General features: G+C 31.5%; 2 protein-coding genes and 1 long non-coding RNA gene across 4 annotated transcripts; all 3 read right to left on the bottom strand.

Moving 5' to 3' along the window:
• Positions 1-27,499: 27,499 nt before the first annotated feature.
• Positions 27,500-65,377, bottom strand: LOC139498840 (uncharacterized). The gene is made up of 7 exons (XM_071287413.1): positions 65,348-65,377; positions 59,743-59,810; positions 56,607-56,924; positions 47,171-47,274; positions 46,184-46,358; positions 41,846-41,965; positions 27,500-29,668 (listed from the first exon to the last, which is right to left on the bottom strand). The coding sequence occupies exons 3-7, from the start codon at positions 56,791-56,793 to the stop codon at positions 29,601-29,603; spliced, it is 654 nt and encodes a 217-aa protein (XP_071143514.1). The 5' UTR covers positions 56,794-56,924; positions 59,743-59,810; positions 65,348-65,377; the 3' UTR covers positions 27,500-29,600.
• A 1,485-nt stretch (positions 65,378-66,862) lies between these two features.
• On the bottom strand, positions 66,863-81,015 carry LOC139497713 (uncharacterized). Its single transcript, XM_071285949.1, has 9 exons — positions 80,975-81,015; positions 78,486-78,529; positions 76,638-76,686; positions 73,350-73,393; positions 71,958-72,006; positions 70,222-70,265; positions 68,830-68,878; positions 67,399-67,488; positions 66,863-66,906 (listed from the first exon to the last, which is right to left on the bottom strand). The coding sequence occupies exons 1-9, from the start codon at positions 80,985-80,987 to the stop codon at positions 66,863-66,865; spliced, it is 426 nt and encodes a 141-aa protein (XP_071142050.1). The 5' UTR covers positions 80,988-81,015.
• Positions 81,016-83,843: 2,828 nt separating this feature from the next.
• Positions 83,844-99,571, bottom strand: LOC139497285 (uncharacterized). 2 transcript variants are annotated; one of them, XR_011657740.1, is made up of 3 exons: positions 99,473-99,571; positions 88,280-88,372; positions 83,844-83,901 (listed from the first exon to the last, which is right to left on the bottom strand). It is a non-coding gene; the product is annotated as an uncharacterized lncRNA (long non-coding RNA). The 2 variants fall into 2 exon arrangements; XR_011657739.1 differs by having other exon boundaries at positions 99,400-99,556.
• Positions 99,572-124,583: the final 25,012 nt, after the last annotated feature.

Raw genomic sequence — 124,583 nt, 5'->3', positions numbered from 1 at the left:
AATCAGAATTAAAATGTTACTATTTGGAAATGGAATTTGAATTTATCCCTTGATAAATTGGGATTTTACTGAATTACAAGTTGTAAAGTACATGTTGTAATATGTACAGAAAACTTAAAATTATGATTATAAGTTATTGAAATGTGAAATTGTAAATTAAAGAAATTTGTTGTGCAAATTAAGGGACCAACTGCTGTTTGTTCACATTTAGCACTTTACAACATTTATGATAGAGAAAATCGGAGAGGGGTAAAAATGCCCAGAATGTAAATATTCAACTACTTCTTATCCATTTAAATTTACATGTATATTTTTGACTATTTTTTTCTAGCTTTATAAACTATAGTTTTTAGCTATTATCTAGAGAATACTATAATAAAACCAGAATATGTAGAAACTGTAAACAGCAAACATAAACATCAATACACTTGATTGAATAGACCTATTTGTATAGTTTAACATTGTTTGTAAATTTATATAGCAGGTACTTCTTGCATTGGTGTTTATACATAATTTTTTTTAAATGTTGCTATTTGAAGCATTATATGTTTTATGAAACTGCATATTTGTTTGAATATATGTAAAATGAAATGGAAATTGTAATAAATTGATGAAATCTAATTACTCTTTAATAGCTGATTACAACTTTCTCAAAGCAAATCAATGTAATTTAGAAAAAAAAAGGGATCAGACTGATAAAACTACCTTGAATCATACAGCTGTTTCTCCAACCATAATATTCAAAGATATCTTGAATTGTTTACGTTCTGGTTCCCAGTTATGAGCTTTATGTTTCGTTTCATAGAAACATAACTTGGGACTGTTTCCAGTATAAAAAGATATAGTGGTGAAAATTGAATTCTGAAGTAGGCAAAGTAGGCAGGAGGTAGGAGTAGTACAGAATTTTAGTATAAGTGTTATATAATTATATTAATTAATTTGGGTTTAAGTATTTTGAAGATTAAATTATTACTTTATTTCTGAAATTTTCTGCATTTATTTTTAAATATTTATTTTTCATAAAGAAGAAAGACATACAACTTTAATATTTAGATTATGTAACATGTGTTATTAAGCTAAAAAATAACAAAAAGACATGTTAGCGCTAAATTATTGAATTTGAATTATGTACCTTACATGTTAAATAAGGCTTTTGTAAATAATAAACAACCTTTTGTACTACTATTGTGTAAATTATTTATAAAACCTATCACCCATGACCTTAGTATTGACCAAACCAGTGTAAATAGGTTGTGGTCTAGGGAGTGATACAAGGTACCATTTGATTGGTGAAAACAGGAGAAAGTTAAGAAAAATATAACTGTCACTTTGATTACTGATTTCCAACAATAAACATCTTCATTTACTAGAACTTTCTATCTGTTTGACACCAGGTAAGTTGAATTATATTTTTGTATTTTGTTTGATTTGAATTAAAGAGTTTTAATTAATTAAATTTTTGGGTTAAACTGAATAAAGTTAAAAATTCATTTTATGAAACACACTAAAATTAAATGTATATATATTTTGTATGTTTTTTCTTTGGTTTTCATTGTAATTATTTTTTAGCTCACCTGGCCCGAAGGGCCAAGTGAGCTTTTCTCACCACTTGGCGTCCGTCGTCCGTCGTCGTCCGTCGTCGTCGTCGTTAACAATTTACATTTTGAACTTCTTCTAGAGAACCACTGAATGGAATGAAACCAAACATGGCATGAATGTTCCTTATGAGGTGCTAACCAAGTGTTGTTACTTTGTTGCCGATCCATCATCCAAGATTGCCGCCAGCCGGGGACTTAGTTTAACATAGGACCCTATGGGAAATGCATACAAATGACTTCTTTTAGAGAACCACTGAATGGAATAAAACCAAACATAGCATGAATGTTCCTTATGGGGTGCTGACCAAGTGTTGTTACTTTGTAGCCGATCCATCATCCAAGATGGCCGCCAGCGGGGGACTTAGTTTAACATAGGACCCTATGGGAAATGCATACAAATGACTTCTTCTAGAGAACCACTAAATGGAATGAAACCAAACATAGCTTGAATGTTCCTTACGGAGTGCTGACCAAGTGTTGTTACTTTGTAGCTGATCCATCATCCAAGATGGCCGCCAGCGGGGGACTTAGTTTAACATAGGACCCTATGGGAAATGCATACAAATGACTTCTTTTAGAGAACCACTGAATGGAATGAAATCAAACATGGCATGAATGTTCCTTATGAGGTGCTGACCAAGTGTTGTTACTTTGTTGCTGATCCATCATCCAAGATGGCTGCCAGCCGGGGACTTAGTTTAACATAGGACCCTATGGGAAATGCATACAAATGACTTCTTTTAGAGAACCACTGAATGGAATAAAACCAAACATAGCATGAATGTTCCTTATAGGGTGCTGACCAAGTGTTGTTACTTTGTAGCCGATCCATCATCCAAGATGGCCGCCAGCATGGGACTTAGTTTAACATAGGACCCTATGGGAAATGCATACAAATGACTTCTTTTAGAGAACCACTGAATGGAATGAAATCAAACATGGCATGAATGTTCCTAATGTGGTGCTGACCAAGTGTTGTTACTTTGTAGCCGATCCATTATCCAAGATGGCCGCCAGCGGGGGACTTAGTTTAACATAGGACCCTATGGGAAATGCATACAAATGACTTCTTCTAGAGAACCACTGAATGGAATAAAACCAAACATTGCATGAATGTTCCTTATGAGTGCTGACCAAGTGTTGTTACTTTGTAGCCGATTCATCATCCAAGATGGCCGCCAGCAGGGGACTTAGTTTAACATAGGACCCTATGGGAAATGCATACAAATGACTTCTTTTAGAGAACCACTGAATGGAATAAAACCAAACATGGCATGAATGTTCCTTATGAGGTGCTGACCAAGTGTTGTTACTTTGTAGCCTATCCGTCATCCAAGATGGCCGCCAGTGGGGGACTTTTGAATGAAATTAAAGATGTTCCTTTCCTTATAAATGAGGTTGTGATGTCACTTTTAGCCAAATTTTATATTTTTTTATATGATTTCAAAAACCCAAGTAGAATCAGGTGAGCGATACAGGCTCTTGAGAGCCTCTAGTTTTTGTGTTGGTTACTCTTAAGGTGGTACCTAACACTATAGGGAGATAACTCTGTAAAGTCAGCTAAACGTTTTAATTACGTTGTGTTGTAAAAGGAATATTAACCTTCTCAATGATCAAAATTGGTGTTTGTCAAATTGCTATATAACCAGTGTATTTTTTCTGACAAAACGGTTGGTTCAAAAAATTTAAAATTTTTATATTTTTATTAAAGTCTCAAAGTAAATACTTTGACAAAATTTTATGAAAATTAAACGAGCCAAATTAATTTTAGTGAAAGTGTTGGGTACCACCTTAAGATGAGACGTTTTTATATGACCGTTAAAACTAAATTTGCGTCATATATTGGTATAATGTCGTTGTCAGGGTTGTCCAAAGACACATTTAGTTTCCAAATAATAACTTTAGTTTAAGTCAGTGGATCTTTAATAAATTTTACCGAAAGGTTCAATACCACTAAATAGAGGTTGGGATTGATTTTGAGGGTTATTGTACCAACAGTTAAGGAAAAAGGGGCAAAAACAAGCATTTGTTTCTAGTTTCTGGACAATTATAAATATAAACAATTAATTGATAAACATTTAAGAATTTATTTTATATATAATCTGTTCTATGTTAGAAATATAGCGTTGTTTTTATAATAGGTATTTTCAAAAGTTTATTGAAAGTCCGGAAACATTTCATATTGTATCCATAGTAACTTATAAAGTATTATAATGTCCAAGATAGATAATTTATCTTCATACCGCCGCAAAAAATTTTGAGGTCATATATTGGTATCACGTCAATCAAAGACATTTGGTTTCCGCACAATAACTTTAGTATTAGTTAATAGAAATATATGAAATTTAAATCCAAGGTTTGAAACCACAAAAGGAAGGTTGGGAATGATTTTGGGGGTAATGGTCCCAACAGTTTAGGAAAAAGGGGAACCCAAAAAAGCATTTTTTGTTTCCAGACTATAACTTTTGAACATTGTAATGATCTCTTTGAAATTATATCACAAATGGATGGTTAGGATTGGCTTTTCTTTTGGGGGGAGGGTGGGGGTGGCTCCAAACTGTTTAGGAATAAGGAGTAAAAAAAGGGTTAAAACAACCGTTCCTGGTTAATGGACAATTACTTTTAAGTATTGGTATTTAGATCTCTATGAAATAGATATCGGACCATTAAGCATTATATAAAGGATATCATTTGATTGATTCATTATATTTTACAGTATATAGAACAGAACAATATTTATGGATTGTGATTTTGAGAAATATTGGTACAAATATAAAAAAAGACTATAAAATTGGTTTTGTTTGATTTAACAAACATTAAATAAAGTATATATAGATAATAATTATAATGTTATATTTGAATTACTTTCCTAACTATGTAAAGTCATGAAAGATTTTTAGCATTTAGAGTTACCTCCCTTACGATGTTTTTTTTATAAAAAAATGTTGTATTGTCTTGAGGTGATTAGCTGTAAATTTATTTTTATATGACTGCAAAAATTGAAAATTTTTTGGTCGTATATTGGTATGACCTTGGTGTCGTCTTTGTCCGAAGACATTTGGTTTTTGCACTATAACTTTCGTATAAGTAAATAGAAATCTATGAAATTTTAAAATTGTTTAAATTTTTGGATTATGGGCCCAGTTTTCAAGTTGGTCCAAATCGGGGTCCAAAATTATTATATTAAGTATTGTGCAATAGCAAGAAATTTTCAATTGCACAGTATGGCGCAATAGCAAGAAATCTTCAATTGCACAGTATTGCCCAATAGCAAGAAATCTTCAATTGCACAGTATTGTGCAATAGCAAGAAATCTTCAATTGCACAGTATTGTGCAATAGCAAAAAATATCTTATTGCACAATATTGCACAATAGCAAGAAATTGTCAATTGCACAGTTTTGCGCAATAGGAAGAAATATTCAATTGCACCGTATTGTCTTGTTTTCAAATTGGTCTACATTAAGGTCCAAAGAGTCAAAAATTAAACTTTGTTTGATTTCAACAAAAATTGAATATATGGGGTTCTTCAATATGCTGAATCTAACCATGTATTTAGATTTTTAAAATTTGGGCCCGGTTATCAAATTGGTCCACATTGAGGTCTAAAGGGTCTAAAATTGAACATTATTTGATTTCATCAAAAATTGAATTCTTGGGGTTCTATGATATGCTGAATCCAGCCATGTATTTATATTTTGGATATTGGACCATAATAGGTAAATGTCCGATTTAAAGTTTTTAAGTTTAAGTCCTAGACCACATTCATTCTGTGTCAGAAACCTATGTTGTGTCAACTGTTTAATCACAATCCAAATTCAGAGCTGTATCAAGCTTAAATGTTGTGTCCATACTTGCCCACAACTGTTCAGGGTTCGACCTCTGCGGCCGTATAAAGCTGCGCCCTGCGAAGCATCTGGTTAGAAGTTACTATTAAATGCTAATGAATGTATATTAATTTTAGCCAAGATAATGTATGTAAATTTCTTTTTTAATACTTTAATGATGTTTTTAAATGGGCTTTTATGTTTACAAACTCCATAGGAAATTTGAATTGAGATTATGACCATATCTTGAGGGATATTTTTTGGAAAAAAAGGGGGGGTAAATTTTTTTAAGGGGGATTGGGACAATTATTTATCCTCAGATTCTCAGATCCTAAGATTTCAGAAATAAAAAAAAAGATTTTCTCATTATTTTTGTATTGGCAAAAAAAAGGGGGGGTAAATATAATTTTTGGAGAAGGGGATACTATTTCTTCCAAGATTTAAGAATTTGTCGAAATTTTGTGTCACAATGCTTATTCTTTGTATATCCCCAACTGTTCAGTGGATCTGTGTGGTCATATCCAGCGGCGCTTGGACAAACAATTTATTTTTTTATTTGCCAGGAGAAGTGTCTTTTGTGGATAAAGCAATGGTTTTAGAGTTATATCAAAAGCTACATCACAAAGACAGGAAATCTTATATTTCTATGTTATTTTTCTGTGAGTTGTGTTTATATTTTGTATATAGATTTCATATTTAGTTCATATTAAACCTAGGTTTTGGAAAGGAACACTTCTGAAAGATTTCAGTTTGTTTAAGAAATTGTTTTAATATTTTGAATTGACTTCAGAATTTATATTTATATTGAATAGTCAATTTTTTTGTATAACACACATACACAGAAAAATTGTATTACACATATACACAGAACTTGTGACAGAAGAACATGTTTGTTGCTTAGCAACATGTGTATATTCTTTATTTTATATATTTCCAAAAGACTAAATACTGTTTTAATAAGGTATTTTTATACCAATTCATTCAGAAAACAATTGAATTTGGTATTACCTTTTATGTAATTCAATATTGAGCTAGTATGGCAAAGATTTATTAATTTTAAACGTTAATTGTTTCCATAGCAACAATTTGTTATATACAACTTTTGAAATTATGGTTCCTTTTTAGTTGAGAGGTTTGTTTAACATATTGTATTACGCATTAACCTGTATGTAAAGTTTTGTAAAGCTGTTACACTTGATGAATTGGAGTTTTAGCAAGTTTTATTTAATTAATTAAAATTTGCTAAAATTATGTCCCTTAGTTTAGTTCATTTTTGAAATTCAAAACTTAGTGTCAAGTGAGATTGCTATTTTATTGTGTAAAATTTGTATGTACTTTGATTACTGATTTCAACAAATAAACATCTTTATTTACTAGAACTTTCTCTCTGTTTCGCACCAGGCACTAAGAATGGTCAGACATAGCAGAAAAGTCAGTGAACGGCATATAAATGTTGAAAATATGATGCACTGCCCTGTTTTGACCTTTGAATAAAATAGTAGTGCATATCAGCTTTCCATTCTAGGATATAATTTTTGTCGAGTCTGCAACTTTTGTTGCAGAAAGCTTGAGATAGGGATAGTGGTCCGGCGGTAGCATCAGTGTTAGCTAACTTTTTAAAAGATTTATTTTTTAGAAGGTAGAAGACCTGTATGCTTCATACTTTATATATAGATGCTCCATGTTACGAAGTTTCCGTCTGTCACATGTCTATTGTCCTTGGCCTCATTTTTAATGGTTCGGGGACTATTTGAAAAAAAAGTTCCTCATGCCCGTCAGACAGTTTTCACTTGACCTCAACCTCATTTCATGGATCAGTGAACAAGGTTGGTGGTCAAGTTTATATATCAGATACTATAAGCAATAGGTCTAGTATTCCGGTGTATAGAAGGACAAAGGTGTACATGTTCAACTAGTAGGTGTCATCTGACCTTGACCTCATTTTCATGGTTCAGTGGTTATAGTTTAGTTTTTATACGACCGCAAAAACAAATTGCGTTCGTATAATGGTATGATGTCATTGTCTGCGTCGTCCGAAGACACATTTGGTGTCCGGACAATAACTCTAGTTAAATTGAATGGATCTCTATGAAATTTTACAAAAAGGTTCAAAACCTCAAAAGGAAGGTTGGGATTGATTTTGGGGATGATGGTCCCTACCGTTTTGGAATTAGGGGCCCAAAAGGGGCACCAAAACAAGACTTTTCTACTTTCAGGATATCAACTTGTGTATAAGCATTTCAATTGCTTGTACCACAATGTTTAATACCACAGGTAGACGGTTTGGATTGATTATGGGGGTTATGGTCCCAAGTGTGTAGGAATTTGGGGCCAAAAATGTAAAACTTGGTTTGTTGATAATATATTATAACTCCAGCTCCTGTGGAGAAAAGAGTAAACATTACATAATATACAGATATAACACATTCCCGCGTCTTTCTTTAAACTTAAAGTTAATTGTCTGTTGGCAAAACTTGAAATGTTAATGGTCTATTCCATGCGAGAATTTAAAAAAATTTAAGAAAACAAAACAATTTCATGGTCCTTTCCAAGTACTGAGAACTTTGATCAAGGGATGGAAATCAGCTCCTGGTTTTAATCCATGTGACTGTGATGTCACCAAGACTGACACTTTCTTTGATACTAGCTGAATCTAAACACAACCGTTTCTTAGAAATAAGTTTTGTTGAGTGAGTGTTTTGACATGAGGACCTTGCAAGCTACGCACATACCAAATATAATAATCTTATTACTTATAAACTTGTTGTCTGTGAAACATTTGATTGGAATAGATTCTCCTGCATTTAATTTGATCATTTCTTGAAGAATGCTCCTTACAAAATAGCAAGCATCTAGTCCTTCAACAAAATAAAGCTTCCGCAGCTAGAGTACTTTTAACAACTCGTCTGATTTTCTTTGAAGACCAAGAAATTGGGCATTTTTTTTTTCCATTTTGTCCGCGTAGAAATATCACATATCCACTGGCACTTGAAACAGGATCAGATAAATTGGCATATGAAGCATCGGTATAGAGTATTAGCTCAATGTTCTTTAGACTTTCTAAGTTTGGATATTTAATTCTGTATGAATTGTTTTTGTCGAGCCTGCGACTTTTGTCGCAGAAAGCTCGACAATAGGGAAAGTGTTCCGGCGGCGGCGGTGTTAGCTAGCTTCTTAAAAGCTTCATATTATAGAAGGTGGAAGACCTGGACCCTTCATACTTTCTATATGGATACATCATGTTACGAAGTTTCTGTCAGTCACATGTCCAATGTCCTTGGCCTCATTTTCATGGTTCAGTGACTACTTGTAAAAAAAGTTAAGATTTTTTGTAATGTTAATTTTTCTCTTATTATAAGTAATAAGATTATTATATTTGGTATGTGCGTAGCTTGCAAGGTCCTCATGCCCGTCAGACAGTTTACAGTTGACCTCGACCTCATTTCATGGATCAGTTAACCAGGTTAAGTTTTGGTGGTAAAGTCCATATCTCAGATACTATAATCGATAGGTCTAGTGTATTTGGTGTATGGAAAGACTGTTAGGTGTACATATCCAACTGGTACTTGTCATCTGACCTTGACCTCATTTTCATGGTTCAGTGGTAATAGTTAAGTATTTGTGTTTTGGTCTGTTTTTCTTTTACTGTATGCAATAGGTCTACTGTATTTGTTGTATAGAATGATTGTAAGGGGTACATGTGTAGCTTGTGTGTGTCATCTGACCTTGACCTCATTTTCATGGTTCAATGGTTATAGTTAAGTTTTTGAGTTTTGGTCTTTTTTTTTCTTATACTATATGCAATAGTCAACTATATTTGGTGTATGGAAATATTTTATGATCTATGTCAGTCGCGCAGGTTTAATTTGACCTTGACCTCATTTTCACTGTTCATTGCTCAGTGTTGAGTTTTTGTGTTTTGGTCTGTCTTTCTTGGACTTTAAGCAATAGGTGAACTATAGTTGTTGTATGGAAGAATTATTAGCTGTACTTGTCTGCCTGGCATGGTTCATCTGACCTTGACCTCATTTTCATGGTTCATTGGTCAATGTTTAGTTTTCTTGGTTAATGTTAAGTTTATGTGACAGTTGTAATAAAGCTTTATATTTAGGACTATCAACATAACATCAATAATAGATAAAGAAGGCGAGACATTTCAGCGTGTGCTCTCTTGTTGGGATACGATTGCTTTCAAGCAATCTATAGACTTATACCATTGGCTCAGGTCCATGCCTTCACGTCAATCGTTTTATTCTAAGCACTAAGGAACATCTCAGATTCTTATGATTGTCTTGCTTTAAAAGGTAGAAACAAACAAAGGGATTGAACTAAAACAACTTATTAAAATGTTCTTTTCATAATCTTCATGTTTGATATTTCCCTTGACTTATATGCCTGTTTTTAAGAACACGGGAAATCAGAATTAAGCAGTATTTATATTAAGTGTTTTTTATAAATTTAGAAACACGTCAGAGGGAATTCCCCAGTTTTGATAAAAATGCGAGAGTTCTCTGAATTCCGATAAATCTATTTCTGTCATATAAGAACTAAAGTGGAGTTTTTCTTATATGTCACTGTTATGAAACTGATATTTGATATTGTACTTCCATAAAGAAATAGAGAACCATCTAGGTCGTTTAAAGTCATAAGAAACCTCAAATCAAAAAAAAATCATGCATATGTTTTTTATAACTCAATGGATAGTTTTCATTATACATCTTATGTACATATACATTTTTCTGAGGAAAATTCTTTAATTTGTCCACATTTAGAAGAAGTTTATTTGTTTTTAATTGCTTGCTTCCAGGAAGCAATTCGCCGACATATTTTTCGTATACATAGTGACCTGAGCGTAACCCTTCTCGTAAAAATCCGGCGATCGCAATACGCATGGATCTGTCATTAAAATAAACAATTATCTGATTGTACATGTTAAACACGTGCTCAATACCCATGCTTTTTGTTATTTATTTACTTCTATAAGGTGACAATCGATAAACTTCGGCTTTAAAACACGGCATTTAATGAGCAGCCATATTTGTAAAATCATAACAAACAAAGAGAAAAAAAATTGACGATTATACGATATATTTGCGTAAAAAATGACAAAATCGTGCACAGAGTTCTAAGTTTATGATATATACATGCATTGGTTCAAGAATTGGATAAACATTATTTTTCACCACTCACTGGTTTCATATGACTTTAATTAACATTTAGTATACGTTCTTGCTCCAGGGTTTGTTTAGGTAATTATGCGCATGCGTATAGTTTTTTTGACTTCGAGGGGTATTAGATTGAATGTTTGCTCTGGATTCCCCACTCATTTGATTAATTTGTTTAACTCATGGGATCCTTTCTATGTATGTCTGCTATTGAGGGTTATTGTTGTTGCATAATTTTAAATCATGTGCATCATTTAAATTAAAATAAATGTATTCCACATCGTAGAGGTGTAACTACAACACCCCTTCAGGCGAAATGGAGTCTTCCATGTTATCGTTTCGAGTTGTCTCCCTTCCGGAAGTAAATTCCGTCGTCATGACTCCTTTCCGTACACATTCCTCGGTTTAAATTGCGATCGTTTTTAATATAATACGACGTTTATCGACAGAACGAGTTAATTTGTATCGTATACTTTGATGTCTCAGAATTGCAAGATGGTTAGAGGAATTGTCTCAATATGTCATGCTAATTCATCATACGACAGGGAAATTACACACCAGTGCATGGGCTATCAAGGAGACCAGATGATTTGGACTCTTGTAATTGTTATTTTGCTGGTGTAGATATAAAATTGCTACCTTGCGGTGGTTGCTCATATTGTACTCGAACACAGAAAGTCTGGAGTTCCTTTGAAGATGATGTTGATTATGTATTCCCATTGTCTGTAAGGAGTGTTTCAGAGGAAGTAGGAGATTTGGATGAAACCAAATTAGATAGTTTAGTGAATTGTAATTGGATATGTGAGTCTGAAATTACCAATAACGGAGCTGCACAAAGGGAAGACTAGGAACTTAACAGATTGATAATATGGTTAGAGGATAAAAAAGAACCAGAGGAGCATGAACTATATTTATGTAGCTCTTCTATTAAACATTTATGGAATTGTAAGCATCAATTAGTACTTAAGGATGGTATATTATGCTATAAATGGTTAGATCCAGTTCATTTAAGACTGTTACTAGTTGTTCCGAGATCTTTAAGTCACAAAATCTTAGAGAATTGTCATGACACTAAACTATCATGGCAATTTGGACAGGCAAAAACTATTCAAAAATTAAAATAGAGTTACATTTGGTATGGTTTAAGTGAAGATGCGAGAGATTATGTGAAGTCTTGTCATACTTGTAATGTCAACAAAAATCCAACGCCAAACCAAAGGGGCCTTTAGGTCAATTCTATGCAGGAATTCCTATGGGAAAATTGCACATGGACATTCTAGGACCACTACATGAAAGTTCCTCTGCTTACAAATGTGTATTAGTGTTAGTAGATCAATTTACAAAATGGATGGAAATGTTCCCGTTACCTAATCAAAACACTATAACTGTGGCTAAAACATTACTAGACGGCTTCATTTCAAGATTCGGATGTCCAATCCAAATTCACACTGATCAAGGGAAAAATTTTGATGGTCATTTGTTTCATGATATTTGCAGACTGTTACAAATGGACAAGACTAGGACCACTCCATATAGACCGTGTTCTAACGGACAAGTTGGACGATTTAAGGTTTATGTACCCTTCTGTAGCCATTTTTGTACGAATTTTTCAAACCTCAATTGTATCAAAACCAAAGATATAATAAATAATAGAGATAGGCCATTTAGTACATGTTTCAAGGGGAAACTTGATGCAAAGCATTATTGTTTACTGTTTCATTGCATTTGATAGAAAAAGAGGACTTTGTGGCAAATAAATCAAGAGTTTTATAGAAAATCCACAGCCTTTAATAGAGATTTTTGTTATAAAATTTGAAACATAAATTACTCACTTGATTTTCTATGATGTGCTAGTGTTTATTTTTTACACAAAGTTCTAAGTAACCTGTAAATTCCAAAACACCTCGTGCTGAGTCACTAAAGTCGAGCGCACCCTAAAAGGTGTACTTGACTTTGGCCATATTTATACTTGTCTTAACCAATAACTACATTTATAAACTTGTTTCAAGGGAATCAATGCTAGCACTGCATGCAATAATCCTATATCTATCAGTCATCAAATTGCCAAATATGAGAATACAAGGATAAAGGCTGTGGATTTTCTATAAAAATCTTGATTTATTTGCCACAAAGTCCTCTTTTCCTATTAAATGCAATGGAACAGTAAAAAATAATGCTTTGCATCAAGTTTTCCCTTGGAATATGTACAAAATGGCCTATCTCTATTATTCATTATATCTGTAGTTTTGATACAATTGAAGTTGAAGAAAAATGGCTACAGAAGGGTACATAAACCTTAATCGAAACATTTTACAAGCCATCAGATGTTACTTGAAGGGAAAACAGAAAGATCGGGATCTTCATTTGCAAACCATTGCTGGTGCTATACGATCAACTGTAAATAGACAGAGGGTTTACACCTTACATGATGATGCTAGGTCGGGAAGTACTACATCCAATCAATGTACTGACAGGAACTTGTTCTGTCAATTTTGAGTCCAAGGAAACCGTTCATCATGTGATTGACCTGAAAAACACTCTCCAGGAAGCTCATAAGTTAGCGAGCGAAACATTACAGGCAGCTCAGCTTCGTCAGAAAAGAACTTACGATATAAAATTATATCATAAAACTTACGAATTAGGAGATATTGTTTTCAAGTTGGATTCAACATCAAAAGTAGGTCAGAGCAAGATCGGGCACCATGGCAAGGACTCATGTAGTAATCAGAGTGTTGTCCCCTATGTTGTATGAAACACAGGTAGAAAGAAAGAGATGATAATTCATCATGATAGGATAAAACAATGTGACGACGAAATTGTTCCATTATGGATAAAGAGACTTCGTAACCGTCTGTTTGGTCAGTGTGTTCCAGGGGGAATATTGATTCAAGAAAACAAGAAAACGAATTATCTGATGGTCGGTCAGATGTTTTATTTTCACTTCCATATTCAACCTGTGACAACAGTGCTGTCCAATTGAATAGGAATGATGAAAGTAGTGGCAACAGTGACAGAAGTGCTGTTATCTTGTCCCCTGATAAGAATACTTTAAAAGTGCCTGGATTGGATTTAGACAGTGAGAATGATATCAATCATGGTAGTTGTGTTGATCAATTGGATTTGGCTAAAATGAGTAGTGGCAATAGTGACAGCAGTGCTGTTCTCTTGTCTCCTGATAAGAATACTTTAAAAGTGCCTGATAAAACTGAAACATCAGGCAGAGGAAAAAAAAAGAGGGTTCTGCCAAGCTATTTGTCAGATTATTTGGTGGATGTAGTTAGCGAAGAGATTTGGTTGATGATGTTAATCACAAATGCTTTTAAATATTTTTGTATATCATGTTAAATTATGTAATATTATTTCTATATATATTTACATAAAGGTTATAGTATTTGCTTATTTTCATAGCCTTATTTAAAAAAAAAAAAGAATAAATAATGAGTAGGCTCATTCAGTATTTTCCAGACTGGTAAAATGAGTGAGGAAGAATTGGATTATGAGGAGTACCAGGACCACTTAACTGAACCTAAAAGGCAGGTAGCTATCAGAGGTGAGACCAAGAATGTTCGCTTGAGGCACAGGGAGTGTGATATATGCTTTCACACATTTACCAACCCATTCAAACCCATTTGCCATGGTATGTGGCGCCAGAGACTGCCTGTTGGATTTGTGATACTCAAGAACAGACAGCCAATTTCCTGAGCAAGCACAAAACTCGCTGTCATCCCACAAATGCTATTGATGCTACCTTTAAGAACAGGGAAGTGATGTACGCTGGCTAATGAACGGACTTCTACGAGAGTTAGATCATGCACTAGGTACCTCCTTCCCTGTAGGCCTTGAAGAGAAACTGAATGCCATAATGAAAATAAGGACACAGTTGCCGCCTACAGAATTCCTTATTTCAGAAGTTAAACTCGTGGATGCTTTCTTGAAATTAAATTGTTTGGAACCTGCCACTGATTACAAAATTCTAGCAACCCCATTTTTGAAAATTCATCATATTTTACATTGAAAAATTCTTAAAAATCTCATTGGCTATTTAAATTCAGATGAATAACTCTGGCTGTTAAAATTCGAGGAAAGAAAAAAACAAAGAAAGACTTCAAATTGGACATCTGAGTAAAACGTTATCCGGACCACTACACGTTATAGACTCTCATTTTAATCTAGACCAACTATGCAGGCAGATGGGTAGTGGAGCTTTCCAGGATCTGGATGACCTTGGCTCCCAAAACACCTATAAAACAAAATTAAATTATGCCATTGCCAACTTTGTTTTTCCGTCAGCCTGGCCAAACTCAGTACAGCGCAGCGAATTTAGAAAAGATAACCGGTTAAGATTCACCTTTGGCATTCATCCTAAAATTATAAGCTCATCGTCAACTTCATCTCTTGAACAAAATTTACTAAATTAACAAAAATAGTGGCAGTTAGAGAGATTGGTTTAGATGACTCTACTAATCCTTCAAGAAGAGATTTCGAACGACAAATCAAATATTTCAGAAAACAAATTCATTTGGCCACAGAACTGAATTTAACTGTAGTTATTCACTCAAGAGGAAAACCATCACTGCATGAACATGTTTTGGTCACATTAATTGAAATATGTAAACCAGATGATCAACTAATTCATTGGCATTGTTTTATCTGTACCACTCAACTTTATTCAGCAGCCGTCAGCCAGTTTTCTAACATTGTTTTTGGCATTACTCCATTTATTTTGAAACACCGGTATTCAAATATTGTAGAAATTGTGAAAACCCTTGGCATTACACGTGAAGTTTTGAAATAAGATGCTCCATATATTCCTCTTCATTCTCACACTATTGGAAATCCCTACTCAGTACATGCAGTGGCACTAAAAATATCTGAGCTTTTACAGCAACCAATTGAAGATGTCTTCAGCATTACTACTGAAAATTCTAAAAGAATCTGCAAATTACAGTGAGATACAAATACTTGTGACTTTATATATGTACATATTTTTGATGTGGGTTAATAATAATATTACCTCTTTAAAAGGATTCAAACAGTGTGTGATTGGTGGACATTTATATCTATATATGTAAATAACTTTATTAGTGGAAGGAATGAGATAGGATGATAAAGAATCAGAGTAATTTATGTTATGCGGAATTCTATTGTGCGACAGCTGTGCTGTTCATTTAAAATTTTGTGTAAGGATAGGATGATGATCATTAAGAATCAGAGAATTCATGGTTCAATGTCATAGAAAGCTACATTACTATTTTTATGACTGTTTGTTGTGTTCATAGATGCATCTTGAATAACCAAGGGGTTGGTCCTGATAAAAATAAGGTAATCTTGACCAACATTTCACAAATGGGTGAACCCATATCTTTGAAACAACTCGTATAGAAATAAAATGTTTGTTACATTATTTTAGCAATTTTTCGACAATATTCTGGTCTCAAAGCAAAAACATTGTAATTTTAAGACTGTTATGTTTTAAAAGACCGATATGTAGGATAAAGCAAAAATCGACTTCGGTGATTTTTTATGACTAGATTTAAATATAGAGACCGTATTTACTTTAAGTACTAGTACTGCTTGAGTCGACAATAGGAACCATCTTGACCTTGTTTTACGGTTTTAATGATTCTTTTATTGTTGAAGACCCTCCAGCAACTATCAAGATGAAGAACAGAAAAGGAAATCACTCATGGAAAGATTAGAAGAGGAATCATTTCATATTATAGGATGGTGGGGGAAAATGAACATTAATAAAGCACTATTGCTGTAAATTGCATTAACAGCAGGTCTTTAGAAGGAAACGTGCTTTTTCAGTATGAGGATAAAATGAGCTCAAATTAAATAAAATCAGTCTCTTAATTTGCACAATTTTATTTAAACTGCGGCTAATATCTTATCCAAATAATGTTGCCTGTTCTGAACATGTTTAAAAAAAACACCATATAAAAAATTCTTCTAGTAAATGTTACCAACTATCCTTGTAAGACATAAAATCTAGACCAACAGCTAAGAACTTTAAAGTGTCAACAAAAATAATCAAAAAATGTTGTTTTGGGGCATTTTGTAAGTTGAAAAAAAAGGGTTATATGACATTGAAGATTAAAAAGTTGCAGAGTGCCTTTTGATTATTTTTTTCAACATAAACAAATAAAAAAACTTATTTTATTGAAATGTGGATTCTTTCTTGATTATATATTCACTTCTGATAAAAATTCAAATGACTAAAATAGACATACTGATTGATGGGGAATAAACTAATAAAAAAATGTTTGTTATAATTAAAAGTTTTAAAATTTTATAACTGATTCAAACCAATTCCTGAAAAAAAAAAAAGTGAACTAATCTAAATGGTTGATTAATTACAGATGGTTATTGGAAATTTATCAAGTAAATTATAGGCCTTACTTGAATACCTTTTATATATTCATATTTATATTCATATTTCATTTTTTTAAAGATCTTGTTAATCCATTAATCATTTATCTTTCAGATATAATTTACAGAATCACTTTATGTAATGTAGATCAAAAGTAATAAGCAATAAATAAATCTATCATCCTTATATATATCAAACATCTAATATATACATTTGTGTATTCAATTATGAGGTAAAATATGTGTATATCAAGATCTAGATGTATATTGCAGGGTCTGTATATTTATGTAAGACTAAGGTTGATAAGTAATGTGGTCAATTTGATTGACAGTTTAGGAGGTGGGACATTGTAATAAAAGGTCTACCTTATATCTGATTGTTTAGTGATAATGACGGTTGTCAATCATACTAGTATTGTATCAATACCTAATTACCTAATCAAAATGTTTTTTTAAAAAAAGCTTGCACATCAACACACAATTCAATTCTTTATTACTTTAAGCACATTATGCTTATCAGTGCAATAAAAACAAATACATTTTTATAACACAACATGACATAATACATCAGAGAAGCAAATACATATCAAGTATTGACAAATAACAGTTCGGTCCTATGATTAAGTGCATTAAACGAGAATTTACAAAAATTACGCAAATCTTTTACATTTTCAGTGCTGAGAAGTTGCACTAATTTGAACGGCGATAGACGTCTATAATAATAAGGTTTAATAAACTGTCTCCTTAAGTCTCTGTAGCATTCACATTTTGAAACAAAATGGAATTCATCGTCAGTGATATTCAAAGTACAAAGAGTACATTTTCTATCTAACCTATTTACTCCATGATAACGGCCTACTTCAGCTAACAAATTATGAGAAGACAATCTAAGGCGAGTTAAATACACTCTAAAATTCATATGTTTAGTTAGATAATTCTGTAAACATACATTATTGACAATATATTTATATAAATAATGACACATTAATGACATACATTCTTGAATGAACTGCTCCAATAATATACCCATTGTTTCAGTTTAGATGTGTATTATGTGCACATACATGAGAACAATAGGGAACTATATTTCAGTGTGAATACATTTACTAAAAGTAGCTAACCTGTCGTGTTGTTAGGGAGGCCAGTGCCTAAGTAAAGATTTAGAACAAGTTCTAATCTTTCCGAAAACCTTGACCATTGATCATTTGTATATTTCTATGAATTGACTTTGTAAGCGATAGGGTCCCGTGCACCTTACTGCATATTCCTTTATTTTATGTTAAAGAGTCTGAACACGACTTGATGCAAGTTTAACCCTTCAATTTAAAAGGTCATATGGCAACACATTGGTGTTTTTTTTTCTTCAAATTATTTGATACCGGAAAATTGGTGACCTTAGGGGACAAACATTTGATATTATGGGGAGGGGGGCAGGAGGATTTTGAAAATGAATAACTCAGCCTTAAGCTTGATAATCACAAAAATAAATGGCTCTGTGGTAGTTCGAAAATAGATAACCTGACTTACAATGTTTTGAAAACAAATAACTCAGCAGGTCTATTCGAAAGTATGAGATGGCACCAGATTCTTCATAAAATTCATCTTTTTAAAAAAAAAATCGGAAACACTTCCCTAATCTTTTAATAGTAAAAGTATAAATATTATTCAAATATACTTGAAATGTCTGAAAATGGGTTTTATTTAACTGGAGGTATATTATCTCAGGAACACTTTTCTTACAGTGCAGTAACTTCATTGAGGCAAAGAGGCTCATATAGGAAATTCCAAAACCAAAAGCTTGTCTTCATATCAAATTGGTTTCACTGAGAGCGTCTTGCAAGAAGCAAGTTTTGTTCTCCTCAAACATGGCACCTGTTTTTCGTGATCAATGTTTCTAATTTATTTGTGTTTTGATCATTCTGTATTCTGTGAGTTGCATTCCTTTTGTAATTTAGTAATTTTGTTATTAACTTGATCACAAGTTTTAAAAAAACCAGCAGCCACATACTTAACTATGATAATAACATTTTTGCTTTATCCTACATTTTGGTCTTTTGATGTTGTCCCTAAAATCTTCGATCTTACACTTAATCTACAGATTTTTCTTTGAAACCAAAATATTGTCAAACAAGAATGTGTCCAGAGTACACGGATGCCCAATGGCCAATCGCACTATCATTTTACATGTTCAGTGGACCGTGAAATTGGGGTCAATACTTTATATGGAACATGTGTACTAAGTTTCAAGTTGATTGGACTTCAACTTCATCAAAAACTACCTTGACCAAAAACTTTAACCTGAAGCGGGACGAACGGACGAACGAACGAACGAACAGACGCACAGACCAGAAAACATAATGCCCCACCTACGATAAAAATTATTAAAGCAGAACTTGCATTTTCAGGTTAAGAAATGGTTTGGCAAACACCCAGAAAGCACGATTTTAAATCAATTGTTCTATAGCTTCTAGGGGCCTTCAGCGGCCAAAACCCAAAATGGTACATAATGACTTGAATATACATAATAGTTACATGTATTATAAATTCATTATAAAAATTTATTTAAAAATTAGATGTTTTTAAATATTATAGATATAGTTATGAAAATGAAGAATCAGTTCCTTGTGTTAATGAAAATGGAAAAGCTTGCTTCGACAGTGCAGAAAATAAAACATCTGTTCTCTTAGTTTACAAAAGTAAATAACCGATCAAATAACCCCCACCCCCCTCGAATATCAAATGGTCGTCCCCCTACTTTAATTTAAACCATGTCAGCTGTCTTGTTTTATTTACAAAACAAGAGGCTCTTGAATCGCTCACCTTGATTTTTTGGCATTTATCTTTCGTTTAAGAGTCCAATTTCATCGTAGTTTGTTTTTTAAACAAATAGTGTAAAGTTGTCCTTAAGGGCATACGATATAGTTTTGATCCCGTAGTTACATTTTGATAACAATTTCCATTTTTTACCTGATTAAATCAAATATGTAATAAAAATATACCTTCATGTGCTACTTTTTGAGTAAAATGAGGTCGAAATTTTGTATTTTTGCTCAAAATTCGGATTTATGACTGAATTTTCCCTTTCGAAAAAAAGACATAACTTTTTCGTTTTAAAAGATAAACACAAATTGTTTTTTGTTAAATAATTTGTTATTTCTGTATTTTATAAGTATCCTAAAAATTTATTTATTCAGGAATAACTCATATTTATCAAATTTTTATGTTAATGAATGAAGAAAAAACATAATTTTTGCTGTATATTTATCAAATTAAAAAAAATTGCACTATTTACGTTTTCATGAAAATTGACACACATAATCTTCTCGCGTAATCAAACCAAATGGCATTTTAAACTAGGGCTCTAAAGAGCCTGTGTCGCTCACCTTGGTCTATGTGGATAGTAAACAAAGGACACAGATGGATTCACGACAAAATTGTGTTTTGGTGATGGTGATGTGTTTGTAGATCTTACTTAACTAAACATTCTTGCTGCTTACAATTATCTCTATCTATAATGAACTTGGCCCAGTAGTTTCAGTGGAAAATGTTAGTGAAAATTTACAAATTTTATGAAAATTGTTAAAAATTGACTATAAAGGGCATTAACTCCTTAGGGGGTCAATGGACCATTTTGGTCATGTTGACTTATTGTTAGGTCTGATTTTGCTGTACATTATTGCTGTTTACAGTTTATCTCCATCTAAAATAATATTCAAGATAATAACAAACCAGATGCTCCGCAGGGCGCAGCTTTATACGACCGCTGCGGTTGAACCCTGAACGGTTGGGGCAAATATGGACACAACATTCAAGCTTGATTCAGCTCTGAATTTGGATTGTGATTAAAAAGTTGACACAACACAGGTTTCTGACACATAATGAATGTGGTCTAAGAACTTAAACTTAAAAAACTTTAAATTTTAAAATGGACATTACCTATAAAGGTCCAATATCCAAAATCTAAATACATGGTTAGATTCAGCATAGCAAAGAACCACAAGAATTCAATTTTTTATGAAATCAATTTAAATTAAATTTTTGACCCTTTAGACCTCAATGTGGAGCAATCTGATAACCGGGCCCAAACTTTATGAAATCAATTTAAATTAAATTTTTGACCCTTTAGACTTCAATGTGGAGCAATCTGATAACCGGGCCCAAACATCAAAAATCTAAATACATGGTTAGAATAAGCATATATCAAAGAACCCAATATATACATTTTTTGTTGAAATCAAACAAACTTTAATTTTGGACCGTATTTTGGACCAACTTGAAAACTGGGCCTATAGTCAAAAATATAAATACAGGTTTAGATTCAGCATATCAAAGAACCCCAAGGATTCAATTTTTGTTGATATCAAACAAAGTTTAATTTTGGACCACGATTTGGACCAACTTGAAAACTGGGCCCATAATAAAAACCAGGTGCTCCGCAGGGCGAAGCTTTATACGACCGCAGAGGTCGAACCCTGAACAGTTGGGGCAAGTATGGACAAAACATTCAAGTGTGATACAGCTCTGAATTTGGATTGTGATCAAATTTTTGACATTACATGCGTTATTTTTACACAAAACAAATGTCAAGATTTTACAAATCAATTAAAGATTTCTTCTTCAAACTTTTTAAATCTAAAATTAAATAGTTGACACAGCATAGGTTTCTGACACAGAATGAATGTGGTCTAATGAACTTAAAAGTTTTTTTTTGCCTTTGAGCAATTCACTATGCTGTTGAATATTAATCCTCTCAAAAAAATGTTTGAAGAAATTTTCTTTTTATTTATGAAATCTGAAATGAGAAAAATTTAAACCCCCCCCCCTTTTTTTCACATCCCCGTTTCCCTTTCTCCAAAACTGATATCAATTCAAATTTCTAATGGAGTTTGCAACAATAACTACTCTTTTAAATACATCATAAAATATTAAAATGTAAAATAAAGTGCTTGTTATCACTGAATGGTAAAGATTGGTTGGTAGTAAAAGTGAATATACATTGTTTATTGTATAAAACAATAAAAAAAACTTCATCAGCAACATTTTATATTGGCAAATTTCCAATGAAGTTATTTACATAAAGTTATTGGCAAATAAAAATAGAAAATGACATCATAGTCATGTCTGGCAAATGTCCAACATACATTATCTAAAAACATTTTAGATAAGATAAGGAAAAAAAGCTTCATCAGCAACATTTTATATTGGCAAATTTCCAATGAAGTTATTTACATAAAGTTATTGGCAAATAAAAATAGAAAATGACATCATAGTCATGTCTGGCAAATTTCAAACATATATTATCAACTACTATTCTATACAAAGAAAGATAACTCCAATTGAAAATTAATTGCTATTGCACAATATTGTGCAATTAGATATTTCTTGCTATTGTGCAATACTGTGCAATTGAAAATTTCTTGCTATTGCACAATACTTGATATGGAATCCTGATTTGGATCAACTTGAAAACTGGGCCCATAATCAAAAATCAAAGTACATATTTAGATAAAGCATATCAAATAAGCCCAAGAATTTAATTTTTGTTAAAATCAAACTTAGTTTAATTTTGGACCCTTTGGACCTTAATGTAGACCAATTTGAAAACTGGACCAAAAATTAAGAATCTACATACACAGTTAGATTTGGCATATCAAAGAACCCATTTATTCAATTTTTGATGAAATCAAACAAAGTTTAATTTTGGACCCCCATTTGGACCAACTTGAAAACTAGGCCAATAATTAAAAATCTAAGTACATTTTTAAATTCAGCATATCAAAGAACCCCAAGGATTCAATTTTTGTTAAAATCAAACTAAGTTTAATTTTGGACCCTTTGGACCTTAATGTAGACCAATTTGAAAACGGGACCAAAAATTAACAATCTACATACATAGTTAGATTCGGCATATCAAAGAACCCCAATTATTCAATTTTTGATGAAATCACACAAAGTTCAATTTTGGACCCTTTGGGCCCCTTATTCCTAAACTGTTAGGACCAAAACTCCCAAAATCAAACCCAACCTTCCTTTTATGGTCATAAACCTTGTATTTAAATTTCATAGATTTCTATTTACTTATACTAAAGTTATGGTGCAAAAACCAAAAATAATGCTTATTTGGGCCCCTTTTTGGCCCCTAATTCATAAACTGTTGTGACCTCAACTCCAAAAATCAATCCCAACCTTCCTTTTGTGGTCATAAACCTTGTGTTAAAATTTCATTGATTTCTATTTACTTATACTAAAGTTATTGTGCGAAAACCAAGAATAATGCTTATTTGGGCCCTTTTTTGGCCCTTAATTCCTAAACTGTTGGAACCAAAACTCCCAAAATCAATCCCAACCTTCCTTTTGTGGTCATAAACCTTGTGTCAAAATTTCATAGATTTCTATTCACTTCAACTAAAGTTATAGTGCGAAAACCAAGAAAATGCATATTTGGGCCCTTTTTGGCCCCTAATTCCTAAAATGTTGGGACCAAAACTCCCAAAATCAATCCCAACCTTCCTTTTGTGGTCATAAACCTTGTGTTAAAATTTCATTGATTTCTATTCACTTTTACTAAAGTTAGAGTGCGAAAACTAAAAGTATTCGGACGACGACGACGACGACGACGACGACGACGACGACGACGACGCCGACGCCAACGTGATAGCAATATACGACGAAAAATTTTTCAAATTTTGCGGTCGTATAATTATAAGTACATGTTTAAATTCAGCATATCAAAGAACCCCAAGGATTCAATTTTTGTTGAAATCAAACAAAGTTTAATTTTGGACCACGATTTGGACCAACTTGAAAACTGGGTCCATAATAAAAAAATCTAAGTACATGTTTAGATTCAGCATATCAAAAAACCCCAAGAATTCAATTTTAGTTAAAATCAAACTAAGTTTAATTTTGGACCCTTTGGACCTTAATGTAGACCAATTTGAAAATGGGACCAAAAATTAAGAATATACATACACAGTTAGATTCGGCATATCAAAGAACCCAATTTAAGCTTGATACAGCTCTGAATTTGGATTGTGATTTAATAATTGACACAACATAGGTTTCTGACACAGAAATAATGTGGTCTAAGGACTTAAAACTTAAAATCTTCAAAATTTTAAATTGGACATTTACCTATTATGGTCCAATATTCAAAATCTAAATACATGGTTAGATTCAGCATATCATAGAACCCAAAGAATTCAATTTTTGATGAAATCAAATAATGTTCAATTTTAGACCCTTTAGACCTCAATGTGGACCAATTTGATAACCGGGCCCAAATATTAAAAATCCAAATACATGGTTAAATTCAACATATTGAAGAACCCCATATATTCAATTTTTGTTGAAATCAAACAAAGTTTGATTTTGGACCCAGATTTGGACCAACTTGAAAACTGGGCCCATAATCAAAAATCTAAGTACATGTTTAGATTCAGCATATGAAAGAACCCCAAGAATTCAATTTTTGTTAAAATCAAACTAAGTTTAATTTTGGACCCTTTGGACCTTAATGGTCATGTTGACTTATTTGTAAATCTTACTTTGCTGAACATTATTGCTGTTAACAGTTTATCTCTATCTATAATACTATTGAAGATAATAACCAAAAACAGCAAAATTTCCTTAAAATAACAAATTCATGGGCAGCAACCTAACAACAGATTGTCCGATTCATCTGAATATTTCAGGGCAGATCGATCTTGACCTGATAAACAATTTTACCCATTGTCAGATTTGCTCCAAATGCTTTGGTTTTCGAGTTTTGAGCCCAAAACTGCATTTTACCACTATGTTCTATTTTTAGCCATGGCGGCCATCTTGGTTGACCGGGTCACCGGACACACTTTTTAAACTAGATAGCCCAATGATGATTGTGGCCAAGTTTGGTTAAATTTGGCCCAGTAGTTTCAGAGGAGAAGATTTTTGTAAAAGTTAACGACGACGGACGCCAAGTGATGAGAAAAGGTCACTTGGCCCTTTGGGCCAGGTGAGCTAAAAAGCCAGTTTTGTATCCTTTGATATATCAAGTTCAATTCTGCATGCAGAAACGACCATTCTTTTCTGTGTCCAGCCTCAACGTACATTCTTTAAATATTTTCTCGCACAATGTCTGGACATCGGTGGAGATGCAACATTGCAAAACCAACGTTCACAAATGAAAGTCAACATTCAGACTATAGTCATAAAGTAGGACAATTAATGAACAAAAGACAAATCCGGGACACAGAAGTACACACAATAGACTATCATCTCTGAAAACTAAAAGTAAAATAGAAACATGGAACACGAAAATTATGAAGGGGTGACACCAGAGTGAAGAGAACTTGCTTCTTGCAAGACACCTTCCGTGAAAACAATTTGAGATTAAAATAATCTTTTGTTTCAGTTTTTTGGGTTTCTTTTAAATTTCTTACGCATTTGCCTCATTGTAGTAACAACCCTGACCTGTAATAGTCAGAATCGAGGGTCCTAAAAATATATCATTATGACATAAAATTCATTTATAAGTAAATGGGATGAAAGGCTGCGTTGATGTTCATATCTTAGATGAGGAATACAAATATTTTGTCAGTAGATGCAACTTTGATAATCGTTAATTTCAAAAGCAGGTTTTGAAAATGAATTCGATGATATATTCCATTTCATCACCTGTACTTACTGATATTCGATTTCATCAACTGAACAATATTAAGTTACATTAAATAGCATTATCATAACTAATTGGATTTGACCAGTTCTGACAATTGAGGATTAATTTCATCTCAATATACAGATTGTTTATGCAATACTTTGCACCTTTTTTACACCAAAAACCTTCATATTTCCGGCCCAAAAATTTGGTGCGTGCACCAATTAACTCTTTTGTCATTAAATATGTGGGGGTGAAGAAATTAAACATTTCAGGAAGAATGGGATATCGAGGTCCATGTTTAATTGCTACAATATTATCCAATTAACACCTTCAACTTTGTCAACGCGTCACGCACCAGAATATACAATCATACTTGTATATAGTAAATAGTAAACACCTGTTTAAAACTCAAGATTTTCATTAATTCTCTTTAATTTTCAATAAAGACAACATTAAACTAGACATAAACATAATAAATATCGTTAAATGAGGCAATACACAAAATAAAATTATAAAAACTATTTACATTTTTATTATGTTTTCCTCTTGTTTGATTTCAGTTCTTGTTATTTCACAATTAGTGTCTATATTTTCAGGACAATGATGCACAAATAATGCATTTTGCAAGTTGGTTATATATTGTACAAACAGAGTTTTAAAAACCAATAACAAGATAAATATATTATTTTTTTAAAACATAAGTAAAAATAATATCATAATACAACAGGGTAAATGTAACACTTGCTTTATACATAATAAATAATAAAATATCACAAATAAATGTAGCAAGTAGATCTATGTTTCAAATTTTTTTCTATCTATTTATTGATATAATATTAACTTTCTTGTCATTAAATTTTTTTTCTTTTGCATATTCTTATAATATTTATTTTAATTAAAAAAAAAAATTTTCTTGTCGCTAAATTATTCTTCTTGTCGCTTCTTGTTGCTAATATTCTTCTAGACGCTAATTAGTGAGACCTCCTGTACATACTAAAATAAATACCAAATGAAATAGGGCGGTTTTCCTGTTTCCCTATCAATATGCATCTGATGACATAAATGTTTTTTTCTAGTTGTGGACGGATGGAATCGCTTATTACTGGTAATGTTTTGCAATCAAAGGATTCACTAAAAGACTAGTATGTTTTTGCAATGTTATTCAGAATTATATAATATCATTTGTTCTTATTTTTTTAACGGGGATTTGCTTGTTTTTTTTTCTGTATTTGAATTTGATTTTGAATGGTTAAATGTTTTTTTATCTAATTGCTCACCAAAAAATTCACAGGGCGGATGGGGAGGGGGTTTCTTTCTATATGAAAGTAACAAACTAAATGACTTTATTCAGCATAGAATCCAGGACAAAAGGGTTATTGCTAAAATACGTGAAATCATAACTAAAACCAGATGATCCGCAGGGCGCAGCTTTATACGACCGCAGAGGTCGAACCCTGAACAGTTGGGGCAAGAATGGACACAACATTTAAGGTTGATACAGCTCTGAATTCGGATTGTGATTAAATAGTTGACACAACATAGGTTTCTGACACAGAAATAATGTGGTCTAAAAACTTAAAAACTTAAAAATTTTAAATTGGACATTTACCTATTATGGTCCAATATCCAACATCTAAATACATGGTAAGATTCATCATATCATAGAACCCAAAGAATTCAGTTTTTGATGAAATCAAATAATGTTCAATTTTAGACCCTTTAGACCTCAATGTGGACCAATTTGATAACCGGGCCCAAATATTAAAAATCTAAATACATGGTTAAATTCAACATATTGAAGAACCCCATATATTCAATTTTTGTTGAAATCAAACAAAGTTTGATTTTGGACCCCGATTTGGACCAACTTGAAAACTGGGCCCATATTAAGAACTAAGGTCTTAAAACTTAAAAACTTAAAAATTTTAAATTGGACATTTACCTATTATGGTCCAATATCCAAAATCTAAATACATTGTTAGATTCAGCATATCAAAGAACCCCAAGAATTCAATTTTTGTTAAAATCAAACTAAGTTTAATTTTGAACCCTTTAGGCCTTAATGTAAACCAATTTGAAAACATGACCAAAAATTAAGAATCTAAATACATGGTTAAATTTGGCATATCAAAGGACCCCAATAATTCATTTTTTGATGAAATCAAACAGAGCCTAATATTGTCCATGGAAATGAGATGTGCCAATGCTTATACAACTGAATACCAATTAACATTGGCCTACCACTAATGATTCCCTTTGAATTGACTTAATCACAAACTTATACATGATAATTCAGAAAAAAATTCAGTCAATAGACCATGACTGAGCGGGCAGGGCCATATAATCTCCATGGAAAAGAGATGCGCCAATGCTTATGCAACAGCATACCAAATATTATTGACCTACCACTTGTGGTTCACCATAAACTAGACCTAATCACAAACTAATACATTGTTGACGCTGCCGGCCGACGCCGGAAACAGCATACCTATGTCTCGCTTTTTGACTCCATCAAGGCGAGACAAAAATGAACAGCATTTTTGTGATGAAAAACAAACAATAGACAACAAAACACATCATCAGTTATGTAATTAATCCTGCTGATGAATTTCTCATTATAATACATTTGTCTATATCTATACTATTAAACGAGAAGACCTCATTTTGGGTGTCGCTTCTCTTCTTTCCACAATTAATTGATCAACACGCCTCTGTGTCCTATAGGTACAGTGCATAGTGCCATTTGTCATCCATTCATATGATTATTCAGATTGACTTATTTTTGGAGAAAAACGAGAAAAAAGGCATCCGGATATTGTCCCGTCATTGGACGAAATTTTAAGTAAGATTAGACTTCCGGTTTGCGTTTTTCTGTATACTTTGAACGTACATATACAAAGAATAAAGTGTATTTTCAGAATTCTATCTGCTATCATTTTCAAGTTTACTATCCACGGCAGTCACAGAGTTTATTAAATAGAGAGGGTCTGTATACTATATCAATGACCACTATGGATCGATAAGTAAAGTAAATACATGTAGGCCTACACTATATTTATATAGTAATGAATGTTCATAATATACAGATAAGCGCTAAAAATATTCATGTGAACTTTTGATACCTTTTCTGAAATTCTCCAGTCATTAAATCTTTTACAAAAATCATTGATTACAAAAAAAGAAGATGTGGTATGATTGCCATGCTGAGACAACTCTCCACAAGAGACCAATATGACACAGATATTAACAATTATAGGTTACCGTACGACCTTCAACAACGAGCAAAGCCCATACTCAGCTTTAAAAGGCCCCGAACTGACAATGTAAAACAATTCAAACCAGAAAACTAGCGGCCTTATTTATGTACAAAAAATGAACGAAAAACAAATATGTAACACATAAACAAACAACAACCACTGAATTACAGGCTCCTTACTTGAATGTTCATAACATACTAAATGTATGTTCATATTGAAATTGATAGAAAACCAAAAAATGGGAATATTGGAAATAAAGGAGGAGGGATTAAAAAAAAAGCATTTTCCTGTCCCCAATAACCTATGACTTATGATACTTTTGCTGAAATTCTCCAGTCATTAAATATTTTACAAAATTCTTCCAACAACACTTTACATACTTTAAACTACGCTTTGAATGCCCGCGATTTCGCGGGTGTGTTCTAGTATAATTTATATAACAACATTGTAAGGAACATCAGTCTCTGCATAGTTCATTAAATAATGATATGCTTCCAACATTTTATATAAATACAAATACATGTATCTTTTTATCAAATATATAATTTCTTAATACATCAATAAAAGCAAAAATACAACAAATAACAGCAATATAGTTAAGATGTAGTAAATGTATTGACAACTCATTGGCTTCGTACAAGTTATAGTTAAGATGTAGTAAATGTATGACAATTCATTGGCTTTGTACAAATTATATTTATATTTGTTAAACAAATTTGGAAATTGATTTTCCCCCTATTTGTTTCAATCGTTTCTTCGAACAGACAAGTATCCTCCACATCCTAGGCATTCAATTTTCTTACTTCTGTTACCTTAAACGAAAGAAAATCGAAAATGAAAAAAAAAGTATAATCAATCACGCTTTATTTGACACCTTCTCAGGAAGTAAAGCTGCATTTCTCTTCTTTGTTGAGAATTTTTTATCTAAATATGCAGCTTCTACCTTTATAAATGAATTGATGAATAAACAGGTTATTGCGTACATTTATTATTGCGATTTATTAAGATTACCCATATGAGAATATTAGGAGGATTCCGCTTAAAAGTAGCATGATTCCAGGCGGAATCCACCTAAAAATTAAGACTTATGGACGGAATTAAGGCGGACATGGAATATTGAAAAAAGTCAGCCTTAACTATCAAAGACCTTTATTAGGCGAAATGTAAACAACTTTCCTGTTGAGTTAACAGGATTTCTATAGTAAAAGAAATATCATAGACGGAATGCTGGACTTAGTATATTTGTTCAAGTTTCTTAGGAGGAAATTGGACTTAAAAAGATTTTGTTCAAATTTATCAGGCAGGAATTCTACATAGAATATTTGTTCTTTTAAGTTTTTTTTCAAATGTGAAATATATCATTACTGATGAGAGAGTGCATGATGCTTATTTGGGCCATAAAGGCAGTTTGTGTACCACCATGAAATCCAACATTAATTATTTAAAGACAGATGGCATATTAAATTCAAATAAATTTAAATAGTGTCTATAAATTGATAGCATTGTTAGGTTATTTATAACTTTATGTTATGTGTTGCTATTTATATACATTTAAACAAATATAAAGTGACTTAGTGATAATATATATATACTTATTTCACTAACAGTATTAAAGACAATGATTTATTTTTGAATTTCCCATCATAGGAATTGCAGGTTAAAATTAATTTATTTTCAAGTACAATTAAGTGTATCTCTATTTAATCAAGTTATAATCATTATAATACACAAATAGTATTTCCATGCAGTCTCTTTCTTATCAATTAGTGATAGAAATGTTATTTGCCATCTGCTTTCCATTTGTCTCTGTAAAATGGACAGGAAATGATATGTACACACTCAAGAGTTGGGATCCAATGAAGGAGGACACATGGCTTTGTACATTTCTCTTAAATTTCTACAGTTCAAAATATAAAAAACAATAGATAAAAATATGTGAATATTATTTATTAATTATTATATATATCAAATATTTAAGATTTACGTAATTAAAAGTATGATTAGGGAAACATTTCAAGGAATCAAACAACTCCCTAGACAACCCCAATACTAGTCAGATTCAAAATTTATACTTGCAGACATTACAAGAAGAAATGTCTTATTTATCTTGACCAAAATATGAATTTTACCATGGATGTAGAGTTGTAGACTTAAAAGATTCAAATTGTTCTATTGACATTAAAAAGTGCAGATGTATTCTTCTGATGACATGACTTTTGGATTTGTGAAGATTGATGTTTTCATATATTTTGGATTAAATCTTCTGGTAAGTACAAATAGTATTATGTATTTCATCCATCTTGGATATTATGAAACTGCTATATCCTTCAAATAAATTGTGACATATATAAGTACCATGTAGGATCAAGAAAATAACTATAAGACCATGCATTTTTTGCATATACATAGTTACTATGGTATTGTGTATGACATATCTTTAAGACAATCTCTTTAATAAAATATTATTTAATAGTAGTTTTGGCAAAATTGGAGATCTGTGGTATAACTGCAATAATTAAATATATAGACATCTGTTCCGAAAAAGCAAAAAAGTATTATCTTTTAAAACTAGTACATATGTACTCAATTATCATGGATCAAATTTAAGATTTTAAAAATGGCAAGACCTGCATGTAAATATGGGCATATGATGTTAAAGTAAAATAAAAGACCAACACTAATCAAAGTAAAGAATAACCTATACACTTCATGAACAGAATATGTAATAATATTTAGTTTAATTGTAATTGAGACATTTTTTTTATATTTCAGAACTGGTGAAACAAAAGAAAATTGTTTTCTGATAGGACTGAAGAAGGGACACACAATCAGATTTTGAGTAAGTAGTTTTATATGAAAGAAATCCTTATTAATGTTTTTTTTTTAAATAATCTTTGCACATATTGGACTTTAAAAACATTTTGAAAAAAAAATCAGAAGTTGTAAAACCATCTGTAATTTTTTTTTTAGATATAAACATGATATATATCTTTGAAATTAGCAAATTGAAAACGGGGGTCACAGCCCACAGGTCTTATTTTATTCAGAAAATCTCCAAAACAGGCCATAGTAAATTCATTATAATTATCTGACTTTGATTTTACAAGGATTTTTTTCTAAAAATATAAATGCTTACATCTTATTTTTCATAGTTTAATCTTAGAGTTTCAAGTTTTAGATGTTTCTGTTGTATATTGAATGATATATGGTAAAAATAGTAAACGCAAGTCCACGGCCGACACTCGGCTAACCGAGATCGAGATTGGTCGGTTAATCTATATTGAGTATGCGGCTATATCGGCGGTTGGTCTGTTAATCGGGTTGGCTACAGTCTGTTAATCAGGTGTTATCGAGAAAATCATTGAAAGTTCGGCATGTTTCATTGTATAAATTTTTAAATATATTTTTATCATTAATATTATTCATGTCTAAAAAACAATTTAATGTACTGATTTTTCTAGCTTCGATGTACGATCTATAAAATGAAAAGGCGGGTTACTCATCAATAAATTTATACACATTTTACACACACAAAATGTACACAAAATGACACGCGGGTTGAATTTACTTGTGCATGCAATATTTTGAACATCGAAAAAAGACAGGCATTATGTTTGTTAACCATATTGATATCATTGTGTGAAAAATCTACACGGAAATATGTATTTTGGTGACATTAATCAATCTTTATTTAAAACCTGGTCTGTTAATGGGTCGGATGTATAAAACCCGGTCTGTTAATTGGTCTGTTAAGAGTTATGAAAGGCAATACAAGGATTATTTCATCGGGGTGTTATCGGATCAATTGGGTAGGCTCAAGACGAGCGGCTAAAATATACGGAAAAACACATGAATAATGAAACATGAAATATACGGAAACAACACATGAACAATGAACAATTTAGACAATGGAAATTGAAAATTGATGAAAATGTTTTCAAAAAGTGTAATATTAAAGTAATATTAATTTCATCCAAGAATGGTCGCATATATCATGTGGATTCTGTTTAGTTGTCATGAATGACACCAATTTGTCATCTACATTGGTAACCACTATATAAATCAGAGATAAACGTCGTAATGTAACTAAACATCAGTAAGTTAAATATATTGGGAGGCTAAAATTTAAAGAATAGAGAAAGAATAATGAATAAGATAAATAAAATGTAGAGAAAAGTGACATAAAAATTTAAAGAATACAGAAATAAACAACACTCCCAATCCGGACCCTCATGGTATACACGATAATCTGGATGGAGAGGCAGAATATAGAATAATAGATAAGGACAGTAGAGAGTGATGCATTGCTAAAAAAAAGAGAAAAAATAATTGCTTAATAATACAGACATGAAACACCCCTGGCTGTTGAAACAGTAACGGATTGCGATGTGCTCATATTGGTAACACATGCTTGAAGTTTACATGAGGACAACTGCAGTTCTCCTCTGCACTTCCGACGTAACTAGAGCCTCTGAAGAGCCTGTATCGCTCACCTGACTCTACTTGGGTTTTTGAAATCATATAAAAAAGATAAAATTTGGCTACAAAGTAACCTCATAAGGAAAGGAACATTCATGCTATGTTTGATTTCATTCAATTCAGTGGTTCTCTAGAAGACGACTTTTGTATGCATTTCCCCTAGGGTCCTATGTTAAACGAAGTCCCCCGCTGGCGGCCATCTTGGATGATGGATCGACTACAAAGTAACAACACTTGGTCAGCGCCTCATAAGGAACATTCATGCTATGTTTGGTTTCATTCCATGAAGTGGTTCTTTAAAAGGAGTCATTTGTATGCATTTCCGCTAGGGTCCTATGTTAAACTAAGTCCCCCGCTGGCGGCCATCTTGGATGATGGATCGGCTACAAAGTAACAACACTTGGTCAGCACCTCATAAGGAACATTCATGCTATCTTTGGTTTCATTCCATTCAGTGGTTCTCTAGAAGAGTTTCAAAATGAAATAAGTTAATGACGACGACGACGACGGACGACGGACGCCAAGTGATGAGAAAACGGAACTTAACGGAATGAAATGAATTAAAACTTAAGATAACCAAATGTAGCTGCATTCGCTCCTTTACATTTACTTCTTTGGAATGTTTTGTAAACAACATATGATTAAGTAATAGAAGAAAAGAAGCAATTGGATGATGCTGCCGAAATAGGGTTTAACGTCAAGTGACAATATCATGTGCATATTAGAACAACAACACAGTATATGTACCCTGTGTTGTATTTGAAAGACACTTTCAGTCGGATTTGAGAACGTGCTACTTTGAACAGACGCAAAAATTAAGGTTGATTGAAAACGTTAATAATAGATTCGTGCATATTCCAGCGTCCAATCCATATCACGCTATATTGAAGTGACACACCCTTCAATAAAATGCAAAGAAAGTCAAAATAAAACTGCTTTACTAGAAGGATACTGTTGCACCGTATTGTCATTATTTTTACTTAAGAACATCTCATTCTTAACTTTTTGAATGGGAAAATATAAAGGTAGAAAAAACTAATGTCGTGGCTAAATAACTCTTAACTGACACAATTTCAATTGTCCAACCCAGACTTTATTCCCATAATTTTTACTAACACGGGATATAATTCACGTTACATTACAATTATGAAATATTTACTAATGTTAATTTATTTTTTTAGAACCAAAGAACTTTTTTTTTGTTCTTTAAATGATATCTTAAAGTGTTTGTTTCACCTTTTTTTTTTAAAAGATGCTATGCATATAAGCATAAATACTACATACTCGTGCGACGCCTTTTAGTTTTACTGAGAACTGCGCAGACTAAGAAATGTTTTTACAGGTGGAAAATGTTCTATGATAGATATCATTTTGTCAGACACTTTTCTTTTTTTGATTTGGTTCTTATAATATGCCAAAAATCTGTTTAACATTAAATTATGCGTTTTACTCTTAACAGACGTATAACCAACCCGATTAACAGACAAATCTCTCATATAGCCGCATACTCAATATAGATTAACAGACCAATCTCTCGGTTAGCCGAGTGTCGGCCGTGAAGTCAATACGTTAAAATGATGGAAAAATACAATATATATTGGAATACACATGGCCAAATTAAATAAACCAATGAAGGGATGCTAAAATAAGTCACCCAACCTACTTAGGCAGCTCACAATTTATTTGTATACCATAGACGAATTTGGCCAATTCATTTTAGTTTAATTAATAATGCATGGTAATTTTAATCTATGTCCTTATTTGTGATAATACTTTATATTCAAAGAACACTGAAAAGACCTTAAAATATGACTAATAACTGAAAATGAAGAAATTGTGAAGAACTCAAAATGTCAAAATTATACATGTAGTAATTTGTAGTTGCTTAAATACATTCGATTAAGTTTGATAACAATTTTAGCATTTTATTGTATGAAGGCCTAGTAACTGTGGAATGAAAAATTTCTTTCATTGAAGGCAGAATTTTTTCATATTCTTAAGGTGGGTTTTTTTCCGAAATCTTTAGGTGTATTTTGTTTTCACTTCTTAAGGTGGATATATTTTCCGTTTCTTTAGGGGGATATAATTTCCATCTCTATAGGCAGATATATTTTCCGTCTACGGCGGATATTTTTTTGAGAAAAACATTGTTCCTTTTAATTAGACGGAATTTTTTTCCTCCCAAGACAGGTGGATAAATTTGCATATATTTCAGCCCTATTTCGCCCTGAAACCGCCTGGAATCCATTTAAGAAAGATTCTTCGTGTAAAAGTGGACTTTAAACGAATCCCCTTTTAAAATTCCGTCTGGAATTCATGTAATATACGCCTGGATTTTTATGTACAGGAATTTAAGGACAAAAGTGCAGGTTTTAATTGCGATTTCGAAAAAAGTACATACAGGTTATATAAAAGTTAACAGAATGCGAGCTCTTATGATTGTGATACTCACCGAGATGCTTTATTCCCAAAAATAAAAACCTTGCAATGATTTTGGAATTTGCAGTATAATGCAACTCAAATGTATGCAACATAATGAACATCATGTAGTAACTAGCATAATAAACTGTCGCTCAACTGATATTTTTGTTTACAATCGATGCACGAAATAATGCAACCAATATACTTTTGCTTTAGTTTCAAAGATATTAGCCAAAAACTGCATTTCACCCCTATGTTTTATTTCTAGCCACGTTGGCCATGTTGGTTGGGAGGCACGGTCATCCGACACATTTTTAAAAACTAAATTCTCTGGATACCCCAACCAATAAAAACTGGTTGCCACAAAATAGCCTAAATGCAGTGCTTAAAAGTGGTGTTAAAACACCAATAATCAAACGAAATCTCTGTAGTTTCAGAGTAGAATATTTTTGTAAAAGATTATTTACAAAAGTTTACGAAAAATTGTAAAAAAATTGACTTTAAAAGGCATTAACTCCTTAATGGGTCAATTTTCAATTTTAGTCATATTGACTATTTGTAGATTTTACTTTGCTGAACATTATTGCTGTTTATCTCTATCTATAGTAATATTCAAGATAATAACCAACCAGTTGCTACGAAGGGCGCAGCTTTATGCTACCGCAGAGGTCGAACCCTGAACAGTTGAGGCAAGTATGGACACAACATTCAAGCATGATACAGCTTTGGATTGTGATTAAATAGTTGACACAGCAAAGGTTTCTGATGCAGAATGAATGTGGTATAATTATGAACTTAGAAAATTAAAATTTACTTATTATGGTCCAATATCCAAAATCTAGATACATGGCCATGGATTGATTCAGCATATCAAAGAATTCCAAGAATTAATTTTTTGATGAAATCAAACGAAGTTTAATTTTGGACCCTTTTGATCTCAATGTGGACCAATTTGATAACAGGGCCCAAAAATCTAAATACATGGTTAGATTTAGCATACCAAAGAACCCCATACATTCAAATTTTTATGAAATCAAACAAAGTTAAATTTTTGACACTTTGGACCAATCTAAAAACGGGGACCAAATTCCAAAAACTAAAAACACGGTTAGATTCAGCAATATTTAAGACCCGAATTTGGACCAACTTGAAAACTGGGTCCATAATCAAAAATATAAATACATGTTTAGATTCAGCATATCAATGAACTCCAAGAATTCAATTTTTGTTCAAAACAAAGTAAGTTTTATTTTGGAACCTTTGGACCATAATGTAGACCAATTTGAAAACGGGACCCAAAATTAAAAATCTTAATACATGGTTAGATTCGGCATGTCAAACCTCAATAATTCATTTTTTTATGAAATAAAACAAAGTTTAATTTTGGAACATTTGGACCAATCTAAAAACAGGGATCAAATTCCAAAAACTTAATACACGGTTAGATTCAGCATATTTAAGAATCCCAACAATTCAAGAAAATAAGACCCCATTGAAATTGGTCAAGAAATAAGCAATTTATACAAAGTATTAGAAAAGTATTGTTTTTGGCCCCTTTTTGGCCACTAATTCCTAAACAGTTGGGACCAAAACCCCCAAAATTAATCACAACCTTCCTTTAGTGGTTATAAACCTTATATTACACTTTTATTGATTTCTATATACTTATACTAAAGTTATCATCCGGAAACCATCCGTCCTCGGACGACGCTGACGATGACCAGGAAGTGATACCAATATATGACCAAATTATTATTTTTAATTACTAATTCTAGGGCAGCAACCCAACAACATGTTGTCTGATTCGTCTGAAAAGTTCTGGTCAAATGAATCTCAACCTGATAAACATGTTTACTCCCATGTCAGATTTACTCTAAATGCTTAAGCCTCAGAGATATAAGCCAAAAACTCCATGTTTCCCCTATTTTCTATTTTAAGACATGGCGGCCATATTGATTGGCAAGCGGTGTCATTGGACACATTTTTAAAACTAGTTACCCCAATACTGATTTTGGCCAAGTTTGGTTAAATTTAGCCCCTTAGTTTCAGAGAAGATTTTAGTAAAAGTATATGACAACTATGGACGATGACGATGACGGATGTAGCGTCTCTACTTTGAAGTTAACAATAAACAGTGCAGAAAGTTATAATAAGTCCCTTCTTGCATTTGAGCAAAAAATAAAGTTCAATATGAGTTTGTTATTACCATTATCGATTACTGTAATAGCTTTGTTTGGAAAGAACTCCTCAATATTTACTTGTCGCATTCTTTGAGTTTACAAAATTGTTATTTTTGCGAGGTCAAACTATGGCTTATCAGGAAAATATTCAGTTTTCGACTGATTTTATCATTCAAACTTATCTAACTTGAAAACGAATTCATGGACTTAAAACGCCATTTGGTCTGATTACAGTAACTTTTAAAAGAATATTATGTGTGCCAATTTTCAGGAAAATGTAAATAGTGCAATTTTTTAAAAATTTAACCAGGTGCTCCGCAGGGCACAGCTTTATACGACCGCAGAGGTCGAACCCTGAACAGTTGGGGACAAGTATGGACAAAACATTCAAGCGTGATACAGCTCTGAATTTGGATTGTGATCAAATTTTTGACATTACATGGGTTTTTTTTTACACAAAACAAATGTCAAGATTTTACAAATCAATTAAAGATTTCTTCTTCAAACTTTTTAAATCTAAAATTAAATAGTTGACACAGCATAGGTTTCTGACACAGAATGAATGTGGTCTAATGAACTTAAAAGTTTTTTTTTGGCCTTTGAGCAATTCACTATGCTGTTGAATATTAATCCTCTCAATAAAATGTTTGAAGAAATTTTCTTTTTATTTATGAAATCTGAAATGAGAAAAATTTAAACCCCCCCCCCCTTTTTTTTTCACATCCCCGTTTCCCTTTTTCCAAAACTGATATCAATTCAAATTTCTAATGGAGTTTGCAACAATAACTACTCTTTTAAATACATCATAAAATATTAAAATGTAAAATAAAGTGCTTGTTATCACTGAATGGTAAAGATTGGTTGGTAGTAAAAGTGAATATACATTGTTTATTGTATAAAACAATAAAAAAAACTTCATCAGCAACATTTTATATTAGTTTAATTTTGGACCCTTTGGACCTTAATGTAGACCAATTTGAAAACTGGACCAAAAATTAAGAATCTACATACACAGTTAGATTTGGCATATCAAAGAACCCATTTATTCAATTTTTGATGAAATCAAACAAAGTTTAATTTTGGACCCCTATTTGGACCAACTTGAAAACTAGGCCAATAATTAAAAATCTAAGTACATTTTTAAATTCAGCATATCAAAGAACCCCAAGGATTCAATTTTTGTTAAAATCAAACTAAGTTTAATTTTGGACCCTTTGGACCTTAATGTAGACCAATTTGAAAACGGGACCAAAAATTAAGAATCTACATACATAGTTAGATTCGGCATATCAAAGAACCCCAATTATTCAATTTTTGATGAAATCACACAAAGTTCAATTTTGGGACCCTTCGGGCCCCTTATTCCTAAACTGTTGGGACCAAAACTCCCAAAATCAATCCCAACCTTCCTTTTGTGGTCATAAACCTTGTGTCAAAATTTCATAGATTTCTATTCACTTAAACTAAAGTTATAGTGAGAAAACCAAGAAAATGCTTATTTGGGCCCTTTTTGGCCCCTAATTCCTAAAATGTTGGGACCAAAACTCCCAAAATCAATCCCAACCTTCCTTTTGTGGTCATAAACCTTGTGTTAAAATTTCATTGATTTCTATTCACTTTTACTAAAGTTAAAGTGTGAAAACTAAAAGTATTCGGACGACGACGATGATGACGACGACGACGCCAACGTGACAGCAATATACGACCAAAAAATTAAAATTTTTGCGGTCGTATAAAAATGATGTTTTTTTATTACAGTTATAAACATTTGATAAATATGAGTTATTTGAAAAACAAATTGAACAAATTTAAAGGACATTTATATAAAACAGAATTTACAAATAATTTAACAAAAAAACAGCTTTTGTTTATCTTTTAAAACGAAAAAGTTATGTATTTCTGTTGAAAGGAAAAATACGTCCCAAAATCCGAATTTTTAGCAAATATAAAAAAATTAGAACTCATTTTACTCAAAAAGTAGCACATGAAGGTATATATTTTTTTTTTACATATTTAATTACTCAGGCCATAAATAGCTTATATGCAAAATTTCAATATGGGATCAAAACTGTATTGAGCGCCCTTAAGGTGGTATGGGAGTTTAAAATAAAAATGATAGAATTTGTTCATACTTTGCCAAAACGTAGTATCTATTTGTATATGTTCAAAAATATAATAAAAAAATATAGGTCAACGCGCATTTTCTGAAGCTAAAGGTTGTGACAAAATGACACATTTTGTATGGATTATACAGGGAAAAACACCACTTTGTGATTAGAAATTAAACAAAATGATAGAATTGTAAAATAAATTAGGAAAAGATAGCTTTCAGACAATGCTTTGAGAATATCAAAAGAAAAGATACCTGATGTTTAAAATACGGCTAAAATACAAAATAGAAAAATTCCATGTCGATTCCTTTAGAAAATGCACTAAAAACAACCAAAAATAATCTACACTTGTAATAATATTAATATTTATAAGTTATACTTATATTCTTATAAATTAGTTCTTTTAGATAAAAATTCACATTAAATATCTGCATTCCTGCAATACATTTTGCTAACTTTATTGAAACTCTTGACCTTAGGTTCTCTGTTTTTTACATTCCAAGATGGCAAAAGACACCCATACCACCTTAAATGTCATTTGCTTTTCAAAGTATTACCTTCGACGAGTAATCTTTTTGTCAATCTATCAGTCAGCAATTATTTATTTGAAAATATTCAAAACTCCATTACTAACTCATTACCAAAACTTGTGTCATACGTTCTATTATGCTAATTAAGATGGAAGAGACGGAATAAACAAACGACTGAAGAACTGAACCGCGGATGACTGCAAGTTCTAGTGGATGGTCTCAGAAAAAATCATATCTCTATACCTGAAAGCTAGGTTAAGGTACATTAAAAAAAAAATTCTGGGACAAGTTCATGTGTGAATGATGAATAAAAGACATGGAATTTAACTTCACCATAATATATTATAGTGATATAATCATTTGTTTTAATATGTTTCAGTATAATCTGGTATGTTGTTATATATCATATTAATATTTGTACAACATTTACATATATATATAGCAGATCATCTCTTATTACGAAATACATTCGGTTATCAGTCAAAAGCGCAAGGAAACTTCTTCTGCAACATTTATACCCATGGAAATATCATCTCCTGACAAATTGGTTGAACAATTGGTATACTAGTATATCAAAACAATATATATATATATATATAATAAAACAAGAATGTGTCCAAAGTACACAGATGCCCCACTCCCACTATCATTTTCCATGTTCAATGGACCGTGAAATTGGATAAAAAATATAATTAGGCATTAAAATTAGAAAGATAATATCATAGGGAACATGTGTACTAAGTTTCAAGTTGATTGGACTTCAAATTCATCAAAAACTACCTTGACCAAAAACTTTAACCTGAAACATGCACTTTCATTTTCTATGTTCAGTGGACCGTGAAATTGGGGTCAAAAGTTTAATTTGGCTTTAAAATTAGAAAGATCATATCATAAGAAACATGTGTACTAAGTTTCAAGTTGATTGGACTTCAACTTCATCAAAAACTACCTTGACCAAAAACTTTAACCTGAAGCGGGACAGACGGACGGACGAACGAACGAAGGGACAGACAGACGGACGCACGAACGGACGCACAGACCAGAAAACATAATGCCCCTCTACTATCGTAGGTGGGGCATAAAAAGAAACTTTATATAATAAACTGTTTTTTTAGAAATAGAAATAATTTTAATAACACTTTCATTTAATTTCCAAATGTATTTTCGTGCAATGTTCCTATCTTTTCCGACCATTATCAAAACTGACAAATATTACACTGCCAGTCTTTTATCATGCTTATGTGAAAGTTTGACATATATAAACTTACACAAACAGACAATAATTACTGTAACAATTATGACTGCTACAATCATTGATATTATCATGATTGCAATGATAACAGTCTTCATACCAGTAGGTTCCTGTTTGGGTGCGGATGATTCCATTCCTGAAATGACAACTGGAATAAATTTCACAACATATATTTAACTTGAAAAGTAAAGGCGAGCGATTATAATTTTTTTTTGTAAACATAAAATAGTAGGTTATAAGTTATAATATATTTTTTGGTAAAAAACACTTTTTAGTACAAAAGGGCTCATATTTTCCCAAAATATATCTATCAGGTATTAATTGGTCAAAACATGTTAAAGAATTTTGTAATAATCCTGGTCTTTAACCATGTTAACACATTTACTTTTATATTATTCAAAATAAGTGGACCCCTCTTTTAGAAAAGTTGTTTAAAATATGATGTATTTCTCCTCTTTTTAAGTAAAAAATTCTAAGTTTTTCAAAGGATTTGTATACTGTAAATTCAGAAATTATTGCGAGTTTTTTATTAATGCGACAATTGCGACAGAGTTGTAAACGCAATAATTTAAACTCACATTTTAAATTAAAGAACCTTAGTGAGCACCCTCACATACCCCACGTCCCCACATTGTCATTGGAGAAATTAAATAAGTGTAAGAAACAAAATTGTATAAGAAAAAATATTGAATAATAATTTCCTGTCAATATGCACATCTACTTAGTATGTCCTTATTATCTACAAAGTTTAATGAAATTCTGTTGTGTGGTTTCAGAGGAGTTGAGATGACAAACTGTTGCAGTAGTATTGAATCGTAATTTCCTGTCGATATGCACAACTACATAGTATGTCCTTTTTATCTAAAATATCTGAAATTCTGTTGGACGGACGGACAGACGGACAGACAGCATACCTGACAACTTTTTCAAATGCCTATGGGGGTTTTGCGTGCAAGATGGCTCTTACAGTCATAAAAAACCTTCAAGAGGGCCTTCAAATGCATGTCTATGTTGTTTTTTGGCTTCTTCATACTGCTTAATGCCTTTAGCCATTGTAAGATTAACTGTTTTGTTTAAAATTGGGACAAAATTCCTCTTTAAAAATTTCCATTTGGGAGCCTTTCATGGGGGAAAACCCCCGCAAAATGGTGAAAGTTGGCAGGTATGGGACAGACAGACGGACGGGTCAAAAACATTGTACCTTCCGCAACGAAGTTGCTTGGGGTATAAAAATATTTTATATGAATTAAGCAGGATTTTTCACAAAATAGTTAAAGTTAAAATAGCATTTAACAAGTCTAAAATGACAAAATCGCAATAACAAATGCACGCAATAATTTCTGAATTTACAGTAGTAGCACTATACAAATCCTTGGAAATTCTATTTTTGTTTTCTACAACAGTAAAGTGACCCCTTGTCTGAGGGAGGGTTGTTCCCAACCTGATAATAACAAATACCGGTCATAGTACGGCCTTTTACACAGGGCTTTGACCCAGACTAAACAACAAGCTATAAGGAACCCCAAAATTATTAGTGTACACAATTCAAACCAGAAAACCAACGATCTAATTTATATATATATAAACGGAAAAATACCAATGAACCATATCAACAAACGATAACTACTGACCAACAGGCCCCTGAATCAATCAGAACAGGTGCATAAACATGCAGCGGCTATGGATAGTTTTGTTTCGCCGGCATACAATATAATTGCAGTTAAATGCAACTCCTCTCCTTCAGAAGTTCTTTGTACTTTTCTAACCAGGTGCTCCGCAGGGCGCAGCTTTATACGACCGCAGAGGTAGAACCCTGAATAGTTGGGGCAAGTATGGACAAAACATTCAAGCGTGATACAGCTCTGAATTTGGATTGTTATCAAATTTTTGACATTACATGGTTTTTTTTTACACAAAACAAATGTCAAGATTTTACAAATCAATTAAAGATTTCTTCTTCAAACTTATTTAAATTTAAAATTAAATAGTTGACACAGCATAGGTTTCTGACACAGAATGAATGTGGTCTAATGAACTTAAAATTTTTTTTTTGCCTTTGAGCAATTCACTATGCTGTTGAATATTAATCCTCTCAAAAAAATGCTTGAAGAAATTTTCTTTTTATTTATGAAATCTGAAATGAGAAAAATTTACCCCCCCCCCCCCATTTTTTTTTTCACATCCCTGTTTCCCTTTTTTCAAAACTGATATCAATTCAAATTATTAATGGAGTTTGCAACAATAACTACTCTTTTAAATACATCATAAAATATTAAAATGTAAAATAAAGTGCTTGTTATCACTGAATGGTAAAGATTGGTTGGTAGTAAAAGTGAATATACATTGTTTATTGTATGAAACAATAAAAAAAAACTTCATCAGCAACATTTTATATTGGCAAATTTCCAATGAAGTTATTTACATAAAGTTATTGGCAAATAAAAATAGAAAATGACATCATAGTCATGTCTGGCAAATGTCCAACATACATTATCTAAAAACATTTTAGATAAGATAAGGAAAAAAAGCTTCATCAGCAACATTTTATATTGGCAAATTTCCAATGAAGTTATTTACATCAAGTTATTGGCAAATAAAAATAGAAAATGACATCATAGTCATGTCTGGCAAATTTCCAACATATATTATCAACTACTATTCTATACAAAGAAAGATAACTCCAATTGAAAATTAATTGCTATTGCACAATATTGTGCAATTAGATATTTCTTGCTATTGTGCAATACTGTGCAATTGAAAATTTCTTGCTATTGCATATAATACTTGATATGGAATCCTGATTTGGACCAACTTGAAAACTGGGCCCATAATCAAAAATCAAAGTACATGTTTAGATAAAGCATATCAAATAAGCACAAGAATTTAATTTTTGTTAAAATCAAACTTAGTTTAATTTTGGACCCTTCGGACCTAAATGTAGACCAATTTGAAAACTGGACCAAAAATTAAGAATCTACATACACAGTTAGATTTGGCATATCAAAGAACCCATTTATTCAATTTTTGATGAAATCAAACAAAGTTTGATTTTGGACCCTTTGGGCCCCTTATTCCTAAACTGTTGTGACCAAAACTCCCAAAATCAAACCCAACCTTCCTTTTATGGTCATAAACCTTGTGTTTAAATTTCATAGATTTTTATTTACTTATACTAAAGTTATGGTGCAAAAACCAAAAATAATGCTTATTTGGGCCCTTTTTGGCCCCTAATTCATAAACTGTTGTGACCTCAACTCCAAAAATCAATCCCAACCTTCCTTTCGTGGTCATAAACCTTGTGTTTAAATTTTATTGACTTCTATTTACTTATACTAAAGTTATTGTGCGAAAACCAAGAATAATGCTCATTTGGGCCCTTTTTTTGGCCCTTAATTCCTAAACTGTTGGAACCAAAACTCCCAAAATCAATCCCAACCGTCCTTTTGTGGTCATAAACCTTGTGTCAAAATTTCATAGATTTCTATTCACTTAAACTAAAGTTATAGTGAGAAAACCAAGAAAATGCTTATTTGGGCCCTTTTTGGCCCCTAATTCCTAAAATGTTGGGACCAAAACTCCCAAAATCAATCCCAACCTTCCTTTTGTGGTCATAAACCTTGTGTTAAAATTTCATTGATTTCTATTCACTTTTACTAAAGTTAGAGTGCGAAAACTAAAAGTATTCGGACGACGACGACGACGACGCAGGACGACGACGCCAACGTGATAGCAATATACGACCAAAAAATTAAAATTTTTGCGGCCGTATAAAAACGAACATTTTCTGTTTTAAAAAAAATAGGTGTGGGCGGGTCTGTCGAACAAGGAATTAAATTGGTGTGGCCTAAGGCAAAAATATGTCCTTTTTGTGTCAAATATACCCCCCTGTGACCCTGTTTCATACTAATAATGTTTTTTTTCATATAACAATAGCTTTCATCACCATTTACAAGAATTCATATGTTTATTTATTGGAATTGTTTTATTTGAATAATATTTATGTCTAGTTTTATTCATTGAAGGATAAAAGATTTAATATATCATCTTAGATTACCGAGTGATTGATTATTCCATTAACATGATTAATATCGTTTATCTTTTTCCCACATGTTTCTGTAATTTTCTATCAAGGTCTGCGTTTTAGTGTTTTTGTGGTCCTTTGGAAAAGCTCTGATATTTTCAAATAAAGACGCACAATAACGAACAACACATATAGCTTGACTCAGTACATGACAACCCATTTTGTGAGGGGAAACCAGATTTACTTGGTGCACAAAATATGTGCTCTTGTTGTTTTTTTCTTTATCTGTTTTTAATTGTGTATTTGTAATCTACAATGTTTCTATGAACATACCATCGGTGCATTGTTGAATTTGTTTGGTCAAATTGAAACTCATTAAACCAAGAATGCATGATTTATATAAGTTGCCATTACACTCCCTCAAATCCATTTGCAGTTGGGTTGAGTTATATAATGTTGTTGCTTCAGGATTATCCACCTTTATCATCGATTTTGTTATGTCTTCATCCTGAGTAGAACAGATATAATATATTTCAGAAAGGTGTCAAGCTGATAAACTTTTGATTTCAAGTAACAACGTAAATTTTTTTATAACTATATTAAGATTTAAAAAAACTTTTGCATACCATCTTTTCTCATTTTGAATATTAAATCTACGGTTTTCTGTTAAACTCATTAATTCACTATCCAATTCCTAACTTTAGGTAATTGGATAAAAGAAAAAAAAAATATAAGGCGTTCATGATAATTTTGATCGTAAATAAGTTACTTCTCACATTATACTCAGACGACTAAACCAATGAGTAATAGCCTTTTTCACCAAATATATAAAACAACATATATGTAGACCTTTATCCATTGCAGATATGAGTATTAGACAGTGCATTATGTTGATAAAACAATTTGTCTAATTCTTCGTCAATTTATCCTTTTCTGCACTCATTGTATAAAAAAAATTTAATCAACGTGTAGTTCGTTTGATCTCGGTACTTCATTGGTTAAAATTCGATTATGACGTCGAATTTTCTCGTGTAATACGATATTTATCCACTCTCGACAGTTAAATTTTAAATATTTTAAATGCTCGGGCAAGCCTCGCGTTTTAAATTTGAAAATTTAACTGTCTGGAGTGGATAAATATCGTATTACACTCAATGCAGTGGTAGAATCTATATGTATAAATAATTTTCTATAGTCTTACTTAAAAAAAAGTTTTGAGTAAAAAGCATAGTTGTTAAACAATTTGGAAATGAGTCATTTACCACAGTTGCCTTTAATTTACTTTAAGATACTTGAAATCATTCATTTTTAGAAACTTACATTATATAATGCTATGCAGTAAGTCCACGGGCATTTTCTCTCAATCAAAACATTCATCTCTGTCTCAGAAATGTTGTATACTGTATCATTGTTGCCTGGAAAATCTTTAAAGAATATTCATAAAATAGTGCATTCAAATAATTATAACACTTCATTTATCACATAAAGAGCATAACGTTGGTTGTGTCTTTTCGTTCAAATTGGTACTCATTTTGTCATTTGGTGGTCTTTAAAGCTTGATATTCGCTATGGATTGTTATCATAGTTACATTTTTTCACGTTTGTTTGAAGTGTTTGTAAAGTTGTATGACTTTAAATTAATTTAAAACAAGAATGTGTCCAAAGCTTGATTAAATATGGCCACTGAGCTGGTCACACCATAAAAATCAGCTCCTCAGTTTTTGCAGAATTTAGTTATTTTTTCAAAGTGCCAGTAATTAAAACCAATACCAAAGGATGGAGAAGTGAATTTGGATTCTTAATATATATGTTTTGAAGAAATTTGATGTGGAATTACTTACCTATGAGCTTCTAAAGAATTTCCATTTGGATTTTTAGAATTGAATTATTGATTTTCTGTTGTGAGTAGTTATATTGACTAACAACAATATGCCTGGAGGCAATTCTTTACCAAGTAATAAAACTGGACAAAATCCTAAGGAAAAGAAATCTACTAACAGTAATACTGTTCAAACACTATTGTCAGCTAGAAAGGATTTAGATAAAACAAAAGCCAGAACACAACCTAATTTACCTAAAATAACTCATTCAGAGTTGTCTAGTGAGTCAGACAATAGCATGGACACTAGTGGATTATATAGTCTACAAAATTACATCCCAGCTCCTTTGTTCTAACAGGGGTGATCTGAGCCGGATCACTCCTACAAGATCACCCCAGTTTAAGTTTCTTTGTTATGCATGCTTTCCTTTGTTCTGTAACATTTTGGCAGGAATGTCAAATCCAGTATAAAACTTATAATTAATTATACATAGAAGACTATCTATCAAAATTCATGTAGAAAAAATTCAGTGTACATGCTGGGATTCGAACTCAAGACCTTTAGCATATCAAGCCACGACACATACCACTTAACTAGGACTACTCGATACGAACTGTAAGAAAATTAATATACTTAAAGGAAGCAAGATATTTTTATAACTGGGGCGAGTTGGCAGACCTTTATTCAGTGGGGTTTAAACCCTTTTCGTTAAATAAATGAGTTGTCAGACTGATTGTTCAATTTGATTTTACACTTTTTTAAAGTTGGGGGAGTCGGTCACAAGAGTGGGGTGATTTTTTTTTTAGTGGCGATATAGTGTGGGCCGATTGGCCAGTGGGGCGAGTTGACATTGTTTGATATCTACTCATCGTGTTAGGGGGTCATAAAGGGTATACATCATATAGTAATATATAAAGTATATAATAATGGTTGTGTGGCGTTCTAAACTAGATTTTATGAATTGTACATTGTTGTAAATGGTTTTTCGTCTAATCTAAAACAGCTGGGATGTAAAATAGTTATCCCATTCGGACTTGGTGTGTCAGTGTAAGATCATCCTCTGGCCTCCGGCCATCGGGATGATCTTACACTGACACACCGCGTCCTTATGGGATAACTATTAAAGACCTTGATGTAATCAAAACAAACCTTCAGAGGATAACTAAAAAAGATGATCTTGACATAATAACAAAGATCTCGTAAGAACCCATGATTTAGAAATAATTGTTACCTCTATTGTGACCAAACTATTTCAAAGATTTGAATAAACTATGGATAAGAAACTTAACACTAAATTATCAATAGTACAGAAAGAAATGCAAGAGATGCAAAACAAGTTTGAAGCCCTATCAATAGAGAATGAAGAACTCAGAAAACAAATTGACCAAACCAGAGATGTAGTTATAAAAAACAAAAAAGGCTTAGATAATTCAACCAGAATGAACCAAGAGGCAATAACTAGTGCCAACTATAATGAGCAATACTCGAGGAAAAACAACATCAAAGTCATGAACTTTCCCAGACATGAGGATCAGAATTTCCCATCAGACTTTATAGAAACTGTGAGAAGGGATCTAAATGTTCACCTAGAAGAGCGTGATGTTGTTGCAATTCACCACTTGCCATCAGACAAACCTGGACCAAAACCAATGATTGTAAGACTATTCAATAGTGATGTTAAAAGAAAAGTGATGGTAGATAGAAAAAGCTTGAATAACAAGGTACGCATTAGTGACGACGTTACCTGGAGAAACATGCAGTTTATCAGTAAAATGAGAGACATGAACTGTTTTGAATCTGTATGGTTTTACAACTCTGGAGTATATGGTAGATTGGAAGATGGTTTACGACTGAAGATTTACTTATTTGATTATATAAGGACAAGGTTACAAAACAGAAAATAGACTGAAATTCTTGGTTTTAACTGAAATTAATAGAAAATGCTTTTACAAGTACTCATTTTGACATCTTAACTAGTAACTATAAAATTATACAAATTTATATCCAGAAATAATAAATAATTTAACTACTTATATTGAAAGTGACTCAATGTTGTTTGTTTTTTTTTGTGAATTATCTCCCTTGAATCAATATCAGGGTTCTCACTAAGGCGAGTCCATGAGTCCTGGACTCATCAAAATCTGTCTGGACTCACTATTTTCAAAACTGGTGAGTCCACAGATGCATCAAGATTGAAATATTTCATATAAACTGAACACAGTTAAAACACAAAGATCATCATGTTATAGCAAAAGTTTAAAAGTGATATGAATTTAATGTCATTGCATTGCTCTGTTAGGAAATGGAGACTTAAATATACAATTATATACAATAAAATATTTTCTTCTTGCTGTTGGACTCATCATGGCCAAAAATGATGAGTCCCTGGACTCGCCTTCAAAAGTCTTTAGCGAGAACCCTGAATATGTCAAATTTGTGCCATGGAATATGTTTATACATTACTATTTTATAATAATAAGAAATATTGATGATAATTTATATTACATAGAAACTTTATGGTAAAATTAGTATACTTAGAACTAGCGTATACAATCATAACATTTATACTGTTTAAGGTGACTTAATTTTTTTTTATATCTCCCTTGAGTCACTAATTTCTATCATTTTTATAACTGAACATGTAAATATATATTACTCACATTTATGGCAAATGTAAAGGTAAAGATATTATTCTGTATAAACTAAAAAATTGTGAAACATTGAATAATTTTTTTCAACTTTTTCTAATTTATTGCTCTATTTTTTTTTCATTTATTTTTAAACACTACTTTGAAAATTATCCTGTTTGACATCCCCATTCTTATTACTTTTCTGTGTTTACATCAATATTGGAAAATTCTTTTTATTTCTTTTATTCAACTACTTGATGTAATTCTGATACAAACATTTTACTATCAATGAGTTCATTAAGATTTTGTCTGTTAATTGTCAAGGCCTTCGTAACACATCAAAAAGAAAAGACGTATTTGATATGCTGAAGTCAAAGAACTGTAATATATATTGTATTCAGGATACTCATTTTACAAATGATATAGAAAACATAGTGAGATCTATGTGGGGTTATAAGTGTTACTTTTCATCTGTAAGCTGAAACTCTTAGAGGTGTAGCTATTTGGTCAATAATAATTTTGAATGCAAAGTGTTGAAAGAAAAAAAAAAGATATAAATGGAAACTACTTTATTAAACAATTTTAGATATTCTTGTAGAAAATAGAAAGATAACTCTTGTATGTCTTATACGAACCAAATACAGATAATCCAGATTTTTTTCTCCAATATTATGTCTGTTATTGATGATTTTGAAAATGAATACTTTGTTATTTGTGGTGATTTTAATCTTGTCCAAAACCCATGTATAGATTATTGCAACTATGTGAATATTAACAATCCAAAAGCTAGAGAAAAAGTACTTGAATTTTTTGAAGAAAGAAATTTGATTTTTCCAGATGTACAGCGATACACTTGGAGGAAGAGTATCCTTTTAAACAGGCTAGATAAGACTTTTTTATTCTCACTGAACACTTTTTAAACAGTCTAAAAAATTGTAATGTACTTCCAAGCTATCCGTCAGATCACTCTATAATTTTGCTAGATTTAGAATTTAATCCTTTCATTAGGGGAAAAGGTTTGTGGAAGTTTAACAACTCTTTATTATATGATATACTGTATAAATACTATCAAGCAAAAAATTGAGGAAGTGAAAAGACAATATTGTGCTTTAGTTTATAATATGGAAAATATTGACAAAATAGATAATGCAGACATTCATTTTAGAATTAACTGTCAGCTTTAGCTTGAGACTCTTCTTATGGAAATTAGGGGGAAGACAATTTCATATTCAAGCTTTAAAAAAAAGCAAGACGAAAAAAGGGAAATAATTCTTCGAAATGACGTAACTCAATTAGAGGAAAGAGTTGATGAACATTCCATTAACCAATTAGAAGCCCAAAAAATTGAGATTGAAAGTTTACGAACACAAAAATTAAAAGGGAAATTAGTAAGATCCTGTGTCCAATGGATACAGGAAGGGGAAAAACCTACTATTTATTTCTGTGGCTTAGAATCACAAAATTTTATGAGCAAAATTATTCCTAAAGTGGAGAAAGAAAATGGGGAAATTATAACAAAACAAAAAGATACTTTGAATGAAGTTAAATATTTTTATGACAATCTTTATAAAAAAAGGGATACTAAAAGTACTTTAATTAGTGATCTGAAAAAAGACTTGAAAAATTTAAGTGTTCCTATACTTTCATCTCGGGAAAAAGAAAGCTTGGAAGGTACAATTACTGTTAAAGAAGCTGGAGAAGCATTGAAAAAAATGAAAAACAACAAAACTCCTGGAACGGATGGTTTTTCAGCAGAGTTCTATAAAAAAAATTGGAAGGATCTTCAAATTTTTATTGTAATTTTTTAAATTATGGTGCAAAAACAGGGGAACAATCTGTTACACAAAAACAAAGGATTTATCCTTGTTTACCGAAAGGTAATATTTAACCCCGCCACTTTGTAAAAATACTGTGTATAAAATTGGATCCAAAGCTTTTGCAAACAGATTTAAGAGTGTCCTTGATAAATTGATGAATTTTGATCAAACTGGTTTTATTAGTGGTAGGTATATTGGGGAAAATATAAGACTCATTTATGATATATTACAGTACACAGAGGAACATGAAATACCAGGGTTATTACTTTTGATTGATTTTGAAAAAAGCTTTTGATTCCAAATCATAGGACTTTTTGATACATGTTTTGAAATTTTTCAATTTTGGCGAATCTATCATTAATTTGGTTAAAGTTTTTTACAATAATATCAACTCTGTTGTCATCCAGGGGGGGAACCTTTCAGATTTTTTTACTATTGGAAGAGGTTGTAGACAAGGGGACCCCTGTCTTCATATCTTTTTATTTTATCTGTTGAGATTCTGGCACTGAAAATAAGGGGAAATAGTGACATTAGTGGTATAAATGGCACACGGGTTGAGCATAAATTGTCACAATTTGCTGATGACACCTCTTTGATTTTGGATGGGAGTGAAAAATCTTTACAAGAATCATTATCAGAATTAGACTGGTTTGCAAAAATATCTGGACTGAATATTAATTTCTCAAAAACTCAAGTTATTTGGTTTGGGAGCAAAAAAATATAGTATAGATACTTTATGCCCTAACAGAAATCTGTCTTGGGGTGAAACTTCTTTTAAATTACTAGGAATCAATTGATGTAGATCTTGAAAAAATTGTTAAGATAAATTATTCTGAAAGAATTGTACAGATTAAAAATACTTTAAATCAATGGTCTAAAAGGAATCTAACTGTAATAGGTAGAATAACTGTGATTAAAACTCTAGTCTTGTCTATTGTAAACCATCTCATTATATCTCTGCCAAATCCTTCAGATGATATTGTTAAGAGAATAAATGAACTTATTTATACATACATATGGAACTCACCTATACATAGAGTTTAGAAGGATATCCTTATCAAGGATTATTTGGAGGGAGGTTTGAAAGTGCTTGATTTGAATATGTTCATTACAGCACTTAAATCAACATGGATTAGGAGGATTTTGCAGAGAGATAGTAAATGGCAAAATATTTTCATGTCAAATATACATAAAAGAAAGTTGTTTAGTTGTGGTGTTCAGGGGCTGCTCTGGCTCCCAAAAAGTTGGAGCCAGAAAAATCGCCAGCTCCTATATTTTGTCGCCAGTTTTGAAAACTCGGAGAAAACTTTAGAACCAGCTAGAATCTTTATTTCTTCTACCAAAATTTAAACAATGTTCAATTTAAATTTTTTATGCACTCAGCCTGCACTTTACATCATTTAACATGTAACAAAGTAAGTTATTGCATCTAGGGTTTATATACATAAAACAAAACAACATGTGCATTTTATGTAGAAGAATATAAATTAGCTTATGGTATGTTATTATATTCTACAGAATACAGAAAATGTCTTTAAATTTAAATATAAAGTATAGAAAAAAATGGGTAATTGAATGAAAAAAATAAAATAAGATGTGTTAAAATTTGTATGAAAGAAAAAGATGACACAAGACATCCTACCCATACTGCTACTAAGACCCTCTTTAACTCTTCCCATAACTCAAAAGACCTAATTATATAAATTATAAAGCCAGAATTATGTAGAAATATCTTAGACATGTCTAAAGTAGGTATCTCAATGATTAGAAAAAGTAAAATTGAGTTATCTTTCTTTATTTGGGTGTGCTCCTCCTTTGGAGGAGGATAAACAGTACTAAGAACAAGTACTAAGGTGAACAATGGCGTGCGGTTTTGTATTTTCGTATCATAACTGAGGGCAGTCAAAGACAAATTTCGTCTGAATTTGCTATTTTTTAACGGGAAACAAGTAAAACGATGTTTTTTAACAAGTTGATTATGGTTTTCGACTTCCTGTCAGTTACGCTTGTCATATGACCATTTCTTCAAAGACAAAATACAGACGGACCAATTTTATTTGAATTAATTAATGTTGCTGATCATTAATGACCCATCCGATAAATGGATTACCTGTAACAACAGATTATGACACCTGTTGTAACCGTTAATTAGCTTAGGGTAGTAAACAAAGTCATAAACTTGTCGCCAGGTATTTTTTTAAACTTTTACAAATAAAAATGAAGATCGATATTGTGAAGAAATGAAATTTTTTACATAGGAAAATGTTGGCGCCAGAAATATCGCCAGCAGCCGTATTTTGTCGCCAGATGAAATACAAAAATCGCAAATTGCGACATTGGCGATGCACAGAGCGGTCCCTGGTGTTGATTATATTAGACAACTTTACATGACAGTTAGCAACCATTTTTGGAAAGATGTACCAAGATCCTGGGAAATGATTATTCAAAAAGAAAGAAATTTTACTTATGATTCATTTTTATCAAATCCACTATGGCTAAATAATAATATTAAGATTGGTCAAAAATCAGTTATTTATCAAGAATGGTTCAAAAGTGGTATTAGATTTGTAAATTAAATGATATAGTTGACCAAAATGGATCGTATATTTCATTTGACCAATTTAAGCAAAATTATAACATTAACACAGATTTCCTTAAATTTAACAGTGTTATTTCAGCAGTGAAAGAGGCATCAAAATCTTTCCCTAAAGGATCTTACAAATTAGTTTGTCCTTTTATACCATCATGTCTGCAAATATTTTTAAAACATTGTAAAGGATCAAAAGATATGTATTCTGTCCTGACAAGAAATAATGTTATTCCTACTACTGGACAGCTTAAGTGGGTTAAAATTTTTAGTGAACAGAATCTGAACTGGAAAAAGATTTTCAGACTGCCTTTTGCTGTTACTAAAAATAGTAAATTACAGTGGTTGCAATGCGTTATTGCAACAAACCAGTATTTAGTTAAAATAAAATTGAGCGAAAATCCTTTATGTACATTTGGTAAATCTATAGAGCACCTATTTTGGAATTGCAATACTGTACAAAATTTTCTACAGGATATTGATAACTGGTTCCTTTCCAGTGGAATAAGTCTCCCAATGAATAAATTAAACTTTCTTTTTGGAGACTTATCCAAGATATTCCCCAATAACCCATACAACATGATTTTGTTTTACTTTAAAAAGAATCTCTCATTGCAAGCAATGATAATAAAGCTGAAAGATATGTTTAAATTAGAGAGTATGATAGCTGTAAAAAATAAAAAGATAGCTAAATTTGACAATGTATGGAATGTTTTTGAAAAAGTTTTATTGAATACCAGCTAATGTCTTCTTTTATTTGTTTTGTTACGATTACTTGTGACTATTTAATTATCATCTATTTTAAAGAAAATATTATTGTCATGATTATGTACTTAATCTGTGTTGATGGCTGTTACTAAAGAAATATCTCATTAATTTTGAAAATATTTTTTTTTCAACATGAATATGTAATGTTTAAAAAATAGATAGGGATGTAACTCACAGGATAATCCTTTTGTGTTTTGTTTTTTGTTTTCCTTCTTTATTTATTTTTTTATTTTTTTTTATCTTTTCACTAGAAAATGTAAAATATTTCCAATTAAGATGTATTTATAATAATGACATTGTATTTATCTTATATGTATTACATTGTATGTATATCATGTATATGTTGTATTTGTTGGAAAGACAAAAAAAAAGTAAAAAAAAAAAGAATGTGTCCTAAGTACAGGGATGCCCCACTCGCACCATCATTTTCCATGTTCAATGGACAGTGAAATTGGGTAAAAAAGTATAATTTGACATTTAAATTAGAAAGATCACACCATAGGGAACATGTATACTAAGTTTCAAGTGAATTGGACTTCAGCTTCATCAAAAACTACCTTGACCAAAACTTTAACCTGAAACTCCCATTGTCATTTTCTATGTTCAGTGGACCATGAAATTGGGATCAAAAGTCTAATTTGGCATTGATCATAAGAAACATGTATACTCAGTTACAAGTTGATTGGACTTCAGCTTCATCAAAAACTACCTTGACCAAAAACTTTAACCTGAAGCGGGACGAAGTGACGGACAAACAGACAGATGGATGGACGGAAGAACAAATGGAAGTACAGACCAGAAAACATAATGCCCCTCTACTATTGTAGATGGGGCATAAAAAAACGATATAATAACAACTTACATTGCCCCAAAACAAAAGAAATTGGATAACGGTGTTTGTTTTACAGGAAATTGACAATTGAAAATCTGACGTATAAATAAAGGCAACAGTAGTATACCGCTGTTCAAAACTCATAAATCCATGGACAAAATACAAAATATGCATGATTACCATGTGATTTTTGGTAAGCTTCAAATATCTATCAATATTGTTATACATCACAGGCATTTGAATATGTAAGGGGATACACATGAACTGAAAGTCATTTGAAAGCCATATATATAGATACTCACATATAAATGGAAAATATTCTTCCATTTTGAATGATAGGGTAGTTTGGTCAAAGTCAAACTCACAGATGTATGTATCTAAATCCGATAAGCTCACATTATGTATTATCATAATATAAATATATCTGTCCGCCTCACTGTAAATTTTTGGTGTATATTTTCCCCCTTTTGTCCAGGTGTTACTGTCCATGATAATTTCCTTTGAGTCTCCCTTTAGCCATTTTGGTGAGGTCAATAACTTTGTAAAGTAATTTCTTTCAATAGAGCATTTGAACTTTGCATCTTTTCCAAAAATTATTGGACTTGTCTCAATGCTTGCTCCTGTTTTAACAAATCAATAAATATAATTTTAAGATATAAAATTGTAATAAACTACAAAAATTATTACAGAAACCATTAAACAAAGCTAACGTATTCTTCATCCACATTATACATCTTATATGTACAAAATACAATGTGCTCGATGTGGTCATACTGATCTTCAATTAGTTTGTTCTGTTTAATTATATGACTGCTTAAATACTGTACATGTATGTCATGATTTATTAACATTTTCATTTATGAAAAGTCTTTATTGTCCAATTCATTATTGATGCACAAGATATATGTGTAAGTGTAATACCACCATTGATTTTCCCCTATTTGTTTTTGTTAAATTGGCACTTTTAAAATAAATGGAGAATGTGTCCCCATGGATACAGATGATGCCTCCACTTGCATACAACATTATAAAGGGACATAATTCTAGAACAATAAAAGTGAAGCTACCCAAATTTGTCCTTGATCTGAGTTTTGTGGTAATACGTATTGAGTATAGGTTTCATCATGTGTGGTTTGGGCAAACTTAAGTAACAGAATGGAAACTGAAAACTTTGCATTTTTTGCGATCTATAAAGGGGCATAACTCAATTATGGTTAAAGTGAAGCCACCAAAACTCAATTTGATCTATGTTCTATAGTAATAAGCATTGTGTATACGTTTAATAACACTTGTTTGAGGCAACTTATGTTAGAGAACAGATACTAAAAAATTTTTTTTTTTTCATTTATAAAAGGAAATTACTTGAGAATGGTTAAGGTCACCCCACCAAAATCAAACTTGATCTGTATATTGTGGTAATAAGTATTGTGTATACGTTTCATAACATTTAGTTGAGGCAAACTTAAGTTAGAGAAGGGAAACTAAAGATTTTGCATTTTTTTTTATCTATAAAGGGACATAACTCTAGAATGGCTAAAGAGAAGCCACCAAACTTCAAACTTGATCTGAGTTTTGTGGTAATAAGCCTTGTGAATAAGTTTCATAACATTTGGTTGAGGCAAACTTAAGTGAGAGAATGGAAACTAAAATTTTGCAATTTTTCTATTTAAAAAGGGACATAACTCTAGAACCAGGGTTTCCGCTGGCAGTGGCCATTTTCGCATTTTGAGAAAAAATAATAATTGTGTAATTGTGGCGATTCAAATTCATCATTTGTGAAGAATCTGGCCAAAGAAATCTATACATTGTATACAGATTTTATTTCGTGCATCTTGTTTATTTATTTTTATCCTGTTTCTCGGACTTTGCCTGATCAGACAATACTAGGAAGTCACCTTGAACTTGTAAAGATTTTGACAGAAAATCAATATGATCATCTGATTGCATTTTATAGCTGTAGACATCAAAGGACTAATTAATAAAGATGTTGATTGTATTGTTTTTAATTTTTTTTTAATGATATGGTTAAATGGCGACTATCACATGTCACATAAAGGATAAATTTATAAACAACTTGACACACTTGTTTGATTCAAACTTTTGACATCTGGTTTTTTTTTAACAATGGACTGGACAAGAAAACTCACTAAAAATGTTCAAAAGCAAGAAAAACTTTATTCTTTAACTTTGAAATAAATGATTGACTTGAGAGTCGTTTTAACAATGCACATGTTTCAAGCATGCTATTTTTTATTGGCAATGGTCCAGAAAAGAAAACTGTCGTTTAGTCCGAGACTATTTTGATGTCCAATGGCCTCAGCTTGTCTTGCAAAACAGCCGTTTGACGTCAGAGTAATCTCAGACTAACTGTCGTTATGAAGAAATATATTCAACAGGTTGGGAATAAACCCTAAATACTTAAAACAGCAGAATGAGAATGATCCCTTTTCTGAGGTGCAGTCCCCCATTTAAGGTTATCCCGCATTTTATTTATTTATTTTTGTGTGTGTGTGTGTGTGTGGGGGGGGGGGGGGGGGGGTACCAAACTTTTCCAAAAGTAAGAAAAATCTCCCCCTTTAGTCTTTATCTGTCAACGGGAAGGGATTTTAGTCTTTATCTGTCAACGGAAGGGATATATATATATCAGATCAACTTAAACTTAAGTTAGAGAATGGAATCTAAATTTTCCATGCATAGAGGGGCATAACTCTAGAACGGTTAGAGTGGTGATACTAAAATTCAAACTTGATCTATATTTTGTGGTAATAAGCAAGGTGCATAAGTTTCATAAAATTTGGTTAAGACAAACCCAAGTTAGAGAATGGAAACCAATTTCAGGACGTACGTACAGACAGACAAGGGTAAAACTTAATGCCCCCTTCCCTACGGAGTGCTTTAAAACACACAAAACATCTGTTTATGAGTCAGACATTGTCAAAGTTTTACCGCAATGAAATGTAGGATTAATTCTTACAACTGTCAAATTCAATAGAAATTTTGTTTGACCCTTTTTCGTATGTAACTGGGTGTGACGTACTATGATTTGGTGGTCTATCACAAATAAAGAAAAAACATTCAATTAAGAAAAATGTGGTTAGGTCTTCAATTTTTCTCTGAAGAATTGGTTTCAAATGAATTTAAATCTTTTTTTTTTCTTCTGCAAAATGTTTGTTCTTGCGATAAATTTTAGTTTTCAATATGTAGCTTAGATATTTTTTATAATGTACTTTACAGCGTATGCACTTTTAAATTTCACACTGCTAAAATGTCTGTACCATGTCAGGAATATGAGAGCTGTTATCCATTTGTTCAATATGTTTGAGCTTTTGATATTGATATTTGCTTCAAAATTTTCTGTTCAGAATTTTCCTCTGAGTTCGGTATTTAAGTAACTTGTATTTCAATTTTTAGCAGATTTTGATATTTGATAAAACTTACGGAGATCTTGCCCATTTGTTGTATTGAATTCGGAAAAGGTCAGTAAAATCAACAGCAATATCTTAAACCTGTAAATATAATTAACAAAATTTTCTTTTCTGTAAACAATATTAATAAATTGCTGCGCCTTGTGCAGTTGGATATAACCCCAGAGGGTCAACCCTGAACGGGTTGGGGCAAAAATGGACGCCATATTTATGCTTGATACAGGTCTGAATTTGGATTGTTACTAAATATTTGACACATAATAGGTATCTGACACAGAATAATTGTAGTCAAAGAACTTAGAATTGATTATATGATTTGAATTTGTATTACTTCTTTTTTGGTTTTGTGCAAATGCTCCACCCACAAAAAAAAAACAAATACTTTTGTGCAATACACTAAGCTCCCACCCCCCTCCTCTTTTAACATAAACAATTTTTTTCCCCTGAAGACAGGGTATATTTGGCCCCTAATTCCTAAATTTTTGGGACCATAACCTCCAAAATCAATCCCAACCTACCTTTTGTGGTAAGGGACGACATCAAAAGTTCAATGTAGGATAAAAAACTTAATTCACATAGTTTTTTCACTGACACCCCCCCCCCCCCCCCCCTCCCCAATTTAATTTTGCAAAAATTGATTGACCAATAGGGATATATGTAAAATCGATTTTGGATATACAAAACTATTTGATTTCAGTTTTTTATCCTACATTGATCTTTTGATGTCGTTGTGTTACCTTGTGTTTAGATTTCCTAGATTTCTATTTACAGATACTAAAGTAAATATCCGAAAACCAAATGTCTTTGGACAACGTAGACGCTGATTTTTTTTCAGTGGAATAGATAAAAGCTCAACATTAAATTAATAGATCTATAATCTACTGTGCAATTTGCCGAGTACATATTGATTATGAACAAATCTATATTAACCTTTATACAGTAAAACCACTTTGTGTATCGCCAAAAAAGAATAAATAAACATTGAAATATAAGTTTTATCTACTGTTCTATTTCTGTTTTGTTTTGTTTTTCTGCCATTATTTACAGTATTTACTTTCGCATGTTTAGTAATAGTACACATGTTTTTTGAAAATACAGGATATCAAACTAATGAAAATAATGTGGAATTACCAATGAAAAAACACCAAAAAAACAAGTACATTTTGTTTCCCAATTTTATTAAACAATGTTTTTACCTTCTTTCGCTCAATGTTTACTAGTACTACTAGTAATAGTAAAATAGGTTTAAATTGGATAATGATGTCGTTGGAACGTAAAACAAATAAATTGCTTTGCTGAGTGCAGCCTGATACGACTACAGAGTTCAAACCCTGAACAGTTGGGGCAAATTTGGACACAAAATTCAAGCTTGATACTGTCTGAATTTTGATTGTGATCAAATTTTTTGACATAATATAGGATTCTGACACAAAATAAATTCGGTCAAAGATCTTACAAATCTATTGCGGAATACTATGCAATTGAAGGTTTACTCTTTCTTCTTGAAACTTTTCAAAAATTTGAAATTTGAAAAATTTGGAAAAAAAAATATCAACGCCTTAAAAAATTTGGAAAAAAAATCCCACCCCTCAACTTTTTGAATCCCTCCTTGGAGCAATTACCTCCAAACTCAATTCAAGCCTTTGAAGTATGGAACCTTGTAGTACAATTTCAAAGAGATCCATTCACTTAAACACAAGTTATTGTCTGGAAACTAGAAAAGCACTTGTTTTTGGCCTTTTTTTGGACCCTCATTCCTGCATGTTGGGGCAATTACCCCTAATCTCAATCCCAGATTATCCTTTGTGATATGGAACCTTGTGGTACAATGTCAGAGAGATCCATACATTCACACACTAGTAATTGTCCAGAAACTACAAAAATGCTTGTTTTTTTACCTGTTTTGGCCCTTAATTCTTAAACTGTTGGCACCATAACCCCCAAAATGAATCCCAACCTTCTACCTTTGGTATATATATATTCAACATTGTGGTATGATTTCAGAGCAATCAAAATACTTATACACAAGTTATTATCCAGAAAATAGAAAAATGTTTGTTTTGGGCCCCTAAAAAATGGGTCCTTAATTCCTAAATGGTTAGGACCATCATCCCCAAAATCAATCCCAACCTTCCTTTTGAGGTATTGAACCTTCTTAAATTTTTTATAGAGAACCATTCACTTAAACTATAGTTATTGTCCGGAAACCAAATGCTTCTTCCGGACAACAACACAGACAACAACGGTCATATAAAAATACTTTATATTATGGGTTCATTAGTTTTATAATAATTTAATTTTTTTGAAATGAAGGAAGTTGTACTTTGATGAAATATTAACAATGATTAAGTTCGAAAAGTCTTTTAATGAATTGCATTTTGTTGAGCATTAATTTTGTATTTAGTTTGCAAAAACACAATGACTGAAGAAGCTTTTAATATTAGTTCTATCAAGGGCACTAAATGAGAGTGCAAGATATATATATAATTACACATATTATGTTATCAGCTTATTGATAAGTGGTTGTCAATTGTACGGATTGGTTAGATTGGGCTGGGTCCTAATTATATACACGAGTCAGACTGAAAAAAAACGGAAGTGGTTTATCTAAACCGACCTATATCTAAAAAATATAACACTGCTCGGCCTGGTTAGAATTCCAGATTTTTAACAACCAATTTTTCTGTATTGTTCATTGTCTCATCATTCATCGTTACCAATGGTCTATTTATTATCGATATTAAAGCATTGGAAATTAGGAAAAACAATTTGATTTACAGTAGTAGCATTCTGCATCTTCAAGACCAATGACTTGACTGCTTGCTGCATAATTGATGACTATAAACTGGAATTTACCACATACATTTATTGTAAAAATGTGCCATAAAACTGTTCATGAATAAGACCTGGGCACGCTTTTCCTGTCATGGTATCTTTTTTTTAACAGATTGATGTCTTTTACATTTTAAATAAATATTCAAAAACGCGGCCTGAAAATTTTGTTGATTAATAAGATGTCTGGTTAATGAAAACAAAAGATGGATCTGTACATGCCTCATTTACTAGGGATTTCGATAAAAAAAAATTAGTAATACTGAAACACGAATCTAGATGCATACTTTTCTTGTATGATACATTTACATGTACAAAATTTGTACATTTTGGGACATTTAGCAGCAACATAGTTGAGCCAATAACGAACTGGCTTTTAACAAAATCTATATTTAAGTCTGACTTTATAGATGTATCTATTTAGCTTGGCACCCATTGGAACTTAATAAAATAGAATTATTGCTTTTCTCAATCTAATGTTAGTTTTGTTTTATATTCCTTAGCCTCTGTGACATTATTAAAATATTTCCAGTTTGCATGTGTTGACATGAGTGACATACCTGCCAACCTCTGAAACCTTCAAAGAGGGAGATCTCCCTCTCAGCTATGACAGCTGAGGGGGAGATTTTGCGCAAACTACATTTTTAAGTGAAATATATGACCTGTTAATTTAATATTTATTCTTCTACATTTCACATAAAAGAGATAATAAATATACTTTATTTCTATTAAATTAATATGGTTATTTCCTATACAAGGTGTGTTGTTTGTTCTAGGACAACTCTACAATCAAAACACCTCTAGATCTGTTTCCAGATTTTAGCACATAAAGGTGTGTAACTTGTGTTCACATTCACATTTCTGAACATTTGGTTCAATACATACCTTATAAAATTCAATTCAAACATTAAATAGAAGTATAGATCTTTTAAGTGATTTTTTTTTGTCTTTAAGCATACAAAATCATTTAATTCTATCTTCAATTTATATTTAGTTTATATTGTTTTATCAATTCACATTATTTTAAGAAGGATAACTTAAAACAGGATTAATCAGGGGAAGTAACCTGAAAATTTAATAACACAAAGCTTAAAGCAAAATTCCTTAATGATCGTTAATTAGTACTATGTTTCACACTCAAGCTGTCAAGTGAAGCCATTTAATTTCACATTGTCTGTGATTAACAGGTAACAACAACCCTCATCAGTGACACAACAAGAATGTGTCCAAAGTACATGGATGCCCCACTCACACTATCCTTTTCTATGTTCCATGGACCGTGAAATTGGGTAATAATTTAATTTGGCATTAAAATTAGAAAGATTATACTATAGAGAACATATGTACTAAGTTTCAAGTTGATTGGACTTCAGCTTCATCAAAAACTACCTTGACCAAAAACTTTAACCTGAAAAGACGCACAGACGAACGGACGGACGAATGAATGAGTGGAGCCACAGACCAGAAAACATAATGCCCCTCTACTATCCTAGGTGGGGCATAAAAACCTTATTAATGTTGACTTGTCATTCAAGGTTAAAATATTCAAGAGCGGGAGGTTACTGGCAAGCAGGAGATTTCCCGAATTTCACCATTTAAGAGGGAGTCTCCATCTCAAAATGGGAGGTTTGGCAGGTATGGAGTGAGGGCATGCAATTTGAAGGGAACTAATATTTGAAATATTGAAAAATTTTAATTTAATGAAACAATAAAGAAATACTGTAAATTTGCTCAGAAACGATATTATTAATTTGCACCTATGTCATTACACGTTTAGGTTGTTCTCAGACAAATTCCTATTTGTTTCAATAAAACAAACAAAAATGCACACGTTTTACTTATCATTGAAGTTTTATGTAAAGTCTGTAATATGGAGAATTATCTACGAGTTAAATCAAAAACCTAAAATCACCAATGTTCTGTAAAAAAGAGTTCACACACAGAAAAATAGAACCTAAGATACAAAGTCTTGACCAAAGTCTTGACCAATGACAATGACATCAAGGTCATATGAGCCCTGTCAGACATATATGAACACCTTGCAGTTGTTCCATTCAGTAAATGCACAATTAACAATTGCTTATAACATTTGAGAAACAAACCATACTTAAAACAAGAATGTGTCCACAGTACACAGCTGCCCCATGCGCACTATCATTTTCAATGTTCAGTGGACCGTAAAAATGGGGGAAAATCTCTAATTTGGTATTGAAATTAGAAAGATCACATCACAGGAAACATGTATATTAAGTTTTAAGTTGATTTGACTTCAACTTCATCAAAAACAACCCTGACCAAAATCTTTTACCTGAAGCAGGACAAAACAGACGCACAGACCAGAAAACATAATGCCCATAAATGGGGCATATAAAAACCTAAACATTATCCTATGACCTATGAAAATGAGGTTGATGTCAGATAATACCTGCTTGTTGGGCATGTACACTTGAAAATAGTTCTATACACCAAAAATAGTTGCCCTAATGTTTGTAGTATCTGATGATACAGACTTGACCATGTAAACTTTCTCCTTGATCACTGATCTATGAAATTAGGTTGGGTACATGTAAACTCTAATAGACAGACATACAAATATTGCAAGGAGTCCATATACTAAATATAAGTACCTTATTACTCATAATAAATTAGTATGTCACTGGACATATGATAGAGAGATACTTCGTAAGATAAGGTTTAATTTTAAATCAAATAAAAAATATATTTGAGGTTACTTGGACACATTTTTCTAGTCTTTGAAAAAACAAATTATTTTATTTGTAACTTACTTTTGATTTGCTGCCAAGCCTAAAACAGTAAAAAAGAGAATACTGTACAAGCAATTAAAACACAGAGTTGATTTATTGTTATACAGGGATGATTCCAGATGTTTACAAATGGGTCCTTTGAATATCAAATTGGGAATTTTTATCCCAATTGGGAATTTTTTATGCATACAATATAAGACGAAATAATATATCATTTTCCTGTAAAAAGGGAAAATGAGTATTAAGTTAATTTCTTCTGTACACTGATTGAAGAAATTATTGGATTCAGACCAGGGAAGTTGTAATACATGAATATCATTGCATATGATGCACTATCATCTTAACTTTGGTAAACGAGGCCTATTACAAAAAACATATATACCACAAGTACCAGCTAACATAAACCTATGGCAGGCCCTTTAGCTATTTATTCGAATTTCAAATTATCTCATAATATATATGATATCTCATATAATATATAAGATTTATTTAAGATATCTTAAAGTATATGAAATATCTTATAAATATGTTTTGTATATTAAGATATCTTATATAGTTCATTGGATATCATATTAAGAAAATTATATGAGATATCTTATAAACTACATGTATAAGACATCTCATAAATTATTTCAGATATCTCGTGAACTATATAAGATATCTTATAAACTTTATAAGATATCTTTCAAACTATTTCAAATATCTAATGAACTATTATATAAGATATCTTATAAAGTTTATGAGATATCTTGAAGTTAGATTAAATAGCAAAACAGCTTGCCATATTAACCAGTGAAAAAAATTTAAATATATTTCAAATAGAACTGGCCAATTGTTGAATTAAGAAAAGCAATTACAAAAGTATATATATATATATATGCTTAATTGATAAGTTATTTAAAGCAATTGAACCAGTGAACTTTAAAATTATTTGGATCATTTTCATATCTTTTGAAACAGTTCCATAATGATGACATCGTATTTCAAGGGGGGAGTCTCATTTCATGAATGGTCTATCATCAACATTATTTTCAAAAACGCTCAAACTTTTGTCTTTTGCGGAAAAAAGAGCAAAATATAAAATAATTTCTTTTACAAAACAAGTTTTAATCAACATAACCGGCTCTGCTGGGCGATCTGCTTTTACCATTCAAATTCATTCATCAATGTTATATAAAATTTGCTCTTTGCCGAGGTCTGTTTTGACACCCATTTTGACAAAAAGCATATTTTTTTTATCAACCTGCTGAGCAATCGACTTTTACGAGACCACATACTCTCATAACATTTTAACTTCAATTGAATCCGGTTGCTAAAATTGTTTACCTCATGTTGACATAATTAAATCGTTGTTAATAAAATGCGATCATATTCAGCATTTTTATCCGGATTTTACTATGTTTTGACGACAAACTATGAAAAATTATAGTTGCCGTAATCGGTGACGGAAACTTTTCCGGAAATACCGATTTTTGTTTTATTTTCCTGAATTGAGAATTTATATTGACAAACATTTTTTTGGGGCCGCTGGTCGATTTAAGGGCCGTTAAGCGGCCCTAAACTATATAGTGGAATCATCCCTGTTATAAGAACCATAGATCAATAAATATAGAGGTATTACGCGAGGGGTTGTGCTTGCTTTTATATGAAGAAGACATAATCTTAGCCAGACATGTAAGTAACTGTTAGTAGTACTTTGTTAATTTATTTATCTTTGTCATTTTGCTCAATTTCTTTTGATACCTCTTCTGTTATTTGACTCGGACTTCTTTTAAAATTAATTTAACTGTGCGTATTGCTGCATGTATTTTTTACATCGGCTAGATGTATAGGGGGAAGGTGGAGAACTCACCAAACCAGCTGAATTTTTGCGCCTGTCACAAGTTAGGAGCCTCTTGCTTTTGAATAATTTTTAATGTTAGTTCAATTTCGCTGTGTTGAATACCCATAGATGGCTTTCCGCTATTTTCTGCCCTTTGAGTAAGGAAATTTGATCAAAACAAACAATGTTATAAAAGAGTTATTTATACTATTGGTTGTATGGCAACTGTATATTAGTTTTATCAGTTTACCTTTTAGAAATATACGGAATATCCGTTTCCTTTGTTTAATTCCTGTACCAGACTGGTTCCCAGCTGTCCTTTTCTTTTTCCACGTCTTTCCTGAAATACAATTGTAGAAATAACATGTCATCAATTAACTATTTTGGACTATATGAACATAACTTACAAATATATCATAAGGAACTGTAAATGAATGAAAATAAAGGTTTTTTGACTAGTGCATCACTGAAAAAGTCGAAATGCGTATCGGACTCAGTAACATTGTACTGTTAATGTTAATATAGATTTTTTTTTTTAAAGCAATTAATCAGTCTCCATTAATTAAGAATACTAACAACGTTGTATTTTGAAAAAGTTCACACGAGATAGTTTCCAGCTACAATTTATTATTCCTGATGGGTGGGTATTTTCTATAACTCTTTATACACACATTATGATTATGTATTATTTATCCATGGCTATTGTTTTTGTTTAAAACACAAAACACTTTTAAAAGAGTCATTATACAACTTCATGTTTTACAATGTAATTATATATATATGCTTTAGTCTTGTATAACTTGCGAATCTTAAAAGCGCCAACCCTACTATTTCCAACACTGTTTGAGTTCTCATTCATTCATAATACTTGTGTTGCATACCATTGCATTTGCATAATTTTATGGGGACTACAAACTATCGCTTAGAAAGCAAAATACATTTGGAGTTGGTAGTCCAACTGAATAGAGAATTTCTCCATGATTTTACTGTTTACTGAAATAGGTTTCCTAAGTACATGTAGCAATTGCATGTAGAACAGTCCTTGCCAATCAGAGTTATTTATTTAAGAATATGAAAAATATGTTCGATTCATTATACATGTTTACACATGTACATGATATAAGCTACTAATAACACTTGCGTCATATATATGAAGTTCACGTCACAAGAAGGTTTCATATTAAATAAAATTTAAAAAATAAAATCCTCCCACCCGCCCCATTTTTTTCAAAACTTTGGATGAAAATCTACTAATTAATTTTAGTTGGCCTTAATTAAGAATACGAACAACGTTGTATTTTGAAAAAGTTCACATCCAGAAATCAACTTCAAATGTTCACACAAGATAGTTTCCAGCTACAATTTATTATTCCTGATGGGTGGGTGGCCCACTTGTTAGTATTTTCTATAGCTCTTTATACACACATTATGATTATGTATGTAGCTTCGTCTCGTTGGAGTGTTTGTTTCGCTTATATATATATATATATATATCTACACACAATAGCTTATAGATAATCCAATTAGAAAAATATCTTATAATACATCTAATGTATATATAAATTGAAATTTTCAAAAACACAACAAACTTTAGGACCACCATTTGTCGGTATAACAGATTAAATAAGAGGCAAACACGTTAAAAGCTAAGAAAATTTTTTTGTCGATGTCTTACACTTACTTTCGATATGTCTTAAAGGTTCAGGTTTATTAACCTTTGTTGACTCAACCTGTAAAAGAATTAGCTTTACATTGACTTAAAATTTAATGTATCCTAATTACAACTATGGTCTACAGTTATAAACGTATAATTTATTTTAGTGATGCATCTCCTAAAACATCAAAAGATTGATAGGAGTTGATCTCTAATGACTTTCTAATTTATATGTACATGAAATTAAGACTTTATAAATTTCATTCGTCTGAAGATGTGCTCCAAATTTATTTTCAGCAGGAACGTCGAAATCCAAATATTTCAAAGCAAGAAAATCATTAAATATGTTGTAGGATTAAAAGGGATAAGTGGAACATAATAGAAATGAAGAGCCGCATCAGGAAAGGATTTTCAAGTGTGCTAATTTACGGAAAAATGAATCTCACTTCCTAACCTGAAAATTTAACACATATGTGAAAATGTCTGAGCTATGAAACAGCCATCATACATATCCAACTATATGAACTGAGCTACAGACAAAAAATTTAACATTACCGCCTGTGGAGAAACAATTGCACATATTGCACCACTTGTACAATATAATTGTTACTGTTACAAGTAAGAAGTAAAAAAAAATAATTTGATAATTTCAACCATTCTTTTTTTAAATTTGCTTTGAACATCCATCTTAAATCTGTCAATATTAACCTAAAATATTAAAGTATACACAAATTGAACGCCTACATTTTGGACTAGAAAAAGTACATTGCATTCACATATATACCTGAAACATTTGAAAATTTCTGTGAACGCAATTCAGGTAAGAATGTTTTACAAATAGGATTGGTGTCTAAAATTTCGTTTTGATAAATATTCAATTGGCTTTCATATATGAATGTTTTTACCCTTCCAAAGAGCATGGTTAAACCATGGTTTATTTGGTTGGTTCAGGTTACTCGATATCATGTTTTTTTTCTATATTTGTTCTGTGTTTCCTTATCATGTCTTTTTTTAAATGGTCATTATTGTCTTGTCTGTCTTTGTAAGCCTTAAATTTTGTTTGTGTCCTTAATATTTTCTCCCATTCAATTTTGTTAGGGTTAGCGTTGAAGCTTCAAAGGTCGAAAATGATTAGTTATCTCCAATACATTTCAAAAGAATCTATGTGGTATTGTTGTCAATTTTGTCAACCCAATCACATTAGATAGGATTTAGGCAGTGTAATTATACATTAATGAACATATGATTTGTTTAAGGTTTTAAAAATATTGTCTTTTATCAAAACCTTTTGGGTGTTACAAATTTCATTTGACCACTGTATGCATCATTTGTTCTCCAACATTGTCCAAATATCATTACACTGCATCATTAGTACAGATGAATCTAAATACTCTTAAACTTAAGGAAGTAAAATATAACCTTTTTTTGTTCAACTGTACTATCTGTAGGCGTTTCTGTCAAATCTAAGAAAAAAAATAACAGTTTTAATTTGCAAATAATATACATTTTTGTTTTCATAGAATATTGTTTTTCACAAGTACACAAAACAAAACCCAACCTGATATGATGCACACACATGCAGGATTTTGTAATATGCTGTGAAAATAATTTTATAATGTATGTGATAATCTATAATAACACTTTAAAACATTAAACTTAAGTATTTGAAGTGTAAATTGCGTGATTTTGTATTAAAATGTATCAAGGACGGATGCACATCATAATTTTCCTAATATGAGCCTCTGACACTCTTTGGTACTCTATATAGCTTGTCACATATTTTTAACTATTAAATGTTGCAATTTTACGTGATAAGTTTTGATTTGTTGTGTACAAGTTATCATTTTGTACAAATTATAATTTATTATAAATTATAATACTTGTGTTGCATACCATTGCATTTGCATAATTTTATGGGGACTACAAACCATCGCTTAGAAAGCAAAATAAATTTGGAGTTGGTAGTCCAACTGAATAGAGAATTTCTCCATGATTTTACTGTTTACTGAAATAGGTTTCTTAAGTACATGTAGCAATTGCATGTAGAACAGTCCTTGCCAATCAGAGTTATTTATTTAAGAATATGAAAAACATGTTCGATTCACTATACATGTTTACACATGTACATGATATAAGCTAATAATAACACTTGCGTCATATATATGAAATTCACGTCACAAGAAGGTTTCAAATTAAATAAAATTTAAAAAATAAAATCCTCCCACCCGCCCCATTTTTTTCAAAACTTTGGATGAAAATCTACTGATTAATTTTAGTTGGCCTTAATTAAGAATACGAACAACGTTGTATTTTGAAAAAGTTCACATCCAGAAATCAACTTCAAATGTTCACACAAGACAGTTTCCAGCTACAATTTATTATTCCTGATGGGTGGGTGGCCCACTTGTTAGTATTTTCTATAACTCTTTATACACACATTATGATTATGTATGTAGCTTCCATAAGTTGGAGTGTTTGTTTCGCTTATATATATATATATCGTCGCTGGGCTTCTAAAATGTTGTATATGACTTTTTTGGCTAAAAATACGTTTTGACACCAATGGTCTGAGCGGGAGGAAATCTTTGGTATTACAAAATAGCATACAGTTTACAGGTAGACCAATCAAAATGTGTGAAATGAGACATATTACAAAATTGTCAATGTCAATTATTTGTAAAGTTTGCTTCCAAAATGTTGTAGGAAAACTTGAAAAAACGTTGTAGAATGGCTTTGGGAAAACAATAATTGTACATTTCTTTATTTCTGGGAAATAATTTAAGTTCTTGGATAATCCAGAAATGTCACAGTTTTCATTTCACTGCTATTTACAAAAATGTTCAAGTTCACATACAACATATTGGAAGCATGCATTTTGTCAAAATTTTCAAAGCCTGTTTGTGAGATATTTTTTTCTTGAAAAATTTGTAATTTACAACATTTTAGAAGCCCAGCGACGATATATATCTCTACACACAATAGCTTATAGATTATCCAATTAGAAAAATATCTTATAATACATCTAATGTATATAAATTGAAATTTTCAAAAACACAACAAACTTTAGGACCACCAATTGTCGGTATAACAGATTAAATAAGAGGCAAACACGTTAAAAGCTAAGAAAAAAAATGTTGTTGATGTCTTACACTTACTTTCGATATGTCTTAAAGGTTCAGGTTTATTAACCTTTGTTGACTCAACCTGTAAAAGAATTAGCTTTACATTGACTTAAAATTTAATGTATCCTAATTACAACTATGGTCTACAGTTATAAACGTATAATTTATTCTAGTGATGCATCTCCTAAAACGTCAAAAGATTGATAGGAGTTGATCTCTAATGACTTTCTAATTTATATGTACTTGAAATTAAGACTTTATAAATTTCATTCGTCTGAAGATGTGCTCCAAATTTATTTTCAGCAAGAACGTTGAAATCCAAATATTTCAAAGCAAGAAAATCATTAAATATGTTGTAGGATTAAAAAGGATAAGTGGAACATAATAGAAATGAAGAGCCACATCACAAAGGATTTTTGAAGTGTGCTAATTTACGGAAAAATGAATCTCACTTCCTAACCTGAAAATTTAACACATATGTGAAAATGTCTGAGCTATGAAACAGCCATCATACATATCCAACTATATGAACTGAGCTACAGACAAAAAATTTAACATTACCGCCTGTGGAGAAACAATTGCACATATTGCACCACTTGTACAATATAATTGTTACTGTTACAAGTAAGAAGTAAAAAAAAATAATTTGATAATTTCAACAGTTCTTTTTTTAAATTTGCTTTGAACATCCATCTTAAATCTGTCAATATTAACCTAAAATATAAAAGTATACACAAATTGAACGCCTACATTTTGGACTAGAAAAAGTACATTGCATTCACATATATACCTGAAACATTTGAAAATTTCTGTGAACGCAATTCAGGTAAGAAACGTTTTACAAATAGGATTGGTGTCTAAAATTTCGTTTTGATAAATATTCAATTGGCTTTCATATATGAATGTTTTTACCCTTCCATGAGCATGGTTAAACCATGGTCTATTTGGTTGGTTCAGGTTACTCGATATCATGTTTTTTTTCTATATTTGTTCTGTGTTTCCTTATCATGTCTTTTTTTAAATGGTCATTATTGTCTTGTCTGTCTTTGTAAGCCTTAAATTTTGTTTGTGTCCTTAATATTTTCTCCCATTCAATTTTGTTAGGGTTAGCGTTGAAGCTTCAAAGGTCGAAAATGATTAGTTATCTCCAATACATTTCAAAAGAATCTATGTGGTATTGTTGTCAATTTTGTCAACCCAATCACATTAGATAGGATTTAGGCAGTGTAATTATACATTAATGAACATATGATTTGTTTAAGGTTTTAAAAATATTGTCTTTTATTAAAACCTTTTGGGTGTTACAAATTTCATTTGACCACTGTATGCATCATTTGTTCTCCAACATTGTCCAAATATCATTACACTGCATCATTAGTACAGATGAATCTAAATACTCTTAAACTTAAGGAAGTAAAATATAACCTTTTTTTGTTCAACTGTACTATCTGTAGGCGTTTCTGTCAAATCTAAGAAAAAAAATAACAGTTTTAATTTGCAAATAATATACATTTTTGTTTTCATAGAATATTGTTTTTCACAAGTACACAAAACAAAACCCAACCTGATATGATGCACACACATGCAGGATTTTGTAATATGCTGTGAAAATAATTTTATAATGTATGTGATAATCTATAATAACACTTTATCATATGTTTAGTAGTAAATACAGTAGTTTTGAATATTTGATAAATAGCCTGCTGTTTAATCCATATCGCGCAACTTTGATGCACACCCTTTATCGCATACCCTTTATCACACCCCTACCCTTTATCACATACCCTTTATCACACCCCTACCCTTTATCGCATACCCTTTATCCCACCTTTACCCTTTATCACACCCCTACTTGTTTTTTTTTGCATAGTCAGTTTTTATTCATTTTTTTATTTTATTTTTTGCTTAAGAAATATTTTTCCTGAATATAGATACGGTCATTCAGGCGTGACACAATTTATTGAATGACGTCATTGTTTGGTATGTACATGTGACGTCAAGAACGTCAAGTTTTCATATTTTTTGGCAAACTAAATGCAACTATAAAAAATACAAAACACACAAAAAAATACAATAATAAACAAAATATTTTTAAAACAACAGCACGCAAATTGTAAGGTAACCTAGGTGCTTTTGAAAAGTAATTGAGCAGTTCTTTTAAGGCTTTTAGTAGAACTGAAGGTAACCCAGTGAACAGTTCATATAATATAACTCTACTGTTGATATATATGATAAAGTGTATAAAACATGGCAAAATCCATATCACATTTGACCAATATCATCCCTCGGGTCTAAAGGCCCATGGGCTGATATTGGTGTCTCTGGATGATACAACATATGATAAGGATTTTGCCATGTATTATTCTCTATTTAAAACATTAAACTTAAGTATTTGAAGTGTAAATTGCGTGATTTTGTATTAAAATGTATCAAGGACGGATGCACATCATTATTTTCCTAATATGAGCCTCTGACACTCTTTGGTACTCTATATAGCTTGTCACATATTTTTAACTATTAAATGTTGCAATTTTACGTGATAAGTTTTGATTTGTTGTGTACAAGTTATCATTTTGGTACAAATTATAATTTGTATTTAAATTGTAATTTGTACAAAAAGTGCCTGTACAAATTACAATTTGTACAAAATTTAATGAAAATAAACTTACAACTTGTACAATATTTTATAATATATATTTAGGTGAAAAAGCATTGATACACACAACAGAATTGCTAATTAATTACCACACAATTCACCATATTTATCAATTACTAAATTAATTCTGTATCTTTCGTTTGAAATGGCATCTGGAATGCAGCACAGTATCTTTTGACTTTCACATTTTTACATTTTTTCATGGGAAAAATCCATAAACCAACAAATTAAAAAACCCTGGCCTGAGATGAATTTGAAGTATAGTTTTATTGTACCATTAGATAGACCTTTTTGAGAAACATTTATACTTTGAAAGATGTATTTCATATTTTGATAGTAAAAGGTTCTGACAAGTATGCATTTTTGACAGGTACATCTGGGTCATAATAAAAAAAACATGCAAAACTATGTTATTGGGTCTTTTTAAATCACAGACATGAAACATAGATTTTTTTCATCAGCAATTAATCAGTCTCCATTAGGCCAATTAAAATTAATTGATAGATTTTCATCCCTGCCTGCCCCTCTGAAATCGTCCCGCCCCGATTTTTTTTATTTTGAAAAATTTACAATTTCCAGATGTTGTTCATATCTGTTACCCGTAACCGTCAATAATTTCGTTTCATTCGAACTTCCTGTTTCATATTTCAGTTTTCACATTTCTTGTTTCGAGTACTGTAAAACGATTATGTTGACAAATTCTGCTGCTCAATGATGACAATATAATCTACGGAGGATAAAGATAGATTACCAGAAGGGCGTGAAATATTCGGGTTACGAGTATTATACGCTGTGTCCAAGAAATAAAGGATAAATCGCGGTATGTCACAAAATTATTGGAAATCTCTGTCATTAGAAAACCGTGGATTTTTTTAATAGTACATCGACTTTTTGTCAGCAAATTTGGGCTGGAAATGATTTCCAAAAAAGAATCGTGGAACAAATTGGTAGAAAAAATATAATTGGATCAAAGAACTTGACAAAAGCACGAACTTGTTAGATCTATGACCGTATATTGAGTTCAAAAAGTCGGCAAACATACAAATTGTGTTATAGAAAGCCCTTAGATTTATCCATGGCTATTGTTTTTGTTTAAAACACAAAACACTTTTAAAAGAGTCATTATACAACTTCATGTTTTACAATGTAATTATATATATATGCTTTAGTCTTGTATAACTTGCGAATCTTAAAAGCGCCAACCCTACTATTTCCAACACTGTTTGAGTTCTCATTCATTTATAATACTTGTGTTGCATACCATTGCATTTGCATAATTTTATGGGGACTACAAACTATCGCTTAGAAAGCAAAATACATTTGGAGTTGGTAGTCCAACTGAATAGAGAATTTCTCCATGATTTTACTGTTTACTGAAATAGGTTTCCTAAGTACATGTAGCAATTGCATGTAGAACAGTCCTTGCCAATCAGAGTTATTTATTTAAGAATATGAAAAATATGTTCGATTCATTATACATGTTTACACATGTACATGATATAAGCTACTAATAACACTTGCGTCATATATGAAGTTCACGTCACAAGAAGGTTTCATATTAAATAAAATTTAAAAAATAAAATCCTCCCACCCGCCCCATTTTTTTCAAAACTTTGGATGAAAATCTACTAATTAATTTTAGTTGGCCTTAATTAAGAATACGAACAACGTTGTATTTTGAAAAAGTTCACATCCAGAAATCAACTTCAAATGTTCACACAAGATAGTTTCCAGCTACAATTTATTATTCCTGATGGGTGGGTGGCCCACTTGTTAGTATTTTCTATAGCTCTTTATACACACATTATGATTATGTATGTAGCTTCGTCTCGTTGGAGTGTTTGTTTCGCTTATATATATATATATATATCTACACACAATAGCTTATAGATAATCCAATTAGAAAAATATCTTATAATACATCTAATGTATATATAAATTGAAATTTTCAAAAACACAACAAACTTTAGGACCACCATTTGTCGGTATAACAGATTAAATAAGAGGAAAACACGTTAAAAGCTAAGAAAATTTTTTTGTCGATGTCTTACACTTACTTTCGATATGTCTTAAAGGTTCAGGTTTATTAACCTTTGTTGACTCAACCTGTAAAAGAATTAGCTTTACATTGACTTAAAATTTAATGTATCCTAATTACAACTATGGTCTACAGTTATAAACGTATAATTTATTCTAGTGATGCATCTCCTAAAACATCAAAAGATTGATAGGAGTTGATCTCTAATGACTTTCTAATTTATATGTACATGAAATTAAGACTTTATAAATTTCATTCGTCTGAAGATGTGCTCCAAATTTATTTTCAGCAGGAACGTCGAAATCCAAATATTTCAAAGCAAGAAAATCATTAAATATGTTGTAGGATTAAAAGGGATAAGTGGAACATAATAGAAATGAAGAGCCACATCAGGAAAGGATTTTCAAGTGTGCTAATTTACGGAAAAATGAATCTCACTTCCTAACCTGAAAATTTAACACATATGTGAAAATGTCTGAGCTATGAAACAGCCATCATACATATCCAACTATATGAACTGAGCTACAGACAAAAACTTTAACATTACCGCCTGTGGAGAAACAATTGCACATATTGCACCACTTGTACAATATAATTGTTACTGTTACAAGTAAGAAGTAAAAAAAAATAATTTGATAATTTCAACCGTTCTTTTTTTAAATTTGCTTTGAACATCCATCTTAAATCTGTCAATATTAACCTAAAATATAAAAGTATACACAAATTGAACGCCTACATCTTGGACTAGAAAAAGTACATTGCATTCACATATATACCTGGTCCGAGACCACAATTGTCGTCCCTTGATTTTCGTTGTTCACGAATATAGTCCCTAGTGTTAACAGTGGGCTACTTGCCAATAATTTTTATACCCCTTCCAAATTTATTTCTCCGAGTTTAATGCCTCAAATTGTAAGTAGGGGGGTGAAATTACACTGTAAAAAAATTTGGGTCCAGAATTTTACAGGAAAGTAGTGATTTGGTCTAGCTGAAAAAGGTTAAAAATTAGCACTTCGGAAGCTGTCAAAAGATTTCAAGACACCCTAAACACAAAATTGTCCATATTTTGAGTTAGAGGCGATGAAGTTTTCTATAATTTTGATATAATTTGTCCCAAAAGTAGTACAACACACTGTAAAAGTTTCATTGGGAAAGCGCAGGTGGGATTTTTTTTATTTTCATTTATGTTCTAAAAGAAATGCACTACGAATTAATTGTGTTCTCGGACCACCTGAAACATTTGAAAATTTCTGTGAACGCAATTCAGGTAAGAAACGTTTTACAAATAGGATTGGTGTCTAAAATTTCGTTTTGATAAATATTCAATTGGCTTTCATATATGAATGTTTTTACCCTTCCAAAGAGCATGGTTAAACCATGGTTTATTTGGTTGGTTCAGGTTACTCGATATCATGTTTTTTTTCTATATTTGTTCTGTGTTTCCTTATCATGTCTTTTTTTAAATGGTCATTATTGTCTTGTCTGTCTTTGTAAGCCTTAAATTTTGTTTGTGTCCTTAATATTTTCTCCCATTCAATTTTGTTAGGGTTAGCGTTGAAGCTTCAAAGGTCGAAAATGATTAGTTATCTCCAATACATTTCAAAAGAATCTATGTGGTATTGTTGTCAATTTTGTCAACCCAATCACATTAGATAGGATTTAGGCAGTGTAATTATACATTAATGAACATATGATTTGTTTAAGGTTTTAAAAATATTGTCTTTTATTAAAACCTTTTGGGTGTTACAAATTTCATTTGACCACTGTATGCATCATTTGTTCTCCAACATTGTCCGAATATCATTACACTGCATCATTAGTACAGATGAATCTAAATACTCTTAAACTTAAGGAAGTAAAATATAACCTTTTTTTGTTCAACTGTACTATCTGTAGGCGTTTCTGTCAAATCTAAGAAAAAAAATAACAGTTTTAATTTGCAAATAATATACATTTTTGCTTTCATAGAATATTGTTTTTCACAAGTACACAAAACAAAACCCAACCTGATATGATGCACACACATGCAGGATTTTGTAATATGCTGTGAAAATAATTTTATCATGTATGTGATAATCTATAAGAACACTTTAAAACATTAAATTTTAGTATTTGAAGTGTAAATTGCGTGATTTTGTATTAAAATGTATCAAGGACGGATGCACATCATTATTTTTCCAATGTGAGCCTCTGACACTCTTCAGTACTCTATATAGCTTGGACTGCGTCACATATTTTTAACTATTAAACATTGCCATTTTATGTGATTAGTTTTGATATATATATATATATATATATATATAATAAATTCATAAACCTTATGTATTTGTTTGCATCCGTCTTAATCGAGGAACTTGATGTTCAATGTTTGTTGTTTGTTCATATGGTTCATAAGCATGATAAGTGTTTCTCGTTTTTTTATATAGATTAGACCGTTGGTTTCCCTGTTTGAATGGTTTTACACTAGTCATTTTTGGGACCCATTATAGCTTACTGTTCAGTCAGGGTTTCCAAAAAAATATTTGAGCCAGCCGGCTATTTTTGTCTTATACAGATTTTAATCCCTTAAGACTTAATTAGTAACAAAAAGCAACCATAGTAATCAGTTAGTCATCATATGAACAAGCATTCTGTGAGTATTGCATGGCAATACATAGTCCCCTACCAGTTAAAAATTCATAACTTGGAACAAAATTCTATCTTGATCTATAACTTGTCATGGTGTAAACTATATAACAAATATCAAGTCAATATCTGAAACATGATGAAAAAAAGTGTTTAAAACTGATTATTTTAGTGAATTTTAAGTCCAAGGACCACAACTCTGCATAAAATCAATAGACCGGAACAAAATTCGTACTTGATCTGTAACTTGTCATGATAAAACTGTATTCCAAATATCAAATCAATATTTTTAATGGCAAAAAAAGTGAGGAAAACTGATTATTTTAGTGAATTTTCTAAGTCAAAGGACCATAACTCTGCACGAAATCATCAGACCGGAACAAAATTCGAACTTGATCTGTAACTTGTTATGATAAAACTATATACTAAATATAAAATCAATATTTTGAAGAATGACCAAAAAAAGTGTGGAAAAGTGATTATTTTAGTGAATTTTCTAAGTCAAAGGACCATAACTCTGCATGAAATCATCGGACCGGAACAAAATTCGAACTTGATCTGTAACTTGTCATGATAAAAGTATATACCAAATATCAAATCAATATCTTCAAGCATGAAGAAAAAAAGTGTGAAAAACTGATTTGCCGGACTGACGGATGGACAGACTGACGGACAGACAGACGGATAGAGTGCAAACCTAAAGTCCCCTTTGACTTTGTTGGTAGGGGACTAATTATGATTGTCACAAAAACGGTATTTGACTAGATTTTAAATATTATTCAATGTTCTAAAGCAAACTGTTAAATTGACAGACCACCATTCGCAGTCTGCAACATCCGAGTATTAATATCTGACTAAGACTATTTATTTGTGCAAAATAACACTATAAATGACTTCACTTTAGTTTTTAAACAGTACGTTTTTTATTAACGGATGTTGACTTGACCATGGTAATTTTCTACAGGAAATGACTCGACGATATTTTTAACACTTTTGTAAATTCGGATGCATAATTTAATCTCACACCTGGGCACATGCGCACACTTGTACTAGGTCAAACAATGTAGTTCTGAAGATTTTTCTCTTAAAACCTTTATCTTCCTTTTTAAATTTTAATCAAATCATATTTTATATATGTTTTCTGGTCATCTGAATCTTGTTGACTAAATTAATGAGATACAAACCGCTGATATTTAAGAAAATAACTTTTAATACTAGACCGCTCAATGTACGGTTACAAAATAGTTTACCTGTTGCCTGAACAGGTAAAATCAACTGTCAGAGAACTAATTAATCTTGATTGTAATGAGAGGGTAGTATAGTAGGGTTTGTTTTGATAGTAATTATTAATCATGTCACTTATATGATAGGAAATGTGTGGCTGTTTTAGGCAAATGGACATTTTTACTGAAATATTTTAAAATGTCAGTTTTTTTTTCTAAACGTCCGCTTCAGGCTTGGCACAACAAGTCATTTATAAAACTTCCGTTTTGGAAGCCCTGTGTTCAGTGATAGCCAAGGATCCATATATTGAAGACTGTACTTTCATCTATAATGGTTTACTTTACAAATTGTGACTTTAATGGAGAGTTGCCTGATTGGAATTCACACAAAATCTTCTTGTATCTACTTATTGAGGTTTAGAAGAGATGTTAGGACTGATATAAATGAATATTATATATGTTCATGTGTTAACAGGTTAAGTAACTAATTTTTTTATCAAATACTTACAGAAACTTGACATTTTTCCTTGATCGCATCCATACCGAACAGAAATCCTGTTTAATTAATAACATTAATAATCATTCAATTTTAAGATTGTTTTCAAAAATGTATAGATTTATTGAATATATGTAAATGTGCAAGGTTTCTCTTTTTTTTCTCCAATCTTAATTGAGTAGGACTGTCAATTTCTACCCAAGGCCGGTGTTTCTCCCTGGGCACTCCAGCTGCCAGGGCCGTAACTACATTGAGGCAAATGAGGCAAATGCCTCATGTAAGAAATTTAAAAAAAAAAAATTGAAACAAAAGATTGTCTTAATATTAAATTGTTTTCTCGGAAAGTGTCTAACAAGAAGCAAGTTCTCTTTACTCTCTGGTGTCGCCCCTGCATGTTTTTCGCGATCCATGTTTCTTTTTTACTTTTAGTTTTCAGGATTGATGGTCTATTGTTTGAACTTCTTTGTACCGGGTTTGTCTTTTGCTCATTTATTGTCCTACTTTATGACAATAGTCTGAGTGTTGATTTTCATTTGTAAACGTGTGGTTTTGCAATGATGCATGCCCATCGATGTCCAGATATTTTGCGAGAAAATATTTCAAAAATATACGATACTACAAGACACAGAAAACTAGAGGCTCTAAAGAGCCTGTGTCGCTCACCTTGGTCTATGTGAATATTAAACAAAGGAAGCAGATGGATTAGTGACAAAATTGTGTTTTGGTGATGGTGATGTGTTTGTACATCTTACTTTACTAAACAGTCTTGCTGCTTACAATTATCTCTATCTATAATGAACTTGGCCCAGTAGTTTCAGTGGAAAATGTTAATAAAAATTTACAAATTTTATGAAAATTGTTAAAAATTGACTATAAAGGACAATAACTCCTTAGGGGGTCAATTGACCATTTCGGTCATGTTGACTTATTTGTAAATCTTACTTTGCTGAACATTATTACTGTTTACAGTTTATCTCTATCTATAATAATATTCAAGATAATAACCAAAAACAGCAAAATTTCCTTAAAATTACCGATTCAGGGGCAGCAACCCAACAACGGGTTGTCCGATTCATCTGATAATTTCAGGGCAGATAGATCTTTACTTGATAAACAATTTTACCCCCATGTCAAATTTGCTCTAAATGCTTTGGTTTTTGAGTTACAAGCCAAAAACTGCATTTTGCCCCTATGATCTATTTTAAGCCATGGCAGCCAATCTTGGTTGGTTGGCCGGGTCACCGGACACATTTTTTAAACTAGATACCCCAATGATGATTGTGGTCAAGTTTGGTTTAATTTGGCCCAGTAGTTTCAGAAGAGAAGATTTTTGTAAAAGTTAACGACGACGACGGACGACGACAGACGACGACGGACGAGGGACGTAAAGTGATGGGAAAAGCTCACTTGGCCCTTTGGGCCAGGTGAGCTAAAAATGGTCGTTTCTGCATGGAGAACTGAATTTGATATCAAAGAGTTCACATCTGGCTTCTTTTGGTTGATAAAACTAGATAGCTGACATGGTTTAAATTAAAGCTCAAGGTTACCAATTTTCCTGTATCAATTAATTTGAAAAAAAAAGAAATAATGTATTGCCATATGACCATTTCCATTGATGGGTTAAACTTGCATTAAGTCATGTTCAGATCCTTTTACAGAAAATAAAGGAATATGGAGTAAATGTGCACGAAACCTAATCGTACACAAAGTCAATGCATAAAAAAATACTAATAATCACTCATTTGGTCAAAGTTGCTGGAGGGTCTTCAACAATAAAAGAATCATTAATACTGTAAAACAGGGTCAAGATGGTCCCTAGTGTTGACTTAAGCAGTACTATTTTTTTAAGCATAATACTGCACTGTCACTTTATTTCAATCTAGTCATAAAATAATCACTAAAGTCTAAGCACAATACAAGACTAAAACAGACAGACAGATCCGGTATTAATGATTATGAGAACAAGCGTTAACCTTTCAAAAAGGGCTATAGTCGACTCTCAGCTGATGAAAAATGGAAAGTGCTCTCGCTTTGTAGATTAAGTCATTTACTAGAAGCCACGTGCATCTATCAACAAATTTTACCACACACGTGAGGTCACACGTTATGAAGTAGTATGTTGTTTACTCCAGAAGATTCGACTATTTATAGATAAAAGTTACCTGTGTATAAAATCTAATTGCTAAAATAGAGAGGACAAATCCGATACTCTACGGGATTGAAGGACATTTACTAGGTTTGGATTGTTCTAACCAATCAATAAACTTTGATTATTTACGTCTCTTAATATCTTCCAATCAGGTAGCAAGAAAAATTCACGCACTTACTGTGCATCGTTCAATTCTTAATATCGACTCCTAGTCGATAATTACGAAGTTTGCTTTGTCCTACATATCGGTCTTTTAATGTTGTCCATAAGTCTTAAATTACAATGAATCTATGTTATTTTCTTTCAGACCAGAATATTGTCGAAAAAAAACTAAAAATTAATTGCGTTTCAATGTCAGAAAGAGTCTGGTAAACGCTCAGAATGCACAATTTTGCGTTATTTTTTGCCTCACTATTTGAAGAGGCTAGTTACGGCCCTGGCTGCCTCCTTCAATAAAACTTGAAAAGGGTGTAAAACACCAATAAATAAATCAACTTTTTTTTCTTATTCATATAGGGCCTAATTTGCAAACTAGTATGTAGAAAAAGTATAATACGCATTTCACCCTTTCACATGTTTCATTTTTTTTAGTTTGCTTACTTATCTTATGCAGTAGCGTTGATGTTGAATAAAGGAACTTTTGTTTTCCTGTGTTATTTTTTGGGGAACAGTTACAATTAGTGATACGTTCCTACTTATTAATGCTTTTTTGCCTAAAATACTTGTACTTACGGCTTCCACTCTTTTTTCTCCATTTCAGCAAGCATAGAAATTCTTTTCTGCCGGTAGTCTAAAATGAAATGATGCATTATGAGTAGGAAGGAGAACTTCTAAATTAATGGTCAGAATGGTGATGTGATTGGATCAATTATAATAATAATAATAAATTCTTTATTTAAAGAGGGTAAACTCAGTTAGTTACATTAAACTAATCTTCCCTGAGGCCCTCACATACAAATTACAATACAATCAAAACAGATATCTACACATAGTTAAATTACACTCATGTAGTTCAATGTATTGTTATTAACATAAGATATAATGCTGTTTAAGATGTATACATATGCATGTAGTCAAAAAATCAAATGAAAATAAAAAATAAAAAATATACAAATACATTGTAGCAAACATTTCTTATCAGGGTTGTGTTAGGTACTTCTTGATACTTTGCTTAAAAGTAAAAGTGTTTTGAGCTTTACGCATTGTGTGTGGTAGTCCATTCCATAATACTGATCCAGAATAAGCAAAAGATTTCTTATAAAATAGTTCAGCTTTTGGTTTAGGAACTATCAGATTACCTTGAGTGATGCCTCTTAAGGAGTAAGGATTATTATCTGATTTCAGTTTAAACTTTTGAACTAGGTACATTGGTGCTTCCATACGCATACATTTATATAGAAGTAAATATTTGTGGTATTTTATTCTATTGTCAACTGTCATCCACCCAAGTTTTTTAAATAAGGGGGCTGAGGGGGATAAAGGATCTGCATCTAGAATTAATCTTGCTGCCCTTTTTTGGAGTTTTAAAATTTGATAAACATATGCATTCTTCTCTTCTTTCTACACAAAATCAGAATATAACATCAATTTCAGGATTACATTTAAATTGTATAATTTCATGTCAACTTCCAAAAAAACTGGCCAGCATACTCATAAAATTTTCCTGAACAATCAGTATACTAGTAACCCTTTATTTTTGCTATTTTTAAATAGAAATTAAAGTCTGATTCTATGGTGTTAAACATTTCAACCTATTTTCAGTATTCTTTCCTTTTAAATAAAATAAAAACATTTCACAGAGGGGAAATTGTGTGCAAACACTACTAATTTCTGACAGTAAATGGTTCTCCAAGAGTATTACTAGTATAAAAAGAGAAGACCAAAAAATGTTTAAATGAAGTATTCCAGTTTACAATGAAATGAAAAAATAAATGATGATAAGTACGCAGTAATTACTAGATGATAAAACCAGATGCTTTGCAGGGCGCAGCTTTACACGACTGCAGAGGTTGAACCCTGAACAGTTCGGGCAAGTATGGACACAACATACAAGCTTAATACAGCTCTGAATTTTCATTGTGATTAAATAATTGACAGAGCAAAGGTTTCTGACACAGAATGAATGAGGTCTAATGAACTTAAATTTATTTTTTTTTTGCTTTTGAGCAATACACTTTGCTGTTGAATATCAATCCTGTCAAAAAAAAAATATTTGAAGAAAAATTATTTTCAATTTCTGAAATCTGAAATGAGAAAATTTTTTTGGCCCTTTTCTGGCCCCTTATTCCTACATGTTCGGGGAACTGAACCCAAAATACAATCCCAACCTTCCCTTTGTTATATGGAACTTTGTGGTCCAATGTGAGAGAGATCCAAAACGTTATACACAAGTTAGTGTCTGGAAACTAGAAAAAATGCTTGATTTGGCCACTTTTTGACCCTTAATTCCTAGACTGTTTGCCTCATAACCCTTAAAATAAATCAAAACCTTCTACTTCTGGTATTAAACATTGTGGTACTTATACACAACTTATTGTCCTGAAACTAGATAAATGCTTGTTTTGGGCTCCTTCGGGCTCCTTAAATTCCTAAACCTTTGGGACCATAACCCCCAAATTCAATCCCAACCTTCCAATAAATTTGCATACCAAATATCTATCATTAACTTAACATTAGCAGTTCATCTTAAACTGATCAAATCACAAACTAATAAATGTAAACTAAGCAAAAGTTTCTAAGTCGATAGAACATGACTGAGGGGGCAGGGCCAAATATTCTCCATGGGAATAAAATGTACTAATGCTTATACAACTGCATACCAAATATCACTTGCCTACCCTAAATGGTTCTGTTTGAACTGACCTAATCACAAACTAATACATGTAAAATAAGCAAAAGTTTCAAAGTCAATAGACCATAACTGAGGGGGCAGGGTCAAATAATCTCCATGGAAATCAGATGTTCCAATGCAAATACAACTGCATACTAAATATGATTGACCCACCACTTGTGGTTCACTATAAACTAAACCTAATCACAAACTAATACATTGTTGATGACACGGATGCCTGAAACAGCATACCATTGTCTCACTTTTTGACTACGTCAAGGTGAGCCAAAAATTGAATTTGCAGTGTCTTATGCAACCAACACTGACATTGATTCATGTATCTTGTAAAAAAAGAATTGGCCAATTTGGGCGAAAAACTATATTACATGCACAAAGGTAAATGACTGGATTATGCCTCTCTTTTTTATGAAAATATTTCTTGAAAAATTTTACACTTATATTTTAAAGTGAATTCACTAACGAAAACATGCAACAGTTCACCTCAATGAAATGAATACTTGAAACTAGCATATGATTGGTTTAGAAAACAGAGTATTTTGATATTTATTTTATTGTGTATGCATGTACAATGTATGTGTTAGAAAAATGGGGATTTTGAAATAGGGACACTATCACTATACATGTACATGTACTGCGTTTGAAATACATGTTCATTCTTTTAATTTTTACAAAACCAATTCTTACAGACCCTTTTTAAACTTGTTGATAATGACAAATAGTCATGAAATTGTAAGACAGACCAGAGGCAGATTTAGAGGGGGTCAGGGGGACCTGGGTCCCCTCCCCCTTTTCAGTGAAAAATTTGGTTGATTATATAGAGAATCACTGAAGCATGACCATAGCGGGCCCCCTCTTAGGCAGTCAGTGGGCCCCCACTTATGAAAATTTCTGCATCGGCAGACTGTCATTGACTGTCAATAATCAAATTAAAAATTGATGAAAATGAATGGACATCAGTAATTAATACATGTACATTTATATTTAATTGTGTTTGGAGGTGGCATTCAAAGCTACAAAAATGTATGACAGAATGTTGCAAATCATGTTTTATCTATATAATCACAAATTTTCCACTAAATTACAAAAATAAAAAAAATTAAGAAAAGCAGAATACTTATTTTGAAACAACATCTTTTAATATACAAAAAATAATTTTACATATTTTGTTTCTAGTGTTTTTCTTAATATATCTACGATTTTAAAAACCATTTGCTTACTTTTCGAACACTTCAGTACCATAAATTGAAATAAACATGTATAAACTAGTATATATATTTGTTTAGGGGCCAGCTGAAGGTCACCTCTGGGTGCTGGAGTTTCTCGTTGCATTGAAGACCTATTGGTGACCTTCGGCTGTTGTCTCCTCTATGGTCTGTTTGTAGTCTCTTTGGCACATTCCCCATTTCCATTCTCAATATTATAGAAATAGATGATCTGATGAAGTGCTTGCAAATTGAAACTAGATAATGAGCAATTACAATATGCTGCTGTAAACAGTGAATGACTGTCACAGCAGTTATTCAGTCTCATGATCACTCTTGTTTGAAATGATTATGTTTGACATAACATGTTTGATTGTGTTAACATATTTATATTCCAATTGCAACTCAACCTACACATGCTACATGTACACCCTAGTTAAATATTCATGTTAATGGCACGAACCTCTCAATCAGTGAAGTGATAGTTTTGTGATTGATTCCTGAGCTGATATATATATATATAAAGCATTGTATAGTAACGGTTTCCTTATCATGCTTATAGCTTTAATTTTAACACTTGAAATGTTTGAGGGATTAGTGTTAGCATTCTAAAAAACTAACGTATATCATTGTATATATTTACTATTAAGATTTAAACATTAAAATTATGTATGTCTTGTTGAATACAGTTATATCATAGATCAAATTCAATGTAAAGTTGTCAATGAAGGGAGGCTATCCATGTCATAAGTAACTCTGCATAAACTTGAAATCTTGTCAGGTTCTTAAGGATTAAATGATTACTGCAACATATCATTTTTAAAAACATGAGCTGCATCGGATAGAAATCAATCTTATGCAAGTGCACATTCATATGTATAAGTATACAACTTTGACTAGTTTTAGGAAAATTTGACATGTTAAAGTAAAAAATGTACGAAATAGAAAGACGAATTTGGTTCTGTGTTATTATACTAAGGGCTCTCATAACAACGCAATTTTCAAACAGTTACAGACTTTTGATCAAGATTTTATTTCAAGCAGAAATAGGATAACAGATGAATGATATTCACTTGCATAAGGTCGATTTCTATCCGACGGAGCCCACATATTACCTTAATATGATAACACAGGACAAAACAACCAATGGCAGGGTATCCTCCTTCTTCTTCAGTTGTACAACAAAACTTCAGGATACTGAGGATTTTCTTGTGAATGCAAAAGAAAAATATATATAAATTTGACAATTTCATGAGTTTGTGCATGTATATTAAAAAAAACAAAAGTGATTAAAAGATATATACAAAAATTTATCATCTGACAGTAAGACTGACCAAAATCAGTTGATAATGTTGACATAAATGTAGAACACCCTGTGTAAGGTGTGTTTTAAAACTGTCAACTGTGGTTGACTGTTCTGTAGCTAAAGGTAGCATGTTCCATTTAATTATGATGTGTGGGAAAAATGATGATTTAATGCTTCATTTTTGGTTCGTATATATGTCTATAAGTATAGGATACTGAAGATTACTTGTAGAAGTGCATGAGTGGTAAAATATAATTTTCTTGTAAACGTAAAAGAAAAATGTATATAAATTTTACAATTTCATGAATTTGTGCATGTACATGTATATTACAAAAAAACAAAGCACAATAAGACATGTTTTAAGGCAGCTTTCTACTGTACTAAGGTAGTTTTAAGTTACACTACTACTCATATTTGTAACGCTACTGGTGTTATGGTACATTAGTTGTTACAAATGTACCTAGTTGCTTGTCTTAGTCGTATTTGAACCATTTCTATTTTTTGGTAGCATCTTTGGTGTGAGGGTCCCATAAAGTAAATTAAAGCTGTATTCTAATTTAGGTCTGACTATTGCTTTATATGCTCTTGATTTAATGTCAGTGTTTGATACATATATATTTTTAAATCCTTTTCAGGAATCCTAAAGACTTATTGCCATTATGTTCATAATGTAGGATCCATTATAGATTTGATTGTAGAATTTCCTAGTGGATGCCAGGCCTTAAAACTTTCCAAACTGCACAGGTACATGTAAGTTTGTACTCAGAGTAGTTTTTGAGGTGAAAAAACAGCCATATTTTTCAAATTGTTATGATGAACCTTAAGAGGATACTGCAATTGCTGAGAGTTTTGCTAACATATACCGGTACTTAAATTTATGTTATAGATGTAAAACTGTAAAAATTGCAAGAAAATAACAAAGAACTGCTTAAACAGGCTGGAAAAAAAACTCTATGTGGTGGTTTACCTGTATAGAGGGGTAACACCAAGATATACAACTCATATTAATCAATGTTTGAACATCTTGAAAGTCACTAACATGTGCTACACAGCTACTTTTGCATAGGTACTATTTCTGTACTAAAAATCTGTAGTACTGGAAATCTACTTTTAATATTCAGTACTATGTTGTTACTTTAAATTATTGTAACATTTAGGTACCTGTATTTAACAGTACTTAATTTGTACTTGAAATTTTGGTACTACAGATTTTTGGTTACTACCGCTACATTTTCAGCATTTTGAAAGTTTTTCTATTTCAAATCTCTTAAAATTATGATTTTCACACATGGAATATTGTATAATTTCTGTACTAAAATGTTTAGTACAAATCAAGTACTGTAAAATACAAGTACCTAAATATTACAATAATTCTAAAGTAAAGAGATAGTACTAAATATTAAAAGTAAATTTCCAGTACTACATATTTTAGTACAGAAATAGTATCTATGCAAAAGTAGCTGTGTAATATTAAAATTTCAAGTGTTATTCAGTCATTACACAGGGATATTGTTTGCCTTTAATTAGTGAAGAATAAAGGCTTTTTCCCCTGGAGAAGAATCCCAATTTGAAAAAAAAATGGCTTAAAATTATTCCCAAAAAGACAACTTTTTTCCCAAACAGTGCAGTCTCAGTAGTAATTGTGCATGAATACGAACTGAAAAACACTCTTTTAAACAATTCTCTTGCCTAAAGTGACTATATGTGCACATATGAGGGTCTATTTATGTATCATCACTCACAAAATGGAGTCTTATTTTAAAGCAGGGTTTGACTCTTGAAAATGGGTCTGTAAATTAAAGTTTGAGTCAAATTCATGGTTTATTTTAAATTTCCCAATTTGATGAAAATGACGCATATTTTCTCAATAAAAAAGGGTAGAGGTAGTTTTGAAAAAAGCCAACAATATCACTGTTACAAGTGTTAGTTGGATAATAACAGTGTTATTCGGTCATTTGAGGTACCGTGTAAAGAGGGATAATCCTTCTATAGTATAGAGGGATAAAATTGTCCTAGATATGTTTGTTTAGACTGGATTTTAAGTAGGAAAATAGGAAAATGGCATGTTATCCCTCTATACGGGCATAAACACCATATAGAGGGTTTGTTTCCTGCTAAACAAGTTAAGGTTCATCATAACAAACGGACAAATATGGCTGTATTTACATGCCAAAAATTACCCTGAGTACAGACTTACCTGTGAAGTTTTAATGCCTGGCATCCACTAGATATAATAAAGTTAAATTTCATTTTGTGTTTCAGAAAGATAAAATCTCTTTTGGATTTTGATGGGCATTTTTTTTTCCTTTATGCAAAAGGTGTGAAAATTAACTAAGTTGTGGTACACAACTATGATATGCTCCCTCATGTAAATCAAAGAGCTGAATAGCTCCGAGGGGAAAGACGGCCCTTGTTTCTATTTCATTTTTTTTGGGGGGGTGTGGTATCTTTTGATAGTCTTCATATAAAGAATGAAAAATATAACAGCTAGAACATGTAGAAAGGTTGACAATATTGAAAATTGAAATCAATTGTTGTTTAATGTAATTTCGTTTCTTTAGTTTAGGATTCAATTTAGACCAATGGAAGAGATCTTCATCTTCTAAATCTAAACATTCAATTAAAGTTGATAGTTAATTATCTAAAATGCAACTAGTTGAATTCTGTCATTTAAAAACAACTACAATATTTTTTGAAATCTTAATCCTGTACGACTGAACTGCAGGCTAGGGCCATTTTCCATTTTTTGTGACAGTACTCTTAAGATTTTAAATTTTTTTCTTAAGAAAGTTAGGACTGAAAAATCTATTCAGTTTTAAATTTCCATTGATAAAGTTCCCAGTTACAACTCTCATCACAGGGATACAGGTACTAATAAAACAAGTGAAACTACTAGCTACTGCTCACTGATGATACCCCCGCCGCAAGTGGATAATATTAATAGTGTAAAAATATGCAAGTGTTCGGTAAACAGGAAGTAGTTGAGTGATGAATCTGAAAATGCATCACACAGTATAGCTGACTTATATCAAGCCTGAAACCAAATTTCAGAAATCCTGGTAGTGTAGTTCCTGAGAAAAATGTGACGAAAAAATTTTCAACTTGGCTATCAGGTGTAAAAATGATACAAGTGTTCGGTAAACAGGAAGTTGTCGAGTGATGAATCTGAAAACGCATCACACGGTATAGCTGACTTATATCAAGTCTGAAACCAAATATCAGAAATCCTGGTAGTGCAGTTCCTGAGAAAAATGTGACGAAAAATTTTCAACTTGGCTATCAGGTGTAAAAATGATACAAGTGTTCGGTAAACAGGAATTTGTCGAGTGATGAATCTGAAAATGCATCACACAGTATAGCTGACTTATATCAAGCCTGAAACCAAATTTCAGAAATCCTGGTAGTGAAGTTCCTGAGAAAAATGTGACGAAAAATATTCATAGGACGGACGGACTGACAGACTGAGGACAGACAGAGGTAAAAAGTAAAAACACAAAAATACTGAACTCCGAGGAAAATTCAAAAAGGAAAATCAAAAATCAAAAGGCAAAATCAAAAGTCCAAACACATCAAACGAATGGATAACAACTGTCATATTCCTGACTTGGTACAGGCATTTTCTAATGTAGAAAATGGTGGATTGAACCTGGTTTTATAGCTAGCTAAACCTCTCACTTGTATGACAGTCACATCAAATTCCATTACATTGTCAACGATGCATGAACAAAACAAACATACTCAAAGAGTAAAAATGTCAAAAATAGGGGTACAACAGTCAATATTGTGTTATCATCTTAATATCACTACATAAACAACAAATGTAACAAAGTAGCACAAAAAGGCATACATCAAATTTAACATTCTCATTTTGCTTTTCTTATACGGCTGAATTTATCTATGTAAAGTCTACCCATAAATGAAAGAAGGTTTTCATTACTGGTGTAAAATTGCGCGTTTGAAATTCGCACAGGTAGACATAAAAATAATTTTGTCGTATGACGGCATACATAAATGCAGACTCACGTAAAGTAGATATAACAAAAAACAGACTTACAGTAAAAATAATAAATAAAATAATGGTGTGGTTCAAAGTATGACGGGACACATAAGTACAGTTTCACGTTTAAAACAGTATACCCCCTTTTTTCAAAGCGGGGGTATAAAAAACAATATGATTGATGTAAACTGTGTGAAGCTTGTTTCCAAATCCTACATTTTGAAATTTTGGTAAAATTTCATGAATAAATAGGTTTAAACTACAAAATGCAACATTTATAATTTAATTTTTTTTGTTACCATTACAATGATTATGTTGGTACACAAAATTTAGTTTTAATGGAAGACTACTTATCATATACTAAATGTCACATTTTAAGTGTTTATTTTAGTGGATAATTACTCATAAATTGAGGTGCTCCTGAATTAGAGGAGGATTCTCAAAACAGAGTTTTATAGAAAAAAATGAAAAAAATGGTTTCCCTCCCCAATCTCATGTAGCCCCTCGGATTTGTTTACTTTGAAAGTTGTTGACCTACAAATTAAAGTATTGCATGTTGATGTTTGAATAATCTACAGCAAACATAACTATGTTTAAATTTAACAAATACCATTTTTTAAATAGTGCACAATCTTTGAGAATGATTTAAATAACCAGTGAAGGATATCCATGCTTCTGCGTAGTGTGGCATTCCAACAATGACGTCACTATAGTATAAAATATAATGTAGGTTGGATCTCGTCATACTGATTTTTCCGGATTGTAAAAGAAACGTAAATAGTGTAAAGGAGAGTTCAATATACGATAATTTCGAGAGAAACAGAAGGGAAATGTGTAAAAAAGTGTTTAAAATCAATCTATTCATTTGTGTCGCCCCAAAGGCTTCCAAAATTTCCTGATGATAGCCGGACATTTTATAAAGAAATATTTTTGACGGTCAATGATCAGCTGGATACTTAAATGTAACTGAGAGGATGCATAAGATATAATGTGTCTAAGTAATTAGAAGTGTTATATACAATAAAATTATTTATAACTGTTTTGCTGTCTTCATTCTAAAAATAAATAAAATATTATCCTCGGTATTGTGTCATTTTTCTGTGTATCGGGAGCCATCATATATTGAATCAGTCAGCTTCAGTACCTGACTTTTCTTATGTTTTCGTTTTTGTTTGTGTTTAAATAATCTATCTTCTCTCTGTGAGTACTCTACACTTGTTAACTTGTTAATTAAGGCCATATTATTTTAAACTGTTGATGACAACTGGCTTTAATTGTAGTACAGCTTGATACACGTGATACTTTTCTTTTTGTGTATTGATTACCTGACCATGTGACCTTTACAACTGATGCGGTATTTATAGATAACATTGAGGAGGCCCGATGAAGGATATTGTTTTAAACCTTGTACTGAACAGTGATAACATTTTTCGTTGTACAATTTTCAAACCCTATTTAGAAAATAAAGAATAAATATAAAAACATACTTAGTTGGTAGATAATTTAATGAATAACAACATGATATGTTATGTAAGCATATAACAACAATAATAGCACAATGTTGACAAACACAAGCAATAAATATTACAATGAGTTCATTGAAAAGAAGCACAGACCATAGCACAAGATTACAGTTCATTTAGTCTAATTTAAGATCTAACATTCATCAGCTTGCTGAATGCATTGTTCTGATACACATGGCGGTTACGAACGGATTGCCATTTGCAGATTGCAGGAACAGGGTCGAAGTCTTTAACATCTACACCTACTAAGCTTATTCTCATAAGTTGATCTAAAGAATCAATACCCAGACTACACCTTAGCTTTGTCTTAATAATGTTCTGCCTTGAAAAACCCCTTTCGCATTCGACACTTGAAACCGGCAAAATACGTGAAATTTCCATTAGAGAAATTGCATTAGGGAACTGGTCTTTTCTTGAAATAACGGCGGTTAACAGATCGGCAAACGAAAGTCCCTTATAGTTATTGAAGATCAAATACTTAAGTATGCCCCATTCTACTTGTAGTTCCTCTTGGTTGATTAAATTATAATGGTCCCCGAGACACTCTAACTGTTGTTCACCGTAGCGAGGAAGGTCCGCAACACTACTCGGAAAGTTCGACGGTTCAAACACAGAGAATGCTTCAAAAATTTTGTTGTCTGGAAATCGGTCACGAATGATATCATGAATCAATTGGGCACATTGCTTGGCTCTTTTCTTAAGATGAATGTCACTGTGGTTACGTTGAAAGGTGATAGTTTGAAAGTGTCAGATTGTTCTGTTGATTTTAGAAATTTGGTACATAATGGTCCAAATGAAGGAAGTTCTGTTAAGTACTCGGCCTCTATTGCCATAAGAAAAGAGTCAACTAGTTGTTTCACGGTGGCATAAGACAAGTCACGTTTCTGGAGTGATTTGCTGAGCTGATTTATTTTACCAAACAGGTCGGATAAAAAGTAGAGCATGAAAAAGAACTTGTATGTTGTCATACTGTTGTGTAGAGAATTAGCCACGATGTCTGTGTCAGTCTCCCCATCTCATCAATCTCAGTAAGATTTGTTGGGGGGTTTTCCACACTATAAAAACAAAATGAATGATGTGAGGGAATGTCACTCTGGTCAACCCCATAGGGGATTGACAGCTTGAAGCCGACTTTCCCCGAAAACAGGTTTGTATTGTTTTGATTGTCCTTAATTGACATGGATAAGAGGTATCTTCACAACTATAGGTGAGTTAAAGAGTTTATCTGAGTCAGTGAGTGGACAGTATCAAAGTAATTCAGGTGTTTGTTTATTGGCACTGGCTACGGTTACATGGAAATTTAACAATAATAAAAATATTATTGTTACATTGGAGTCTAATTGCCGGAATGGAAAGTTGGGTATTACGCAAGGAACCGATTAATTACCATGATTACGAATGTAACAATCATTATTGAGCAGGGCTCGACATTAACGCTTGTCCGATTGTCCGGGACAAGTGAACACAGGTGTCGGGCAAGTAGATTCACCATACTACTTGTCCGATGGGACAAGTGAAAAATCAAGGTCAGATAAAAATAGATCAAATTCAAGACTTATACAGTCCCAAAAATATGAATGATTGTTTTATTGATCATACTTAATGAAATAATTATTCATTGATTGAACCAGAGACATATAAAACTTGTATAATATGTCTCTGATTTGGACTATTGAACATGCTGGCAGCCATTGACCAGGGGGATATAAGTAAGGGGAAAGAAACCAATGTTAATGTATCTTCTTAGTATAAGCTTCCTTGAATTAGGAGCACCTCCATATGGAGTTTTACCTAAACTTTAAAATATTAAATTAAAGTATGTTTCATTTGATTTTGCTTTTATGCATAACAATACATTAAAAAAGGTTTTATTTGATAAGATCTATGATATAAAAATTTAAGATGAAAAAAAACAAAAAAAATCTAAAAAGGCAGATTTTTTAGTGAAATGTGTATGTACTTCATGATCATATATATCAATGTATATACAAATCAAAATAAATTGTAAAAGCTTGTTTTGACATCATCAATAAATTAAAAAGGTTTACTCATATACATGTTCAAGGTGGCCAGGTGTATTTACGTCCTTGGTTTAACCCATACCACTACTAAAGAATGAATAGGTCCATAGGGGAACGTAGTGGTTTGGGAAGAAATGATGATTTAATGATTGACAAATGATAGTGACATTGAGTCAGAGAACAGTCTTGCAAAAAAACTTTCATTCTGAAATAATGCAATGTATTTTGATGCGGTATTCATATAACATTACAAAATGCTCCTTTTATTAGGTACAATCAAAGCCCAAGTGTTATTATTGCATAAATCATCAATATGTTAGATTTTCAATTATGAATTCGGACAAGTGAGTTAAGAGTTCGGACAAGCTGATTTTCTTGCCACTTGTCCGAAGGGACAAGTTAGAAAAAATGTTAATGTAGAGGCCTGTTGAGGCTATGGTTACATAGAGTTATTGTTACGTGAAAAACAGAAATGTACGTACGCTAGATTAATTAAACTTAAATCTATAGTTTTATTGCTTAATTCTTTCCTATGTACTAAATAATGCTGGTAATAATGATAAATAATAAATAAAATGTATTATTATTCAACAAATGGTGTGTAAATAGTTTTACGTATTCATGGTTTTGATGTTCTTAAAGATGCTACTCCAGATTAGGACTGAGTACTCCAAAGACGAACCAGATGCTCCGCAGGGTGCAGCTTTATACGACTGCAGAGGTCGAACCCTGAACGGTTGGGGCTAGTATGGACACAACATTCAAATTGGATACAGCTCTGAATATGTATTGTGATTAAATAGTTGACACAGCATAGGTTTCTGACACAGAATGAATGTGGTCTAATGAACTTAAAATGTTTTTTTTTTTGCTTTTGAGCAATTCAGTATGCTGTTGAATATTAATCCTTTGATATTTGAAGAAATTTTCTTTTTCATTTCTGAAATCTGAAATAAGAAAAATTGAACCCCAACAATTTTTTTCACCTCCCCCTTTCCCTTATTCCAAAAATGATCTCAATTAAAATTTCTGATGGAGTTTTCAACAATAACTACTCATTTAAATACATCATAAAACATAAAATGTCATACAGTCATGATTTAAGATAATTTAACTACTATTCTGGACAAAGAAAGATAACTCCAATGCAACATTTCATATTGGCAAATTTCCAATGAAGTTCATTAACCTAAAGTTTTTGGCAAATTTCCAATGGAATTTATTAATAATAAAGTTTTTGGCAAATTTCCAATATACATAATTTATTAAAGAGCAGTTTAGGTGAGATATTAAAATGAGTTTCAATTACCAACCTTACAATGCTTTTAAATTATGTTTTGTAATTGTCCATTAACCTGGAAACCCTATTCCCCTCTTTTTTGCACCTTATTCCTTAACGGTTAGAGCCATAACTCCCAAAGACAATTCTTACCATCCCTTTGTGGTATGCCAATTTCCAAAATGTAAATACATGTTAGATTCATCATATCAAAGAACCCCAAGAATTCAATTTTTGATGAAATCAAATAAAGTTCAATTTTGGACCCTTTAGACCTCAATGTGAACCAATTTGATAACCGGTCCTAAATATTAAAAATCTAAATGCATGGTTAGATTCAGCATATTGAAGAAACCGATATATATCATGTATATAGAAATTTTTGTTGAAATCAAACAAAGTTTAATTTTGGACCCTGATTTGGACCAACTTGAAAACTGGGCCCATAATCAAAAAACTAAGTACATGTTTAGATTCAGCATATCAAAAAACCTCAAGAATTAATTTTTTGTTAAAATCAAACTAAGTTTAATTTTGGACCCTTTGGACCTTAATGTAGACCAATTTGAAAACGGGACCAAAAATTAAGAATCTAAATACATGGTTAGATTCGGTATATCAGAGAACCCCAATAGTTCAATTTTTGATGAAATCAAACAAAGTTTAATTTTGGCCCCTTTTGGCCCCTAATTTGTTGGGAACAACTCCCGAAATCAATCCCAACCTTCCTCTTATGGTCATAAACCTTGTGTTTAAATTTCATAGATTTCTATTTGCTTATACTAAAGTTATGGTGCGAAAACCAAGAAAAATGCTTATTTGGGCCCTTTTTAGCCCCTAATTCCTAAACTGTTGGGACTTCAACTCCCAAAATCAATCCCAACCTTCCTTTTGTGTTCATAAACCTTGTGTTTAAATTTCATTGATTTCAATTGACTTATACTTTAAAGTTATTGTGCAAAAACCAAGAATAATGCTTATTTGGGCCCTATTTTTGCCCCTTATTCCTAAACTGTTGGGAACAAAACTTCCAAAATCAATCCCCACCTTCCTTTTGTGGTCATAAACCTTGAGTTCAAATTTCATAGATTTCTATTGAATTAAACTAAAGTTAGAGTGCAAAAACTAAAAGTATTCGGACGCCACAGACGACAACGCAGACGTGATACCAATATACGACCAAAAAATTTTCAATTTTTGCGGTCGTATAAAAATATAGTTCAATGGTTTCACTTTTTAAGTAAGTTAACTGCACACATACTCTTATAACTGTCATTATACTTTTAACAATGGATGAAGAGATTCCTATTACCAGATTACCAATTTTGTTTAGGGTGAAAATTTTAAACTTGGGATGCGTTTGAAACGAAACTAAAACAATACCAAGACACAAACTTCACACAGCTATACAAAGGTAGTTCTAAAAAAAATATACAACAAAAGCAAAGTTTGCTAACTGTGAACTTAAATACTGGGAACTTCTGTATACATGTATCCATGGAGGACGTAAGTTCGTTCATCAAAATTGTGTAGGACTTAAATATGCTTTAAAAATTACTTACTGGATACAGATATGTAGAAACTGTCATTGTAAATAAAAAATTAAAGAAATTATATTTATAATTGTATGTATTGTAAATATAAAATAAATGTCTTAAACTTTTATTATTTAGTACATATTACTAGTCCCATGGTACATTGCTGTTTTTCATGTAACAATAACGCAATGTAACCGTAGCCTCAATAGTTATTGTTATACATTCATAATTAATCAGGTCCTTACCCAACCATGCATTTCGGCAATTAGTCTCCAATATAAATAATATTTTTATTATTGTTACATTTCCATGTAACTGTAGCCAGTGCCTTGTTTATTTTTACACCTTCTGCAGAAAGGAAAAAAAATGCCCATCAAAAACCAAGAAAGATTGTATCTTTCTTAACCACAAAATGTATTTAACTTTTATATATCTAGTGGATGCTAGGCATTAAAACTTTCCAAACAGCACAGGTAAGTCTGTAAACAGAGTAGTTTTTGAGGTGAAAATACGGCCATATTTGTCCATTTGTTATACTTCCTTGTTCTAATAATGTTTATTATTTATGTACCTGAATATGATATAAAGTGTTACTAAGACTGTTAAGCAAGCTCTATGTATACCCCAATGCTTATACTACATACAGGTGTAAATAAATGGTGATACTTTAGATTTAGATAGTCCAATACCCTGTGCGGACTATCTGAGGCCTTGGTTTTTCCGTTCTTGCAAACGGAGTTATCGTCCTTTTACACGGTAGTCGGTAAAAGTGGTAACCCGAACCCGGACCCGAACCGGAATTTGCCGGAAATTTGCCGAACCGGAAATCTATTTTACGAATTTTATGCTCTTTGCGTTTGATTTTTTCTACTAACTTTTATGCATTTGATGTATAATTAAATTCTATCTCATGTGTGAAAAGATTTTTGTCAAAACATCACTAACAAAGATCAAATTAAGGTTTATTCATTTTCACCTCGGTAAAAGTGGTAACCCGAACCTGAAAGTTTTTCTTTAACCAAACCTTCTCTACCAAATTCGCTTTATTATTTTATGTCCTGAATGTAATAATCTTCCATATTTTACTTAAAATTGTTTTTACAACTTTGCCGAAAACTTTTTGTCGTGGAAATTTAAAAAAATTGTTCACCCGAACCCGAAAGGGAGACAACTCCATTTTGATTATGCTACTCGTTAACTCGGCCTATTTCGAATTCGGACCATAACTTCGGCCTATGTTGATTATTGTGTTTTCTGAATTATTATTTCTTTTTTATCTGTATAGCTTTTCTGTTTTGTTTTGCCATAGTGACACTATACAAATCCTTGAACATATTAACAAAATAAATAACCCCCCCCCCCCCCCCCCCCCCCCCGAAACGGTAACTATCTGCTTGTTTATGTCATAAATGTATTCAATATGTTTGTGTGTGTTTATTTTGATATTTAAGTGTGATTCCTCAAATTTTCATGTTTATAGCGAGGTAAAGTTCGGAGATTACAGATGAAATATATAAGTAATATTTAAATCAGACAGTCCTTTATCAATTGAAAAAAATATATATAAATCACAAACACAAATACACCAAACGAATTGATAACAACTGTCATATTCTTGATTTGGTACAAGCATTTCCTATGTGGAAAATGGTAAATTTAACCTGGTTGTATTACTAGCTAAGCCTCTCACTTGTATACGAGAGTCATATAGAAATCCATTATATTAACAACAATTTTTTAGCAAAACAAACAGAACCATGAAAATGAGGTCAAGGTCAGATGAACATTGCCAGGCAGGCATATACAGCTAACAATTCTTCCATACAACAAATATAGTTGATCTATTGCTTATAGTTTAAGAAAAACTTACCAAAACACAAAGACTTAACACTGAGCAATGAACCGTGAAAATGAGGTCAAAGTCAAATAGAACCTGCGTGACTGATATAGATCATAAAATATTTCCATACACCAAATATAGTTGACCTATTGCTAATAGTATTAGAAAAAATGACCAAAACTCAAAAACTTAACTTTGATCACTGCCGTACCATGAAAATGAGGTCAAGGTCAGATGACACAAGCCAGTTTGACATGTACACCTTACAGTGCTTCCAAACACCGAATATACTAGACCTATTGCTTATAGTATCTGAGATATGGACTTGATCACCTGAACTTAACCTTGTTCACTGATTCGTGAAAAGAGGTCGAGGTCAAGTGAAAGCTGTCTGACCGGCATGAGAAGCAAGGTATGCACATACCAAATAAAGAATTCCTTTTACTTATAATAAGAGAGAATTTAACGTTACAAAAAATCTTTACTTTTTTCAAGTAGTCACTGAACCTTGAAAATGAGGTCAAGGACATTGGACACGTGACTGACAGAATCTTCGTAACATGAGTCATCCATATACAAAGCCATATACAAAGGATGAAGCATCCAGGTCTTTCAACTTCTAAAATATAAAGCTTTTAAGAAGTAAGCTAACGCCGCCGCCGCCGGACCACGATCCCTATGTCGAGCTTTCTGCGACTTTTGTCACAGACTCGACAATAAAATTACATAATATGCATTCATTCTCAAAACATTTACTTGACTTAGTCTCAATATTCCAACCTGATCTCCTTAATTCAAAACAGTAACAAATATAACAGCTCAGTTTTTCCAGAAGAGTTACATTTTCTTTTGTCAAGAGCCATAAAAATTCAGAAGATTTATTTAAATTTTTAAATTACAGCTTATATAATCATAAGATAGCCTCGATATGCATGCTTATACTTTCAGTTAGGGACAACACCAAACTGAGACCGATGAAGAATAAAAAAGTAAAATAAAATAGTTTAGGGAAGGAAATCTTTCCGTTATGAATTTCTGTAATTTTTTTTTTCTTCCAGTAATTCCAGTAATTCATAATTATACACAATATACAATTCGGCGGAATATTTATCATAAATATTTAATTATTAATTTACTTATTTATTTATTTATTTATTTATTTATTTATTTATTTGTTTGTTTGTTTGTTTGTTTGTTTGTTTGTTTGTTTGTTTGTTTGTTTGTTTGTTTGTTTGTTTGTTTATTTATTAAATTAATTAATTAATTAATTTATTTATTTATTTATTTATTTATTTATTTATTTATTTATTTATTTATTTATTTATTTTTCTTTCTTCTTTCTTTCTTTCTTTCTTTCTTTCTTTCTTTCTTTAATTGTTAGTTTGTTTGATTATATATTTAAAAGTTTAATTGTTTGTCTTTTTGTTATTTTTACTGTTTTTTTCGGACAATAGTCCTATTACCACCGACGTTGTTAAAATTTTTCAAGAGCCCGGGTTTATATTAAAGTTCATTCGGAATCCGATACAGTTTTATTCCGCATTTTACCTGCGCGTTCTATTAAAAAAAACGAGTGGTCTTCCCTTTCGGGTTCGGTTTTCCACCTATTCGCTTAGAAATGAAATAAATCGTTATGTTTTATACAGCTTGAAAAAAATCTTTGTGTTTTCAATATGAAAGATGATTTTCTTCAAACGAAGTCTGAGTGTCCATTCAAGAATTCATATAATACAGAGATATAAAGAAAAATAGGTTGCCGAGTTCGGGTTACCACTTTTACCAAGGTGGAAATTAATAAACCTTAAATTTTTGTTTGTTAGTGATGTTTGGACAAAAATCTTTTCATACATGAGATAGAATTAAATTATACATCAAATGCATAACACTAGTTCTCCGTTAAAGCGCCCAACCAGGGCCGTAACTACATTGAGGCAAATGAGGCAAATGCCTCATGTTGGAAATTTCAAAAAAAAAAAAAAAAAAAAAACTGAAACAAGATTGTCTTAATTCATATCAACCTGAATTGTTTTCACGGAAAGTGTCTTGCAAGAAGCAAGTTCTCTTCACTCTCTGATGTCGCCCCTGCATGTTTTTCGTGATCCATGAGTCATCCATGTTTCTATTTTACTTTTAGTTTTCAGAGTTGATGGTCTATTGTTTGTACTTCTGTGTCCAGGGTTTGTCTTTTGTTCATTTATTGTCCTACTTTATAACTATAGTCTGCAGAGTGTTGATTTTCATTTGTAAAGTGAGGTTTTGTAATGTTGCATGTCCACCGATGTCCAGACATTGTGCGAGAAAATATTTTAAGAATATACAATGCTACTGGACATAGAAAAAAATGTCGTTTCTGCATGGAGAATTGAACTTGATATCAAAGAATACAAAACTGGCTCTTTTTTTGTAGATAAATCTAGATAGCTGACATGGTTTAAATCAAAGTAAAACAACTAATTTCCCGGTATCAAATCATCTTTAAAAAAAACGTCAATGTATTGCCATATGACCTTTTACATTGAAGGGTTAAACTTGCATGAAGTCGTTTTCAGACCCTTAAACAGAAAATAAAAAAAATATGAAGTAAATTAAACGTGCACATGACCTTATCTCACACAAAGTCAATGCATAGAAAAAATACAAATCCTCAATGGCCAAAGTTTTTTTTCCTGTTCTTCATCTTGATAGTTGGTGGAGGGTCTTCAACAATAAAAGAATCATTAATACCGAAAAACAAGGTCAATATGGTCCTTAGTGTCGACTTAAGCAGTACTAGTACTTAAAGTATAATACTGCACTGTCACTATATTTAAATCTAGTCATAATTAATCACCAAAGTCTCAATTATGCACTGAATACAAGACAAGAACAGACAGACATAATGATTATGAGAATTTCGGTTTTTGCTAAAATATCCTACATATCGGTCTACTTTTAATGTTTTCCCTGTAAAACCTAAAAGTCTTAAAAACAATGAATCTATGTTTTTGCTTTGAGACAAGAATATTGTCGAAAGAAATAGCTAAAAATTAAGAAAGAGTCTGGGAAACGCTCGGAATGCACGATTTTGTGTTATTTTTCTCAGGGCTTCTGGGGGCCTTCAGCGGCCACCAGACCTCTCGCCAAAATATTTTCGCCTCGCTACGCTCGGCAAATATATTTTGCCTCAATATTAAAAGAGGCTAGTTACGGCCCTGCCAACGTCAGAGTAAAAAAATGATAAAATATAAATTGCAGCAAACTTGTTTATAAAGAACATAGAACATCTTCATAGTGTATTCTATCCACCCTATAAATTTTAACATGTAATGTTTTACCGTTAATTTGTAATGATCGAGACAGTTTAGATGAAAAAACAATAAAAAAAAAACATTTAACGTCATTTTATTTCCTTTGACGTCGTGATTTTCAATGCCAAAATGCTAAAAAAAAATTATTGATTCACGTAAACTTTTATTTCTTTTTTCTTGTTAGCTGAAATTTAAGTATGATATTCAGTCATGTCTGCATTATTATTATTATATATATAAGTTTTTTTTATCTCATTCACACAAATTAAGGTGATAAATCTTCAAAAAGTTTTTTCTGTGCGAACTTGTACGATAAACAATCGACTCAGCATATCAGTCTTGTACAAAGCAAGATAAATAATAAAATCGTATATAAAAATGCTTTCAACACGAATACGCATATAATTTGCCACTGAATCCTCCTCCTTTTCGTCATCATCCTATTTACCAATCTGTGTTACCATGAATTATAATTGATGTGGTCATATTGATATCGAAAACATATATATAAATCAACTGTTTTAATTTCAAAATGCACAAGTATGGCGTATAACGCATGAATTTCTTGCTTTGAACTGTTTTGAAAAATTTCTTCGAAGCCGAAGCACAACCCTTGTATGATCTTGTATCTTTGATAGGTTACTTCTTTGATATTTCTTAATACCTTTTTGTTCTATGTATTGCAAATTTGAAAAAAAATAGGAGAGACGAGAAGTGTCTATCTATTCTACTAATAAAGATAGGCGGCAAGATAAATTCGTGACACAGTGTTTAGTGACCTAATACGATATATACAGGGTCAGTAAATTCCATATGAGATTCTATTTTCGCTCAAATCCCTTATGGAATTTACTGACCCCGTATTTATTGTATAAGGTCACTAACACACTGTGTAACTGATAATATCTGACTAGAATTTAAACGAATCACTTATTTGAAAAGGTTTACACTTTGAATATTAATACAATTTTAGAGGAGATATTATTTTTTGATTGATGTTTTCTGAACGTACAGTGACAAATATTTCATGCAGATTTATGACCGGGAGAAGAATATTAAAAAAATAAATAAGATGTTACATGCGTTGTCGTTGATAAAGAATTTAAAAAGGTTCAATACAAATATATATAAAAAAAAACAATGATGAGAGAGACACGACAAAAAAATTATCCAGCAAAATATAAAATATTAAATCATTATTCATATATATTTTATTCATCCTCTTTGGTGGTTAGTTGTAGCCTATTAATCTCGCAACTTTGATTTGTAGACAAGCAGTAACGACCACAGTTTCTTTTTGTAGATCCTCTTATACTAATAGAACTGTGCATCGTATTCCGTTTGAATATCATATACTTTTTTTTTTTTAGTTATTTGAAATAATTCAAGATATAGGAGGTGGTTTATAGATTAAAAAGTAATTTTGAAACTGAAGAATATGGTGAATTGAAAATAACAGAAATAAATGATTTAAAGATTAATGAAACTTTACGTTTTCTGCATATTAAATTCATTATTGACAATATTCTAGTAGATCATTTCGAAAGAAACGTTGATCTTTCAAATTGGTTGTAAACGCTACTGGTCAAATGAAATAAGCGATGCAAATTTTATACATTCATATAAGCATCATTGTTTTTCGCCAAAATCACGATCTTGCATGAGTTAACTTTCTTTCGTTTCCTATTGTAGGCAAATTTAACCTTACATCCTTCACGTGCATTGCGTCAGCAATTATTTAATTTTATTCACCTGAAAAAAAAAATAGTTCGTGACAGATGTCAGACCACGATAATCCGATAAGCAACAAAATTATCTGCAATAGTGGCCGAAAAAAAAAACAAGTTATAAATTCCATGCGTCCGAAGCGAGCACTATTTTTGATTTATCTTCATCATTTACGCCCAGCGACAAGTATTTGAAATCCAAAGATATGAAAGAATAGATAGAGTTGATGAGCTATATGCCGAAAATGACACAAAAAAATATTCAAATCAGCCGAATGTAACATTGATTGATAGAGTATAAAACCATAGGTATCTTTCTAATTCCAAAATATATAAATTGACCATTGATTGGAATTGTAAGGATTTACAGAACCAAAACATTGTCATAATTCGTACGTCTTAAATTTTCATACTGATGCTCGAGGACGGAAGACATTGTCTTCAATATTTTAGGGTATAACATTTTTTTAGTACCAACACATATTAAATATATTTCATTATTCACCAAAAAATTGATTGATAATCAATGTTTCTTTCTATATTTTGTTGGACAGATGAGTAATCAATGATAAAATCGTTTTGGTGATCAAATTTTTATTTTATCCGATTTCAGATTTCTCTTAATGTCGGTTAGCTACCGGTACTTCACTGTTATCAAACTGAACGTTCAGCTTCTCATTACCAGTACCTCGAATCACAAGAAAAATATGATAAAATATACCTCATATCATCTTTACTTTTGTTTATGATCCCAGCTATCCAACTTTTTTCGAAGAATTTGAAATACTTTTTTTTTCTCCAAGTTTTATACTTATTTCAAACGTGGTATTATTTATGCAGTACAGTGACAGAATAAAAAAGAGGGGCTATACGGAGAAGTGTCGTCATACTTATGTTGTTGATACAGACAAGACAATATATTTTGTCAAAATTTTACATACGGAATTTTTGAAATGCAGGAACTGAACCTAAGAATTTTACAGAGAAGGGCATATATTTCTAACTGAATAGAGAAAAATGGCCAAAAGAATTACAGAATGCAGAAATGTAGATCTCCGCCCCTAATACAGACCGTAATATATATGTTCCAGACCGTATGAGTATTTGGACCGTACGCGTACGGTCCGGACCGTATACGTATACTCGTACGGTCCGACCATACGCGTACGGTCGGACCGTATGAGTATACGCGTACGGTCCAGCTAAACATACGTGTTTTGGGTTCATATGGGTTAAATTTAAACAAACATTTATCAAAATCTTTAGTTTTAGTGATACGACTTGTTATCATTACAATTAGATGGGTAACGTGAATAAGCGAACAAATAAAATTAGATATTTATTTAATTGTATATCCTAGAATTCTCGCTCAAGGAATTGGTATTCTCGCTCAAGGTGACACTTGCTTTCACAAGGAACGTCGTTTTTTTTTACATTAACATGTTTTGTTCATGCATGTTCCTTTGAATATGCATTGTTTTGTAAAGATCCGTAATTTTCTTAAACAATTGTCCTCTAACATTGTGTTTAGGTAGAAAAAAATACTTCCAATAACTTCAATTTCAATGCGCGTACTGGGCTATATTTAATGAATTACTGACATGCTAAATACAGGAGATTGACAGATCAAATAAGCGTGAACACTTTAAATATTTAAAATATTAAGTTTTTTTTAATAACTATTGAACTTTTTTAATCTATTTGATATATGAGTTATGTTGATGTATTGCATGTAATTGTTTCAAATAAACTTGACCAACTTCTATATTTAGTCAGACCGTACGCGTACGGTCCGACCGTATACGTATTTTGAAATAGTACGCATACGGTCCAGACCGTACGCGTACGGTCCAAATACTCATACGGTCTGGAACATATATATATAGCATTGTGACGGATAGTTTTGTTTAATCTATATCTTACTCCTTTTAATTCCGAAAAGAATGTTGTACAAGGTGTTGTTAATTAATGTAACGGAATTTATATCGGGCCCTTTCAATCGACGTCATAATTTCGATGAAAGCTAAAGCTTCTCTGCTTGTGCAACACGAAAAAAGAAAGAGCAATTTTTATGGCTTCTTGCAATTGCATACTTGTTAAATCGTATTGAATTCGGTATCAAATTTATATTAATCATAAAGCTTCATATCTTGAATATTGAAAACAGGTATACATTTTTTACATGCATTACGATTGATATAAAAACATCCGGTTCGTTTTGTTTTTTTCTTCATCTAGATTTGAGAAAGAAGCAACTTTGTTACACTCAAACAATTATGGACCAAACAATAGATTTATAAAAAATGTTACATGATACGTGATAGAAAGCACTCTTTACCAAAATGTCAACGGAGATTACATTCCACGGAGGTTACATTTCGACGATTTCGTCATTTATGAACCATAATATGTATATCTAAAGATCGGAGTTAAACTAAAATTTAATGTTGACATCCATATCGATCTGTTGAATGTGAAATTTGTTTTCATAATTGATGTTTTTTTAAGAATTGGCCATTCCACGGAGATTACACGCTTAACAAATCCCTGCAGTTTTCAACTTTGCTTCGTTTTTCAGACTGATGTAACTTGGAATAAATGACCATTGTTATAAACAACATTATTTATGGTAACCTTATGATCAAATTTAACTCATATTACACTCTATACTGTACTTAATATTTTGTCCTGCTTGGTCTTTTATCCATCAATGGAAATTTCAGCTTTTCGAAGAAAACATTATGGACGCCGGTACGATCACGATCGTTGTGCAATATGTACTAAACTTTATAAAAATTAAAAATATAGATAATAAAGAATTCTAAAATACTCAAATATAAGTATAACAAGCTACGGGTATATAACTGGAAGTCGTTGGGTTTGCTTTCTTACGGAGGGACAAAATAACGTCATAAAATGGGCGCTTTAACGGAGAACCAGTGATAAACGTTAGTAGAAAAAATCGCAACGCAAAGATCATAATATATGTAAAATAGAATTCCGGTTCGGCAAATTTCCGGCAAATTCCGGTTCGGGTCCGGGTTCGGGTTACCACTTTTACCGACCACCCTTTTAGGTTACACTAAAGACCCAAATGAAATGTAAAATGGGGTTACACTAATGACTGGACCGAATGACAGGACCAAATGAAAAAATGCTAATAACTTTTTCATTTCTCAAAGGATTGATCTCAAATTTAAAATACAATAAGATTTCATCATTTGATAGATCTATATAGATTTAAAAAAAAAAATAAAAAATATGTAAGAAACTTTAGAAAACGTGACATGACCAACTCTGATAATGACAGGACATGCAACATCGACAATGACAGGACCAAATAAAAATGCTAATAACTTTTTTTATTTTTCAAAGGAATTATCTCAGATTTGAAATATAAAATGATATGTCATATTTTGAAACCAAAATGTTATAAAAAATATAGATTTTTTTTCAAAAACTTTCGAAAACGTGACATGACCATCGCTGACTGACATGACGGAATGTAGGACAGAAAGTCACAGGACAAAAAGTCACAGACAAAAAGTCACGGACAAAAAGTCACAGGACAAAAAGTCACAATTCATTTTTTCTGATTATTTTCTTTGAATAAAAAACGTTTATTTCCACAAAAAATTTTGGGATTTTTATTGAACTGTTGTATATAAACCAACTTTGTAAACACAATATATCAAAAAAATATCAAAGATGATCAAATAATTGTCAAACAAACAATATGTCAAAGTGACTTGGCACTTAAATGGCTTCATGGTGCCAAGAAATCGTTCTTTTGTATGATTAACATCAAATAAATCTTCATTTTTCAAGTATGATGACACATTTCCTAAACTTTAATATGAATATATGTATTAAAAAGTAAATATTTCAAGATATTTTCTTGTATATTTAAACAATTGTCAACAAATTATTTGTGACTTGTTGTCCTGTGACTTTTTGTCCTACCAAATTTGTGACTTTATGTCCTGTGACTTTTTGTCCTGTGACTTTCTGTCCGTTTACCACATGACCAACCTCGACGATGACAGGACCAGATGAAATTGCTAATTACTCTTTTATTTCTCAAAATATTTTTCTGAAATTTGAAATATAATAAGATTTCATCATTTGATATATAGATAAGATTTAAGACATTATTTTTTTTAAATTGTAAGAAACTTTAGAAAAAGTGACAGGACTAACTCTGATAATGACAGGACCAAATAAAAATGCTAATAACTTCTTTTTTTTTTCAAAAGAATTATCTCAGATTTGAAACATAAAATAATATGTCATATTTTGAAATATAGATTTTTTTTCAAAAACTTTCGAAAACATGACATGACCATCGCTGACTGACATGACCAACCTCGACAATGACAGGACCAGATGAAATTGCTAATAACTCTTATAAAACATATTTTTCTGAAATTTGAAATATAATTAGATTTAACCATTTTATACATAAAGAAAGGAATAATATAGAAAAAAATATTAAAAGCTTGCTGTAATGTGACCTGACCAACACTGACAATGACAGAACAAACCTCGACAATGACAGGAATTATCTTAGATTTAAGATATAATAAGATCTTAACTTTTAATACATCAATTAAAGAAAAGGCATACCTAAAGAAAAAAAAATCTAGACTTTTTTTATTGCGAAAACGTGAAATGACCATAGTTCCTACCAGAGACATATAATATATGTCTCTGTTCCTACTATACAAATCCTTGTTGAAATTAATAATAAAAAAAACCACACATTAAGATTGAATGATTAAGTTTTTAGCAAATAAGGGAAAAAAACTAACTTGGGGAAAAACGTTAGGTCTGCGAACGCCCACTGCGTTATTTGAACTTTTTATTGGTATATTGTATTAAACCGAGTTGTAGAAATATTGTTGAGCTTCAGAAACTTTGTAGATTTATTTAATATATTTCTGTAAAAGTCTATCCTTCTGATTAGTACAACTATATGTTTATTTATCTTTTGTGCAAATATTTATCATATTAATTAATATTTCACACATGCTATATCTTATGTTGTATCATTGTAATATCTTCTCTGTAACTATGTATTTGGTTTATATATATATATATATCTTTATTCTCACAAACCAAATTACAAAGGTATAGAGATAATTATACATATTTCATTACAATTACATAAATAAATAATGTACGAAAGTAGATAGAGGCGTTCACAATTGTTCACCCAGAAAAGTTCAATTTGTTATTTATCTCCTTAATAAGTTTACATAGTTTATTCAGTTCTGTACATTTTTTAGAATTCATTAATTCATAAAACTTCAATGAGTTTGGTCTATTTCTATAGTAAAATGCAATACATTGTTTTCTACAATTATCAAAAGCTGAACAATTAAAAATGTAATGGTATTCATCACCAATGGCATCTGAATTACATAATAAACATTTTCTGTTTTCTCTTTCTATGTTTTGCCATCTTCCAGTTTCTATTGGAAATTTCATGTTTAAAGTTCGAAATTTAAGAAATAAGGATATCTGCCTGTCATCCAAAATATTTAAATATTTCTCAAACTCCAAAGTATCTTTAAATAAACGATAATTTAATGCTTTTGGAGATTCCTGTAGGCTTGCTAGCCATTTTTGTTTATTATAAATTGATCTATCAAATTCTGTTTGATGGTTACATGTAGCCATGTTTTATTTACAAAAAAGATATTATCCCATACATATGACAAGCCACACGTGTCTAAAATTGATTTGACTTGTTTTACCCATAAAATATTTGTCCCATATTTGGCAGTTGCTAAGTTATACAAAATAAAAGGCAATTTGTCAGGTTTTCCAGTTACCAACTTGAACCAATAATTTATCATTCGTAACTTGATTGAAATATCTAATGGATATCTTCCCAATTCACCATAAATCATAAAATCAGGAGTAGACTTTTTTACTCCAAGTAATATTTTACAAAATTTAATATGAACCCTCTCGATTATTGAATTATTTCCAAAACCCCAAACTTCGCACCCATACAGAAGTATTGGTTTCACAACTTTATCAAATAGATCAAGTTGGCATTTAATTGACAGATTATGTACTCTACCTTTTCGAATAATATCGTACATAGCATGTGTTGCTTTTTCACATTGCTTTTTTTTAGCTCTTGAAAAATTTCCTGACCTAGACAGTAATACACCAAGATAAGTAAATTCACTCAGAATGTCTAGTATTATATTATCATACTTAAAAACAATATTCTGCGGTAGTCTACCTTGTGAAAAAATTACAATCTTACTTTTTTGCACATTTACTCTAAGTTTCCATAACTCACAATATTCATATATATAAGGAGTCCAGTTGTCTTTGTAAATCTATCTGAGATTCTGCCATTAAGACAGTATTGTCAGCATATAAAATGACAAACAATTTTAAATAAACATTTAACTCTATTTCTTACTCATCAGAGATAGTGCACAAACCTTCTATATTTTTATTCTGTAAAAACAATTCCAGATCGTTAAGATAAATAGAAAAAAGCAAAGGAGAGAGATTCTCTCCCTGCCTAACACCAATAGAACAAGGGAAAAATTCAGAAAAATCTGATCCAAATTGAATACGTGATTTGATATTATTGTACATTCTGACAATAACGTTATACATCTTTCCGTTAATCGAGTGTTTAATAAGTTTTGACCAGAGACCAGACCGCCAAACAGTATCAAAAGCTTTCGCAAAATCCACGAATGCACAATATAGTTTCTTCTTTTTTCTCTTTAGCAACTCAAATAATATGTGAATAACAAATATATTGTCTACTGTGGAATAACCTTTTCTGAAGCCAGCCTGGTTTTCATTTAATAATAAATAATCCTCTAAAAAAGAACTCATTGACAATCTAAAATTTAAAACAGATGTGAAAAGTTTTCCCAGGCAGCTGAGTATAGTAATTGGTCTATAATTCTGGGGATCAGATTGGTCACCCTTGTTTTTATAAAAAGGTATAATATTTCCCATAAGCCATATGTCAGGCAAAATACCAGAATCAAAAATCATATTAAAAAGTTTCACATAAACGGGTATAAAAATGTGTGATGTGCTTTTCATAAATTCATGATTGATTATCAAATCATCGCCACTGGCCTTTCCGTTTTTCAAGTCTCGTATACACTTGCTAATTTCTTCTGCGGTAATTTCTGAATTTAAAACTTCATTTACACCTTGAATGTCATTCGGCTCATTTGTGACGTCATTTGTATTCTCGGCGTTATTTAAATTTTTGAAAAAATCAAACAGTACATCTAATGCTATGTTAGGTTTAATTCTTTTCCCTCCCCTATTCAAAATTTTCCAATATTCCTTCTGTCCTCAGGTTTTTCATATGTTTTTGAAATTTTTTTCTATATTCCCTCATCGATTTATCCATTTTCCCGTTCTTTCTTTTTCATTTCTTCCCTTTTATCTTCTGATCTATTACTGTTATAATTTCTCTTTGCTCCCCTGTAAATCTTTCTCTTATTCCAACATTGCTTATTAAACCATGGTTTGTTCCCCTTTTTGCCCATTTTTTGTCCTGTACGACTCCCTTGGCTAGCATTATATGTACCTAAAACATTTTCTGCAGCATCCTAAAATATGCTGTTAATGTTTTCAACTATTTCGTTTATCTTGCCTTGAAATAAAAGGTTACTGTCAACTGATTCTAATCCGGCAACCAAGTCAGAAATTTTGTCCTTATCAATAAATTCTACGAATAAGAATAAAGATCATTCATTCATTCATTCTGCAGAATATTTTGTATATTAATTACTGGTCATAATCTGACACGTCTGAAAACAATTATTATAAGGTAACAAACAAAAGATATGACATAAGCCATAAATAAGTTTATAAATCCAATAAAGATTGTGATGACAGTAATTAAAATCACATAATAGTTCATGTCGTTGTTTTATTAATATTTTCAGAACAGTAAATAATTATTTCCATGTACTATGCTCATGTATGCTCGAGTAAATGCAGGGTATATCTTGTTAGTTTTATTTCTTATAATAAACAAATAAACATTACGTGAAGTATGCCCGATCCTTGCATGCATGATTTCTTGGTAGTTTTTAAATATTTCCATACTGAGCCGCTATATGTTGACTTGTTGATATGAGTAAATATGCGAATAATGCAATAGAACAGAAAATAAAACAAAACCTACCTCAAAAATCAGTTTTGATACAATATCATACGAATTCCGATGGTTCACGTAACAGAACTTTCAACTTTAGCGGTTTCATTTGTATGACGTCGACGTCATGTTTTGAAAAAGATTAATAGACTTTCGCGGAATTTTATTTTATTATTATTTTGCTGATTTCTCCGAGCTCTTGTGTATTACTTCTTTTATTATGCATACGAAGAAGAATAAGAATAAAAGTTATTTTGTCTATTTTGAATTGCACTTTTTTTATGATCGGCAAAGGGTCTGCAAATAGGTTCCAATACATGTATATTTACGTGGGTAGTATATTGTAACAGCCATTATTATGTATCTCGAAGTCTGCGCTAAGTATATTATCGAGAATTTTATCACAGTGTTGTTTACAAAGCTAAAGAAGCACGTCATATTAGAATAGAATTTAGAATAAATTATAAGAATTGACTGTAATATTTTTTCTGTCTATTCGAAATAACATAACAAATGTGGTGCACACTGTTACGCGCGTTATTCAGTGTGCACCATTTTTTTATGTTACGTCTTCATAGACAGAAAATCATTCCTTAATTATTCAAAATTCAATAATGAGGGGGGATAGGACCTTTGACGGGACTCCGGGATCGGGTGTTTTTAAGCCCGGGATTTTGGGATTGGCTCTTTCGGGATCCGGGAATTCTTTTTTCGAATTTCGGGACCTCGATCGGGATTTCGTTTTTTTAAGCCCGGGATTTCGGGATCAGAACCCCTCCTATACCCTCCCTCAATAATGAATAATGAAATAGTTCATTATTCACTATTCAACGTTACTTGAAGTGATGAATAATGAATAATGAAATAGTTTATATGCCAGCTTTAGCTGGCACTTATGGTAGATGCAGCGTTTTGGAATAAAGAACGATAACTCTCTCTACACGACCCATCAGAAAAGTTTCGTCACTCTCGTTAAGGGGTAAATTCAGTAAATAAATATACGTCATCAGGGACCGCCCAAGCTTTCTGTATGACACTGAAGTCATATGCTCTTCTGATTGGTATAGATAATGTTTGTAATAAATATTTTTTGGCAGATGGATCAAAACTAGAGTTGAAAAAAAAAATAAAAAATAAATGCTGAATGTACTATTTTTTTTTACTACAGGAATTCAGTGCGAATCTTCATTGTTTGTAAACAAGGCCATGTGAATGCCCAAAAATGCCGCATATGACCCTATGTTTTTATTAGTGCAAAAGATAGGGCTACATTTGTACTTTCATGAATGTTATATATGAAAGTTTCCAATTTCTAAAGGTAAATCAGGTATAAATTTAATTCCATACATAGATTAGCATTAAAGTCAATGGGAGATTTTTTACTGAATTTACGACTATTTTTTTAATGGCGGCCGAATTTAACGTTTCAACGCGAACTTGAAAAAAACGGGACAGATCGGAATAATTTCGAGGTTAAATACGACATAAATTTTTATTTGTTTACAAAAACAAGAATTCAGAAATTTTGGTAACTTGTGTAGGACAACAACATCTGACGCCATGTTTCGTCTGCTATCAGTGAGGTCAAAACAAATTACCTCAATAATCACAGGTACTTTATTTAAAAGTCACAAAATAATAATTAACGATAACATATTTAGCGTAAAAGTTCCGTCCAGCTGACTGACCTAAAGTAAAGGGGAGCTCCAGTCATGCTTCAGTGATTCCCTATATAATCAACAATTTTTTTAACACGAAAGAGGGGTGGGAGGCGGCCCCTCTGAATTCGTCTATGGTAGCCCACAGACTAATTGAAAACTTAACAAAAAAAATATTCAAATATTGAAATAATTCACAATCTTCTAATTCTGTACTTCCTTTGTCAAACTCTCAATAAATCTTTTCATTGATTATGTCAGATATCAGATATCTATCTACCTTATAGAGTCCCAGGAGATGGAAACTTTTTTTGTTTTCTCTCTCTAAGTTTTACTTTAATCATAAAAGGAGACTTGAGTCTGAGTAGTACATTTAGTATTGCATGTATTGTATGTGTAGGATTAAATAGTGTCCCCCATGAAATGATGTCCCATGGACAAAATTTCACAGATATAACATATGAAATTTGGTCCAGGACATAATTTTATTATAAAATATTGTCCCCTTCTATGTAAAAGTGTCCCTTGACCAGAGATTCTATTGTGACCTTCGTTGGACATTTTTTCATAATGAAATCATGTCCATATTGCATAAAAGTCTTGCCTGACCTATAGTTGTTTTAAATGTTTGTGTCATTTTGGTCTTTTGTGGATAGTTGTTTCATTGGCAATCATACCACATCTTTTTTATATTGTCTAATACCAAAAAAAATATTTAACAAAAAATAATAAGACTAAATTGACTTTTGTCATGTTTGTTTTTAAATAAACAACAGGAATCTATGAACTGTTTTAACATCTTTGAATTACAAGTTTTAATGTTTTCTCTTGTGTTTTTTTTGTCAACATGTATATAAGGCCACGGTTTTTTAATTTGTTGGTTTACGGATTTTCCCCATAAAAAAGTCGGGTCGGTCGGTCGGAAAAAAAAAGAAAAAAAATATCTTTGAAAACAGAAAAAATATGCAAAATAAATATATATTTCACCTTACTAACAAAATGTTTGTCTTATATGCTGTTTTGTCATCATTTCTTAACATTAAGTTCGATGAAATGTTATTGATCAGTGATCATGAACATCGCATGACAATGCATGACATCGTTTAATTATTTCCTGTAAAAAAGGGGGGCTGCACGGACAAAGACGAAAATAAATCGTCATTTCACAAACAAGAAAAACAAATTCGCGTAGCTCTCAATCAATTCTTGAAAACTTGGTAAATAATGATCTTCAAGCACAAAAACTGATAAAGAAAAAATGTAAAAACGTTCAAAAATAAGTTTCAACACACGTGTCGAAAAACGTAATAGACTCGTCCACTGGAAAAACGACAAAATCGGGTTAATCAGTTGTCATACAATCCGGTTTTTATCTCAATGATCGATTTTTTTTGTCATCTATGAAACAAGAAAATTTCAAATGATTCGTTAATATTCAGTACTTTAGCTGATGTATTCCACCTGTCCAGCAAATGTCAACATTTGGACAAGTCTATTTCTCTGAGATTATGCATCTCACGGACTGATGACAAATAAGAGAAACGAACTTATTTTGTAATTGGTTTTAAACACAGGTTTCGTTCCGCAAAATTATTTGCGCAAAAGACATTTCAAGGTCAGTTATAATTGATTTGTCTATTTTTAGAAACATAAATTGGAAGTTTTATTTTTCACAACAGAAAGTGTTATCAACTTTGTTGATGATTAATGCATTTCAGAAAATTTTAATTATTTTCCAGGGATAAAGCATTTATAAAGGTCCGCGGGAATAAAAAAGCATGGAAAGTCAAATTTTATTTTTATTCTGAAAATCGGCAAAATCGGGTCGGCGGATCCGTAAACCAACAAATAAAAAAACCGTGGCCTAATACATTTCATTGCTTTTAATTTGAAACTGCTTTACCTTCCTTCTAAATGATCTTCTATCATTATTTTCAAACTCTGGAGGGTATTGATCATCACACAGAAAGTCATATAGCTGTTTATATTCACCACTTTCCATTTTTGTTTACATCTGTGTTGTCTTTATTTAAATTTCAATTATGATTTAACTAATTGATTAAAACATTTCAATGATTGCTAAATTATTTCCCTTCTTTAGGGACAGAAAAAAATAGCTACACTATGAAATATTGTCTTTTGTGACATATTTTTATAAAACATCCATGAAATTATGTGCAAGTACTAGGCGTAGGGACAACTTTTCACTTAGGGGGACACGATTTTATAGTTAAAAAATGTGATATAATTAAACAGATGAACTGTGAAATAATGTTCTAGAGGACACAATTTCATGGGACACTTTTTTGGCTTACATATGCTCCCATATTGTCCAAAATTGGATTTTATAGGAAGATGGAGTTATTATGATAACCCATGAGAATACCATGACTTTGATAGGTATATACAGGGCATGTTACTTTGAACTTCCAAGAAGTCGGAAGTATGTTGGCTACAAATATTCAAGCTGCAGCAGTCGCCTGTATATTTTATGCATCAGTTTAAACCTGATCAAAACATTTTCACTCTACCAAGTACATGTGTACTTTATCACTATATCACTATCAGGTTCACATTTCAACCTATTTAGAAATACACACTTATGGTTATATAACATCACAGTACCAAAATTGCACTCAGTTACCAAATTGCACCTACATGTAGTCAACAAAAAAGCTGCGGAAATCTTACAAGTTTTCTTTCACCATGTGAAGTTATCTAATTATCATATTTTTAAAATGAGCAAATTAAATTTGTCACCAGTGTCCTTTTCTTCAAAAAATAAGAGTTGAAGCATGGAATAATGTGAAATTGTTCAAATATTTGAAGAAATAAAACAAAACATCTGTTTATATTCCAGTTTTAAGGATTTGAAATTAAACATGTAATGATGTATGGAATTTGGGTACTGACCTCATTACAGAATCATGGACTGTTTGTAGGTCAGTTCAAACCCATTTCTCTATGACTCTACATACATGGACTGAAAATTAAATTGGTTTAACTATACTGTAATCAAGGATATAGTCTACAAAATAAGCACAGAATGGACTTTTGTCTAGTTCATAAAAAAAAGCTGGTAAAAAACTGACACTATAGGTGCAATTTGGGTACTCTAATGTAAGCAACTTCACAAATACAAATTTATTTTTATGACCAAAATAAAAAAGAAAGTACATCCCTGAAGGCAATAAAATGCTTTGCCATACACAGCCTGATATGACCACAGATGTTCTATCATATAAAAAACACCAAAAATCAGTTGAAATCAAGCATATTTTAATTTTGGACCCTTCAAACTTCAATATGGACTAATTTGAAAACAGGTATCAGGTGAACCCAAACATTTCTATTCAGCAGCAGTCACTAACTTCATATCTCCTTAATTTTATATGATAGTCCTACAAAGATATTGAAAATTTGTTGATTTTTTTTTTTCTTTTCTAGCTTCTCTCATGTGAAAGCAGTACCTTTTTGGTTACTATTTATGTGTTGCGTCTAAATAAGAATTGTAACACTTTATAGTGACTGAACAGGTTAAAAAAATACTTCTCAAGAAGCAGAAAAAGAAGACAACTTGGAACAGTACCAGCCATGCCAATATATATATGAATAAAAACTCAGATGAGAATAGCATGGACAATATGTTAGATATATATGTCCTTGTGAATAGTAAGGAAAGTTATCAATAATTCTGCAGATAATGCAATTTTTATATCAAGTGTTTTGTACATTTTCTGTTAAAAATTTTACACAATCAGTGAAACTTTCAAAAAGGCTAAACTAAATTTTGAATACTGAAAATTTTATTTACCAAAAAACCCTTGTGTTTCTGTAAGAGAAAAAAATTCATGTGCAATTTTGGGAAATTTAAAAAAAAAGGGAAAGAAAATCCTTTTGCCACCCACTGGCGCATGTCAATTGTGAATAATTATTATACTTACCAAATATATTCATTTATCATGATACTGAAGTCGACATTATCAAGGAGTACACATCGTAGGATAAATGCACAAATTACGAATAAAATAATTAAAACACCCTATTTTGTGTGCATCTCCTGCCAAATCAGTATTTGTTTCATCTATATAAACTAGATGAGTAATAATCAATGCAAAATGGTAAATTTTTGAAGATAAACACTAAGTTTTGTAAAAAAAAAAACATACCAAAAATGTTGTACCATAACCCCTAAAATCAATTCTAATCTTCCTTTCGAGTATTGAACCTTCTAGCACAATTTCATAGAGATCCATTCAATTATACTAAAGTTATTGTCTGGAAACCAAATGTGTCTTCTTGAAAACAACTACGACATGATTAAGTATTACTCGAAAGCAAATTTTTGACATGCTGGTATTTCCCATTTCCATTCTCAATTTTATTTTGCTGTCATATCCTAAAAACTTAAAAATTCAAAATTATTCAACTAACAAAAAAAAAAATATGCAAGAAATGATATTAAAATGACTCTGAATTATTGATGTAGAACCCATAAACTGAAGATGATCATGTTTTTTTTACGTTCGATTCAGATTTTATTCACCGAACCCCTTCAGCAATATCAATTAAAATTATTTAGTAAAAATTTAACATTAGTATTTAGGTTCATCATAAGAAATTGGCAAAAACAACCGTATTTTCACCTAAAAAACGACTGTGTACAGACTTAATTACCTGTGCGGTTTGGGAAGTTTTAAATGTTTTTAGATATATAAAAGTTAAATTCATTTTGCATATCTGAAAGATAAAATCGTTTTTGGTGAAGATCTGGGTTTAAAATATTTTTTGTCCTCTGCTTGAACAGATATTTTTTTCATCAATTTGGGAATTGATTTTTTTTTTTTATCAAAAATAAAAATACCATAGCCCCTCCTGGCTTTTGAAGTTCAATGATCATTTCCTAAACATTTTCCATCTGAACTTATTATTTTATTTTAGACAAAAACTTTATGTTAATGAAGTCTACGACATTCGTCCTGAACATTCGTCATGAACATGCATGAAATATTTGCCACTGGACGTTAACCCTCTTGCTGCCGAGTTTTTTTTCTTGCTTTGTCGCGCCAAAAGCATCTTGACGTTTCTTATCTGTGACGTTGCAAAACTTGTGCCTATCTGTAGAACTGCGCTTTCCCGCCGTCCATAATTTTTCCCGCGTCAATGTAGCCGTAATTATGAAAACGATGTATAAGTAATTTTACGGAAGTTAAATATGCTCTAAGATTGTCATAAACGATGTTTTTAATACAAGATTATTTACAAATACAACTTTTAACCTTGGAATAGATATTTTTTTATCTTTCTTGTCTTAAAATAAAGTGAAAATAATATACCAATTGCTATACAAGCTTTAAGGGCGACTTTGTTTTATCTTTGTCAAGTGAAATGCATAAATGATTCTTAACCACCTATAAAATAGTAAAATATTTATTCTCGTTTTTTTATTAGGTAATTGGTATAAATACTGTAAAAAAAATCTCTCAAATCATTATATAAACGGCAAAACAACGGCACTCAATGAAAATGAAAATAAAAACAAAAGCGTGTACAAATTCATAAAAATAAATAAAATCTCCGAGCAGCTGTTCTAGGATTCTATGAACTACTTCTTGTTGTAAAGTATCAAACGTGTCAGATTAAAATTATCATGATTTCAATCCTTGTTTAGGCAGGCGAGGAAATATTTTTTATATCAAAATTATTATCCATATTCATTTTGCTTATTTTTAATCATGTTTATTATAATTTTGTTGACCACTGATTGCTCAAAATTTTAGAGAATACGAATTAAAAAAAAACATAGTAAAAACGAGGAAAGAAATTCTCTAAAATGAATTTCTATTGTCTACAAGTGAACCTGAATCAATAATAAATAATGTTCATTTACTATGATAAAGTACACACTGTAATTGACAACAACGAAATATCTTTAAATCTGTTAATTGATAAATTATTCTCTTCTCAACGTTCAGTGGCAAATATTTCATGCAATATTAAGGACGTCTGAAATTCAATATACAATAAATCTATTGCTCAATGAGTCCTACAAAGTAAAAGATCTGTGGTGAATGCCAGAAAAAAAGAGGTTGCCACTGGGAAAGGATATCTATGATATATATGATAGGAATAGAAATCCGTCATTGTGTCTATATACTACTAATTTAACATCCCCATTTCGAATGAAAATAAACAGTTTTAAGGCAGTGCTTCCATGATGAAACAGGTTTAAAATGTATTGAAATATCGTATGTCAATACAAGTACATCGGTTTAAAACATGTGTGTACTTTTACAAAAAAAAAATCCTAGCGGAGTTTTCAATCGTGGTTTTTGAGCCCTAAATAAATTATCCAGTTCTTTAAAATAAAGCGTGTATGGTGTATTGTCAATGAATATTAATATTTAACGTAATCAAGTATAACAGTTACCTTTTTTATGATTATTTATCAGGGATAAGATTTTTGATTTATATGAGATATTCTGATTGATAGATGTACGAAAAAAAAAACGTAAAACAAATTTCTCGAAAGAATGCAACATTTTACATGAAAATGACGAACTAGATATTTAGTAAACACGTTAAATAAGTTTGTATTATAGTACTAACAAGCTTATGATCCTGTATCATTTCTTGACATCTGTTTAAAGTATACTTTTAAAGCATTTTATTCAGTTTGCTTCATTCCCGCCAAAATCGCCCTTTTGACGCCGTATTTTGACGTTGTCAGTGCCCCTGAGTATTGTGACGTTACAATGGACCTTTGACGTTCTACACAATCAACAAGATTTGTGTGTAGAAGCCATAAATGTCCCTTTGGCAGCAAGAGGGTTAAGCAACCAACAACCAATCAATATATAGGACATTGTCTTGGTATAAAGCTGGCATTTAAGGTAGCGCCTTCCTCATATTATTTCAGTCTTCAACTGAGTTGCAAGTGAATAATAAAATAGAATAATATTTTTTTGACTGTGACACTATATCTCATATTACTGAATTCGTAATTTTGTTGTTATCTAACAAATACTAAAATTGATATCAGACAAAAAAAATCAAAACAGTCCTAAATTTTTAACTTTGTTTATTTATCTCGTTTCGGAGAAAAAATTTAAACTAGAGGGTTTCCTTAACAGTTTTTAACCTTCTTTCCGATTTGGCCGATGCAGAAACAGTACCTTTGACTGCCAATGATCGGCCCAAAGCCGATGTTGTTTTCCGCTGTGACGTTGTTCCTTGACGTCATAGAAAATTCGCAGTGCCCTGCGACGCAAGCTGGCTTGGAAAGAAAATTAGCCGTTGTTCAGAGTTCTGTTACCGGGCTCATGGACTTTTCTACTTTACATAAGTGCCATATTGTGATAAAATTTAAGCATAGGTCCCATATCAATCTGTCCTTTCAGTCCACGGTGTTGACCGAATGTACAAAGATGGACACAAAACCGATAACTCCCAAAGGGAGATTCATGCACTTTAGAAAGTCTTGCAACTTCAAAACCCTTTTGAGTTGTCCGTAAGTGGCCTGTTGTATGTCAAAATATGCACCAATATCTGTCTTATTTTTTTTTCAATTGACAGTACGTCCTTCTCTCCTGTGTTACCACTTTTACTAAGGGAGCTACCATTTGATTTTTATGGGGGGGGGGGGGGGGGGGGGGCTAGGATGAAATTTGAAAAAATAGGCAGGACAGGAGTTTTGAGTAAAAAAAAAAGGCAGGATGAGACACTTTGCAAAAAAAAAAAGGCAGGATGACAATTTAGGTAAAAAAAGTCAGGATAAACTAATAAAAAAAAAGGCAGGACCGAATAGAGTGAAAAATAAAAAGGCAGGACAGACATTACAACTAAAAAAAATGCAGGACAAAATTTTTCATCCTAGCCCCCTCCCCCCATAAAAATCAAATGGTAGCTCCCTAACATATCTGTTAGATTTCTTATGCCTAAAAATCATGATTATGGATAACATTTTTTATGCAGTACTTAATTTAATTTAATCTTTTTACTTCCACACTGTAGTTGTTCAATGAATATGACCATCTAAATATAAATTTAAGGAGATGTGGTATGATTGCCAATAAGACTATCCAACTGAATTTGAAATCTTAAAAAAAGATCGCTTTAATTATCAACGGAATTTAATTCGTAAGTTTTTGATAATATTAGGACTGGAAAGCGTTTTTCAGTTTATTTCATAGATAAATAAATGTAAATCCTGTATTTCATCTTTGTTCTTAAACATTTTTTTAATGATTGAACGATTGACTTCCATACTAGTATTTTTATAAACAAATGAAGATATAGGCGCACCGCCCATTCAATTGTTCTGTAGTAATGAATTGGTAGATTTCAAATGTCTCGAAAAAATATTTTAGAAGTTAAATTAAAAAGAGATCTTTGTTTCCATTGAAAATTAGGGAAACAATTTAACTCTCAGTTTGCAATAAAAAATTCCTTTTTCATGTATGTGACTGAAACGCAATTGTTTTCAATTGAAACAGAATAAAGTTTTTGTCCAATAAAAAAAACCCAACCTTTTGCATTCGTGCGTTCGCAACCCAACCTCGACAAAAATAAAGAATAAGGGCTTAAAAGTGTGTTTGATTGACGAATCATCAAATTTTGCATTGATATGCTGATTAATTTATATTAATTATATTTAACACGAATTGTATCTTAAATTTCACGGGCCTTACGTCCACTGAGCATGCATGAAAGCGTATAAGACACGGACCGAATTTGAATATTTTCTAAAAAATGGCGGGGAAAAAAGATTATTTAAATGACAAATTTAAGAAGTACAAAACACTTCATTTATACGTCATATCACTAGTATTTCTAACTTTCTTTAGTTTTTTAGAGGAGTTGCTGTTCAACGAAATCGGTCTCTTCCTTTAATACAGGTTCACCTATAATACCGATTTTTGAAAATACACCGTGTCCTCAAACATTATATAATTATCTATTTATGTGTAAAAATAAAAGTTTGGTTTTTTTTTAGTTTTACAAGTCTCAGTGAAAACACCTTCACATAATATAATATATTAGTTTCGCCTTATTTTCCTTATCGCACTTTTAAAACTAG

This window comes from Mytilus edulis, chromosome 12 (assembly GCF_963676685.1).
Source record: "Mytilus edulis chromosome 12, xbMytEdul2.2, whole genome shotgun sequence".
Classification (NCBI taxonomy): domain Eukaryota; kingdom Metazoa; phylum Mollusca; class Bivalvia; order Mytilida; family Mytilidae; genus Mytilus; species Mytilus edulis.
The sequence above is the reverse complement of the archived record's forward strand: the minus strand, read 5'-3'. Positions and strand labels throughout refer to the sequence as shown.

Coding starts and splice junctions, on each gene's coding strand:
- LOC139497713 (XM_071285949.1), bottom strand. Junction 70,266..71,957: donor ACCTTTAAGACATATCGAAA/GTAAGTGTAAGA, acceptor TTTTTTTCTTAG/ATTTGACAGAAACGCCTACA. Junction 67,489..68,829: donor ACCTTTAAGACATATCGAAA/GTAAGTGTAAGA, acceptor ATTGTATTTCAG/GAAAGACGTGGAAAAAGAAA.
- LOC139498840 (XM_071287413.1), bottom strand. CDS start 56,793: ATGGACAGTAACACCTGGACAAAAGGGGGAAAATATACACCAAAAATT. Junction 47,275..56,606: donor AGAATATTTTCCATTTATAT/GTGAGTATCTAT, acceptor TATTCTTTAAAG/ATTTTCCAGGCAACAATGAT. Junction 29,669..41,845: donor AGTAATTATTGTCTGTTTGT/GTAAGTTTATAT, acceptor CTTTCGTTTAAG/GTAACAGAAGTAAGAAAATT.